Source organism: Salmo trutta, chromosome 6 (assembly GCF_901001165.1).
Source record: "Salmo trutta chromosome 6, fSalTru1.1, whole genome shotgun sequence".
Taxonomy (NCBI): Eukaryota; Metazoa; Chordata; class Actinopteri; order Salmoniformes; family Salmonidae; genus Salmo; species Salmo trutta.
In genome coordinates this window covers 44,130,892-44,238,157 of record NC_042962.1, presented here as the reverse complement: position 1 = coordinate 44,238,157, position 107,266 = coordinate 44,130,892, and the positions used below count along the sequence as shown (strand labels likewise).

General features: G+C 44.5%; 2 protein-coding genes and 1 pseudogene across 5 annotated transcripts in view; all 3 read right to left on the bottom strand.

Annotated features, from left to right (window-relative positions):
• Positions 1–13,593: 13,593 nt before the first annotated feature.
• On the bottom strand, positions 13,594–97,911 carry LOC115195978 (aryl hydrocarbon receptor). 3 transcript variants are annotated; one of them, XM_029756384.1, is made up of 13 exons: positions 97,211–97,911; positions 96,083–96,273; positions 59,699–59,814; positions 52,818–52,907; positions 50,830–50,953; positions 48,503–48,636; positions 35,898–36,100; positions 32,860–32,969; positions 24,141–24,282; positions 20,789–20,833; positions 18,834–19,340; positions 17,339–18,590; positions 13,594–14,648 (listed from the first exon to the last, which is right to left on the bottom strand). In XM_029756384.1, exons 1-13 carry the CDS (start codon positions 97,249–97,251, stop codon positions 14,481–14,483), a joined length of 3,123 nt encoding a protein of 1,040 aa, XP_029612244.1. In that variant the 5' UTR covers positions 97,252–97,911; the 3' UTR covers positions 13,594–14,480. The 3 variants fall into 3 exon arrangements, with proteins under 3 accessions (XP_029612244.1, XP_029612245.1, XP_029612246.1); XM_029756385.1 differs by lacking the exon at positions 20,789–20,833 and adding an exon at positions 96,398–96,418 and having other exon boundaries at positions 97,211–97,909; XM_029756386.1 differs by lacking the exon at positions 20,789–20,833 and having other exon boundaries at positions 97,211–97,909.
• On the bottom strand, positions 38,196–39,468 carry LOC115195980 (polyadenylate-binding protein 1 pseudogene; annotated as a pseudogene).
• A 4,628-nt stretch (positions 97,912–102,539) lies between the features above and the next one.
• LOC115195977 (aryl hydrocarbon receptor-like) overlaps positions 102,540–107,266 on the bottom strand; it is a 74,163-nt gene continuing 69,436 nt past the window's right edge. For both annotated transcript variants that reach the window (XM_029756382.1, XM_029756383.1), the window contains 2 exons: positions 105,225–106,776; positions 102,540–104,776 (listed from right to left, as the gene is read on the bottom strand). In XM_029756382.1, the coding sequence (XP_029612242.1) occupies positions 104,663–104,776; positions 105,225–106,776 (1,666 nt within the window). In that variant the 3' untranslated portion in view covers positions 102,540–104,662. The remainder of the gene's footprint in view (positions 104,777–105,224; positions 106,777–107,266) is intronic.

Here is a 107,266-nt window from a genome sequence, read left to right as displayed (position 1 = left end):
TACATATCTTGAAATCTTGATTGCTGACAAGCAAAACATTTTGGGACAACAGTATGTCAATAATGGACTAATGAAACAAGTACCAAAATAACGTTTTTGGGTGGAATTTTCATTTAAGATCTTACATCTGTAGGCAGTGGATATTTTTTAAACCTATAATTGGCTCCCAGTGCCAGTCTGTGAAGCACTCTGCTGTCACTTCCTATCTCATCAAGGCAACAGGAGATGGTCTCTCTCTGCTCTCCTCCTCCTCTTCCAACTCCTCCTCCTCCACCTCCTCCTCTCCTCTCTACCTCCTCTCTGTGCAGCACAGCACAGCTCTGTCCTCTGTCTGTTGCAGGTGTCTTTAGTAACTAACAAGGGCAAGGCATAGACAGTATTGATGTCTGTATGCACAGCCTGGTTTGAATGAGTAATTACAGTCACTAGCACTGCATGTATAGCATAGACATATACCTGTACGCTGTAGCTGAGGAACGCTCAACTTAATTCTCTTATATCGAGGCAGAGTTGAGTTTTGATACCTGGTCGCATTGAGTTGATTCTTGTAAAAATGTCAATTCTGAAAACGCTTACCTGTACCAGTGGAGGCTGCTGAGGGGTGGATGGCTCATAATAATGGTCAGAACGGAGTAAATGGAAAACCATGTGTTTGATGTATTTGATACCATTCCACTCATCCCGCTCCAGCCATTGTCACGAGCCAGTCCTCCCCAATTAAGGTACCACCAACCTCCTGTGACCTGTACCTATGTTTGTCCTGTACAACTGGGGTCCTTCTACGGGGTGCTGAAATTCATACTTTTAATAAAAACTTTTATGTGGAAACAACAACTAACTTTTTCCTCATTTGTGTTGCTCAACTAAGCGTGAATGTTCATGTGCCAATTGAATTTGACTACGTAGTACGAGCAACACAAATGACGAAAAAAATTGGTGGTTGTATTTGATATAAGTTTTTATTAAAAGTATGAATTTCAACACCCTGTAGAAGGACCACAGTTGTACAGTTGTACAGGACAGACATAGGTACAGGTAATTTACATTTTTACAAGAATCGACGGACGGTGACTCAATGTTGTTGCTAGCAAATCTCACGACCAGTTATCAAAACCCAACTCCATATTGTGTAGTGAACATGACCTTGAAGACAGATCTCTGAGCTCTCCTCTTGGCATATAGCAGATGGAACACACACACACACACACACACACACACACACACACACACACACACACACACACACACACACACACACACACACACACACACACACACACACGGTTGGGGGGCCTTACATCAGGGGCCACAGTTCTTCTCCTGTGCACTGTCTTCAGCCCCAGGACAAAACTAGAGTCTCAGCTCAGTGAATTGTTAACATCGAGAAGCCCCATCAAAATATTATGAGTGGGGGGTATTCTCTTCCTCTTTTCTCCCTTTGTTTACGTTTCATTTTGGCGGTCTACCAATCAGAAAGCATTACAGAGAAACGTGTCTGGGTCAGTTCCATTACAGAGGCAAAACAACAGAGCAGGGCTGGGATGAACAAACTCTCCATGTCATCATCTCATCTTCCACTCATCTCATCTTTCAGGGCATCAAATCTTGCACATCTTGCTCTTTGACAGCAAATCGTCTCAGAGCAAATAATATTTACAAGTTTCAAATTTCAAGTTTTAATGTCACAAGTACAGTGAAATTCCTTTCTTGCAAAACTCAAAACCCAACAATGCAATAATCAATGATAATGTATTGATAGATAAAAACACACAAGAAATAAGATTAATAAATATGAAATACACAATAAAGTAAGAAAGTAAACATACTATATACAATAAATATTTAAAAAGTCAGTTCCAATGCCACATTTACATGCAGGAACAGTGGAGTGGTGGAGGTAGATACAGTATGTGTAGGGATAAGGTGACTGCTCAACAGGATGTAAGATTAGCAGAATAGCAGCAGCTTGCATGTGAGTGGGTGTGCGGGTGTTTCGAGTCAGTGTAAATGCATGTGCATATTATGTGTGAATGAGCAAATGACGGAGTGAATGTTTGAATGTTTGTGTTTGCGTTGGAGTGACAGTGACAGTGACAGTGTGTGTGAGTGTGTAGGCCCCTGTGAGTGTGCATAGAGACTGAAATAAAAGGTCAATAAAGATACAAGGTAAACTCGGTCCGTGTAGCTATTTTGTTAGTGTCACGATGTGCGCAACTGGTTGAAGGTAAGTCAGGTGCAGGAGAGCAGAGATGAGTGATAACAGGCGCACTTTATTCATGCCAGCGATAACCCCCAAAGTACACAAACGGTACAATAAACAAAACACACGGGTCAAACGCATACCCGGCGCAAACCAGCCTGATGCGAACCACACGTAACAAACTAACAATTCCACACACAGACATGGGGGGAACAGAGGGTAATATACATGTAGTCAGATGAGGGAATGTGAACCAGGTGTGCGGAAAATCAAGACAAAACAAATGGAAAATGAAAGGTGGAGCGGCGATGGCTAGAAGACCGGTGACGTTGACCTGCCGAACGCCGCCCGAACAAGGAGAGGGACCGACTTCGGCGGAAGTCGTGACAGTTAGCTATTTATCAGTCGTATTGCTTGGGGATAGAAGCTGTTTTAAGAGCCTGTTGGCGTCAGACTTGATGCACCGGTACCTCTTACAGTGAAGCAGCAGAGAAAATAGTCTATGGCTTGGGTGGTTGGGGTCTTTTGACATTTTATCATAGTCCATGAAGAGAAGCAGGAGAAAATACAATGTGTGTAGACAGGCTGATGGCTGTGTCAGGATATCCTGTCTGTAAAAAGGGACTCACCAGATTGAATTTGGATAAATTATAAAGAAAAGAGATTTCAATTAGCAAAATTTACAAATGATTGCATCATGAGTGGAAGTACACAGAGTTAATTGCTTATGTCAAAATCTCTGCACAGAGAAGATCTCAGACCAGCACGGTGGTCAATTCGAATTATCAGTCAATTCAAATTTACATTTAAACTCTAAAAATGTAAAAACCAATTACATAAATACCTTCAGTTAATGAGAAATCATTTAAAACATATGCTCCTTTTTCCTTTTTTTATTGGAATTTTAGTTTACTTCTTGAATTGACTGCTTTCTATTTGAGTTGACCCCCAACCCTGGTTAGTTCCACACAATGAATATTTCATGTTTCCTCCTGTATCCGACTGCCTCCCTCCACATCCACTGGGGCTCAACAACTGAGCAGCTGATCAAAACCTGTTGTGGCATATTGACACAAAAGACAAGCTAATGGTTGCCCGCTGCTTTGAGTCACCCATAACACACTGCCAGAGAAGGTTGTAAGTTAAACCGTGCTGCAAAATATGCTCACTAAGGCATTATACAAAGGCAGAAGGAATGTCTCATATTGTCCAATGGACAAACAGTGTACTGTTCACAACATGCACAGTATGTGTGACAGTGGGCAATTGGACATAGGCTTAGGCTAGTTTTCCTGTTGGCTCCCATAGGTAACTTTAATCAATGTTATTTTGTAATGCTTTATGTGAGAGTATGAGGTCAGGTCCCATGGTTTGCGTCCCAAATGAGGACTATGAAGGGAATAGGGTGTCATTTGGGATGCAAACCATTGTGTGTCAAGCCAAGGACATTCTATACAGCATCTACTCTAGCAAGGTTCCATGATACTGGGTCAGGTTGATCTGTGGGATCCCTGTTTTGTCCGTTTGGAACCATCCTTCTCGCTAAGCCAACCGCTCTCAGAGTGCTGCCGCTGGTCTCTTACTGAACTGCAGGGGACAGTGCTGTGACAGAGAATACATATGACAGACTGTCACTACACCTGGGCCACAGAGGTGAGGTGCTAAGAGTTAACCCCAGCAGTAGAAGATCTCTAGAGTCTACACCTTTTCTACCAAGAAGTCCTCTCTCTATATCCTGTTGGTTACCTATCTACAGTACATTGGGATTCCAGGTCTATCAGAGAAAGCACTCACTGACCTTTACAGAGAAAAAAAACTGCCAATTTGATTGGATCTGTGTCTATTTAAAGCACTAGGCTGGCTGCTGGCTGGCTGGCTGGAGAGCGGGCCAGGGTTATTATTGGCACAGCCTCCATTTGCTGAAGGTGCCCCCTGGATGTGCTAACTCATTGAGTGGATGGTGGCAGGGGTGGGCCGCCCCCCTGCTGGGAGGAATAACATTGTATTAGCTGATGACACATCCAGATACTGCAGAGCCCCTGGGCTGGTTGGATGGCTTCCTGCTTCCTGATGATGATAATGTCTTGTATGACTTCATTAAGATGCCACAGGAAGTGAAGTTGTTGAGTGATGTCACTCTGTATCACGAGGCATCACTTTGTATTAGGCTGTTCCCATCGGATGAGGAGGATGAAGAGTGACATTTACATTTTAGACATTTAGTAGATGCACTTACCCAGAGTGACTTACAGTTAGTGCATTCATCATACGATAGCTAGATGGGACAACCACATATCAATAGTCATAGTAAGTAAATGTTTTCCTCAATAAAGTAGTTATCAGCAAAGTCAGAGCTAGTAAGAGGGAAAAGAGTCAAGTGTGAGTGTTAGTTCACGAAAGGCTTTTTAAAAAAAAACATTATTTCTAACATAAGGTAAAAGGGGACAGCAAATGATTTATGACTGTGTCTTTTGCTAATACAGTGAGCTCCGAAAGTATGGGATTGTGAGAGATTTTTTGTTGTTTTGCCTCTGTACTCCCGCACGTTGGATTTGAAATGATACAATGACGATGAGGTTAAAGTGCAGACATCTATATCGGGTGAAACATTTAGAAATTACAGCACTTTGTACATAGTCCCCCCATTTTTGTGGACCAAAGGCATTGGGACAAATTCACTTGTGTATTAAAGTAGCAAAGAGTGAAGTATTTGGTTCCATATTCATAGCCCACAATGAACAATGAACCGTTTGTGAACGGTAAATAATGTATTGTGTAATTTTGGAGTCACTTTTATGAATAGAATATGTTTCTAAACACTTCTACATTAATGTGCATGCTAGCATGATTATGGATCAACCTGAATGAATTGTGAACAATGATGACCTCCCCTGTTATTTTAAGGTTGAGAGGTTAGCATGTCTTGGGGGTATGATATTTGTGTCACTGTCCCAATACTTTTGGAGCTCACTGTATATGCTGACTGTTAGCCGTTAGTTCATTGTCTGTACTGCAACATGGACATTACATAGCCTATGTAACCAGTGGAGGTTGCTGAGGGGAGGACAGTCATAACAATGTCTGGAACAGAGCAAATGGAATGGTATCAAACACATGGAAACCATGTGTTTGATGTATTTGATACCATTCCACCTATTCCGCTCCAGCCATTACCAGGAGCCCATCCTCCCCAATTAAGGTGTCACCAACCTCCTGTGCAAGTAACATTTGGCACAATATGCTTGAGTTTATTTCAGCTCTATTCGACACATCATTAAAGCTGCTATTAATACTGTGTGATCTGTCTTAATTTCCATTTATGTTTAGTACATTCTGTGGAACCACTACTTGGTCTCTCTACATATGACATTTAAATGCCGTCCCTACAGTATAGCAGAGTATTGAGTGCTGCTGAAGTCTACACACAGGGGAGCTAGTACAAGGTCAGGAGAATGGGTGTCCAACTGGCTTGGTGGATGCTAGATGACTGATGACCAATTCAGACTCCCTTAGCAACCACCCTCCACCCCCCACCCCACTCCCTGTGGGCCCACTAGACACTAAGTGCAAGCTTTCAGTTGGTCAATTCCTGACCTTTCCCACACAGCCAGGAAATGGACCATCTAATAGGCATATATTTAGAACAAATAAATATATGGCTCTGGACCATCCTAGTTCTTGCCTGTCTAGAATTCTTCAGTCACCAAGACAGTGTTTCTGATGAAAATATTACTGTACCTTTTCCTCTGGAGACAAAAGTTAACTTTAAAGTAATTTCTCCATAACTAAATTGGTCCGTTTTTTTTCATTCATTTTCATGAATGAATTTCGCAATTGCAAAATGAAAAACACATGGATTATGACAAATATAAATTTTAAGGCTCTGTTCAATCTGTATCGCTGAAGCATTACAGATTGCTCAATAGAAATATAAAGGTAATTTCCGATTGAGCCGACATGTAGCACTTACCGTGAATACAGGGTGTCTGTTTACTGCATTAGCAGCAGTCTAGATGGCAGGCTAGCTCCGCTGTGCTCCACACCTCTCAGGGGGATCTAAGGATCTAGGTTAAGGTCTGTATACTCCGAGGGAGGGGTGCATCATGCCCGGGAGGGGAAGTCCATAAGAGCTTTCCTCCCTCTCTTCCCACACTGGCCATGCCTCTTCTTTAAACCTTCATGACAGCTCCCTCTTCCACATGTGGAGGTGTGGCGGACCCATGTGTCACGCCCTGACCTTAGAGATCTTTTTATTCTCTATTTTTGGTTAGGTCAGGGTGTGACTAGGGTGGGTAATGTAGATGTTATATTTCTATGTTGGCCTGATATGGTTCCCAATTAGAGGCAGCTATCTATCGTTGTCTCTGATTGGGGATCATATTTAGGCAGTTTCTTCCCACCTGTTGTTTGTGGGATCTTATTTTGAGTTAGTGCATGTTGCACCTCTGTCGTCATGGTTTGTTATTTTGTTTATAGTTTATTGTATGTCTTGCGAAGTTTCACATATTAATAAAGATGTGGAACGATACTCACGCTGCGCCTTGGTCCTTCTCTACAAACAAGCGTGACAGAAGATCCCACCAAAAATGGACCAAGCAGCGTGGCCAGGATGAGTGGACATGGGAGGAGATCATGAGTGGAGCAGGGCCCAGGACGCGAAGTGGAGAGTATCGCCGTTCAAGGGAGCAGATGGAGGCAGCAAGAGAGGAACGGCGACGTTACGAGGAGTTAGAACGACAACGGAAGCCCGAGAGGCAGCTCCCCAAAAACTTTTGGTGGGGGCACACGGGGAGATTGGCAGAGTCAGGGTTTAGACCTGAGCCAACTCCCCGTGCTTACCGTGGGGAGCGTGTGACTGGTCAGGCACCGTGTTATGCGGCGATACGCACTGTATCTCCAGGTCGCATTCACAGCCCGGTGCGCTCGTTGCCGGCTCCCCGCATTTGCCGGGCTAGAGCGGGCATTCAGCCAGGACGAGTTGTGCCGGCTCAGTGCTCCTGGTCTCCAGTACGTCTCCTCGGTCCAGGATATCCTGCGCCGGCTCTACGCACTGTGTTGCCAGTGCGCCTTCACAGCCCAGCGCGTCCTGCGCCAGCGCCCCGCACTTGCCGGGCTAAAGTGAGTATCTAGCCAGGACGGGTTGTGCCAGCTCTACGCTCCAGACCTCCAGTGCGCCTCCATGGTCCAGTGTATCCTGTCCCGGCTCCACGCACCAGGCCTCCAGTGCGGCTTCCCAGTCCAGAGCTTCCGGCGACAGTTCCCAGTCCAGAGCTTCCGGCGACAGTTCCCAGTCCAGAGCTTCCGGCGACAGTTCCCAGTCCGGAACCTCCTGAGACGGTCCACGGTCCGGAACCTCCTGCGACGGTCCACGGCACTGAGCCTCCAGCGACGGTCCATGGCACTGAGCCTCCAGCGACGGTCTGCGGTCCGGAGCCTCCAGCGACGGTCTGCGGTCCGGAGCCTCCAGCGGGGGTTCCCGGTCTGGAACCTTCTGCGGTGATCTACGGTCTGGAGTCCCCGGCAACGATCCACGGTCCGGTTCCTCCGGCAACGATCCACGGTCCGGAGCTTCCGGCGACGATCCTTGAACCAGAGTCGCCACCGAAGATGGCGGATCCGTGAGCGGAGCGGGGTCTACGTCCAGCACCAGAGCCGCCACCGAGGCTAGATGCCCACCCGGACCCTCCCCTATAGAGTCAGGTTTTGCGGCCGGAGTCCTCACCTTTGGGGGGGGGGGGTACTGTCACGCCCTGACCTTAGATCTTTTTATTCTGTATTTTTGGTTAGGTCAGGGTGTGACTAGGGTGGGTAATCAGGATGTTATATTTCTATGTTGGCCTGATATAGTTCACAATCAGAGGCAGCTGTCTATCGTTGTCTCTGATTGGGGATCATATTTAGGCAGTTTTTTCCCACCTGTTTTTTGTGGGATCTTATTTTGAGTTAGTGCATGTTGCATCTCTGTCGTCACGGTTTGTTATTTTGTTTATAGTTTATTGTATGTCTTGCGAAGTTTCACATATTAATAAAGATGTGGAACGATACTCACGCTGCGCCTTGGTCCTTCTCTACAAACAAGCGTGACACCATGTCTGTTTTATGCTTTGGCTTGTTGAGCTAAAGGGATTTGATATCTTCATAGTTGATGTTAAGAGCATACAACATTCTGTACAACCTTCGGGAGCCAAGAGAGGTCAAGTGTCTCGGTGCACAAGTCTTCTGTTTTTCTGTTCTTTGTGTGAGTGCAAGCACATTCCATTAGAGAAAACATAACATGGAACGATGGCTTGTGTCTGCTGTTAAAGTAATGTTGTTTCTAAACACTGTCAGCATAGATAACTACTGTTGTGGCTTCAGGTTATTGGTGCTCTACACTACAGTTGAAAAGTACACAGAGAGAGAAATCCCATTCAACTCTGCCTCCACCACACCTCCCCGCTACAGAATTGAGTCACAGTCAAACGCCAAAAGCGTTCCAACTTCTTGGAATATCATTGTTTCAACTGTACGACTTTTCAGTAGAGTTAAAAAGAGTAAAAATGATCTTAATATATATATATAACCCCAACAAAAATCAATGTTGCTATGAGGAGGAGAGAGAAAGGGGAGTGTGTGCAACAAGCTGGAAGTAATGTGCTTTGACAGCCCATGGGGTGGTGGTGGTGGGGGGGGGGGGGGGGGCGTGTGTGTGTTGGGGGATGGGGGGCTGAACGACAGGGCACTAGTGGGGAGGGAGGGATGTAGGGAGAGACGGAGGGATGGATGAAGGTAGGGAGGGGTCGATGGAGAGATCTGTCTCCAGCAGCAACACTCTTCCTGGGCAACACAGTGTGTCAAGTGCACAGAAGACAAATAAAAAGAGAAGAGAGAAGAAACAACACAGAAACCGATCTATAAAGCACTCAGAGTCCCTGGAGTGGACAAAGGAGAGAGGATACTCCAGGACACAATGCAAGACTCAATGATAAAGTACTTGAAACCAAGATCGAACTCTATCCTTACTAAAGCAAACACACCATCTTTCTGTTGCTTTTGGAAAAAATAACTGCAGTATATCTAAGGCCCTCACAGTCCTACCCTGCAGTTATCCTTGATTGTCTGTATTGGCGCATTGTATTCTATTCAAGTAGGGCGGCAGGTAGCCTAGTGGTTAAGAGCGTTGGGCCCTCTGCTGATGTGCCCTTGAGCAAGGCACTTAACCCTAATTTCTCCTGTAAGTCGCTCTGGATAAGAGCGTCTGCTAAATTACTTAAATGTTATGTAAAATGTAACCATTGCTGTCACCAGGTCACTCAAAAACCAGGTCACCACTCTCTTTCTCAAGATTGCTGCTCGCACAGCATCGGTACAGAACCTATATTTGCCATTAGGGAAATGGCCTGCCCTGAATGGTATGGAGCAACCATTGAATATTTTATATGCGTTCTATGCACTAGGCTGCTGTGGTGACATAAAACCTGGAAAGCTTCTTAATTGAGGAGTAAGTTGTCGTGACCTAATGGGAGAGTGCTCAGTGGTTCAGCTCCAGGGTTGATGGTGAATCTATAATGCATATAGTGTTGTGCGCTACGGCTGTGCCCAAATGGCTTCCTATGTAGTGCACTACATTTGACCAGGGACCATTGGGCTCTGGTCAAAAGTAGTTCACTTTGTAGGGAATAGCGTGCCATTTGGACCGCCTCAGTTTTCACTGTTCACACAGGGGCTAGGTATGGCGTAGAGAGGGATCATCTCAATGACCAGGACATGAACACACACCCTCCATTCTCCTCCTATACCCCAGCAACTGCCTTCTATACATACGAGCTCCATCCGCACCTTAAAAACATTCCCCCCTGGAATGGAGTGTGACATGCTGGAAAACACTGGGGAAGACCTAAGGGCTAGCCCTGCTTCCTCCTGTTGATTAGGTTACAAGCATGCATGGCTAACTGAGGATACCAAAGGAGAAGAAAAACTCTTATAAATGATTTCATGTGGGTCATTAAAGATGAAAACAGCTAGTGAGGGAGGCAGAGGCAGACCGGAGGGATTGGTTGGCTTTGGTGACCCTGCGCATCTGTTATTGGGCATTGCGTCTCTCTTTGGTTTCTGAACACTCTCCCCATCGTTCTAAAGTAGATAAACATGTACAGGATATATGCTGCCGGGGACTGGAATAAAACCATGTTATAATTACATCAATTTCTAAAGGCGAATGCAATGGAGAAGCTTTGTAAAGCATGAACTACTTCCAAGATAATACTCTGTGTAAAAGTCCCCCAGTGAAAGATTTACATATTCCTGAATTAATGCTCCCAATATGGTTCGACTAAGATTTTTTTGTGAACATTCAAAAATAGCCCTTTGCGTTTCTATTCAATAAAATTTGTCAGGCTGTCACACTTCATTAGACAGAGATTGTTTGGAACTTGGCAGGCATTAGAGTGACGAAGCAGGGGGCTGTTTCTGTCTGGACTCTGGACTGTCTCGCTACGCCACAGAGGGTCTCTCTCCTGTCTCCACCAACCAACACCTTGTCTATCATGGTCCATTGTGTTCAGTAGGGCAAAGCGTACCAAAAAGGTTTGCCACAGAAATCCAGGTCTACCTCACTCAGTTTCAAAATATCTTCTCCCATTTCGTTGCTTCTGAACACAGCCCATGATACACATACAGGAGACATATAGGAGAGAGACAGAAAGGAGATAGGAAGTGATGGAGAAAATGCCGTGCTAGTTTCATGGACGGGATGCCTGTCACTGTGTCCCCTCTGTTGGTAGGAGTAGTTATTCTAGTCTCCAGCCGGGGTGACTGTGATATCAATATGTGTTTGTTTGCTTGCTCCTGGGTCAGTATTCACACATTGCCATTGTGCAAAAAGGGAGAGATTGTCCAGGGGATTAAGGGGGGATGGATGGAGAGAAGCGATCAATGAGGATGGAGATAGAAGCACTCTCAGAGAGACTGTCTCACTTCCTGGTTGGGTGGTGCATAGCGTGTGTCACTCCTGTCTCCAGGGCAAGTCTGTCTGTCTGTCTCCTCAAACGTCTGTCTGTCCCACTTAGGTATAGAAGTACTGGAGACAGCGTCCAAGATGGACGCCCGTTGTTTTCAACGTAATCTACTCACGTTCACATACGCCGTTTCGTGGTTGTTGACATCTTTGCCTGTGCACTAGCACTGATTAGACAGCAGTATCATGCGAACATGCTCCAGGAACTCTGCCAGCTGGGCTCATGACATCAGAGCATGAATATAAAATGTCAATATCTTCAGCTGAGTGATAAAAAAAAAATATCGGCCTCAGCAACTAATATTTGAATAATTCAATGGATTTTTTGGTGCACAAAGGTGATGACTAAAGTGTTTTATTATGAATTTTCGAATTTGACTTCTCTATGGGGCCATTGATGGGAATTGTCTTTCTGGGCCGTGCTTCAGTTGAAATGCAATACCGAAGCTGTCCTCTGGGAATTTGAAAGCATGCTTCCAGACTGGAACCCTGGCGCCTTAGTTTGTCCCCTACAAGTCTGTCTGTCTGTCCCTAAATGTCTGTCTGACCATCTGTCTCATAACTGTCTGTCCCCTCAATGTCTGTCTGTTCCCTAAATGTCTGTCTGTCCCCCACAAGTCTATGTGTCTGTGTTAAAAAATCAACACCTTTAAGTTCATAGTGTACATTACAGAACCAATCAGAAATAATTGTTAAATTAACACTTTTCAAAGAGACACAAAACAATATGAGCACAAACATACTATGATTAAGATGGACTGTGATTGCACAAATCCTTTATTTGCAGGATCAAATAGTATATTTTAACATTTGAACTGCTTTTATTTGTATTTTTTTTTACATCTACAATAACTTTGTGTGTTAGAATATCAAATTAAATTCAACGTGATAAAAAAAGAACAATGACACCATTGTATCTTTAAACATAAAACATTAAAATCTGGGATGTGTCTCCAGTATGTCACCACTATGGCACAATATTCTTTTGAGTAAAAGTCACAAAAAGCTCTCCAAACATGACTTTGAAATAAAACACAGAACTGTAGGTACTGTAGTCATATAATATTGAGTCCAAAATTATTTTCTACAAGACTACTTTTTGTGCTAGAGAAAAATTGTTTGTAAGGACCAGTGCTTTTAAAGTAGTGCTTGCAACAAATGTCATAAAAATTACCTTACTATTTACACAACAGTTTTTTTAAAAGCAGTTTTTGTTGTTATTGATTGTCACCTTGCTTTTTTATTTTTTACATATATCTCCTGGTTGATTTAAATAAATCTATTTCGTATAAGAAATGTCTGTATACAAAAAAAGACAAACAAACAAATACAAAGAGAGAGGCAAGTCTGTAAATGCGTTTGTTAGTGACATTTATGTAATAAGTTACATCCCAAATGGCAACCCATTCCCTATATAGTGCACTGCTATTGACCAGGGTCCATAGGGCTCTGGTTAAAAGTATAGCACTATGTAGAGAATATAGTGCCATTTAGGACGGAGAAAATTCTAACGCTACCAATATTAATAAAAATTATTTTCCAGCACTTTTTAATAACGAAATACTGCAAATAGGATATTTTTACAACTCTTTTACAATATACACAACACATTCAACATTGCAACTTTTCAATACAGAATCTCTTTAAAAGACTTGTCCTCTCATTTGGTTTTTGTATCAATGCTCATGAGTCTGCGTATGACCAAGTCAAACCTCACGGAATAGGTCTTCAGTGCGATACATCAGTGGTTCTCAAACCTCTGCTGGGGACCCGCACCTGTTCCACGCTTTTGATCTATTCTAAAGCTAGCCCAGCCGATTCAACTCGTCAACTAATCATCAAGCCCTTGACTAGGTGAATCAGGTGAGTTAGTTCAAGGCTACAACAGAATTGTGAATCTTCTGAGAGGTTTGAGAACCACTGTGATAGATGACCATGATGGAATCACTTGGGGCCCTGTAAGAGAGGAGGCCCACTGAAACGACCTTTCTCGTCACGTCAGAAACTGCCGTTCCCGTTACTCTGCCTCTTGGCATCGAATACAGTTTGTTTAGCTCAATTTCATTTCAATTCAGGAAATCAACTTGAATCCAAATTTATATTTTTCTCAAAGCTTTTCAATGAGGAATGATGGATCTGGAATTTGTTTGTTTACTTCTGAATTTAGTGAATTTAAGCTATCTACTGCTGTATTCCGGAACTTAATTTACTGAGTGATTTCACACTGTAGCCAGTCAAGAAAAGAAGAAAATGCTTCGGTTGATTTGAGTGCCATTGAAATAAATACACAACATCATTGTACTGGTAACGTAAACTTCTTCCAGGCTAAAATGCAGCATGGAAATAAACAAACACCAAAATGGTCATCCCTTCCTCCGATCTGCTCTCCCTCTTCATATTTAGATACCATTTGACCACAATGTGGGATCTGTTTCACATATTCAATCTCAATAACATGTAAGAGGACAACCTAAATACTATTTTACCAACACGTAGATCACCAAAACCAAAATGATAGGCCTGAATCAATTCCTCTTCCTCTCTATGGGCAGACGACGCAACAAAACATAAACACACAGAACAGAACATTTGTAATCTACCTCACAATCATTTCAGACATCCAGCTCCTTCAATCAATCAATATGTCTCATCATTCTTCATAAGGAATATTCATCTCCATATCAATCCTTCTCCATCCTTTCCATATCCACATTCACTTTCCCTCCTTTAACAAGTTATACTGTACTGAAGCGCAGTACTGTAGCTCTGGCAGTGGTCAAAAATGTCCCTTCTCACAGTCTTGTTAATAATCTTTGTCGGAAACTGTATTTTGTACACCCATAAAGAAAAACAATGAAATTCACAGTGGTGAAGAAATCGCCGCTCTCTCAACCAACCATACCCTTCATAAAAAAATGTGTAACAACATGAGAAGATGCATTTGGTTTCCCCTGAGCTGTGTGCCGGTGGGGAAACTACTGTCAGAGTGCAGAGAGACACTATCCTGAGCTCTTTCCCGGAGTCCTGAGTCCGTCGTACACAAATGAAATGGAGAGAATGTTACATAGAAAGTCCTAACATCCACGGTTCAGTTGAATTCTTCTTCTTTTGCTTCTCCTCCTCCTCTCTGTTTATTTTTTTATGCCCCCTGACAAAATGGTTCAATGGTCTCTCTTTGCACTGATACACACACACACACACACACACACACACACACACACACACACACACACACACACACACACACACACACACACACACCCCCGTCCTCCCCCGTCCCCCCTCTCAGAGGTAGAAGCCTGTAGTCTGTGGGTCTGGGAGGGTGGGCAAGGTCTGTAGGGCGTCGAGCTGGGGGTGGAGACTGTCGCTGGCTGTCTGGCCGTTCACATTGGGCAGTAGACAGCTCCCTGTGTAAGCCACGTTGGTGTTGTTGAGGATGCAGCCGCTCTCCATCTAAACACAGAACGACATTAAAATATCACTGGAGCTGTACGCATATGATAGGACACAACCTCGCCCTTCTCCCCCCCCAAAAAAATCAAACTAACTCTAATCACTACACTGGGCTCTGTTCTGTGACATGTTGAGGTCATTGACACTAATCACGTAACCTTTCACCACAGTGGGCTGAATCAGGGTCACACAGAGTGTTTCTTGGTAGTCTTAAACAAATTTACTTTGAAACAGAAGTATAAACCTCACATACATGGTTATGGGCTTAAAAAAAGAAGAAGACACCTTTATCATGTCAGATATAGAGTTGAACTGTATTACATTTTGAGTTTCCATCCTAATATTACACTTTATATACATTACAGAAGACTGAAATATAACAAAACCGTTTGACATAAAAACAGATTTTCTGTGGGTTTTTAGAAATATTGTTTATTATGAAAAATATGAATAACATTCGACCCATGAGGACACTAGGTCATTTGACTGCAGGAAAGGACTACTGCAGGTCAGGTCAGCCAGAGAGCAGAGTGGTGCAGAGCGGGCACACACACACACACTCTGGGCAGTGGACAGCAGAGGATGGGTGGACAGGACAGCAGAGCTAACTGTAGCTTGTAGTAATTGCTAATACACTAGCTAACTACAAAAAGTAGCATATCCGCCAAACCATCAGAGTACTGACACTGGTACACGCACTGAGCTCCACTCTCTATACTCCATAGGTGTGAGTATGTACTTTGTGGCTTCCCTGTATGAGGGAATCCCCTGTGTGTGGGGACAGAGTGTCTGTTGTGACAGTTCCTACCATCGGCCTAATTGTAATCCTGCTTAGTGGGCCCTAAATGGATTAGCTAGGCATCATCCATGTAGAAATCCTAATAGGGCCACCTTATATAGGCCCCCCATAGGGGCAGGCCAGCAGGACACTGAGCACCTGCAGCAGGACAAACCCAGCCAGGTTAAGGTAGGCCAAACTCAACTAATCTCTAATGCTACTCAATCCCAAATCACAGCAACACCCCCCGGGGTAAACAGCACCCCCTGTGGTGGGATAAGACACCACGCATGTAGGCACGCACCCATGCGCATACACACATCATTGCCACACATTCTTCTGCCCCTCTATGTATTAGGTAATGACGATGGGCAAATTGTAGGTCAGGACAGCTCATGCTTGACTGGCCAGCTTGGCTCCATGTTCCTCTGGGGCGTGGTCGCTGACCCTGAAGGAAAATACAGGAAAGGCGGAGCGGGATGGGGGCATGAATTGCCGCCGGTCCGGTTAGCGGTCGCTGCCTGGGAGCTATAGCTCTCACTGTGGGACTCAACCTTGTTCTATTCATTACAGTTCTTCACCATCGGCTCTTCTCTCTCAACAAAGAGACCAACCAACTCTATCGTTCGTTACCCTTCATGGTTTTTGAAACATTAATTCAGCACAACAACAAACAACAAGGCGAGAAAGATGGTGTCCAGCATACAGAATGGACTGTGTGCTGTACTAATGAGCGGAGTTCTATAGTCCAGTTTGTCTTGCCCTGAGGCCTTGTTTTGACTGACTGGGCCCATTGTGTCCCTCCCTGACAAGACTACTGTACTGTATAAAAAGTTACAAATGCACAGAGGCACGCGTGGATGGGACCTAATCTCATCTTCGTCGCCAAATGTACGGAGGCTTGTTGTGCAATTAAACTGAACGTCTTTACTTCAGATCAACATGTTAGCAACTGGTTCAAAGCTGTGTGACACTCACATATCCGTGCATGCACACCGCGCGTGATACACTCTTAAAGCAACATCATTCAATACTCAACTGAGCTGGAACCCTACATTACTGAACACAACATATACTATACCGTGCTTCTACACCTGCATTGCTTGCTGTTTGGGGTTTTAGGCTGGGTTTCTGTACAGCACTTTGAGATATCAGCTGATGTAAGAAGGGCTATATAAATACATTTGATTTGATACTGTAACTGTACAGTACTGTAATGTACGCAACACCCTGAAGCAGCAGTCATGGAAGTGGAATAGCCTACTGTTCTCTCTAACGCCTACACTAGTTCACTTCCAGTGCCCTGATCTGAAGTCATGCTTACATTATCAGCTCTGAACAGATCGTAAGGTGGTTGTACAGACCAGAGCTGCTTTCTTCACAATCACAATGCGGTAGGATCAGACCAGGCATTCAGGTCAAGGCTATGTTGTGCTACCTTGCAAGGAAACAACCCTGGTCGGAGAGGGTATTCCTACTGCAGTCGATGCTCAAGTTGACGGAATCACTTCAACGGTTGACTTAACTGTGGCGCAATCCTCAAAGATCAACCCCACTCCATGGGAGACCAACTTTCCTCTCCATGAATAGATTCTCCACCGCCGTGACCCTTGCTCTCCACTCATCTGTTTACATTTCATGTTTGTTCACATCAATTTATCTTACATTGAACTGTAAAGCAGCAGCCAAAACAAGCCCGAGGCTGGGCTTCCCATGCTATATCAGTGCCTTTACAGAGAACCATCGCTTTCATGACATAGAAATAGCGCTCCTAATGCTGGGATGTCAGTGACCATTAACAAGACAGTCCCACAAACATACAGTCATAGAGATTCACCAAATGTTACACAAGAAAAAGACATTAGGTTTATTATCTATCTATGAGCATCTTGCTTTATTCTTTGACTCTTACCTTGCAGTGAGTGGCATCTTGGGAAGCGGGGCTATTCAAAATGCCGTAGGCGTCCAGAGAAGGCGTGGTGTGTTGAGGCTGTGATAGCCCCAGGATGTAATCTAAGGAGTTCTGTGTGGTGGGGTACTGGCGGTGAAAGTAGGTGGATGGGACCTGTGGATAATGTTGTTTGTGATGCTCCAGATGGTCTGAAGGGGTAGCAGTCACCCCTCCTTGTCCTTGGTAGTGACCTGTGCCCCCTACCGTACCCCAGTTCATGACCATGTCCACGGTAGTCGAAGCACCCATACCGTAATCCGCGCGATTGACCTCACCTTCTGTAGCGTGTGAGAGGGTGTCCGCGCGCCCGTTGGTATAGGAGATGGTGCAGGCTCCGTTAGCTCCATTAGCTGTCAGTCCCAACTGGTCGTCGTAGCCGTACCTCTGCCAATCGGGATCAGGGTGCACGCCATTGAGAGTGACACTGCTGTTGCTAGTAGCCTTCTGCTGTCTGAAATGGCACTGAGACTGAAGCTGGACCTGTAGGTGCTGGTTCTGCTGCTGCCACTGGCTCTGAAGATGGATGATGTTCTGGTGCTGGTGGTGTTTGAGCTGCCCGGCCCCTTGAGGCCCCAGCTGGGATGTCTTACCGTTGACCAGGGGGTGAATGCTGTGGCAGTGGTCGTCCAGCCCCGCATGCATATGCTGCTGCTGGGGAAGCCAGTGACCATTATGGACCACGGTTAGTGAGTTTGTGTGCTGCAGTGTATCTGGCTGGCTTGGCGTGGGGACGTCCGTTTGTGTCGGGGGCCAGGGGTATTTTGCCAGAACGGGCTTTACTAAGTTGAGGTGCTGCTGCATCTGCTGGGAGAGCTGCAGTATGGGTGGCTGCTTTGGTAGTCTGTGAGGGGGTAATGTGGGTTGGGGGACAGGAGGGTTAGTAGCCTGGGGGTGGAGGGTAGAGATATGTATAATGGGGGTGGCTTGGTTATAAGAGTTAGGGATAAGGGTAGAATTAAGGATAGGGCCAGGGGGATGGGTTGTGGTTGAGGATGGTGGTATGGACACGTGACTGTCCCGACCCTGGTCCTCCTCGGTCTTGTTCTCCAGCGTGTCGTGGATGTAGGAGAGGATCTCGTTGTTGGTGAGCAGGTCGTTGAGCGAGGGGATGTAGTCTGGATCCATCTCCACTCTGATCATCCTCTCATCCAGCAGCAGTAGCTCCAGATCCTCTGCGTTCAGACCCAGGTTCTCCAGAGCAGAGAACAGCTCGCTGATATGAAGACATTTATTTTATTTGACAAATTCAAAATACATATAGACTTTCCTCAGCCATGGGAGTACAACAATGCATACATAAAAAAATATTGGAATTAAAAACAGAAGGGCAAAAGAATGGAAAGCGTAGGCAAGACTGGCTGTACATTGTGCAGTCCAAAGGGACTTTACACTCAATTAAATTGGAAAATACTTATATATAATATTATATACACAATACATACAAATATACAATCACCTGTTAGAGCATGTCTCGTCCCCCTCCAGAGATAGTGAGTCCAGGGTGGCGAGCAGTGGGTCGAAGCTGGATGGAGGCTCCCCGTTGGGGCCAGTGGAGGTGGTGGTGGTGACACCGTTTGGCAAGGAGCTCCAGCTCTTTCCCACACCCCCACCCAGAAGGCCACCGCTATAGCCTCCACAGCTCTGCCCTTCCCCCTCACCTCGCTCACTAAACAGACTACTGTGGAAGGACATCTTGGGCTCGACGGCTGGTTGGCACACGTACACGGACTCATCCTGCCTCATCAATGCCCCAAGCAGGGAGCTGGGGTCCAGTCCACCGTGATCCTTCGACGAGTTCTTGTCCAGCTTGCCCTTCTTGGACTTGGTCTTGCCTTTAGTCTGGAGTGAGTCGGTGAGGCCGTGGATGGGGTAGCTACTCTGGTAGAGAAGGGCCTCGCCCGTGGCGAAGGTGAAGGGGAGGTGCATGGAACGCTTCCTCAGGTGCTCTCCTCCCTCCTCTTCCCTGGGTACGAGAGGATGGAGAGAACCAATCAGAACACACTTTCTGTTTAGGATAAAACTCCAGCAAAGTTAAGGTTTTGTGTCCTTAAAGTTGGTAGCAGCTTCATTTTAACAGTGTGCAGCAGCGGTTCCCAAACTAGGGGTCGTAACCCATGTTGGGTTGCCTGATATGAAAATGGGGTTGTGGGACAATTTCCAAAATCCTGGTAAAGAAAACAAAAAAAACCACATATCTTCTTTGTCTCTCAAAATCATTGTAATGTGGTTAACTTTAAAAATCAAAATGAAAACGATTCAAATCTAAAAGTTAAAATTCAACGACAGAGCGCCCTTAGATCGTGCGAAAAGGCTGCTCTTGACGGTTGCAGTTGAATCATTTCCACGGTGAATGGCTAAGCCTGCTACGCTATGAAACCACACACTATTGCAGAGACTGACATTACCGGCTGCAATTGATATGGGGAAAACAATGTGTGGGGAGACACAGAAACTCACATCAATACCTTTGTCAGATAACACTGAAACTAAGATTAGCAAGCAATCAAGAGGAAACTGACTGAACGACTCAATAACTCCCCACCTTATGCTCTCCAAATAGATGTTAGCTGTGCAGGCCGAGATGGCCATGCATTGACTTTGGTTCGCTGCATGTCGGGGGATGCTATTCACGAGGGCATATTGTTGTCTCACGAATCCCAAGCATGATATGGCACAGTGGACGTTCAATGTGCTGAAAAACAGATTCCATGGGATCGAATGGTGGGCTTTTGCACAGATGGGGCTCCATCTATCATGGGACGGTGGGCAGGCCTCTGCACTTTAGTTATGAATGTGTCTCCCTCTGACAAATGGACGCATTTTATGATACACCTATCAGGAATCAAGGTAAGACCCAGATGCAGACTGTCGAAGTAACAATGTTTAATGTTCCAACAGAGGCAAGCAGAAGACAGGCAGAGGTACAGGTCGGCGGACAGGCTCAGGGTCAGGCAGAGTGGTCAGGCAGGCGGGCTCAGAGACAGGACAGGCAAGGGTCAAGACCGGGAGGAATAGCAAAAGAGAGTAGAAGCAGGAGTGCGGGAAAACACGCTGGTTGACTTGAAAAACATACAAGACGAACTGGCCCAGAGAGACAGAAAACACAGGGATATATACACCAGGGATAATAAGCGACACCTGGAGGGGATGGAGACAATCACAAGACAGGTGAAACAGATCAGGGCGTGACAGTACCCCCCCCCCATCCCCCCGTCAAGGGACGCCACCTGGCATTCCACCTGGGCGGATACCTGGTTGACTGGGGTGCCGGCGGTGAAAGTCGGAAATGAGGGCCGGGTCCAAGATGTCTTTAGCGGGAACCCAGCACCTCTCCTCTGGGCCATAACCCTCTCAGTCAACCAGGTACTGGAAACCCCTGCCCCGTGGTCAAACCCTCAGGAGGCGTCTCACCGTGTACGCTGGCTGGCCATCGATGACACAGGGGGAGGGATGGGCCTACAAACAGAAAACAAGGGGCAGTCAGACATGGTTTTGACTCTAGACACAGAAAAGGTAGGAAAAATACGGAGGGTACAGGGCAACAGAGGACGAACAGCAGAGGGGCTAATGATCTTGGAGCGGGGGGGACAGGTCTCGGCTTCCGAGGGTGTAGCTGCGGCCCTATAGCGACGTGCCAGTGCCTCAGACTTGACCTTCTTGGATGCAGGTCGGTGCTGCAGAAGTGAAGTGGCCTGGGCTTTACTGAACCCCTCCTGGAGGTCCTGGTACTCTGCGGAGCTGGCGGAGAGGTCTGGGGCAATTTCCAAGCCCCCGGGAAGACGTTCCAGGGCAGGCAGACTTGACTTTAGGCAATGAGTGTGGCAGTACAGGCTCCAGCCCATGATTGCACCAGTAGCCCAGTCAATGGAGGGATTGTGTCGCTGGAGCCAAGATAATCTCAATAGTATGGGAACCTGCAGAGACTCAACCAGCAGGAATATGGTCGTCTCGCTGTGGTTCCCTGACACTCGTAGGTTGACGGGGGGGGGGGTCTGGTGGGTGACCCTGCCTACAGAGCGCCCATCCAGACCTCTAACACCCATGCAAATGGAGAGGGGTTGACGTCGGTCCTGGAGTCGATGAGTACCTGGAGAGAGTTGAACTGGTCACCCCACAGCAGGGTGGCATGGAGAGGGGGGCAAGTAAGGGGAGAAGAACAATTAAGACCCACCAGACTACTCACTCCAACGAATGAGCTGGGTCACTTGAAGGGACAGGTAGACACAATGACCGACAGTATCGCAATGCAGACAACTCTGGCTGTTAAATCTGTGTGCGCGTTTGGCTGAAGGCAGCCTAGCCCTGCCGAGCTGCATCAGCTTGGGAAGAGGTAAATCGGCATCTCCTGAGGCCCTTGAAGGGACTCGGGTAAGCTCGGATCCTCTTGGGGACGTAGACGCCAGGGACTTCCGGAGTTTATCAGCTGCAAGGTGGGATCCCTAAGTGAGCAATTGGGACCGCAATCAGACCTCTTCTCCCTTCAAGCTCATCCTTTACCTCTTCCGATAATCCATGCAGGATGTGTCGAACAGCGCTTCTGGGTTCCAGGTACCCTCCGCTGCTAGCGTGCGGAACTCCGCCGCATAGTCTGCCACACTGAGGGTGTCCTGCCGAAGCTGGAGTAACTTCCGGGCAGCCTCTCTCCTGGACACGGAGCCTCGAACACCTTTCTCACCTCCGCCATCAATACCTCCAGACTGAGGCAGACGGCGGATTGTTGCTCCCACAACGCCGTGGCCCAGGCGAGTGCCCTCTCGGCCCAGGCGAGTGCCCTCTCGGACATCAGCGTAATAATGTACGCTATCTTCGAGCGGTCCGAGGGGAACAAAGAAGGCTGCAGCTCGAAAATGAGGGAGCACTGGGAGAGAAAGGCCCGGCAGGTTCTGCAATCTCCATCATAGCGCTCCGGGGGAGGTAAGCGGGGTTCTCGGGGAGCCGGGGTAGGCTGTACAAACTCACCACTAATAGGGAAAAAGTTACTGGGTGGTTGGGGGTTCTCAGAGGTGGCAAGCTGCCTATGAGCTAACTGCCTGATTTGCTCCATAGTAGCCTTAAACCCCTGGTCGTGGTGTTCTGTCAGGGAATGAAGCCCTTCCAAAAGGTCCTGTAGTAGCTCCTCATGCCTCCCAATGGTGGCTCCCTGCAGGGAGCCAGCGTGGCGGAGCTGGTCCAAGTCTGCTGGGTCTGTCATGGCCAGTTCGTACTATCAGGAATCAAAGTAAGACCCAGATGCAGACTGTCAAAGTAACAATATTTAATGTTCCAACAGAGGCAAGCAGAAGACAGGTCAAGGCAGGCAGAGGTCGGTAATCCAGAGGGAGGCAGAGGTATAGGTCGGCCGGCAGGCTCAGAGTTGGGGACAGGCAGAGTGGTCAGGCAGGCGGGCTCAGAGACAGGACAGGCAAGGGTCAAGACCGGGAGGAATAGCAAAAGAGAATAGAAGCAGGAGTACGGGAAAACACGCTGGTTGACTTGAAAAACAAACAAGACGAACTGGCCCAGAGAGACAGGAAACACAGGGATATATACACCAGGGATAATAAGCGACACCTGGAGGGGGTGGAGACAATCACAAGACCAGGGCGTGACAACACCCACTGAGCTATATTGAATACACCGAGAGCAACTGGCGGCAAAAGAGCTGAGCGTAGAACATTGTAAACTACATTGCGCACACCTGTTCACAAAACTATTTGGGGATATGGGATCAGAGCATGACAATATTGTATTTCACACCGAAGCTTGGTGGTTATTGAGGGGGAGTGTTGGAAAGATGTTTTCGAATTGAGAGAGGAACTGTTGTCATTCGCAATGGATTTAAATTACAAACTTTGTTGACTTTCTGTGTAATGAAAAGAAAATGTGTCTCCTTGCCTATGTAACAGACATATTTGGGGAACTGAACGAATTGAACACAAGCATGCAGGGGAAACAAATTATATGGATAAGTGAACGAATCAGCGAAATCTGTGTGATCCTGGTTCAGTTGACATGCCGGGAAGTGAAATTGAACAGCTGATCGAGCTGCCATGTGACCGAAAGCTGGAGACAATGCATTCGCAAGTCACTATGGAGAAGTTTTGGTTCTTGACTCAAAGGGAATACAATGCAGTCTCCCTCAGAGCATTAAAACTCATGGTACGCTGATTCAGTGCTCTCATCTGCATTAAAAGTATATGCATATCATCTGCATATCGATCCAGGTTGGATGTGACAGGAGATGCGGTACACACTGTTGACCACGCCCCCTGACTTTGAGACGCTCCGACACAACATGGATCAAGAACACCCATCTCATTAGTGGTGGTGAGATAAGATACATTATTTAAATGATTGACTGTCAAAGCCCCACATTAAAAAAGTAAACATTTCCTGTGAATTACATTTTTTTTCTTCATATAGTTGGCGTCGTGAGAATTTTATTAATGTGATGAAATCCAATCTACTGTCCTCCCTCTTACTAACTGGGAACAAGAGCAGGACGAGGCATAGCTTACCAAAACACTAGGGACTACTATGGACTACTATGGACGACTATATGGACAAAAGCCCCTAACACTATGGACTAAAGAGCTCTGACTGTTTAGGATTACATATTACATTCACCTTATTGAAATCCTTCATACAAACAGACACAGCAAAATCTCCAGTGCTAAATCAACTCTAGTGTTACATTTAACACTCAGAAAAGTGTTTAGGGTTAAAAATGTATTCAAAACATCATTGGGTTATGGAGAGGGGGAGAGGCTAAAGCTGCACTTACACCAGGGGCCTCTGGGTGGCGATAATGTAGTCAGGCTTGCCGTTCTTGTAGACCAGTCTGGCGTTGGCTTGGACCCACCTCCAGCGGTTATCCTTAGTGAGCAGTCTGAACACCGTCAGCCCGCTCTCTCCTGTCTTGATCACTGGAATCACATAAGACACTGAGTCAGGGGGATGTATCAGAACCAATGATTGTATGGTCATAACTGAACATAGGCTATTATGCACATAGGCAACACAGTGCATATGTGCACCCATGCATGGAACCAATCCCTACACACTCATGACGCTTACAAAAGCAAGTCTGACGAAATATGCTGTTTGCATGCGAGTGTACATACACCTATGCACGCATGCACCATCACACCTCTAAATGTACACGCACGCACGCACGCACGCACGCACACACACACACACACACACACACACACACACACACACACACACACACACACACACACATTCCTCGATCCTTCACCCATTTGACCTATTGTTGGCTTTGCAAGGCGTGTTGTGGAGTAGAGCACGTCTCAACTGTACAGCTTTCCGGAGTAGGTTCATCGTGGTGAAGGGACGCAGGTGTGAGGCACTATAGACCCATTGTTCTAAAGAGAGGCGTGCAGTAAAGCGATTTGCAGACACTGCAGATTTACACCCAATGTGTTCCCCTGCAGTAATACTGAAACTCTTGTGTCACTTTCAGTGGACACTGGTGGACTTTGGATCTTTATTCCATTCCTGATATGGATATGTGGCCCCAGTTCACCACTCTGCTCTGTTCACCGGTACTCTGCTCTACTCTGCTCTGCTCTGGGTTTTGCACAATCTCCTCCATAATCTGGATTATGTGTAAACATATTCTCCACTCGAACCAACCACGTGTCACACAGAGACACATAGACGGGTTGGTTGTTTAGCAACAAAAACGTTGAGTGTGCAACTATGGGGCAAAACAGACGGGGTCGGCTTGTAAACTATATTTGGTTTCCAAATGTTAATTAAAAACATTAATTAATTTGCACAATGAGCACCTGTTTCTCAAATACATCATTAGAGTTGCTGGTTAGCTTGCTAGTGAATTTTTGCCATATTAGAATTGACATGAAATCTGTCAAAACACCTCATAACAAGACATGGTATCAACAACAAGATAAAACTAGCGGAAACAAGCCACCTACGGTTCCCCACAAGGCAGCTTTAAGCCATTGTTGCTAGTTATCTGACCGCTCATAATCTTAAAAATGCACGGCTTCCGGCCACATCGATGCGCGCGCACCATTTTTGTGACGTTTGTCGGCCAACGCCGTCTATATGGTTTGTCCCAATAATCCCTCCTCCCTCCTGAAGTGTGCACTGGTTCACTACTCTCAACAAATGTAAAAGCATTGGATTGGTGTAGGCATGGGCTAGAGGGAGTTTAATATACCAGTCATTTCCTTTCAAATCCATGAAGGGAAGTGAACACGTGTACACTTTGGGAGAAAGGAGAGACTATTAGGACACAACCAGAGACTTCCACTAACTCTCTGACAGTTTGCCAATCAAAGCTCAGCCTACATGTCTTTTAGACACACCGACCTACTACCCTGGACTACTTTCTAAAAGCAATGAAAGGTTGTGAATCAAAAGTTTGAAAAGGCAGCATATATTGTACTGAAATAACTATCTGTCCAACAATGAAGACTGGATTGTTGTTGTTGATATTAGTAACATCATGCTTGTCTTTGCACTCACTAGATTATTTTAACACTTTCATTAGGCAAATTGTCCCCTTGGGCATTTAAACTCAAGAGTCAGAAAGTTGGGGGAGTGATATTGACCGATAACAATAATATGAATAACATCAGGCTTGTCTTTGAGCTCACTAGCATATTTTAACACTTTCATTAGGAAAATTGCCCCCTCCAGTCAGTATTTAAACTCATAGTCAGAGTACTCGATTTGTTATGTACTATAAACTCAGAGAGATGGAAGGGGAAGTGATATTGTAAACATCAACCACTGAGCTGTAAAGAGCAGTATGGAGTGTGTGAAGAGCAGTGATGCTGATGCTTAATGTTCCATGGTTAGAACAGGGTCATTGTGTTTACATGCTACTGTAAGTAGGACACTATTACTGCTGAACGATTGTTCTCTCTCTCTCGCTCTCTGTCAGCAAACAACAGAGGAGAGAGTGTGGTGTCAGTCTGCCTCTGAGATAATATTTCTAACCCACATGTAGTTAGCTTACTGCACATAAATATAATTAGATAGCTCTATGTAGTACTAATATTTTATTTTTTTACCTTTATTTAACTAGGCAAGTCAGTTTTAAGAACAAATTCTTATTTTCAATGACAGCCTAGGAACAGTGGGTGAACTACCTTGTTCAGGGGTAGAACGACAGATTTTTATCTTGTCAGCTCGGGGATGAAATCTTGCAACATTTCGGTTACAAGTCCAATGCTCTAACCACTAGGCTACCTGCCGCCCCACAAATATATATTACATAAGTATGTGGACACCCATTCAAATAAGTGGATTTGGCATTTTCAGCCACACCCATTGCTGAGAGGTGTATAAAATCGAACACATAGCCATGCAATCTCCATAGACAAACATTGGCAGTAGAATGTTCCGTATTGAAGAGCTCAGTGACTTTCAACATGGCACCGTCATAGGATGCCACCTTTCCAAGTCAGTTCGTCAAATTTCTGCCCTGCTTGAGCTGCCCCGGTCAACTGTAAGTGCTGCTATTGTGAAGTGGAAAGGTCTAGGGACAACAACGGCTCAGCCGCAAAGTGGTAGGCCACACAAGCTGATAGGAATGATGGGACTGGCGTAAAAATCATCTGTCCTCGGTTGCAACACTCACTACCGAGTTCCAAACGGCCTCTGGAAGCAACTTCAGCACTGAACTGTTCGTCGGGAGCTTCATGAAATGGGTTTCCATGGCCGAGCAGCCGCACACAAGCCTAAGATCACCATGCGCAATGCCAAGCGTCGGCTGGAGTGTTGTAAAGCTCACTGCCATTGGACACCGGAGCTGCAAAATCTGGACCCCTACAAATCACCCGGGCTAGACAATCTGGATCCTCTCTTTATAAAATGATCTGCCGAAATTGTTGCAACCCCTATTACTAGCCTGTTCAACCTCTCTTTCGTATCGTCTGAGATCCCCAAAGATTGGAAAGCTGCCACGGTCATCCCCCTCTTCAAAAGGGGGAGACACTCTAGACCCAAACTGCTACAGACCTATATCTATCCTACCCTGCCTTTCCAAGGTCTTCAAAAGCCAAGTTAACAAACAGATCACCGACCGTTTCGAATCCCACCGTACCTTCTCCGCTATGCAATCTGGCTTCCGAGCTGGTCATGGGTGCACCTCTGCCATGGTCATGGTCCTAAACGATATCATAACTGCCATCGATAAGAGACAATACTGTGCAGCCGTATTCATCGACCTGGCCAAGGCTTTCGTCTCTGTCAATCACCACATTCTTATCGGCAGACTCAACAGCCTTGGTTTCTCAAATGACTGCCTCGCCTGGTTCACCAACTACTTCTCTGATAGAGTTCAGTGTGTCAAATCGGAGGGCCTGTTGTCTGGACCTCTGGCAGTCTCTATGGGGGTGCCACAGGGTTCAATTCTCGGGCCGACTCTCTTCTCTGTATACATCAATGAAGTCGCTCTTGCTGCTGGTGATTCTCTGATCCACCTCTACGCAGACGACACCATTCTGTATACTTCTGTCCCTTCTTTGGACACTGCTAACTAACCTCCAGACAAGCTCAATGCCATACAACTCTCCTTCCGTGGCCTCCAACTGCTCTTAAATGCAAGTAAAACTAAATGCATGCTCCCTGATCGGGAGCCCCACAGACCCACATAGAAATACAACACCCAGAACACACATACACAGACATACTCCTGACGTCCTGACCAAAACTACACAACAACACCCTCTGCTGGTCAGGACGTGACACAAAGCATCCTTCACTCATGCTGCCAAACATACCCTCGTAAAACTGACCATCCTACCCATCCTCGACTTCGGCGATGTCATTTACAAAATAGCCTCCAACACTCTACTCAACAAATTGGATGCAGTCTATCACAGTGCCATCCGTTATGTCACCAAAGCCCCATATACTACCCACCACTGCAACCTGTATGCTCTCGTTGGCTGGCCCTCGCTTCATTCTCGTCGCCAAACCCACTAGCTCCAGGTCATCTACAAGTCGTTGCTAGGTAAAGACCCGCCTTATCTCAGTTCACTGGTCACAATAGCAGCACCCAGCCGCAGTACGTGCTCCAGCAGGTATATTTCACTGGTCACCCCCAAAGCCAATTCCTCCTTTGGCCGCCTTTCCTTCCAGTTCTCTGCTGCCAATGCCTGGAACGAACTGCAAAAATCGCTGAAGCTGGATACTCATCTCCCTCACTAACTTCAAGCACCAGCTGTCAGAGCAGCTCACAGATCATTGCACATGTACATAGCCCATCTGTAAATAGCCCATCCAACTACCGCATCCCCATACTGTATTAATTTATTTATCTTGCTTCTTTGCACCCCAGTATCTCTACTTGCACATTCATCTTCTGCACATCTATCACTCCAGTGTTAGATTGCTAAATTGTAATTACCTCGCCACTATAGCCTATTTTATTGCCTTAACGCCCTTATCTTACCTCATTTGCACACACTGTATATATACTTATTTTTATATTTTTATATTTTTTCTACTGTATGTTTGTTTATTCAATGTGTAACTCTGTGTTGTTGTATGTGTCGAACTGCTTTGCTTTATCTTGCCATGTTGGAGTTGTAAATGAGAACTTGTTCTCAACTAGCCTACCTGGTTAAATAAAAGTGAAATAAAAATAAAAGTGGAAACACGTTCTCTGGAGTGGTGAATCACGCTTCACCATCTGGCAGTCCGACAGACGAATCTGTGTTTGGCGGATGCCAGGAGAACGTATCTTAACGCTACATCCATACAATTACATTCTAGACGAGTCTGTGCTTCCACCGTTTGGGGAAGGCCCTTTCCATGTTTGTTTATTTTAACAAAAATATTTTGCGGGTAGATCTGCTTTAATATTGCAGATAGATTGTAGATTCCATCAATTTAATTGTCTGCATGATTTTCATTCCCAAATATCTATTTTTTAAAGAATTTTTTTAAATGATTTTAATTTTTTATTTTCCCTAACCCTACTACCCTCTCCTAATTGGAGTAAACTATTGGACAACAACATCTAGGCTTCTACTTCCAGCTTATTCATACTATATACAGTACCAGTCAAAAGTTTGGACACACCTACTCATTCAAGGGTTTTTCTATATTTTTACATTGTAGTATAATAGTGAAGACATCAAAACTATGAAATAAGAAATATGGAATCATGTAGAAACAAACAAAGTGTTAAACAAATCTAAATATATTTTATATTTGAGATTCTTCAAAGTAGCCACCCTTTGCCTTAATGACAGCTTTGCACACTCTTGTCATTCTCTCAACCAGCTTCATGAGTTAGTCACCTGGAATGCATTTCAATTAACAGCTGTGCCTTGTTAAAAGTTAATTTGTGGAATTTCTTTCCATCTTAATGCATTTGAGCCAATCAGTTGTGTTGTGACAAGGTAGGTGTGGTATAGAGAAGATAGTCCTATTTGGTAAAAGACCAAGTCCATATTATGGCAAGAACAGCTAAAATAAGCAAAGCGAAATGACAGTCCATCATTACTTTGAAGGTCAGTCAATCTGAAAAATGTCAAGAACTTTAAATGTTTCTTGAAGTGCAGTCGCAAAAACTGTCAAGCGCTATGATGAAACTGGCTCTCATGAGGACCGCCACAGGAAAGTTAGACCCAGAGTTACCTCTGCTGCAGAGGATAAGTTCATTAGAGAAACCAGCCTCAGAAATTGCAGACCAAATAAATGCTTCACAGAGTTCAAGTAACGGACACATCTCAATCTCATCTGTTCAGAGGAGACTGCGAGAATCAGGCCTTCATGGTCTAATTGCTGCAAAGAAACCACTACTTAAGGACACCAATAAGAAGAGACTTGCTTAGGTCAAGAAACACAAGCAATGGACATTAGACTGGTGGAAATCTGTCCTTTGGTCTAATGAGTCCAAATTTTAGATTTTTGGTTCCAACCGCCATGTCTTTGTGAGACGCAGAGTAGGTGAATAGATGATTTCCGCATGTGTGGTTCCCACCGTGAAGTATGGAGGAGGAGATGTGATGATGTGGGCAGTGCTATGTTGGTGACACTGTCAATGATTTATTTAGAATTCAAGGCACACAACCAGCATGGCTACCACAGCATTCTGCAGTGATATGCCATCCCATCTGGTTTGCGCTTAGTGGGACTATCATTTTTTTTTTCAACAGGACAATGACCCAACACACCACCAGGCTGTGTAAGGGCGATTTAACCAAGATGGAGAGTGATGGAGTGCTGCATCAGATGACCTGGCCTCCACAATCACCCGACCTCAAGCCAATTGAGATGGTTTGGGATAAGTTGGACCGCAGAGTGAAGGAAAAGCAGCCAACAAGTGCTCAGCATATGTGGGAACTCCTTCAAGACTGCTGGAAAAGCATTCCAGGTGAAGCTGGTTGAGAGAATGACAAGAGTGTTTAAAGCTGTCATCAAGGCAAAGGGTTGCTACTGTTAGCAATTTATGTTATTCTTCAATAACACAAACTCCAAAGCAAATCGGGGGAGAAATTTAGGTTTATTAGAGAAGGACATACCATAGATGTTATGCTGGGAGGTAAATGTTCAGTCTCCCCTGTCCTCAGCTTTTCTCCACAGAACAAAGGACAGGATGCCATTTATAACCCCCCACCCTAGCCTGGGTTTGACCAATCAGAAGTTCTTGAAATACAACTGGGCCAAATACCATTAGTACTCTAGTTTTTAGTCCTCTCATCCTCTGCGTTGTGTATTTATCTTCAAAATATTCTTACTCACCTTTGAAGAATCTCAAATATAAAATATATTTTGATTTGGGTAACACTTTTATGGTTACTACATAATTCCATATGTGTTATTTCATAGTGTTGATGTTTTCACTATTTTTCTACAATGTAGAAAATAGTAAAAATAAAGAAAAACCCTTGAATGAGTAGGTGTGTCCAAACTTTGGACTGGTACTGTACATTTTACAGACACAATGTATTTTATAATAGTTATTTTTTTTTGTTTTCAATCCCATCCTTCAGCTACCATCAACCACTCCCATCTATCGCTGAAGCTCATCCAGTTTGATTTCTATTTTGATATATATTTTTAACTGTGCTGTTTCACAAAAGTTCTGAACCTATACACATTTTACGGACACAGTATATTTGACATGAGTTATCTTGTTGTTATTAATCCCACCCTTCAGCTCCACTCAACCCCTCCCATCTGTCTCTTAAAACTTTTTAGGGAAAGGCGTTCCGCTAGCGACCCACCTCGACAACATCCGGTGAAACAACAGAGCGCCAAATTCAAAATACAGAAATAGTCATAATAAACTTTCATAAAAATACAAGTGTTATACATCGGCTTAAAGATTAACTTCTTGTTAATCCAGCCGCTGTGTCAGATTTCAAAAAGGCTTTACGGCGAAAGCATACCATGCGATTATCTGAGGACAGTGCCCTGCTTACAAAAGCATACAAACATTTTCCAGCCAAGTAGAGGAGTCACGAAAGTCAGAAATACAAATTTATAAAATGAATCACTTACCTTTAGCGTATTCAATAGCGTATTCAATAGAAAGGAAAAACAACGAAAGGTGCGCACTCGGTCACGCGCCGAAACCAGCTCTGGATACTTCCTCAGTCCACTGACCAAAAGGTCTCATTCTTCCTAATTTTTCAGAAAACAAGCCTGAAACAATGTCTAAAGACTGTTGACATCTATTGGAAGCCATAGCAACTGCAATCTGGGTCCTAACCCATTACATACTGTATAGCATTCAATTGTAAAGCACCCACATCAAAAAGATCCCACTTCCTGGATGGATTTTTCTCAGGTTGTCGCCTGCCATATCAGTTCTGTTATACTCACAGACATTATTTTAACAATTTTGGAAACTTTAGAGTGTTTTCTATCCAATACTACCAAGCATATGCATATATGCATACAGCTTCTGGGCCTGAGTCACGGGCAGTTTACTTTGAGCACCTCAGTCATCCAAACTTCTGAATACTGCCCCCTCTCCCTAAAAATTAACACCATCCATTTTTGATTTGCCATATATTTTCAACTGTGCTGTGATGTTTCTCAAAAGTTTCCTGTTTCAGCATGACAATGCCCCCGTGCACAAAGAGAGGTCCATACAGAAATGGTTTGTTGAGATCGATGTGGAAGAACTTGACTGGCCTGCACATAGCTCTGAACTCAAATCCATCTTTGGGATGAATTGGAACGCCGACTGATCAGTGCCGACCTCACTAATGCTCTTGTGGCTGAATGGAAGCAAGTCCCTGCAACAATGTTGCAACATCTACTGGAAAAGCTTCCCAGAACAGTGGAGGCTGTTATAGTAGCAAAGGGGGGACCAAGTCTATATTAATGCCCATGATATTGGAATGAGATGTTCGACGAGCATACTTTTGGCCATGTAGTGTACATCAAGTTTAATTGTCAAGTTACTGTTCTAAACCAATGTTATTTGGAATATTCCATTATTATTATTAAAGGTAGAGACATCATAGTAAAAGCCTTACTGCGGACGTGGTTCTCAGCACAGTAGAGCATATCAGCTGCATGGATAAACTGGTATCCAGAGCCTCGAACCCGGAGCTCAGCCTCAGTGTAGCCCAGCACGATCTTCCCCCTGCAATGCAATAAGATTCACAAAAACACCATTATTATAGACGAGACGATAGTTGTCTATTATAGGCATTGGTTGAAGCTCAGTGTTAAAGATATGTAAGCCAATATGACACCAATCTCAATGAAAATCCCAAATCAACTTGTAGGTACACAACACACTCATCCGCCTCTCGTCATGAGTCTTTCGTCCGTTACCGAGAACCACATACCAGATTTTTAAACTGCAGATTCTTTTATAGGGCAGTTAGCAATTGATTTAGTTAGCAAAAGTATTTATTGCAACTACCTAGCTCAAGTTCTAGACACTGGATTAAAACAAGACTAAAGAGTCCATAAAGTGACTATTGGGCTTAAAAAACACCGGATTGACTAAGTTTGTAGGTGCAGCAGTTTTTATTAAATGTATAATGTATCGCTCTCACGTGCACATTTGCATCTGTTAAGAAACAACGATCATCTACCTTTTTGTAGCTGACAATGCTACAAAACTCACAGTTCTAACACTGGATTGGTTGCTCGGCAACAACACAGCGGCTTGCACCATGCTGCCAGTCATATGAAGTGTATATGAGCAAACCTAGTCTAATGTATATCAAATCAAAGTTTATTTGTCACGTGCGCCAAATACAACAGGTGTAGACCTTACAGTGAAATGCTTAGTTACAGGCTCTAACCAATGGTGCGGAAATGATGATTCAAATAACCAACTCATTATCAAGCTTTGATTATTTGAATTAGCTGTGTAGTGCTAGGGCAAAAACCAAAACTTGCATCCAGGGGGGCCACAGGACCACGTTTGGGAAACCCTGCCCTACGGTAATGCCCAAGGACATAGTGATTTATGGCAAAGTGGCCAATTGTGGGCATGCGCCTGTCATGGAGAAATGCAAACACCAGCTGGTTGACAGAGCGCCGGGCCATCTCTATGCGCTTGTTGATGTCCTCCTCCCACTGGAATCCAACTCCTCCACCTTGTGATTACAGAGTAGACCACCGATGTGATGGGAACATTCAGATGACTACCTCCTAATCAGCTGGTGTCTGACGCACCAGGGCTGTCTCCTTTATGTGTCCCAAGTCGTTTCCACCGAGGTGGATGACTATGATATATTCACAATCACTCCTCGCCTTGGCAAGAAATCATTTTTCAGAACCCTTCCATTGAGAACAGCTCATCTATATTTTGCGCTCCTGTAGTCATCTAGCCAGCTACATTGTGTAATCGCATAGTAAATATTTGCTTCAATCTTTGTTTCCTTGCTCTTGCCAATTTGCTTTGAGCAATGATCAGTAGGAGTGTAAGCTGGGATCTTATCAATAAATCGATTAATAAAACACATGACATTGTGAGGGTTCACAAGGAGAGCATGTGTTATGCTGTATTATAAACTGGGTGGTTTGAGCCTTGAATGCCGTATACCACGTGTATGACAAAACATTTATTTTTACATTTCTAATTACGTTGGTAACCAGTTTATAATAGCTATAAGGCACCTCAGAGGTTTGTGGTATATGACCAATATACCACAGCTAAGGGCTGTATCCAGGCACTCCGCATTGTGTCGTGGGAAAGAACAGCCCTTAGCCGTGGTATATTGGCTATATACCTCACCCCCTCTGGTCTTATTGCTTAATTATAATGTTGTATAATAATGTTGCATAATCACCTTCCGGTGTAAAAAACACGGAAATAAAATAAAAAATATATATTTTTTAAGTGAGAATAGGCATTGGTCTGAAGCCGAAAAAAGAAAGGAAATTCATGAGCACCCATGCTCTTCCAAGGTTTTCCAGCACACAGCTTTCATCTACTACAGTATCTATGTTGATATTGTACTTCAAACTATGTATCATTTGGCTGTATGTATTTTTAGACCTAGGCCTATTGTAAATTTGTATTATTGTTGCTTCACCATATATATTGCAAAAAGAAATACAAGTACAAACATAACTTGTTTGAAACACAATTGGTTCTGAGCTTATGTCAATATTACACAGGTAAGCTAACGGTTACAGAAATCAGGCATGCAGACAGGCTCTATCTATCTGAGCTACTATGTCCAACACACCACCTGTTGTTATGTTGGGCACCTACTGACCAAAAAAGGATGTTATTATGATATTTTCTTTTCAATGACATGTTTTGCTAAAATAAAGGTTTTAGGAAATACAGGCATGCACCACATTACTACAAGACAAAACAGCTCAATAAAGCCTGATGGTCTTGTAAGTATTTATAGCAAAGCTTGCTTTCATTTAATAAAAAATGCAGGAAAAGGTAGTGTAATGAGAACTTCTCACTGTGGAGTGTGAAGAATCAAATACTTTACCTTGCATGTGGTACAAATCACATTATCGTGGAAGCACCTCCTGTAAGAGTATGAATTAGACTGTTTGAGAAGGTTTGAATCCTATTCATCCTGCCTACACATAGTTTGAAGTACAATACCAACATAGTTATTGAAGTAGGGCACAGCTGTGTGCTTGAAAACCTTAGTAGAGCATGGGCGGAATAGGTATTGTGGTGCTCGTGAATTTCCTTTCTTTTTCGGCTTCAGATTATTCTCACTTAAAACACTTTTTTGGTTTTTATTAGAGACAGAATATAGACACAATTATTATTCTAAGACCATAATCCAATAGGACCATAATCCAATAGGACATCAATGGCAATGAAAATATGTTTGAATTACCACTACTTAAAACATATTATAGCCATATGACAAGAAATTGCTCTTCACAGTAACAAACACCCTAGCAACACCCCAGCAGGCAAAACTGGTTGAAATGACATCATTACAAACAGATTACCACGAGTTCCGTTTTTTAAAAGGGGTTCTAATGACGTTAATTCAACCAGCTATAACCGGTGGAACTTTTAACAACATTCCATCATAATGTGAAGTAAGACTGAATATTGTGGGCATACTTGGCGTCGCAGGCCATGGGGGTGAAGTCCAGCTTGTGTTTGGTCCTGAAGATCATGTTCTTGGTCCTGATCTCCAGGATGGATGGAGGTTGGAGGGGGGTAGCGATGGCAAACAGGGCCAGCTGGGGGGGCACGTTACAGCCGTCATCCAGATGGCAGTTCTGGCCATGCAGGAACTTCAGACGGCCCTGGAGGGTCAGGGCCTGGGGAGAAAAAAAAGAGCTGGTTGGTCCAGGCTTCCTCATACAGTATTAGTTCGGAAACCAATAGCCGAGTAATGAACGAACTTGGGAGGATAGCAACGTGAGACAACAGTAGTACTAATAGTAAATACTATTAGAAAATACTTTTAGTAAATACTAAAAGTATACTATTGTATTACTAGTATTAAAAAAGTAAAATAAAATAGTAGTATGTAAATAGTACTAGTATTTGTGCACTTGACTAAGCTTGTCTGGTACCAATGGAATAGTTTCAAAAGTGCAAAGTGTAAACCCTGCCCATCTGACACCACAGAGGAAATCGAAAAGATGAAAGTATTTGAAAGAAAATGGATACTAATTGAACCCAGGTCTGGTGTAGAGCGGTGCAGCTACTGTAAGACATGGATGTACTGTGCAGTATTTAGGCCTGTCGTCCCAATGATGGCCTTTAAGATGTGCCGAGATTTGTTGCATCCTGGAGGGAGACACACTGATGGATCAAAACACAGTGTGCGTTTTGAAGAACGGTGTTTTGGCAACTTTCCATCCCTTAAGTCACTGTCCCTCTTTCACTCTTCCACTCTCCCTCCCTCCCCTCTCTCTCCCCTCTCCCCCAGTTTGTCCCTCTGATCGTGGAGCTGTGCTGTAAGCTGGTGGAGAACATGGGTATGGAGTACACAAGTGTCTACAGGGTGCAGAGCAACAACACCATCATGTCCATTAGACCAAGAGGAAACTCCCTTTAGGGCCATGGGCCGACACTGATTTTTAAAGTCGCAGGCAGGGCTTCCCCATCACGAGACTATGATCAACCATGAACACGACTCATGTCAGCTACACACAAACACAGTAAAAAAAAAAGTAAAACAAAGGAAACTCATATTCACATTTTTCCAGACCTAAAATGACCCTTGTTTCTTTTAAGGTCTAGCTTATCTTATGACATACATTTTTTTGGTCCATATGCAGCCATTTTCATCTCAATATTAAATCATTTCTGCGTAACAATTAAGTGCCTTACTGTAATAGTTTTCCAATAAAATTGTCAAAAATAATCCAAAATAGCTTTTTAGCAAAACAGCACATTTTGTTTTAGGACTGTCTGGGAGTGGTCTGAGTGAGGGACCTAATTGGAGGGGCTTAGTGGGAGTTATATGTAACCTGAAAACTAGCTAGGTTTGGAACTCTTTGTAATTGGTATATTAACTTATGCTGCCTGGTGATGTCACCAGGCAGGCTATAACTCCACCCATGCAAAACTTGCTGATTACAAGGTCCTGTGTAGATTGTATTTTAAACCAGCAACTATTAGGAAATAACACTGATAAATATGTTTCATACTTTTACAGTCTTAGTTTCATCAGCTGTTATATGACACAAAACACAGGAAACATAATTTTGACTGCACTGGGCCTTTACTGTAAAATATAATTTTGTTCAAATTTTTCTTTCTTCTTCTGTGAAGGAAGTTTGAAGGACCCTGTTCCTCTCTTGGCTTCAAGCTCCGGTGTTTGGGACAGATTTTTGTCCTGCTTTAGCTTGGTGAGGCTCCTGGACTTCAATATGGACTGCCGTGGGGAGCAGAGGATTATTGCGTACGCCATCGCCAGATGCGAATGTTAAATTCCTGAAAGGGAGAAGATATGAGATATGATTCACGAGCACAACAAAGCTTGCTTCAGTCACGTTTGTTCATGAATGAGAAGCTGGCTGTATGTTCCACATATAGGAATTCCTAGACATCAACAATCAAACTGCTTAGACATCAATACAGCTCACACTCAGATGAATGATGAGCATATTGATTGCTGGTACACTTTATGGTACTGTACTTATGTATTTATTTAAGGCACATTTAATTCTATCACATATATTTGTACTGAGGCTTGCTCATGGCAGTGGCTGCATCTGCACTGGCAGGATGATGTGGGCGCTGGCCCAAGGCCTGAGTTGCTATCCGCTGAACGGGCATCATGCCAGGGCTTGAACTCGGCTGAGCAAGTCGGTTGCTGAAGTAGTAGGCAGCTGCATGGGACTGGGCCTGTGTAATGTACACATTGAAGTAAAAGGCTATATGGAATTCGAAGTTAGCATTTCTCAATAAAATGTTCATTACTCATGTCCAAGTTAGATAAATGATTTTCTGCATGGACTCTTGTTTGGATTTACCTGTGGAATAGGAGGCTGGTAGGAGTTGATGACGGTGTTGGGCACTGCCATGACACTGACCATCGCTCTGCTTGTACCTGTCTGCCAGGTATTGTTGGCGCTGTTCCTTGCTCTGAGCCAGGACCACGTAAAGCGGCTTGGTGCCCACGATATGGCCATTCATCTCCGTCACAGCCTTGGTGGCCTCCTCGGGGTAGGAGAGGGAAACAAAGCAAAAGCCTTTGCTGCGGCCGCTCTCCGTCATCACCTTGGCGCTGATGATTGTTCCGAATGCAGAAAACTCCTTCCTTTTAAACGGTGATCATCAAAGGCATCATCCAGGTTCTTTACAAAGAGATTTATACCTCTGTATTTGGCCTTGGAGTCAGGCTTCTTCTGCCCAAACTTGAGTTTCAGCAACGTCTGGCGCTCTGCTTTCTTCGGGCGCGGCCTACATATATCAGCCTCCCGTTTAGCTCCTTCCTGTTCATCTCGTTCACGGCTCTCTGTGCATCCTCATGCCTCTCGAAGCAAACGAAACTGAACCCACTCGACTTTCCGTTATCGTCTTTCATAACCTTGACACTAACGGTTGGTCCATATTTTCCAAAAAGCTCAATCAGTTTCTCATCGTTCGTGTCTCTGCCAAGGTTCTTGACAAACACGTTGTTGAACTCTCTGGCCTTGGCTCCAAGCACCTCCTCTCGCTCTTTGCGGGACTTAAAGCGCTCGATAAACACTTTTTCGTTATCCATTAACATGCCATTTAATTTCTCGATGGCTCAATCAGCAGCCTCCTGGGTCTTGTATCGAATATAACCATAACCCTTGGAATGGCCATTCTCATCACAAACTACCTTGCTAGAGTAGATGTCTCCAAATGCTGAGAAGGTCTCATACAGGTTTTTGTTTGTTATAGACTTCTTGTCCAGGTTCTTGATGAAGATGTTTCCCACCCCACTCTTCCTCAGGGTACAGTCAGGATCAGACTTCATGATGCGCAGATATCTTCCTTGGAGCATATCATTGCTGAACATGAGCAGGGCACGCTCAGCATCGTCTTGTTGATAAAAGTTAACGTAGGCGTACCCGAGGGAACGGTGTGTATCCCGATCCCTACATACACGGAAAGAAAAGATTGGTCCAGCCTCACTAAACATCTCGTTTAGGTCTGGCTCGGTAACATTTTGGTGGAGGTCACCAACATACAAAGAATTCATTTTGGAGATTTTGAACCTAATTCACACGTATCGAAGCTAGCTCAAGAACACAGAATGACAGGTGAATGAACAGCTGTCATGTACTTAAACTCCCGGGAACTAACTCATTTGTGATGTCATAAGTGATGTAGCGTGAAATGCAATTCTGATGTTCCATCTTTTCTTTATTGCATCATAGTTATGTAGTTAATTAACAGGATTTAGATAGAAAACAGAAACATTTACATTTTGAACACATAAATAAATGTACCCCAATCTTTCTTTTTTAACAGTTTGGGAAGTCAGAGAGAGATAGATACAGTTGAAATCGGAAGTTAACATACACTTAGGTTGGAGTCATTAAAACTAGTTTTTCAACCACTCCACAAATTTCTTGTTAACAAACTATAGTTTTGGCAAGTCGGTTAGGACATCTACTTTGTGCATGACACAAGTAATTTTTCTACCAATTGTTTACAGACAGACTATTTTACTATCACAATTCCAGTGGGTCAGAAGTTTACATACACTAAGTTGACAGTGCCTTTAAACAGCTTGGAAAATTCCAGAAAATGATGTCATGGCTTTAGAAGCTTCTGATAGGCTAATTGACATCATTTGAGTCAATTGGTGGTGTACCTGTGGATGTATTTCAAGGCCTACCTTCAAACTCAGTGCCTCTTTGCTTGACATCATGGGAAAATCAAAAGAAATCAGCCAAGACCTCCATATCATTTATCAAACTTGGACATGAGTAACATTTTATTGTTGACCTCCACAAGTCTGATTCATCCTTCAGAGCAATTTCCAAACGCCTGAAGGTACCACGTTCATCTGTTCAAACAATAGTACGCAAGTATAAACACCATGGGACCCCACAGCTGTCATACCGCTCAGGAAGGAGACGTGTTCTGTCTCCTAGAAAGGAACGTAATTTGGTGCGAAAAGTTCACATCAATCCCAAAACAACAGCAAAGGACCTTGTGAAGATGCTGGATGAAACAGGTACAAAGTATATATATATTTACAGTAAAACAAGTCCTATATCGACATAACCTGAAAGGCAGCTCAGCAAGGAAGAAGCCACTGCTCCAAAACTGCCATAAAAAGCTAGACTACAGTTTGCAACTGCACATGGGGACAAAGATCGTACTTTTTGGAGAAATGTCCTCTGGTCTGATGAAACAAAAATAGATCTGTTTGGCCATAATGCCCATCGTTATGTTTGGAGGACAAAGGGGGAGACTTGCAAGCCGAAGAACACCATCCCAACCGTGAAGCACGGGGGTGGCAGCATCATGTTGTGGGGAGGGACTGGTGCACTTCACAAAATAGATGGCATCATGAGGCAGGAAAATTATGTGGATATATTGAAGCAACATCTCAAGACATCAGTCAAGAAGTTAAAGCTTGGTCGCAAATGGGTCTTCCAAATGGACAATGACCCCAAGGATACTTCCAAGGTTGTGGCAAAATGGCTTAAGGACAACAAAGTCAAGGTATTGGAGTGGCCATCACAAAGCCCTGACCTCAATCTTATAGAAAATGTATGGGCAGAACTGAAAAAGCACGTGCGAGCAAGGATGCCTACAAACCTGACTCAGTTATACCAGCTTTGTCAGGAGGAATGGGACAAAATTCACCCAACTTATTGTGGGAAGCTTGTGGAAGGCTACTCAAAACGTTTGACCCAAGTTAAACAATTTAAAGGCAATGCTACCAAATACTAATTGAGTGTATGTAAACCTCTGACCCACTGGGAAAGTGATGAAAGAAATACAAGCTGAAATAAATAATTCTCTCCTATTATTCTGACATTTCACATTCTTAAAATAAAGTGGTGACCCTAACTGACCTAAGAGAGGGAATTTTTACTCTGATTAAATTTCAGGAATTGTGAAAAACTGAGTTTAAATGTATTTGGCTAAGGTGTATGTAAACTTCCGACTTCAACTGCAGATATAAATGACTATTATAACTCCAACACAGGATACACATGGCAAACACTAAGCATGTTCTCTTTATCGATGGATAAAACACAAATAATAAAATAGAAAATAGTAGGTTGGAATGATTTTTATACTCAAATCGGACAGAGAGAGAAACCACACACTCAGGTTAGAGGAATAGCGTTTGGTTCACAGTCGTTGCACCTTCAGTGAGAGGTTGAATGAACAATACCCCTGTAAAACTGAACCGTTTAAAAATGTAACAGAGCTCTGTGTCAGTCAGGTTTGCTATATATCTGTTTGTATACTACAGTGGGGATGTTATTCATTTGTATGAGAGCCGAGGAGTGTCAGGAGAGAGTGAATGCTTCCAACAATCTCCCTTTGCCAACCGCAGCAGTCTAGACTAGAGAGAGACTAGGACTCTCCCTTCGCTCTCCCATTCAACTGCATGACACATTCCTCTGCTGCCTCTGTGACAATGAAAATGATATCACATGTGCTCTCTTCTCCCTACTCCACTCAGAGTGCCTGTTTCGTTTTCACGCAAGAGAGAGAGAGACAGGATAAGAGAGAGCGAGAGCGAGAGGAAGATGGAGAGAGAGAGAGACCAGTCTTAATGGCTGAGCCTGTCTTTGAGCCTGTCTCTCTGTCCCTCGCTAGGCTGGCTGGAGGCCTGGGGGCCTTTCGATCACACTGTAAACATCCAAGATTCCCTGTCATCCCCAGCGATAACCCAGCAGGCCATAACCCTGCTCATCAAATTGCTAATTAGAAAAGCCAGGGAACCTTTTGCTTGTGGCTTTTGGACTGATAAAACTTTCAGACCCTCCTGCTCCCCTGCCTGCCAGAGCCCCAGAGGGACAGTGTAGAACTACATTACATTGCACTACATTAAACACACACGCACATACACTACAGTAGAAGCATCCATCTATCTCCATCACGTGGATGCGTGGTACACCTTGATGAGAAACAACACAGAACAGCAGAGCACGCAGGTCGCACAGTTCGCTGGAGGGGCAGAAATACTTATTTGCATTCACAGTAAGTAACCGACATGTGACGTGCACGACATGTCAGTGTCAGGCTCGCTCTGAGCTCTTTGTGTGACATGACAGGACAGGACAGGATGGATCGGAGAAGATACTTCGAGAGCCATGTTATGTTCTGTTCCTTCGCCGTTGCGTGTTTCCACGGCAGCACATCAGTCCCTCTCCTGACAGTGATGAGTGTTATGGAGCTAATGAAAGGGAACTTCTTCTTCTGTCCCTGTTAAAACATCAGGACATCAGAGCTAATTTGCTTTGGGCAAATACTAAGAGTTGAGGTGCGCTAGGTGCACTGGGACGGTATTTTTGAGTTCACGCCTGTCCTGTGGATTTCTGCTTAAGCTGCAGGTTAGGAACATACTGGACCTTCAGGTTAGGAACATACTGGACCTTCAGGTTAGGAACATACTGGACCTTCAGGTTAGGAACATACTGGACCTTCAGGTTAGGAACATACTGGACCTTCTGTTATTGTAATGAAGGGCTGTAGTTGAATAGAACGCTACTACAGCAGTACAAATGACCTAGTCTCTCGTTTACATGGCCAGCACGCAAGATTTGGTTCTGGTTGGGGAACATACATTTAGCCCAAACAACTACCTCTTCCCCTACTGTAATAATATATTTTGCTCCTTTGCACCCCATTATTTATATTTCTACTTTGCACTTTCTTCAACTACAAATCTACCATTCCAGTGTTTTACTTGCTATATTGTATTTACTTTGCCACCATGGCCTTTTTTTGCCTTTACCTCTCTTATCTCACCTCATTTGCTCACATTGTATATAGACTTATTTTTCTACTATATTATTGACTGTATGTTTGTTTTACTCCATGTGTAACTCTGTGTTGTTGTATGTGTCGAACTGCTTTGCTTTATCTTGGCCAGGTCGCAATTGTAAATGAGAACTTGTTCTCAACTTGCCTACCTGGTTAAATAAAGGTGAAAAAAAAAAAATTACCTTTTGTTTATTTAATGAAGGTCTGGACTTTCTACTACTAGGTTACAAATAATCACGGAACCAGAAACAAATATTGCACGCGCTGGTCAGCTAACAGTGTGTCAAAGAGAGACTGCAGCCCAGACGACCAGGATGAACTAATGAAACTACTGTACGTGTGTCAATTCACTGGGACACGCAACTGTCAAACCAGCAAAAGCATAATTCTTTGAGCTTGATTTGTGTGACAGCTTGAATCTCCTACTGGAATATTGATGGGGCTGTGTCTCCTGCTCAAAGTCAGTCTCCAGCGCAATCTTTATTCAGATAACGTTGCGCATGAGTGAATGTCGAAGCAAGACATTCTCACAGGAAGAAATAGCTTTTTTTCCTGAGCCAAACGGTAGCCTCTTAAGATTTCATGGCCTACTGGTTGATGGATTCTAACAGCAACAAAAACCGTGCAAGGATCTAGACGACAGGCATTATTATAATCAACAATGTCATGTTGAATATTTTCCCATATAAAAACAAGAATGGAACAAAAGAAACATCAACATTAGTGCACACGCATCTCTTTTACTATCTGTAACAGTTGAAAGCTCGAGGGAAAATGTCATTAAGAGTTCCCAGTACTTCAGCAAAATGATTCAATTAACTTGTTCATTATTCTTCTACTAGAGTCAGATACAATACAACATGCTGTATGTAATAACCCTCATATAATAGGAGCATGATGTTTAGGATGGAATTGATGACACCAGATGAGACTTGGACTGCGTCCTAAATGGCACCCTATTCCCAATTTAGCACACGGATTTTGACAAGGGTTTATAGGGCTCTGGTCAAACGTTGTGCACTATATAGGGAATAGGGTGTCATTTGGGACACAACATTGTACAAGGCTGAGGGGGCCTTGAGGGGGAGACGGAAGTCATTGAAGATTAGAGAACATTGCAAGGAAGGGATAAAACACACCAAAGTACTGTAATGTAACTGTATACTTTGTCCTCTGCTCTGAGTCCTCTGTAGTGATTACATCAACAATTCAAAGATGTGATAAAAATAGTACACAACGTTTATGAGAGCGGTAAATGGTGGAATTCATTTCTTTCTTCTGATTGATGAGTTTAAGTTGGGCCTCGTCCTCCCTTCTCCTCCTCTCAACTAACCTCTCCCTAACTCTCTCCACCCCTCCTCTGCTCTCCTTTTTCCTACTTCTCCTCCTCCTCTCCTCTCGGCATGTATCCTCTCATGCGAGGTCAGTATGGTGTGGTGGGTCTTATGGCCCTCTCCTCCCAAGAGCACCTTCTCCCAGCTGCCCACTGCACTGAGGCTAGGAAACACTGTCACCACCGATAAATCCACTATAACTGAGAATTTCAATAAGCATTTTTCTACGGCTGGCCATGCTTTCCACCTGGCTACTCCTACCCCGGTCAACAGCCCTGCACCCCCCACAGCAACTTACCCAAGCCTCCCCCATTTCTCCTTCACCCAAATCCAGATAGCTGATGTTCTGAAAGAGCTGCAAAATCTGGACCCATACAAATCAGCCGGGCTAGACAATCTGGACCCTCTCTTTCTAAAGTTATCTGCCGAAATTGCTGCAACCCCTGTTACTAGCCTGTTCAACCTCTGTTTCGTATCGTCTGAGATTCCCAAAGATTGGAAAGCTGCCGCGGTCATCCCCCTCTTCAAAGGGGGAGACACTCTAGACCCAAACTGCTACAGACCTATATCTATCCTACCCTGCCTTTCTAAGGTCTTCGAAAACCAAGTTAACAAACAGATTACCGACCATTTCGAATCCCACCGTACCCTCTCCGCTATGCAATCTGGTTTCAGAGCTGGTCATGGGTGCACCTCAGCCACGCTCAAGGTCCTAAACGATATCAAAACCGCCATCGATAAGAGACAATACTGTGCAGCCGTATTCATCAACCTGGCCAAAGCTTTTGACTCTGTCAATCACCACATTCTTATCGGCAGACTCAACAACCTTGGTTTCTCAAATGACTGCCTCGCCTGGTTCACCAACTACTTCTCTGATAGAGTTCAGTGTGTCAAATCGGAGGGCCTGTTGTCCGGACCTCTGGCAGTCTCTATGGGGGTGCCACAGGGTTCAATTCTCGGGCCGACTCTCTTCTCTGTATACATCAATGAAGTCACTCTTGCTGCTGGTGATTCTCTGATCCACCTCTACACAGACGACACCATTCTGTATACTTCTGGCCCTTCTTTGGACACTGTGCTAACTAACCTCCAGACAAGCTTCAATGCCATACAACTCTCCTTCCGTGGCCTCCAACTGCTCTTGAATGCAAGTAAAACTAAATGCATGCTCTTCAACCGATCGCTGCCCGCACCTGCCCACCCGTCCAGCATCACTACTCTGGACGGTTCTGACTTGTGGACAACTACAAATACCTAGGTGTCTGGAATATGTGGACAACTACAAATACCTAGGTGTCTGGTTAGACTGTAAACTCTCCTTCCAGACTCACATTAAGCATCTCCAATCCAAAATGAAATCTAGAATCGGCTTCCTATTTCGCAACAAAGCATCCTTCACTCATGCTGCCAAACATACCCTCGTAAAACTGACCATCCTACCGATCCTCGACTTCGGCGGTGTCATTTACAAAATAGCCTCCAACACTCTACTCAACAAATTGGATGCAGTCTATCACAGTGCCATCCGTTTTGTCACCAAAGTCCCATATACTACCCACCATTGCAACCTGTACGCTCTCGTTGGCTGGCCCTCGCTTCATACACCATCCCACTGGCTCCAGGTCATCTACAAGTCTTTGCTAGGTAAAGCTCCGCCTTATCTCAGCTCACTGGTCACCATAGCAGCACCCACCCGTAGCACGTGCTCCAGCAGGTATATTTCACTGGTCACCCCCATAGCCAATTCCTCCTTTGGCCGCCTTTCCTTCCAGTTCTCTGCTGCCAATGACTGGAACGAACTGCAAAAATCACTGAAGCTGAAGACTCATATCTCCCTCACTAACTTTAAGCACCAGCTGTCAGAGCAGCTCACAGATCACGGCACCTTTACATAGCCCATCTGTAAATAGCCCATCCAACTACGTCATCCCCATACTGTATTTATTTATTTATCTTGCTCCTTTGCACCCCAGTATCTCTACTTGCACATTCATCTTCTGCACATCTATCACTCCAGTGTTAAATTGCTATATTGTAATTACATCATCACCATGGCCTATTTATTGCCTTACCTCCCTTACCTTATTTGCACACAATGTATATAGACTTTTTCTACTGTATTATTGACTGTATGTTTGTTTATTCCATGTGTAACTCTGTGTTGTTGTGTGTCGAACTGCTTTGCTTTAGCTTGGCCAGGTCGCAGTTGTAAATGAGAACTTGTTCTCAACTAACCTACCTGGTTAAATAAAGGTGAAATAATTTTTTTTTTTTTTTAAATGTAATTGATCCTGCTGGGCATAAGGCAAGGTGCAATGATGTCAAGAATCTACCCTCAAATAGCAATAGGACTACCAAAACAATGCTATGGAAATTAGACTGAGGCAGACCCTGGGCTTATCGCTCACGCAAATGACCTCCACAGAGTTGGGAAGTACCCCGATCTTACTCTCCTCTTCCCTTCCCTTCCCCCTCCATTCCCCTACCACCAGCCCCCCGCTACTCTGCATGGTCACGTTCTGTACCGGTGAGGCGGAGAGGCTAGGAAGAGCGCAGGAGAGGGGGCGAGGGGTCTCCCCCTTCTGCTCACCAAGCAGGAGGGCCCACTATGACACACCCACGCCACCACCATGAGCTCTGCATGCCAGCTTTAACGGCAAGCACAGGCTGATATCCCTCACAGCTCTCTGAGTACGCTATACTAACTGCACACGGACTATACTGTAGGCCCCTACAGCAATACATTTACTTGTATGTTACTGTGTTCTAGCCCAGTCAATGTGCTCTGGCTCTGTCCTCTTGTCTCTCTCTCTCTCTGTCCCTGTGGTATCCAGCACAACCCTTTAGTCTGAGGAGAAGATTGAGCCCTTTGGGAGTCCTCGAGCTACTCTGACTAAGCAAATTCCTCTCTGGGTGCTCTCCTCCTCTAGAAGGCAGATTAAAGCCCTTTTCCCCACGACCCTGTGGTTCTTTAAGACGGATTACTGAGGGTGGGTAGTGGCTTCTGATCCCGCCGTGGTCTGAAGTGGTACGACACCACGCTGACCAGGCTAATAGGCTCTCTATGGCTCTCTAGCTACTGTAGCTGGGAGAAAATTGTCTCCATTGGCCTCAGAGTGCTGGGCTTTTGATGGAGAAGTGGAGAAAAGGGGTGGTAGGGCCAGGAAGGATAGGGGGAGGTAGGGGTGCAGGAGTCAGAAGTGAACGGCAGCCCTGTATTTTCTAGCTGGGAGAAAATAGCATCCTTTGGTCTCACACCACTGGGCTTCTGAGGAGAGGGGTGATGGGGGGGGGGGGGGGGGGGGCAGAGGAAGTGGGAGTTAGGGGTCTGAATGGGGGAGGTAGCCCTGGAAAGTAGAATGCTCAGAGTTCTGCAGAGGGAGGATAGGTGGGGGGGCATAGGGGGATTCAGTAGTTCAGGGGTCAGTAGTGGAGGGTAGCTCTGGGATAAGGGGGGTGGGGGGGTAAAGCGCCTACCTCTGAGGATCTCTGGCGGGAGTCGGGACACCCCACGCCAGGGGCCAGACTAGAAGTGTCTGGGTATTCCCAGGCCTTTGTTCTTGTACGGCTCAGCCTCCCTCAGTACAGTCATGGGACACAGTCACAGCGGCAAAGTAGGCAGGAACACTCTCTTCTAATAAAGCTGATATCTCGAGGTGTGATCTGACACACACACACTTGTAGACGTACACACTCAAGCAAGAATGCAGTACACACGGAAGTAAGGATGCTTGCACGCACAGACACTTACACGCTTTCTCCCTTATATCCACGCTTACACAGATCATATGTCCAACAATAGCTGTCTTCAATGGAGGGCAAATCTCGAACATGAGCTCAAACATCATTGCAAGAATAATATTCCTAAAAGGAGACAGTCTCCAGTACTCCTGTGCATATGAGGTTGAGAGAGGAGGAATATGATTGGTTACGAACCAGGAAGCCAGAGGAGTTGTCGAGGAGACAGCGGAAGCGACAGACGAAGTTCCTCTCCAGGAAGGAGGAGTTCTCCGGAGGCAGCTGATCGGGGTTATAGGTCACCAGGGATGAGCTGGGGACTGGCTTTCCATCTGAGGAATAGAAACAGGTCAAGGACCAAGTCAAATTACTATATTCAATGCCTACTTCATTTGTGGTCTATTAATATGTCTGTTGAACAGAGTTGAACAGGGTCCAGATGCTCCTACATTATGTTTGGTGAGTGTGTGTATGTGCATGTGTGTGTGCGTGCACTTATGTGTGTGTGTGGGTGTGTAGCTCCAGTCTGTCCCTCCCTCTTCTCCAGTACCACGGTAACGCTACGGTAGCTAGCTCTAACCCCTGCCTAATTAAAACAGACGGCCGTGTGTGTGTTCTAACATTTACCCTGCAAGTCATGGAGTGCCTGATAAAGGTCACCTCCCTTTCTCCATCTTCTCTACTCTCTCTCCTCCTCCTCTCTCTCTCTCTCTCTCCATGCTCTTTCTCTCTCCCTCTCATCACCTTCTCTCTATGTACAGAGCTCAGATGGGTGAAATTGGGGTCAGCTGTTTTTAGGGAAAAGTTAACCCATTGGGTCTAAGTGACTTCAGGCTGACTCATTGCAGTTCTTCGTTTGATCATGTTTTCATGTTTTTTTTTCTGCTAGTAGTGAACGTCAACCAGTGGTGTATGCTGTCACTGTACGTGTCACTTTAAAGTTAAACAACGACTTCACTACGACTAACTACCATACTGAAACAAAGCATCTCCATTTTATCTTTTGTTTTTTTCTGCTAGTAGTTCATCTCAGCCCCTTCCACAAATTCAATTTCAGTATGGCATATATACTGTACGTATGCCATCTGTACATTTGCAACAAAGCATCAAACATACATCGCTAGCTAAACTCAGCAAAAAAAGAAACGCCCCTTTTTCAGGACCCTGTCTTTCAAAGATAATTCATAAAAATCCAAATAACTTCACAGATCTTCATTGTAAAGGGTTTAAACACTGTTTCCCATGCTTGTTCAATGAACCACAAACGATTAATGAACATGCACCTGCGGAACGGTCATTAAGACACTAACAGCTTACAGACGGTAGGCAATTAAGGTCACAGTTATGAAAACTTAGGACACTCAAGAGGCCTTTCTACTGACTCTGAAAAACACCAAAAGAAAGATGCCCAGGGTCCCTGCTCATCAGCGTGAACGTGCCTTAGGAATGCTGCAAGGAGGCATGAGGACTGCAGATGTGGCCAGGGCAATAAATTGCAACAGCGCCACAGGAAGACAGGACGGACAGCTGATCGTCCTCGCAGTGGCAGACCATGTGTAACAACACCTGTACAGGATCGGTACATTCAAACATCACACCTGCGGGACAGGTACAGGATGGCAACAACAACTGCCCGAGTTACACCAGGAACGCACAATCCCTCCATCAGTGCTCAGACTGTTCCCAATAGGCTGAGAGAGGCTGGACTGAGGGCTTGTAGGCCTGTTGTAAGGCAGGTCCTCACCAAACATCACCGGCAACAGCGTCGCCTATGGGCACAAACCCACTGTCGTTGGACCAGACAGGACTGGCAAAAAGTGTTCTTCACTGACGAGTTGCGGTTTTGTCTCACCAGGGGTGATGGTCAGATTGGAGTTTATCGTCGAAGGAATGAGCGTTACACAGAGGCCTGTACTCTGGAGCGGGATCGATTTGGAGGTGGAGGGTCCGTCATGGTCTGGGGCGGTGTGTCACAGCATCATTGGACTGAGCTTGTTGTCATCGCAGGCAATCTCAACGCTGTGCGTTACAGGGAAGACATCCTCCTCCCTCATGTGGTACCCTTCCTGCAGGCTCATCCTGACATGACCCTCCAGCATGACAATGCCACCAGCCATACTGCTCGTTCTGTGCGTGATTTTCTTCAAGAGAGGAATGTCAGTGTTCTGCCATGGCCAGCGAAGAGCCCGTATCTCAATCCCATTAAGCACGTCTGGGACTTGTTGGATCGGAGGGTGAGGGCTAGGGCCATTCCCCCCAGAAATGTCCAGGAACTTGTAGGTGCCTTGGTGGAAGAGTGGGGTAACGTCTCACAGCAAGAACTGGAAAATCTGGTGCAGTCCATGAGGAGGAGTTGCACTGCAGTACTTAATGCAGCTGGTGGCCACACCAGATACTGACTGTTACTTTTGATTTTGACCTTTTTTTGCTAGGTTTAGTAATGTGAAAGGCTCACAGTGGCTTTGGACAGATTTGTGAAAGTGGGTAGGCCCGGGATAGACAGTGAGACGCAGTGTAAGACTGACCTGGGGGTGACTCCACCTGCTGGGGCACGACCGGGGGGTTGAGAGCCCAGTGGAGGTTCCTCCTAAACTCCTGCTGGTCCTCAGTGTGGATCAGATCAAACACACTCTGGTGCATCACATCCGTCTGGAACAAGGAGAGAAAGAGAGAGGTCTTTAGAACGGTCACATGCACCAGCACATAGAACTGGGAACTATTGTCTGACTTACTGAAAAATGATCTAGACACAACTGAATTCACTCCTGTAGAATCAGTAAGATGCGCGCACACACACACACACACACACACACACACGACCCCTTGTTTTGTGGGCTTGCAGTGAGGAGGTTAGGCCATGAGCTGGACATGGACACAGAGAGTGGTGACATGGACACAGAGAGTGGTGACATGGACACAGCACAGCCTGAGGTTCCGTGTCACACTAGCATCTCAGTGCTACTTCTCATTACCATACACACAGCTCCACAACGGGCAGCCACATCCAAAAGGATTTCAGTTAGCGCTGTAGATGTGAAGTGATGGTTGTTGAAATGAAACAAGGCCTGAGAGGTGTGGTTCACACTGTGGGAACATTTATTCTACAGCAGCTTGCAGTTACAGCAGTATGAACACCACAGGAGGTTGGTGGCACCTTAACTGGGGAGGACGGGCTCGTGGTAATGGCTGGAGCGGAATTAAGGGAATGGTATCAAATACATTTGATGCCATTCCATTCGCTCCTTTCCAGCCATTATTATGAGCCGTCCTCCCCCCCAGCAGCCTCCACTGATGAACAGAGAGAAAAAAGTGAGAGCTAGAGGGAGAGAGAGAGAAGGAAAGAGAGAGAGAGAGAGAATGAAAGAGAGAGAAGGAAAAAGCGAGAGAGAAGGAAAAAGAGAAAGAGGGAGGGAGAGAGGGAGCGAGAGAGAGAGAGAAGGAAAGGGAGAAAGAGAGAAAGAGAGAGAGAGAAGGAGCGAGAGAGAGAGAGCGAGAGAAGGAAAGAGAGAGAGAAGGAAAAAGAGAAAGAGGGAGGGAGCGAGAGAGAGAGAGAAGAAAAGAGAGAAGGAAAGAGAGAGAGTGCTTTAGGGGGTGTTATTAATTGCTAATACAGCTTAACCCAACTGTGTACGCAAGCATGGATGTTATCAAAAACGGATCCAACCTGAATAAATAAGGCTATTAGAGCGGTTAATCAGCTGCTGGGGGTTAAATCAATTAAACAAACATAGGACAGACAGTATGCATGCTTATAGAGGGCTGTGATTAAATATGCTATAGATCAGCTCTTATTAACTGATTAACCTGCGTTTGACCTCTGGACGGGGTTATCAAACTCTTATCCAGTGGAAATCCTGACTCAAGCAAGCTAAAGCGCTTAGCACGGCTGGGTACCAGAGGGCATTGAGGGCGAGACTAGGGAACGGAGGGGGCCGGAGATGAGGCAAAAGGGCAGGAAAGGACACAAGGTGGCATTGGGTAAAGTTTGGCACTGTAGAGTAGCATATTTATTTTCACCCTCATTCTTGCTGTAACTGTTGGGGCAAAGAAGGGGCAGGATGCAGTAGAGTGTATTACAGGGCTCTCCCAACCCTGTTCCTGGAGAGCTACCCTCCTGTAGGTTTTCACTCCCACCCCAGTCGTAACTAACCTGATTCAGCTTATCAACCAGCTAATTATTAGAATCAGGTGCGCTAGATTTGGTTTGAAACAAAAACCTGTAGGACTATAGTTTTGGGTCCGTGTCCCAGCACTCCCTGGGTCGTTCCATAGTAAATAGAATGAGGGCAGAGTCATGCAAAGTCTTCCAGACTCCCTCTGTGCCATGCTGTGGCTCTGTAGGCAGGCCCAATCCTCCTCTCTCTGCTGTGTGTGTGTGTGCATGCGTGCGTGCGTGCCCGTGCAAGCGCGTTTGAGCAGCAGAGTGTGTGTGTGTATGATGAATGGCGTGTGTGGTGCGTGTGCCAGTGGGTTTGAGTGGCTACGAGCCCTGTGATCAGCAGCAGAGACTTACTTGGTGGAATCCCAGGTAATCCTGAATGGTGTGAGAGGAGTAGAATATGATCCCCTCTGCAGTGATGACCAGGACAAAACCATTAAGGGCCTGTGGAGGGAGAACAAGTCACGACAGACAGGAAGTTAGGGAATGTCCCTCACTGCGTACTGTTATCAAAGACGTTTAATGAGTGCAATTATTTTGGCTGGACAAAGAGGATATAGAGGAGATAGACGCAAATGAATAACAGCTTTTGAATGATTGTGTTTGGTATCCATCATGAGAAGACACTGACAACCCATATTATAGTGATACATTTGTGCCATTTGGTGTGTTTTGTATTTGACTGCCAACATCAAGCATGTATAAAACAGCAGGACAGACTACAGCGTGCAGACAGACAGACAGACAGATTCCTGAGGACAGGAGGTCCTATCAAACCTGGTCTATTCTGACAGACACAACTGAGAGGGGGAAACGGAAGGTGGGAAACAGAGGGGGGAAACAGAGGGCAACAAAAAGAGAAACTGCAAACGGGGGCATGACACCACTTCAGGCTGTGGAGGAGAGGGGGAGGAGAGGAGCAGTGGAGGAGAGGAGAGGCAAGAGGCCCCACTCTGAGGACGTGTCACATGAACACAAAGACAGGCTGGAGATGGGGAGGAGGGGAGGAAGAGGGGGAGGAGGTGAGAGAGAGAAAGGGAGGAGGCGGGGGTGTAGGTCACAGAACCACACAGAGTGTCTTACACTTTGCTATTCCATCTCCCCCACAATGCTCAGGGGCAAAGGAGTCGTTCCGTCGCTCTGTTCGCTCTAGGTGTATATCGTGCGTGGGTACACGTTCCTTAAACCAACCGATAGCACTACAGGGCAGCTGTCCTGACACACACATCCTCGAATACCCCATCATATTCATTTCCAACATGTCAGCAACGAGAACCCCATTACACAATCTACAGTGGATGGAAACTATAGCCTCATAGCCTACCATACACGGCCATTATCTTCCTTTTTCCACGGATGGCACCCAGAGAAACATAACCCAGATAATATCAGGTTGGATGAACCCATCCCTTTTGCATGTAAATAGCTATATGACTCAAATTCTACCTGGCAGGCCCAATATCATATTCCCCCCAGTTAGCGCTGTGTAGCGTACTACTTAGCTTTTGTCTGGGTAAGCTATAATGAACAAGGGCCACAAACTGCTTGTCCTGGCCTGCCTTTATTTCTGTCTTTAAACCTGAAGGCTCCTAGTCCGGTCTGAAACCCTGACATCCATGGGATCCTGAGGAGCCTCGCAGCTGCCGGCTCATACAGTGTCACGACTTCCGCCGAAGTCGGTCCCTCTCCTTGTTCGGGCGGCGATCGGCAGTCGACGTCACCGGCCTTCTAGCCATCGCCGGTCCACTTTTCATTTTCCATTTGTTTTGTCTTTGTCTTACACACCCGGTTTCAATCCCCCAATTACCTGTTCATTATTTAACCCTCTGTTCCCCCATGTTTGTTTGTGAGTGATTGTTTCTATGTAGGTAGGTCCGTTATTGTGGGCTCTGTTATTGTATTGCATTTATTATATGTTGAGTAAAATACGGTTATTTACTCTTATCTGCTGTCCTGCTCCTGACTCCTATACATCAGCTACACACAGACTTCCTTACATACAGTTTCTTCTTTATTATGCAGGCCTACGCTCTCTCAAAAAATACCCAGAAAGCTCCCACCACCACTGTCGCCCCAGGCCATCTGTAAGTCCTTCCGTCTCTCCTCAGCAGCCCCATCCTCCACTTTCTAGTTCTATCTCTGTGGCCTGACGCCCCCACACCGTACACAAACACTCAGAAAGCAGAGCGGTGTTCAGGCTCTCCGTATAAATATTTCGATTAATCTGTCTAGCTCAAGAACACACAGCCCCCTCCCTGGGGGACGGGGGACGGGGACGGACGGGGACGGGACTTGGGCAGTCACCAAAAATCTTGATCAAAAATGTATTTTTCATATTTCATGGAGCTGTGGACATCATGCACTTGTCCAGGATGAAAGAACGCTGCCTGCTGTAGTTATAGCGTCCGTCGGCAGACAGAACAAAACGCAGTGGCAAGGGGATGTGAGAGGCGCACTGAGAATGGAGAGAGAGAAAAGATCACGAGAGAGGAAGGAAGGATAGAGGGAGAGAGATTGAAAGAGAGAGGGATACGATAAAGAGAGACGGAGTGAGAGAGATTGAGAGAAAAAAAACAGGACAAGGGAATGATCGAGAGAACGGGGAATGGATAGAGGGAAAGAGGCTGGTTGAAAGATCAGAGGGAGAGAACAAGCCTGTTCCAGTCTGCAACATGACACAGCTAGTTGTTTGTTTTCCCAGCCTGTATGCTATCTGGTCTGGATGTATGCCCCCTGACAAAGTGACAGCAAACACTGGCACAGACTGGCAGGCCAAACACTGGAACAGACTGGCAGGCCAAACACTGGAACAGTATGGCAGGCCAAACACTGGAACGGACTGGCAGGGCAAACACTGGAACGGACTGGCAGGCCAAACACTGGAACAGTATGGCAGGCCAAACACTGGAACAGTATGACAGGCCAAACACTGGCACGGACTGGCAGGCCAAACACTGGAACAGACTGGCAGGCCAAACACTGGCACAGACTGGCAGGCCAAACACTGGCACAGACTGGCAGGCCAAACACTGGCACAGACTGGCAGGCCAAACACTGGCACAGACTGGCAGGCCAAACACTGGCACAGACTGGCAGGCCAAACACTGGCACACTGGCAGGCCAACACTGGCACAGACTGGCAGGCCAAACACTGGCACAGACTGGCAGGCCAAACACTGGCACAGACTGGCAGGCCAAACACTGGCACAGACTGGCAGGCCAAACACTGGCACAGACTGGCAGGCCAAACACTGGCACAGACTGGCAGGCCAAACACTGGCACAGACTGGCAGGCCAAACACTGGAACAGACTGGCAGGCCAAACACTGGAACAGTATGGCAGGCCAAACACCGGACCAGGCTGGCTGGGCAAACACCGGACAGTATGGCAGGATCAAACACTGGCACAGTATGGCAGGATCAAACACTGGAGCAGTATGGCAGGCCAAACACTGGCACAGTATGGCAGGGCAAACACTGGAACAGTATGGCAGGCCAAACACTGGAACAGTATGGCAGGGCAAACACTGGAACGGTATGGGAACAGTATGGCAGGCCAAACACTGGAACAGTATGGCAGGGCAAACACTGGAACAGTATGGGAACAGTATGGCAGGCCAAACACTGGAGCAGTATGGCAGGCCAAACACTGGAACAGTATGGCAGGGCAACACTGGAACAGTATGGCAGGGCACAGAGAAAACACAAGGGTGCATTCCTTTTTTGTATAATCAGTTGTTTTATTTTTTGGTATGCACTGATATTGTACTGATATTGTACTGATATTGATTCTCCCATGCCTTCAGTGAACTTCAAATGCTTATGGAATTATATTTTGCTCCACTGAAAAAGTAACCTGAATGACATGGACTAAAAAAAGGTCAAGTACATTAGGCTATATGGAGAATATCAAATAACACCTTTCTGCTCTCATTTTACCCCCGTTTTCAATAATGGATGTCCTCACAGTCACTCTATAATTCATGGCCAAGTGTCTGAAATGGAACATAGCAAGACAGCCAGCCCTGGTCAGAAATAGCCTCTCCTCTCCTCCGCTCCCCCTCTCCTCTGCTTCCCGCATCTCTGCTTCCCCCATCTCTGCTCCTCCCTTCTCTTTCCGGCCCTCTCAACAGCAATGTCATGAATAAGGACCTCGCCTTCATTTAGCATCTCTCTCTCTCTCTTTCCCCCTCTCTCTCTATTTACTATTCTTTCTCTCTCAAATACAATAGTTCCCTCATTTCCTCCCTCCCTCCCCCTGTAGCTCAGCCTGTCTTAAGAGATTCTGTGTTGACTGTTCTGGCACGGTGTGATTCTGCATGATGGCACAACAGGAGGGGCTGCAGATGAAGCAGATCACATCTCCCCTGACTGAACATCCAGTACAGAGCACAGAGCAGGGCAGAATATCTGTCTGTAAACAATTGTCCCTTTAAAGGACAATTCCAGTCAAAAACAATATTTTGGTATTTGTTTCATTAGTTAACTGTTGATACAGTCTCAAAGAACAGGGCAGAATAGAGCACTGTCCCTTTAAGTTCATGGTCAAATAGGGCACTGTCCCTTTAAGTGCAGGGCCAAATAGGCCCCTGTAAGTACAGGACAGAATAGAGCATTGTCTCTTTAAGTGGGGGATGAATGATGGCACCAAAGTAGGCTATGGCATGGACATAACTTTTGTAGCTATTCTAAACGAGTCCAAACTACTCAGCTGGTCTCAGCAGGCCTGGTACAACCTTCTCTTTCTAGGCTGAGATCCTGTATGTTAAGGAAAGAGCCCAATCTGCCAATAACCACCAGAAGTACTTAACTTTCCCCCATAGAAATAGAATTAGAACAATATCATTATACAGTTGAAGTCGGAAGTTTACATACACTTAGGTTGGAGTCATTAAAACTCGTTTTTCAACCACTCCACAAATTTCTTGTTAACAAACTATAGTTTTGGCAAGCCAGTTAGGACATCTACTTTGTGCATGACACAAGTGATTTTTCCAACAATTGTTTACAGACAGATTATTTCACTTATAATTCACTGTATTACAATTCCAGTGGGTCAGAAGTTTACATACACTAAGTTGACTGTGCCTTTAAACAGCTTGGAAAATTCCAGAAAATGATGTCATGGCTTTAGAAGCTTCTGATAGGCTAATTGACATAATTTGAGTCAATTGGAGGTGTACCTGTGGATGTAATTCAAGGCCTACCTTCAAACTCAGTGCCTCTTTGCTTGACATCATGGGAAAATCAAAAGAAATCAGCCAAGACCTCCGTATCATATACGGAAAAAAAATGTTTTAACCTCCACAAGTTTGGTTCATACTTGGTAGCAATTTCCAAATGCCTGAAGATACCACGTTCATCGGTACAAACAATAGGACGCAAGTATAAACACCATGGGACCACGCAGCCGTCATACCGCTCAGGAAGGGGACACGTTCTGTCTCAAGGAGATGAACGTACTTTGGTGCGAAAAGTGCAAATCAATCCCAGAACAACAGCAAAGGACCGTGTGAAGATGCTGGAGGAAACAGGTACAAAAGTATCTATATCCACAGTAAAACGAGTCCTATATCGACATAACCTGAAAGGCCGCTCAACAAGGAAGAAGCCACTGCTCCAAAACCATCATAAAAAAGCCAGACTACGGTTTGCAACTGCACATGGGGACAAAGATCACACTTTTGGAGAAATGTGCTCTGGTCTGATGAAACAAAAATAGAACTGTTTGGCCATAATAACCATCGTTATGTTTGGAGGACAAAGGGGGAGGCTTGCAAGCCGAAGAACACCATCCCAGTCGTGAAGCATGGGGATGGCAACATCATGTTGTGGGGGTGCTTTGCTGCAGGAGGGACTGGTGCACTTCACAAAATAGATGGCATCATGAGAAGGGAAAATGATGTGGATATATTGAAGCAACATCTCAAGACATCAGTCAGGAAGTTAAAGCTTGGTCTCAAATGGGTCTTCCAAATGGACAATGACCCCAAGCATACTTCCAAAGTTGTGGAAAAATGGCTTAAGGACAACCAAGTCAAGGTATTGGAGTGGCCATCACAAAGCCCTGACCTCAATCCCATAGAAAATTTGTGGGCAGAACTGAAAAAGCATGCGAGCAAGGAGGCCTACAAACCTGACTCAGTTACACCAGCTCTGTCAGGAGGAATGGGCCAAAATTGACCAAATGTATTGTGGGAAGCTTGTGGAAGGCTACCCGAAACGTTTGACCCAAGTTAAACAATTTAAAGGCAACGCTACCAAATACTAATTGAGTGTGTGTAAACTTCTGACCCACTGGGAATGTGATGAAAGAAGTAAAACTGAAATAAATAATTTTCTCTACTATTATTCGGACATTTCACATTCTTAAAATAAAGTGGTAATCCTAACTGACCTAAGACGGAATTTTTACTAGGATTAAATGTCAGTAATTGTGAAAAACTGAGTTAAAATGTATTTGGCTAAGGTGTATGTAAACTTCCGACTTCAGCTGTATATATCTATGCTTGTCCCCATGTGGTTCCCTCCCTCTACAAGACAGACTTTCCATGTCTGCCTTGTTGTGCCTGCTGTGTGTGAGAGCCCTGCAGTCTCCTGTCTCACCTGCCTCTCTATCAAGGCTCTTACTGTGCCTGCCTGGGAAAGCTTTCAATCTATCACTTAACTTAGCTACGCTTCAGCCAGACAGCTCTCTCTCTCTCTCTCTCTCTCTCCAACTCTCGCCATGCTCTCTTTCTCCAGGCTTTCTCTCTCCAGGCTCTCTCTCTCGCTCTCTCAAAGCTTGTGGCATGCTTAAGGGACAGAACAGAAGCCCAGAAAGTTTGGGGAAATGCTAAGACATGTAGCTATGCACTGTGGCAGGCAGGCAGCATGCTCTATATAACCAGCCCTGATCTGAAGCGAGACACGCTAGATGAGATGAGCTTCACAGAGTGAGTAGTCTTCTTATGTCTCCTGGTCAGTTTGGAGTAGAGAGTAGTAGACCAGATGTGACTGGGCTGCAGGTGGCGGTGTGTGTATAGATGTGTGTGTATGTGGGTGCATGTGTGTGCGTATGTGGAAAGATAGCTCATTGTATTCCTTGACATAATGGAACATTCTGATGCAATGATTTGAAACATATTTTGATACAGTTTCAGTGCACAGAATGTATGGTGTAGTGCAGGCGCCAGCTGGGGTCTCACACTGCTTGTCGTGTGTTTGTGCCCTGCACCTGGAGCCTGCCCACCAACCTGCAATAGGAGTTCACCCTCGGGCATCCAGCCATCCACCAATCCCGTTGTCTTGCTGTTGTCATGGTTACCACCGTTGGCCTTCAAACCCTTGCAAGCGTGGGTCTTCAGGGCAACTATAGAGTGAAAGAGAAACAGGAAGAGAGAGAGAGAGAGAGAGAGAGAGAGAGAGAGAGAGAGAGAGAGAGAGAGAGAGAGAGAGAGAGAGAGAGAGAGAGAGAGAGAGAGAGAGAGAGAGAGAGAGAGAGAGAGAGAGAGAGAGGAGAGAGAGAGAGAGAGAGAGAGAGAGAGAGAGAGAGAGAGAGAGAGAGAGAGAGAGAGGGCTTAAGTCTTTGAAATAATGTTTACAGACAACTGCTGTGAATGTCAGAGTGCTTTATAACACACAGGCATGACAGGTCCCTAGCTCATTAACAATTCATTAAACACCATCTCTGAACAGGTTCATTTATTATGACTCGCAAACAACAAACGCCAACCACCACCACAAATATGAAACCAATCATATGCCATTGATAATCAAAACTTTAAACAGTTTAAAGGGGGCTTTAAAGGCTGGTGTGGGTTCTGCCAGCGTTCCAGGTTTTCCCAGCAGGCATTGCGGGGTGCTTTCTTTAGCCTAGTCTAGCGCATGCTGCTGTCTATTCTAGCTCTCTGTGGCTGTGCTAATGGCTCATGTCTGCTCTGACTGAGCCCATGTTAGTTTTAAGTACTACTGATGTGTTTGCAAACATTCATTATGAGAGGAGGATGATCCAGTGAGGCAGACAACATTGGCCTGGACAGAAGGAGGAGAAGACCATGGGGGGATAGGGGGAGGATATTTAAAAAAGTATATTAACTAGGCAAGTCAGTTAAGAACAAATTCTTATTTTCAATGACGGCCTAGGAACAGTGGGCAGAACGACAGATTTTTACCTTGTCGGCTCTGGGATTTGATCTTGCAACCTTGGAGGGGATAGGGGGAGGAGAAGACCATGGATGGGATAGGGGGAGGAGAAGACCATGGAGGGGATAGGGGAGGAGAAGACCATGGGGATGAGATTAGGGTGAGGAGAAGACCGGGGATGAGATAGGGTGAGGAGAAGACCATGGATGAGATAGGGGGAGGAGAAGACCATGGAGGGGATAGGGGGAGGAGAAGACCATGGAGGGGATAGGGGGAGGAGAAGACCATGGAGGGGATAGGGGGAGGAGAAGACCATGGAGGGGATAGGGGGAGGAGAAGACCATGGATGGGATGGGGGAGGCGAAGACCATGGAGGGAATAGGGGGAGGAGAAGACCATGGAGGGGATAGGGGGAGAAAGAGAAGGAAGCGATGTGGGAATGAAAAGAGCTAAAGCCTTACAATAAGACACTTAGATAAAGTATTCTGAATTATTAGTATTCTGAATATGCTTTAGAAAATAGAGAGAGAGAGAGAGTAAGAAAGAGAGAGAAAGAGAGAACGAGAGAGAGACAGAGAGAGAAAATACAAGAATGAGGGAGTGAGAGAGGGAAAGAAAAAACAGAGTAAGAGAGAGAGAAAACGAAGAGAGGGAGTGAAAGAGAGAAAAGTGAAGGACAGACAGGACAGGTTTTTTTTCACTTGTGTGAGACGTGGAAAAGGCATTAGTGTTGTACGGTGAGCGATAAAGGTCACCAACAGGTGTGACATCTCTACAGCACCTCTAAAGCTGGAGCATTACTCTGTCCAGTGTGTGAGTGTGTGAGTGTGTGTGTGTGTGTGTATGCGTGTGTGTATGCGTGTGTGTATGCGTGTGTGTATGCGTGTGTGTGTGTGTGTGTGTGTGTGTGTGTGTGTGTGTGTGTGCCCATCACTCTGGAGCCTCAGTCTGCCCTCACCGGAGAACGAACTAGGAGTACTCTACCCACAGTACCCCCTCCACATCCCACATGGTCCACAGTCTGGATCACAGGCTCAAACTAGTGGGGAGGTAGCTGGCCCTACAATATGGATATACCGTTAAACACCACACACACACATATAGCTCTAAGAAACACATATTAGAAATCGAAATGAACGTGTCATATTGGATGTAGGCTACTGCTCAACTATAGAAAATGAAGTTTGAGTTGTAAGACCCAAACACAGAGGAGAGGGATTAGACTCTAGAGTCTTTCAGCATGACCCCTGACCCCTATAGAACTCCCTGACCCCTGAGCAATGTGTGGACATGATGCTCTAAATGACCAACACACAGGTCTATAGTGATCTGGAGTAGGACTGAATTGAGGGGGCTGGGGGGTGAGGCTAGAGGGGAAATAGAGGGGTCACAAGGTCAACCCACCCACCATCCTAGGACTCAGTTGTGGGGGTTAAGTATATCGCCATCAGGTCAATGTGCTGGGGGTCAGACCCAGACTCAGACCCATATTCAGACCCAGACTCAAACTCAGACCCAGACTCAAACTCAGACCCATATTCAGACCCAGACTCAAACTCAGACTCAGACTCAGACCCAGACTCATAATCAGACCCAGATTCATACTGACACATTAAACCCTTCTGCTTAGCAATGATATAAACTCATCTACTGGGAAGTATCAGTGAAGGAATACAAATCAGCGTTCCTTTTCTGTTTGGTGAATATAATGAAGTTAAACTTGATAGAAAAAAGTTTCAGCTCTGTTTAATCCGTTAAAATAAGAAAAGGCACTCTAACACAGTTTAATTAATACATGACCAAACAATGTTCCCTTGCTCCTCAATGAGAAAGATTTGACTCTGTTTTGACGGAGACAAATGGAGAAGTTTAAACGTTAAAAGCCAAGGGGAAGCACTGGAAAGAGATTGAAGGCTTTCTGCCTCGTCTACATCTGTCTGTTCCTTCAAAGGCATTGTGGAAGTTCTGTGGCCTCTTTCCCATGGCTTTAGCTGGATTCCACCAGCGACAGGGCTAAAAGGCCAGGCGGCCAGCACGCAACCCAATGGTACTTCTCAGGACCCCAACACAGTCTCTGTGACTGGAAGGCAAAACAGAGATACTAATCGTTTCACCTTGCATGCAGAGATCCCCTGAAGCTCATTGTCCAAACGAGTAATAAAGATTTGAAATGATATAAACTCTCAAAGCATTCCACGTACAGTATAAAAGGGGTTGGGAAATGCAGGTTCACCGTGACTAGAGACAACAGAAATACTAGACTTAACCTTTTACTCAGTGATTCCTTATTGTAAAGACGAGTGAAAATGAGTTGAAGTGATATGAACTGTATATTGTAGCCTCTCTGATCACAGACAGCACTTTACAGACGGTTTAAAAAAAACACTAAACTCCAAATGAACAAGCACATCTGCAAAGTGGACAACAGATAACGGCTTCAAAGACAAAACGCTGATATTGATGTGAGGTTGGTGTTTACACACAATATCACCAATGACCCTCATAGCATTCCCTGTTTAAAAGGGGATTGGGAAATTCTTCTCTATTAGGGACAGAACAAGCTAAATGACATACTACAGTACACTACAGTACAGTACACTACACTACACTACAATGCAGTACGGTGCACTGCAGCGCACTACAGTACATTATATTACTGTACATTACAGTACCGTACAGTACAGTACACTACACTACATAGGGTCTAGCGCCTGTCTGTCTGTCAGCTTGGGGTTAAAAACACGCTACCTTCTCTCTCACACACCCAACGTTGCTCTCACGAACACGGATCTGTGTCTCATTTCCACAATGAAGCAGTAGAGCAGTAGTGTGTCAGTCTGCCTTCCTCGCCCTCTTCCTCTTCCTCTCTCTCCCTCAACTGTCAACAAGGAAGAGTATTCCCAGTTAGCAGAGCTGTTCCCTTAGCTGCCTGAAATCTAGAGTCAGGCAGCTAGGGAAGCATGTGGAAGAGAGGCTGAACATCAATTGGGTGAAACTGGGCGGTCGGATCATCCTTACAAAACATGAATCAACACGCTGGTGCAAATAGCGCAGCGGTGGTTTTCTGAAGAAGAAGAAGAAGAAGAAGAGTCGGCTCCTAGTTGCTATTCTGGACAGAACAGGTCTCAGTTAGAACCCTGGCTCATGGAACTCATATCTATCCCATCTCGCCAACACAATCAACTCTTTCATTCAACGTAGAGATCAACTGGATTCTGGAATGCTCATAATTAACCCAGCGCTTGCCAAACATTCTACGTACTCAGCCCTAGAAATCAACAGCCCAGACAAGATAAAACCCACTATAACGTCAGCTATAGCTAGTGTTAGCTTGACGGCAAGCGCCATTACATCACACCTGTCTAAGTGAATGAACAGGGGAGCGATGAGCGCTTTCTCTGAGACAGAGTGCAGTGTCGTGGAACCACACAGGCCGCTGCTGCTGTTGAAGGGAGAGCCGAGAGAGGAGAGGCATGTCAGCCATCAAACATTAACACCGGGGCCTATTTGTGCGCCGCGTTACGTGTTGATGACACCACAGAAGCAGCAGATGCCTGTGACACACACACACACACCGCCCGGGGCGCCTAGGAAACAGCAAGTGCTTTTGACGCTTACTGAACACACACACTCCCTGTTGGCATAATGTGGTGGCAGCCAACAAGCAATATAAACATCAGAATAGGAACTCCTCAATTCCAGTGTACAGATGACCGACTCCATCGGGGCGGGCCACCACCGGCATTCTCTAACCTCCCTACTTCTGGCTGTGACTCTGTGGCTGAGTGTACTGGGGATAGAAGGCTACTGTACTGCATGCTGTAACAGCGAACGGCGTTGTACTGTTGTAAATGTATGGCTGTGTGGTTGAGTGCATACCCATGCACTTTTCGTAGCTGTCTACATACCACCACAGACCGAGGCTGGCACTAAAACCGCACTCAATGAGCTGTATTCCGCCATAAGCAAACAGGAAAACGCTCATTCAGAGGTGGCGCTCCTAGTGGGCGGGGACTTTAATGCAGTTTTACCTAATTTCTATCAGCATGTTAAATGTGCAACCAGAGGGAAAATAATTCTAGACCACCTTTACTCCACACACAGAGACACGTACAAAGCTCTCCCTCGCCCTCCATTTAGCAAATTTGACCATAACTCTATCCTCCTGATTCCTGCTTACGAGCAAAGATTAAAGCAGGAAGCACTAGTGACTCGGTCTATAAAAAAGTGGTCAGACAAGCAGATGCTAAACTACAGGACTGTTTTGCTAGCACAGACTGGAATATGTTCCGGGATTCTTCCGATGGCTTTGAGGAGTACACTACACCAGTCACTGGCTTTATCAATAGGTGCATCGAGGATGTCGTCCCCACAGTGACTGTACGTACATACTAGAGGTCGACCAATTAATCGGAATGGCCGATTAATTAGGGCCGATTTCAAGGTTTCATAACAATCAGTAATCAGCATTTTTAGACGCCGATTATGGCCAATTACATTGCACTCCACGAGGAGACTCCGTGGCAGGCTGACCACCTGTTACGCGAGTGCAGCAAGGAGCCAAGGTAAATTGCTAGCTGGCATTAAACTTATCTTATAAAAAACAATCAATCTTAACATAATCACTAGTTAACTACACATGGTTGATGATATTACTAGTTTTTCTAGCTTGTCCTGCGTTGCATATAATCAATGCGGTGCTTGTTAATTAATCATCGAATCACAGCCTACTTCGCCAAACAGGGGATGATTTAACAAGCGCATTCGCAAAAAAAGCGTTGTCGTTGCACCAATGTGTACCTAACCATAAACATCAATGCCTTTCTTAAAATCAATACACAAGTAAAACATTTTAAACCAGCATATTTAGTTAATATTGCCTGCTAACATGAATTTCTTTTAACTAGGGAAATTGTGTCACTTCTCTTGCGTTCTGTGCAAGCAGAGTCAGGATATATGCAGCAGTTTGGGCCGCCTGGCTCTTTGCGAACTGTGTGAAGACCATTTCTTCCTAACAAAGACCGTAATTAATTTGCCAGAAATTTACATAATTATGACATAACATTGAAGGTTGTGCAATGTAACAGCAATATTTAGACTTAGGGTTGCCGCCCGTTCGATAAAATACAAACGGTTCCGTATTTCACTGAAAGAAAAAACTTTTGTTTTCGGAATGATAGTTTCCGGATTTGACCATATTACTGACCTAAGGCTCGTATTTCTGTGTGTTTATTATATTCTAATTAAGTCTATGATTTGATAGAGCAGTCTGACTGAGCGGCAGTAGGCAGCAGCAGGCTCGTAAGCATTCATTAAAAACAGCACTTTCCTGCGTTTGCCAGCAGCTCTTCCCTGTGCTTCAAGCATTGAGCTGTTTATGACTTCAAGCCTATCAACTCCCGAGATTAGGCTGGAACCACTAAAGTGCCTATATGAACATCCAATAGTCAAAGATATATGAAATACAAATGGTATAGAGAGAAATAGTCCTATAATTCCTATAATAACTACAATCTAAAACTTCTTAACTGGGAATATTGAAGACTCATGTTAAAAGGAACTACCAGCTTTCATATGTTCTCATGTTCTGAGCAAGGAACTTAAACGTAAGCATTTTTACATGGCACATATTGCACTTTTACTTTCTTCTCCAACACTGTGTTTTTGCATTATTTAAACCAAATTGAACATGTTTCATTATTTATTTGAGACTTAATTGATTTTATTTATGTATTATATTAAGTTAAAATAATGGTGTTCATTCAGTATTGTTGTAATTGTCTTCATTACAAATATATATATATATAAAAATCAGCCGATTAATCGGTATTGCCTTTTTTGGGTACTCAAATAATCGGTATCGGTATCGGCATTGAAAAATCATAATCAGTCGACCTCTAGTACATACCCCAACCAGAAGCCATGGATAACAGGCAACATTCGCACTGAGCTAAAGGGTAGAGCTGCCGCTTTCAAGGAGAGGGACTTATAAGAAATCCCGCTATGCCCTCTGACGAACCATCAAACAGACAAAGCGTCAATACAGGACGAAGATCGAATCGTACTATACCGGCTCTGACTCTCGTCGGATGTGACAGGGCTTACAGACTACAAAGGGAAGCCCAGCCGAGAGCTGCCCAGTGACACGAGCCTACCAGACGAGCTAAATAACCTCTATGCTCGCAAGTAACACTGAAACATGCATGAAAGCATCAGCTGTTTCGGACGACTGTGTGATCACGCTCTCCGTAGCCGATGTGAGTAAAACCTTTAAACAGGTCAACATTCACAAGGCCGCTAGGCCAGACGGATTACCAGGGTGTGTACTCTGAGCATGCGCTGACCAACTGGCAAGTGTCTTCACTGACATTTTCAACCTCTCCCTGTCTGAGTCTGTAATACCAACATGTTTGAAGCAGACCACCATAGTCCCTGTGCCCAAGAACACTAAGGTAACATGCCTAAATGAGCAGTCATGTCTGTAGCCATGAATTTCTTTGAAAGGCTGGTCATGACTCAAATCAACACCATTATCCCAGAAACCCGAGACCCACTCCAATTTGCATACCACACCAACAGATCTACAGATGATGCAGTCTCTATTGCACTCCACACTGCCCTTTCCACACCTGGACAAAAGTAACACATATGTGAGAATGCTATTCATTGACTACAGCTCGGCGTTCAACACCATAGTGCCCTCAAAGCTCATCAATAAGCTAAGGACCCTGGGACTAAACACCTCCCTCTGGAACTGGATCCTGGACTTCCTGACGGGCTGCCCCCAGGTGGTAAGGGTAGGTAACAACACATCCACCACGCTGATCCTCAACATGGGGGCCCCTCAGGGGTGTGTGCTCAGTCCCGTCCTGTACTCCCTGTTCAATTATGACTGCACGGACAGGCACGACTCCAACACCATTATTAAGTTTGCAGATGACACAACAGTGGTAGGCTGATCACCGACAACGATGAGACAGCATATAGGCAGGAGGTCAGAGACCTGACAGTGGGGTGCAAGGACAACAACCTATCCCTCAACGTGATCAAGACAAAGGAGACAATTGTGGATTACAAGAAAAGGAGGACCGAGCACGCCCCCATACTCATCAATGGGGCTGTAGTGGAGCAGTTTGAGAGCTTCAAGTTCCTTGGTGTCCACATCACTAACAAACTAACATGGTCCAAGCACACCAAGACAGTTGTGAAGAGGGCACGACAGGAGACTGAAATGATTTGGCATGGGTCCTCAGATCCTCAAAAGGTTTTATAGCTGCACCATCGAGAGCATCCTGATGGGTTGCATCACTGCCTGTTATGGCAACTGCTTGGCCTCCGACTGCAAGTCACTACAGAGGGTAGTGCGTACGGCCCAGTACATCACCGGGGCCAAGCTTCCTGCCATCCAGGACCTCTATAACAGGTGGTGTCAGAGTAAGTTCCTAAAAATTGTCAAAGACTACAGCCACCCTAGTCATAGACTGTTCTCTCTGCTACCGCACGGCAAGCGGTACTGGAGCGGCAAGTCTAGGTCCAAGAGGCTTCTATAAGAGCCCCCCACGCTGCTGCTACTCTCTGTTATTATCCACTTTAATAACTCTACCTACATGTACATAATTACCTCAATTACCTCGACACCGGTTCCCCTGCACATTGACACATTGACTCTGTACTGGTAACCCCTGTATATATCCCCGCTATTGCTATTTACTGCTGCTCTTTAATTATTTGTTATTCTTATCTCTTACTTTTTTTTAAAGGTATTTTCTTAAAACTGCATTGTTGATTAAGGGCTTGTAAAGTAAGCATTTCACCTGTTGTATTTGGCTAATGTGACAAATAAAATGTTATTTCATTTGATTTGTGACTAACCCTAAAGATGGTTACTGTACTAATGTAAAAAACTACTGCGCTGTACTATTTTCAAGATGGTTACTGTACTAATGTAAAAAGCTAGTGCGATGTACTATTTTAAATATGGTTAATGTACTAATGTAAACAGCTACTGCGCTGTACTATTTTAAAGCTCTCTGAACTACTCTACTAAACTCTGCACAGATAGCTTTCAACCATGAACACAAATGAATCAATTTACAGTTAGCTCTCACTCTCTTTCTCTGAAACCCTTTTCTCTCCTCTACCTCTTCCTCCGCCTTCCCACAAATCGCACATCCCCAATACAGTGTGTGTGTGTGTGTGACATAAACAGTGACCCGTTAAATGTGACAGCTTGTGTTGGGGACACACATGCACCTCTCCAACCCAGACCCCCCCCCCCCCCCCCCCCCCGATTCATGAATCATTAATGAAAATTACCCAGAAAGTGTGTGTGTCTGTGTGTTTCTGTTTGTCTGTGTATGTGTGTGTGTGTCGAGGGGAAGCAGCTAGAGCTCACACTGGGAAAAGGGGTGGGGATAACGCACGCACACACACACACAAACAGGGGAAGGAGTGAACTGCCCGCCACCACACCATGGGCCAAGAGACACCAATGGGACGTGTGAAATATGTATGTAGCTAATGGCCCAAACAAACAGGGTCAATCCCAGTTGAGGCCCCCAAATCCTCCTGCTAAACCCCATCTCTAACCGTAGGGGAGAGAACATTCAACCTAATCATAGGTTGTTAGAAGTGACGTAGATGTAAAAAAATACTAAAAATAAATAGGTAGGAAAACGCTGATTTCCGTTAACGGAAAGTAAAGTAATGCTCCCTATATTTTTCAAGAATTGTTTTTCTGCAAAAAGTGGGTAAACGCTCTCGAAAATGAAAAAAGGTTACCTGCATTTACCCACCGCTACACCACTGGTTGTTAGTGATAGTCAAGGCCTATGCTCGGGGCTTGAACTATCTAGTTGTACATTCTGGATAAATCTAAAAGCACTACTCCAGGACTGAACAGAAATGTTACAATACTGAGATAGTTCACTCATTAGAGGACTGTTCCATTCATGTTATGCTATTTCCCTTCTCCTGTCAGTGAGATGCTAGAACGGGACATGTTAGTATATTCGTATTTCAGCCTCATTGATATCTCTGTCATGCTGTGCAGCAAAATAACATGCTAAATGCTTTGAATCACGTTATATGAGCCTATATTTAGCTTGGTAATGAGGAGCATTATTAAGATGTGATTAAGGCCATTCTATGCTTATGACATGATGTGAACTTTTGTATAATTTCAATCAAAACATGGTAATTATACAGCTAGTATTCCATGCAACAAGGCACATGGATTTAATGAGTGGCTGAACAGGTACAGTAGAGGAGAGAGAGAGAGTGATGCTGCCTGGGACACAACACTATACAACTTTACTACAACAATAATACAACGTTACTACAACGTTACAGGCTGGTCACCGGATCTGTTAGTGCTGTCTTGCCAACTGCTACGGTCACTGTCATGCCAAACTTGACCATAGGAGTTGGTTATACAGCACAAACAGATCTGGGACCAGGATACTTTAATGCTGTACTACGACACCGCACTAGAAAGTTGCTCTACAGGGCTTCCACTTCAGTCTTTGTTGTCATGCCAAACAAGGAGTGGCAAGGAGTGGAATGATAGCACAAACGGACTGGTACCCAGGCTACTTCCACTCTCCATTCTAGCGGGAGATCAGTGCCTCTCTGGGTGGGGAGGATCGACTTAACCCTCTACACACACCAGGGAGGCTTAGGATCAGGAAGTAGAAATAGAACAGGTGTAGCTTAGCACAACACTTACAAACTCTTCTCCACCCAAACCATCCTTTATATTAGAAAACAGAACCACTAGCATAAATAAATAAATTAACCACTAGCATAAACAACATCTGAAGACACACACACACACACACACACACACACACACACACACACACACACACACACACACACACACGAGGATGATAATAACATGAACTGAAAAGCGATGTAGTGTTATGTAAGCCCTAATCTGCCTGCTCTCAGATCCCAGCAGAGCAGATGGCCTATCCTGGAAACAGTGGTGTTTGGATGCCCATAAAGGGCAATCAGGACAACACAGTGTAAATACAACATTTTACATTTACGCCATTTAGCAGACCCTCTAATCCAGAGCGATTTACAGGAGCAATTAGGGTTAAGTGCCTTACTCAATGGCACATTAACAGACTCAAACCAGTGACCTTTTGGTTACTGGCCCAACGCTCTAACCGCTAGAGTACCTGCAGCCAAATACAACTACAATACTACTTAGGCCAGGGTTCAATCGGATCATGTTTTGTCTGCTATGCGCCATTTAAAGGTCATTTCCGATTGAGCTGACATATGCAGTGTTTACCGTGAACGCGGGAACATCGCCTTTAAAAGGTGCCTAGTCGACAAAGCGCATTCGGACTGAATCCCGTACTAGAACACTATTGTACCGTTACGCTCTTGTTGTCAATCCCAAACAACCACCAAGTACGCAGTCTTTATTTTTTCTATGGAAAACAATACGAAGGTCACAAGTTACAAGATTATGATTTGTTTTCAAAGACTCTCAACATCTGTGTGAAGTGCTTTTGTGACTGACTGACTGACTACCCCAGGCAATACTGAAAGCTTAAAGAGAGAGGGAGAGCTCCCAGTTGAATAACCTCCACCACACTCGACTGAATAAATCAATCAATGAATCATGATGACATTCAACTGAGAGGAAAGCGCACACATGGCTTAAAGAAATGGTCCAGAAAGAAACCTTGAAGAAGCAAGATGTCCTCAGAGACTAATAAACATGTGTGTTTGGCTTCCTGCCAGATCTCGCTGTCAGTCTGTATAAACAACACTTAAAAAAACAACATATACCGTGAAATGCCCTTGATGCTGTCAACTTGATTAAAATTAGGATGTTTATTTTATCAGAAGATAGTAGGTCTCCTGAGTGAGAAAATCTGTTATTTGTTTCTCTTTTTTCCCCCCGGTACTTCTTTGTGATTCCGTCTTTAACAGCACATACCTTGTTGCAAAGCATTTCCCAAAGGGATATTAAAGTATACTGCTAAATTCTCTTCCTCTTCAAGACTGTCTTAAAGCACTTTGTTCATCTGAGGGTGAGGACAGCTGTACAGCTACAACAGACAGCGAACATGATCACAGTACCACTGTATCATGGTCACAACAAGCAATGCTACTATTGTCGTATAATATGGTTTTAATCAGCTGATCCGTAAATTGGCTTACAGTGGTTTGTTGATGACTCTCATTGCCAAGGTTATCCGATCCAAGCACATAGCCGTGCTGTACCGTTCAACCTCCTTGGACTCAATGAATCCCTGGCTGTCAGGGCTAGCTCCCAAATTACACCCCATAGCTGGGTAATCTATTTTGGGTGAGCCGGGGGATTTCAGCCCCCCATGCTTAGCAACTCAACACCATGAGTCTCTCTTCCTGATTTCGGTAACAGAAGGAAGCGGATTCTGAAATGGTAAGACAGAGCTGAGGACATGCTAAGTTAGAACTGCTTTTCTAACCTACATGGAAGTACAGTTTGGAACACTAGCCTTAAGTGTACATGTTCATACTGTAATACAAGAACATATACAGTTGAAGTCGGAAGTTTACATACACTTAGGTTGGAGTCATTAAAACTCGTTTTTCAACCACTCCACAAATTTCTTGTTAACAAACTATAGTTTTGGCAAGTCGGTTAGGACATCTACTTTGGGCATGACAGAAGTAATTTTTCCAACAATTGTTTACAGACAGATTATTTCACCAGAAAATTATGTCATGGCTTTAGAAGCTTCTGATAAACAAATTGTCATAATTTGAGTCAATTGGAGGTTTAACTGTGGATGTATTTCAAACTCAGTGCCTCTTTGCTTGACATCATGGAGAAATCAAAAGAAATCAGCCAAAACCTCCATATCAGATTTTTTTGTTGTTGACCTCCACAAGTCTGGTTCACCTTGGGAGCAATTTCCAACCACCTGAAGGTACCATGTTCATCGGTACAAACAATAGTAAGCAAGTATAAACACCATGGGGCCACGCAGCCGTCATACCGCTCAGGAGGGAGACGCGTTCTGTCTCCTAGAGATGAACGTACTGTGGTGCGAAAAGTACAAATCAATCCCAGAACAACAGCAAAGGACCTTGTGAAGATGCTGGAGGAAACAGGTACAAAAGTATCTATATCCACAGTAAAACGAGTCCTATATTGACATAACCTGAAAGGCCGCTCAGCAAGGAAGAAGCCACTGCTCCAAAACCGCCATAAAAAAGCCAGACTACGGTTTGCAACTGCACATGGGGACAAAGATCGCACTTTTTGGAGAAATGTCCTCTGGTCTGATGAAACAAAAATATAACTGTTTGGCTATAATGACCATCATTATGTTTGGAGGAAAACGGGGGAGGCTTGCAAGCTGAAGAACGCCATCCCAACCGTGAAGCACGGGGGTGGCAGCATCATGTTGTGGGGGTGCGTTGCTGCAGGAGGGACTGGTGCACTTCACAAAATAGATGGCATCACGAGGAAGGACAATTATGCGGATATATTGAAGCAACATCTCAAGACATCAGTCAGGAAGTTAAAGCTTGGTCGCAAATGGGTCTTCCAAATGGACAATGATCCCAAGGATACTTCCAAAGTTGTGGCAAAATGGCTTAAGGACCATCACAAAGCCCTGACCTCAATCCTATAGAATATTTGTGGGCAGAACTGAAAAAGTGTGTGCGAGCAGGGAGGCCTACAAACCTGACTCAGTTACACCAGCTCTGTCAGGAGGAATGGGCCAAAATTCACCCAACTTATTGTGGGAAGCTTGTGGAAGACTACCCAAAACGTTTGACCCAAGTTAAACAATTTAAAGGCAATGCTACCAAATACTAATTGAATGTATGTAAACTTCTGACCCACTGTGAATGTGATGAAATAAATAAAAGTTGAAATAAATCATTCTCTCTACTATTATTCTGACATTTAACATTCTTAAAACAAAGTGGTGATCCTAAATGACCTAAGACAGGGAATTTTTACTCTGATTAAATGTCAGGAATTGTGATAACTGAGTTTAAATGTATTTGGCTAAGGTGTATGTAAACTTCCAACTTCAACTGTAACTGTGTTTTCTTATGTGTAATATGTCACTTCGTAGAGTAAGGGAATAGCAGCTCTGAATCCAGCTGAGCCGAACCTCAGCGCTGTGCACCACTCGTCATCAACAACACTTCCTCTTTAACAACAAAACACTTCCAAGAACTGATGCATCGGCAATTCCAGTTCCACTAGGAGTGTCTGACGCTGGATGATGTAGCCTACAGGGCAACAACACACACGCACGCACACATGCACACCCACACAAACTGCATGGATGCCCTGATCCTGTTTGATGTTGCCTACAGGGCGCCAATACTGTAGCTAGCCAACTGGCAGCACTGACATGGGTTCTCACTGTTTTATGGGGTGGCAGAGAGGGGAGTGCACACACACACACACACACACACACACACACACACACACACACACACGCGCGCCTTTGGGTGGCCAGAGGGGGTAGGGCAGGCACAGTTGGGGTGGCCCTGCTGGGAGAGAGAGAGAGGCCCTGGCACTAACCGGACTAATTTATGGATCTCCTGTTTGTCTGCTGGTTTCATTACACACTAATTACAAAAGACAAACATCAATATGCCTCTTGATTAAATAAAGCTGTTTATGCTCTGTAACCGCCCGTAGCAGTGACTCCCAACAATGTACAGCATACCACCGTTCTGCCTATGTATCAATTTCAGTCAACTCCATAAGCTCTATAGGCCTACAGTATACCATGTGGGTTCGGGTTACACCATACGATAGTTAAAAAGCAGAAGAAATGAAATATTGATCACGTGGAGAACGCGTGAAATGTTTCTGGGAGTAAACACAGTAAACAGAAAAAAAGGGTCTGATAAACACACAGTGAAAGTGACGGGGATGAGGCGGGAAATAGTCACATAAACGAGTCCATCACTGGGGCCGTGTTCCCAACCACACTGGACATCTACTCAAAGCGTTGTCTGAGGAAGACACGCAACATTATCAGGGACTCCAGCCACGGACTGTTCACTCCTGTACTGCCTGGCAGACGGGATTGGAGCATCGGGTCTAGGACAAGCCATCAGACTGCTAAACATCTGGGACTGACCATTTGTACTGACTCTGCACACCTTAGCACACATGCACTCACTCACACAGCCTCACATTAGCACAACACATATACACACACACACACGCACAAACACACACACCAAGATGTATGTTATTTGGCCCTACTACATGTCTGCCAGAAGCAGTTATCTGTCAATGTAAACATTGACATGACCAATAAGGCCCAGGTAGTAGTGGATGTAGTGTGGATTTGTACAGCCTTCGCTCTCCTTCCCAGCGCTTTGCTAATATAAGCTCAGACACACACACACACACACATTCATTCAAGCTACTCACACATCATGACTGCTGCTATTAACCTATTTAATCCCATTAGTAGTGACAATAGTGACCGTAAAAAACGTTCCCAGTTTTAAGGCTCTAAAAATTTCACTGAATGATATATCAATGAATTTCCAGTAAATATTGAAATAATAAAGGGTCTCAATGAAATATGTGCAGTGTCACATGTTTAGTGTAAATTGTCACATGACCAGAGCTGTTTACTTCCTGGTTGCACCATGAGAAGACGATGGCTGCATCAAAGCTCCCAAACAAAAGGTTAGTAAAGTGTGTTAACATTAAGATAGGACAAAGATTTTTGGTACACATCATCTTTAAGGTGTCTAGTATTGATATATGCATTTGCAATTACTCAACTTTGTTCAGTGTGGTCATAGAACGAGTAAACATGTTGACGGCAACAATAGTGACCGGCGGGATAACACAGGTATATAACTAGGTATACACATAGGTATACACATACATAGTTCTTGTTCTACCTAACTTTCTACTCTGTTCTTTCTGTTAGTTTCACTTTGAGTCAAGTTCTGGATATGTTGGATCTAGGTGACTGCTCAGACAAGGCGTGCAACATTGCAGTTATCCCTCAGAGATTGTGATAGCGATGGGTCAGATATGGACTATGAGCGGGTGACAGGCCATTTGCCAGCCAGGATGTTGAATGTATATGCTGAACCTATACAAACTGATCATGACATGGACGTTATCCCTCACCACCCCACACTCTCCTCCCCGAGACTGGGTTGGGTCATGGACCCAGTGTCGTCCATGGTGTTGCAGAGCAATCTCAGGTGCCTCAAGGTTGCAAGTTCCTTCATGACAACCTCTTCACTTCGCTTGCACTCCTCGATGAAATGACAAAAAGAGGATATGGGAGCTCTGGAACGATGAGGCAGAATCGTCTGTTTGATGTCCCATTTAAGCCACAGAAGGACTTCATGAAGTTATCCCTGGGAACCTCTGAGGTTCTGACCCAAGGAGACAAGGTGCTGGTCCATTAGAAAGACAATAACATTGTCACTGTGGCAACAAACACGGAGGAGAAATACAGTGAGACCTCTGTCAAGAAATGGAACAAGGAGCGACGTGCCACAACCAAAATGCATCAACCGATACGATGAGCACATGGGTGGTGTTGAACTTCACAACCCACAGGTTTCAAGATACCATATCTCCATCAGGTCTGAGAAGTGGTGGTGGCCCATCTCTGCATGGTCTCTCAACAGTACACTCGTAAACAGCCATTTATTTTACAGAGATGTTATGGGAGAGACCATCAACCTGCTCACCTTCTTATGGATAGTGGCACAGTCTCTTATGCAAAAGTTTGGCACTAAACCACTGAGCCACCGAAGGAGATCTCTACTGGCTGCTACTGTTGAAGATCAGGCAAGATATGACAAAGCTTCTCACTGGCCAATCAACACGATGCACCAGTTCCATAGATGTCGTCATTGTGACAAACGCACTAGATATGCATGTGAGAAATGCAAAGCTCTTCTGCACATTGAGTGCTTCAAGATATACCATGGAGAGTGGAGAAGGAGAAAAGAGCGAATGAAAAAGGGCTGAAAAAGCTAATAAAAGAAAAATAGAAAAGTCAATAAAGGGTGAGGAGAGGCAGTACAACGAACTCTAGGAAGAAAAGAAAAGTCGACGAAAAAGGAAAAAAGACAATCAAAATGACTGAAATGTTGTTGGAAAAGAGGATCAATTGATTCAAGACATACTGTATGACAATAGGTCTGACTGATCGTAGTTCAAAATAGTGATTTACAAACTAATCGTGCACTTGGTTCCTACCTATATAACCTCTATAATATTATTCTATATATATATATATATATATATATATATATATATATATATATATATATATATATATATATATATATATATATACACATATACTGCTCAAAAAAATAAAGGGAACACTTAAACAACACAATGTAACTCCAAGTCAATCACACTTCTGTGAAATCAAACTGTCCACTTAGGAAGCAACACTGATTGACAATACATTTCACATGCTGTTGTGCAAATGGAATAGACAACAGATGGAAATTATAGGCAATTTGCAAGACACCCCCAATAAAGGAGTGGTTCTACAGGTGGGGACCACAGACCACTTCTCAGTTCCTGTGCTTCCTGGCTGATGTTTTGGTCACTTTTGAATGCTGGCGGTGCTTTCACTCTAGTGGTAGCATGAGACGGAGTATACAACCCACACAAGTGGCTCAGGTAGTGCAGCTCATCCAGGATGGCACATCAATGCGAGCTGTGGCAAGAAGGTTTGCTGTGTCTGTCAGCGTAGTGTCCAGAGCATGGAGGCGCTACCAGGAGACAGGCCAGTACATCAGGAGACGTGGAGGAGGCCGTAGGAGGGCAACAACCCAGCAGCAGGACCGCTACCTCCGCCTTTGTGCAAGGAGGAGCAGGAGAAGCACTGCCAGAGCCCTGCAAAATGACCTCCAGCAGGCCACAAATGTGCATGTGTCTGCTCAAATGGTCAGAAACAGACTCCATGAGGGTGGTATGAGGGCCCGACGTCCACAGGTGGGGGTTGTGCTTGCAGCCCAACACCGTGCAGGATGTTTGGCATTTGCCAGAGAACACCAAGATTGGCAAATTCATCCTCCAGCATGACCGGTTTGGCGGTGGGTCAGTCATGGTGTGGGGTGGCATTTCTTTGGGGGGCCGCACAGCCCTCCATGTGCTCGCCAGAGGTAGCCTGACTGCCATTAGGTACCGAGATGAGATCCTCAGACCCCTTGTGAGACCATATGCTGGTGCGGTTGGCCCTGGGTGACTCCTAATGCAAGACAATGCTAGACCTCATGTGGCTGGAGTGTGTCAGCAGTTCCTGCAAGAGGAAGGCATTGATGCTATGGACTGGCCCGCCCGTTCCCCAGACCTGAATCCAATTGAGCACATCTGGGACATCATGTCTCGCTCCATCCACCAACGCCACGTTGCACCACAGACTGTCCAGGAGTTGGCGGATGCTTTAGTCCAGGTCTGGGAGGAGATCCCTCTGGAGACCATCCGCCACCTCATCAGGAGCATGCCCAGGCGTTGTAGGGAGGTCATACAGGCACGTGGAGGCCACACACACTACTGAGCCTCATTTTGACTTGTTTTAAGGACATTACATCAAAGTTGGATCAGCCTGTAGTGTGGTTTTCCACTTTAATTTTGAGTGTGACTCCAAATCCAGACCTCCATGGGTTGATAAATTGGATTTCCATTGATTATTTTTGTGTGATTTTGTTGTCAGCACATTCAACTATGTAAAGAAAAAAGTATTTAATAAGATTATTTCTTTCATTCAGATCTAGGATGTGTTGTTTAAGTGTTCCCTTTATTTTTTTGAGCAGTATATATATTTATATATATATATATATATATATATATATATATATATATATATATATATATATATATATATATATACAAATAATCATGCACTTGGTTCCTACCTCTATAATATATATGTATATGTGTATAATGTATGTATATATATATATATATATATATATTCTTTTTTTTGTATAGTGTAGGCCTCTACTTGACTGATCGTAGTTGTGAATGTGAATGGATGACACGACTGCTATACAGTTTTTAGTGAATGTTGCACTAAAATGACACAATGACAATGTTACAATGAATATTGCACTAAAGTACAAGTTCAAATGTTACAATAAAGTTACAATATTCATGTTTAATACATGTTGCACTAAAGTAACAATGTTACAATGTATGTTACAATAAAGTAACAATGTTGAAATACGTTGATGGTTGTTGTTTTTTTGTTTTTTTTGCTCTCAGTATTCATATCGGTGTCGTATAAGGGTTTTTGATATGTAAAATAGTCATACTAGAATGTGATGGGGCATTCTAGTGGCAATGCTGGGGACCCTGGGTCTCTGGGTCTCGACACCGCCCTGTGCAACTGGGTCCTGGACTTCCTGACGGGCCGCCCCCAGGTGGTGAGGGTAGGTAACAACATCTCCACCCCGCTGATCCTCAACACTGGGTTCCCACAAGGGTGCGTTCTCAGCCCTCTCCTGTACTCCCTGTTCACCCATGACTGCGTGGCCATGCACGCCTCCAACGCAATCATCAAGTTTGCAGACGACACTACAGTGGTAGGCTTGATTACCAACAACGACGAGATGGCCTACAGGGAGGAGGTGAGGGCCCTCGGAGTCTGGTGTCAGGAAAATAACCTCACACTCAATGTCAACAAAACAAAAGAGATGATCGTGGACTTCAGGAAACAGCAGAGGGAGCAGCCCCCTATCTACATTGACGGGACAGTAGTGGAGAGGGTGGAGAGTTTTAAGTTCCTCGGCGTACACATCACGGACAAACTGAAATGGTCCACCCACACAGACAGCGTGGTGAAGAAGGCACAGCAGCACCTTTTCAACCTCAGGAGGCTGAAGAAATTCGGCTTGTCACCAAAAACACTCACAAACTTTTACAGATGCACAATCGAGAGCATCCTGTCGGGCTGTATCACCGCCTGGTACGGCAGCTGCTCCGCCCATAACCGGAAGGCTCTCCAGAGGGTAGTGAGGTATGCACAACGCATCACCGGGTGCAAACTACCTGCCCTCCAGGACACCTACACCACCCTATGTCACAGGAAGGCCAAAATGATCATCAAGGACAACAACCACCCGAGCCACTGCCTGTTCACCCCGCTAACATCCAGAAGGCGAGGTCAGTACAGGTGCATCAAAGCTGGAACCGAGAGACTGAAAAACAGCTTCTATCTCAAGGCCATCAGACTGTTAAACAGCCATCACTAACATTGAGTGGCTGCTGCCAACATACTGACTCAACTCAAGCCACTTTAATAATGGGAAAATTGATGTAATCAATTTATCACTTTCCACTTTATATTATTTATATTAGATAATGTTTACATAACCTACATTATTCATCTCATATGTATATACTGTACGCCATACCATCTACTGCATCTTGCCATCTTGATGTAATTAGATGTATCACTAGCCACTTTAAACAATGTCACTTCATATAATGTTTTCATAACCTACATTACTCATCTCATATGTATATACTGTACTATATACCATCTACTGCATCTTGCCATCCTGATGTAATGTATCACTAGCCACCTTAAACAACGCTGTTTTATATGTTTTCATACCCTACAATACTCATCTCATATGTATATACTGTACTCCATACCATCTATTACATCTTGCCTATGCCGTTCGGCCATCACTCATTTGTATATTTTTATGTACATATTCGTATTAATTTCTTTACACTTGTGTGTACAAGGTAGTTGTTGTGAAATTGGTAGATTACTTGTTAGATATTACTGCGTGGTCGGAACTAGGAACTAGAAGCACAAGCATTTCGCTACACTTGCATTAACACCTGTTAACCATGTGTATGTGACAAATAAAATTTGATTTGATTTGAAATGTGTTAATAACTGGGCTGGGATATATGTGAATTTTCATGACTGCATAGGAGAAATATGTTAATTCAGTATACATCACATTATCCCACCGGTCACAATTGTGACTGACCATAAAACACACTTTTTCACCTACTTTTCCATGAAAATTCAAAAAGATTATGATTGATTATTTCAAAGGCTTACTAATGACACAAAATGTGGATATTTTCATGTCTGGGAAAGACATCTATTTGTTAATGCTAAACAATTTAAACACTTTGCTCTCAATATCCTCCTTCCTGACACACGTGTAAATATTGTACTGTAAATGTGTTGAATGCCTTCCTTGTATTTATATTATATAGAAAAAAAATGGTATACTTTATTAGTTGTTTTTTTATATTCTTGTTGTCACATTATTGAGATTTGAACCTCCAAACCAGCATTTCATTGTACTGTGTGGTGTATGTGTATCCTGTGGATATGACAAATAAACTTGACTTGACTTGAATCTGGGAACTGGTTTAGAAGGACCTTCGGTGGCCTGGCATTGCTCTGGAGAAGGCTGAGACTGCATGTCAAAAGTGAATTGGTCCAACAATTAAGTCGGCAGCATCTCAGCTGAAAACCAACACAAACCACATGCAATAAAGCTCCTGCTTCCAGTCATGATGACCAAATAAAAAAAACTTTACATGAACAAAACTCGGATCATAAGAGGTCAAAAGAACACACTAGGCCAAATGAATGTCACAAAATGTCATATTACAATTTTTTTAAACAACGGTAAGATTTTATTTCAGTAGCATGATGCTTTTGTCACAGCACTTTCCCTCTCCATTTCGTTTTGTGGAGACCGTTTTCCCTTTAGTTTTTATTGGAGTGAGTAGAATAGTGGATAGCTATCAGGAGACTGCAATGCCTTGTGACAGCTCGGCAGCAGAGCACTGGAACAGTCCCCACTCCATCAGATTTTAATGAGCGTTAATTGCCACTTAAAGCAGAAAAATGTGTGACTGACACACAATGATCGACGATTCCCTGGCCTTAATAGTGGGTACCATGGCTGGGACGGGTTCTTGCTCAGATAAGAGAGTCTTTGTCCCAACACTGTCTCTAGTTATTCTACTGTCTCACAAGTCATGGCAGAGGGAGAGCGAGAGAGAGAGAGAGAGACAGACAGAGAGAGAGAGAGATAGAGACAGAGAGAGAGACAGATTGAGTTGGGAGAGAGATAGAGACACAGCTGTGACTAGTGCTAACAGGAGCAGAGAGAGAGAGAGAGAGAGATGGAGAGAGAGAGAGAGATGGAGAGAGAGAGAGAGAGAGAGAGAGAGGGGAGAGAGATACCTGTGACAAGTGTTTACAGGAGCAGAGAGATGGAGAGAGAGAGGGAGAGAGAGATGGAGAGAGAGAGAGGGGAGAGAGAGAGAGAGATAGCTGTGACTAGTGCTAACAGGAGCAGAGAGATGGAGAAGGAGGAGGGAACTCGTAGGTCATCATGTCTATATTTCAAATCTACAGTAAGCCTCTCTCTGACTAAAATTGTCATCATGCTCAAAGTTTACCTGAAAGCTGCCAGAGCAACTAAGAGAACTGTAAGCTGTGTTGGCAGGGGTCTGTTTTCCTCTACTCCTCACATCAGACTGTTTGACTGACCTGTATGGAGGCTTCAGTCTAATAAGTGACCAGGGCTGTGATCAGTTCAACACACACACACACACACGCACGCAAACACACAATCACACTAGGGATGGACGGGGCACTAGGGTCGGGCTTAGCCAAAATAAACATGGCCGTTGTTGTGAAAATATGGAGGCCTGTGGCTGGAGCAAAGTGTGTGTCTGTGTGTGTGAGGGGGTTCATTGATGGAGCATAACGACAGTGCTTTGTACACACACGTACGCACGCACGCACACACGCGCACACGCACACGCACACACACACACACACACACACACACACACACACACATACACACACATACCTATTTAGCAGGAATGCATTCTACGGGATCAGTTTTTCCAGGAATTAAGAAAAGCTTGTTGACAGACAGATGGTGTAAGGTAAAGAGCAGGAATTTGGAGAGATAGCAAGAGAGAGAGAGAGAGAGAGAGAGAGAGAGAGAGAGAGAGAGAGAGAGAGAGAGAGACTATTAGTTCAGTTTCTTCTTCATCTACTGAATCTCATTATCTCTCTCTCTAATACCACTGGGCACTACAGTAGGTTGAACCATGAGAAAATAGGTCAGTTGATGGGAAGGTACACTCTCGTAATCACACCAAAGTGACCTTTTAAGACCAATGTATTCCTGGCTGGCTACCTTGACATAGCAGCACAAGACTGGCCCTTTTGTGGCCACAAGGTTTGATTTTTTTTTTTAACCCCCCCTTATTTTCTTTTTCAAAGGAGTATAAACCCTCTTTAAGTTGGTTAACGCTGTTGTTTTTATTCCAAAATACTTTCATCCTCAAATGCTCCTTTTCAGCTCTATGTAAAGCCAATACGTTAGTAGTAAGACATTGAAAACAAAAGCGACGCTTTATTTTGTTGCTCAGTTCTGAGAACTGTTTAACAATATTACACTTATAAAAGCTATATTTCTTTAATATCCAAGCCCTGGAACTGAACTTTCTAGTACGGGATCTTTGTTTAGTTTTTGCTCTCTAGCCACCCACTTGTTTTTGCTTTTTAACCAGTTTTGTTCTCTGTGTGGTCCACAAAGTCCTCATCCATTACTTTTCCAATGGCTCTAGTCAATTCATCATGGACCAGTCATAAGATAGTTAACACAGGGCCCTCTTCTCTCTCCATGTGAGAGAGGTTCATTTACCAACATGATCTGGAACCGCCATGGGTGACACTCATTCAAATCAATCGAACCATGGATGTAAGAAGACAAGGCGATCTGAGGCAAAACCCAACAGATCTAGACAACAGATCTACTCTACTCCGGCCACTGAGGTTTAGCTATCGTTGTAACTCAACACAAAGCCAAGGCTGTGCCGTAAGCTGTCTTAAGACAGTCAGGCACATTTGTAACCCATGTCGAGTGGAGAATCCATCCTTTGTGAGCGAGACAACCGTGGCGACGGTCTGCGGGAGGCCTTTACAACAGAGTGGATATAGGAAACATGAAGATACACTATATTAAACAGAGCTTAGAGAGGGGGCAGGCACAGGCGGGGGTGACCGGGTTAGTGTGACGGCATGAGGCAACCAGAAAATACAACAACACCATCATCACCTCATCTCCGCTGGTTGGAGAGAGACATCGGAAAGACGGAATACTCTTTATCTAAATCAAACGGTATGTTAACAAAATCCAGAAGCAGGTGGGCAAATTGAAACGGAACGACTGCAGAGTTGTATACCGGGTAAGACTTATCAACACAGTTTATCAATGGTGAACAAACTATGACACAATGGTTGATTTTGAGTAAATGATCAGTTCATAATCAGATCTTCTGTTCTCCACCCTAACTGTGTTCATCAATGCTTTCCATCTTTTTGAAGCTGGCGTCGGTCCTGCATACTGTCATGTGGCAGCAGAAGGGAAACATGCAGAAGCTCTACCCAGTACCCAGATAAAATGCTAACAAAAAGGACAAGACTATGATCAAACACCCCGTTTGAGAGATCGTTTGAGAGAAAGTAGCAGGGTTCCAGCGTTGTGAGGCAGAACACTTCCAGCGTTTGAAAACACCTGGACAGTGGTCTCACACACACACACACACACACACACACACACACACACACACACACACACACACACACACACACACACACACACACACACACACACACACACAATGATCTGCAGTCAGGGCCTAAATCATTTCCAGTTGTAGTCTTTGCTACAGTATAACGCAAACTCAACCGCTCTTTCAAATTACTAAGAACATTCAATATGGAGGGTACAACGGTTGATAAATGAGTTTAAAATATCTTCTATTTACTTAGTATATCCTCATGTCTCTGAGGTTGCTTGAGGCATCATAGGCATCATTTACGGCCAGTTTCATCTGAAACATATTTGTAAATCTTATCTCATAATTTACAGTCTACCAATATACAACTTTTAGGGCTCTATTTTAACAAACCTGACGCAATGATTCATCTAAGCGCTGGCGCTAAAGGTTCTGAGGGTGTGTCAGAAATATTTTTGCTATTTTCACACCAGGAATTATGAGTACAATAGCTGGCGGTGGCGTGAAAGTGCTTGGTTTTGATGAATAAACAAGTTGTAGATGTGACGAGGGCTTGGCCGCCCGCTGGCGTAATACTGCATGCTTTTGTCTCAAGTTCTGTAGGTTATTGACGTCTTTGCGTCGTCATCAACTCCAATTCTGCTGGGGGCACGGAATATTCCTGTCCTGGTCCATTGTGGATTGATACTACAGTTAAATGTTAAATAACATAGGCTACAGTAATGAGTAATAGCAACAACAACAAAAAAACAGTGTTTGCTCAATAGCCTATGTTTGGAGTGTTGGCAGTCAACATTGTTGTAATTGGCTTCAAGATCCTAGCCTACATGTCTTTACGCATCGCACTTCTCCTCAAATAAAAAATACTAGGCTCCCGTGAATTGTATTGTATGTGTGAGGCACGTTCTCAAATAGCAAGATATAGCCTAGGCCTACCGTTGATACCGCATTATAGGACTGAATCATTGAAATACTGTCACGTCCTGACCAGTAGAGGGGGTAGTTGGGTCAGGACGTGGCAGAAGGGAGTGTGTGTTTGTTATTGTTTCATTGATTTTGGCCGTGTGACTTCCAATCAAGCACAGCTGTAGAGGGTTGTGGTTGATTGGGAGTCACACATAAGGTGCCTACTTTGCCTTGTGGGGTTGTGGGTGTTTGTTTTTTGCACTGCTTTTATAGCCTGCAGAACTGTCACTGGTGTCACCCTTTTGTGTTGTTCCTGTGGATGCTCTACTCCTTTTGTTTTGGTAATAAAAAATGAGTATTCACATACCTGCTGCGCCTTGGTTCATTTCAGAAGACAGCCGTTACAGAACCACCCACCAAACCAGGACCAAGCAGCAGAAGAGGAGGAAGCCACAGGAGAGAAAAAAGGAGGAATGGACATGGGAGGACGTCCTGGACGGCAAGGGAGCCTACACCTGGGAAGAGATCCTGGCCGGAAGGGATCGCCTCCCATGGGAACAGGTGGAGGCACTCAGGAGAGTGGAGGCAGCTGGACAGAGGAACCAACGGGAATGTTTTGCTGGTACACGACTAGCGTTCAAACCCGAGAGGCAGCCCCAAGATTTTTTTTTTGGGGGGGCACACGGGTAGTTTGGCCAGGCCAGGGAAGAGCCGTAAGCCAGCTACCCGTGACTACAGGGAGGTGCGTATGAGGTGGAGGGCGCCATGTTACGCTGTGGTACGCACCATCTCGCCTATACGGACGCACAGCCCAGTTCGCCCAGTACCAGCGCCCCGCAGGTGCCAGGGCAAGGGGAGCATCGAGCCGGAAGGGGTGATGTCAACCCTGCACTCAAGACCGCGAGTGCGCCCTTTCGGACCGGTGTTTCCCGCTAGACGCACTAGCATGGAGGTGCGTGTCTCCAGGCTGGAGAGTCCAATACCAGCCCCACGCATCAGGAGTCTAGTGCGTCAGCCCAGCCTCGCCAGTCAACAGTCACCAGAGCTGCCCGCCAGTCAACAGTCACCAGAGCTGCCCGCCAGTCAACAGTCACCAGAGCTGCCCGCCAGTCAACAGTCGTCAGAGCTGCCCGCCAGTCAACAGTCGTCAGAGCTGCCCGCCAGTCAACAGTCGTCAGAGCTGCCCGCCAGTCAACAGTCGTCAGAGCTGCCCGCCAGTCAACAGTCGTCAGAGCTGCCCGCCAGTCAACAGTCGTCAGAGCTGTCCGCCAGTCAACAGTCGTCAGAGCTGTCCGCCAGTCAACAGTCGTCAGAGCTGTCCGCCAGTCAACAGTCGTCAGAGCTGCCAGACTGCGCTGAACTGCCGGAGTGGCCAGACTGCCCTGAACTGCCGGAGTGGCCAGACTGCCCTGTTCTGCCGGAGTGGCCAGACTGCCCTGTTCTGCCGGAGTGGCCAGACTGCCCTGTTCTGCCGGAGTGGCCAGACTGCCCTGTTCTGCCGGAGTGGCCAGACTGCCCTGTTCTGCCGGAGTGGCCAGACTGCCCTGTTCTGCCGGAGTGGCCAGACTGCCCTGTTCTGCCAGGGTGCCCGGCCTGTCAGGATCGGCCAGAGTGGCCAGACTGCCCTGTTCTGCAAGAGTGGCCCTCCTGCCTTCCGGCCCAGCCCGAGTGGCCCTCCTGCCTTCCGGCCCAGCCCGAGTGGCCCTCCTGCCTTCCGGCCCAGCCCGAGTGGCCCTCCTGCCTTCCGGCCCAGCCCGAGTGGCCCTCCTGCCTTCCGGCCCAGCCCGAGTGGCCCTCCTGCCCTCCGGCCCAGCCCGAGTGGCCCTCCTGCCCTCCGGCCCAGCCCGAGTGGCCCTCCTGCCCTCCGGCCCAGCCCGAGTGGCCCTCCTGCCCTCCGGCCCAGCCCGAGTGGCCCTCCTGCCCTCCGGCCCAGCCCGAGTGGCCCTCCTGCCCTCCGGCCCAGCCCGAGTGGCCCTCCTGCCTTCCGGCCCAGCCCGAGTGGCCCTCCTGCCTTCCGGCCCAGCCCGAGTGGCCCTCCTGCCTTCCGGCCCAGCCCGAGTGGCCCTCCTGCCTTCCGGCCCAGCCCGAGTGGCCCTCCTGCCTTCCGGCCCAGCCCGAGTGGCCCTCCTGCCTTCCGGCCCAGCCCGAGTGGCCCTCCTGCCTTCCGGCCCAGCCCGAGTGGCCCTCCATGCCTTCCGGCCCAGCCGGAGTGGCCCTCCATGCCTTCCGGCCCAGCCGGAGTGGCCCTCCATGCCTTCCGGCCCAGCCGGAGTGGCCCTCCAGGCCTTCCGGCCCAGCCGGAGTGGCCCTCCATGCCTTCCGGCCCAGCCGGAGTGGCCCTCCATGCCTTCCGGCCCAGCCGGAGTGGCCCGCATGCCTTCCGACCCAGCCGGAGTGGTCCGTCTGCCAGGGTCAGCCCGAGTGGCCCGTCTGCCCGGCGCAGCTATCGGCGCCAACAAAGTGGGCGACGCCGAAGGTGGAGCGAGGTCCACGTCCTGCACCTGAACCACCTCCAGGATAGGTGGGTTGGGGAGGGAGGGTGTAGCACAGTGCCGTCGGTGACGGCAGCCACCCTCCCTTCCCTCCCTTATTGTTTAGGTGTTAAATTTTGTTGGGGATTTTCTTGTTTTCCTTTTTTTTAGGTGCATCCCGGCGTCTGCACCTTGAGGGGGGGGTACTGTCACGTCCTGACCAGTAGAGGGGGTAGTTGGGTCAGGACGTGGCAGAAGGGAGTGTGTGTTTGTTATTGTTTCATTGATTTTGGCCGTGTGACTTCCAATCAAGCACAGCTGTAGAGGGTTGTGGTTGATTGGGAGTCACACATAAGGTGCCTACTTTGCCTTGTGGGTGGTTGTTTTTTGCACTGCTTTTATAGCCTGCAGAACTGTCACTGGTGTCACCCTTTTGTGTTGTTCCTGTGGATGCTCTACTCCTTTTGTTTTGGTAATAAAAAATGAGTATTCACATACCTGCTGCGCCTTGGTTCATTTCAGAAGACAGCCGTTACAAATACGTTTGGAGGAGAGTGCCTTTGTTAACCCGATGAGATGCGCTCTTTGGAGATGGGGACGGATACTTCAACAAGCTAAATTAAGTATTCAGGTAGGCACGTGTGCATGTTTTAGGATGTGCAGTATATTTTCAATTCAAAGCACTCTGACGAATAAAGGATTCAACACCTTTTAAGGATAGGCTACTTTGCAAGGCCAGGATAAAAAAGACATGACTCATTGCTGTTGAACCAGGCTTAGTAGCCTAGGCTTAGGGTAAGGGTAGCAGGGGGGCTTGATATGAAATGGAAAACAATCTGTTTTTTAAAACACCGCAATATTTTTAAACAGGATGGGGTCAGGAGCATGATATCTTAAATGGCTTCTCTCGTTCCATGGCACTGTGTACACACAGTGTACTAGCACAGAGAGGCCGCTGCCTACATACAGACTTGAAATCATTGGACACTTTAATAAGTGGAACCCTAGTCACTTTAATGACTCCACTTTAATAATGTTTACATATCATCTCATATGTATGTATTCTATACTATCTATTGCATCTTAGCCTTTATGCCGCTCTGACATTGCTCATCCATATATTTATACCTTCTTATTCCATTCCTTTACTTAGATGTGTGTGTATTAGGTAGTTGTTGTGGAATTGTTAGATATTACTTGTTAGATATTGCTGCACTGTCGGAACTAGAAGCACAAGCATTTCGCTACACTCGCAATAACATCTGATAACCATGTGTATGTGACCAATTAAATTTGATTTGATTTGACACTTAGGCCTAAATGGTTTTAAGCATTACACTCGCAAGTCTATACAAAATACTAGGCCTCTGTCAATTGTATCGTTGACTATGTTTAAGGCAGATTTAAAAACATATCACTCGTTGATATGGATGGCTGAATAGTTTGGAGTAGCGTGTCTTTGGTAATCGAATGAGGGGCACTCTTTGATAATGCGGTTGGATAGGCTACTGAATAAGTGAAACGAAGTATGCAGGTATGTGAATTGTGAATAATGAAAAAGCAAAAACCTTCAAAATATTTCAAAGCACTCTGTCGACCATTGAAAACCTCTTTATTCATAGGCTAGTTGGCTAATGGCCAGGATAAAAATAGGCACCTATGCGATGTTGCTAAACCAGTCTTGATTAAGGGGAGGGTTGGCTGTTTGCTTTTTAATCAAATTAAATTAAATTGGGGGAAAACAACTGTTTTCAAGGAAACACCTCAAATATTGCCACCCCTACTACCTCAGCCCAAGGGAGCCGATGTTAAGATAGGTAAATTGCCGAACCTCTCGTTATGGCTGGAAAATGCCAGTGTCCCAGTGATGACGAAATTGCAAACTAACGTGCGTTTGACACTTGCGCCTCCTTAGCGCCAGATGAAAATAGAGCCCTTAGTGTGTGAATACTTCTTTACACAATATTTAATTGTCACCATATGAATGATTATTGACACTAAGCTGCACATCTGGAAACAGTTCAGCTGAGTCATGTAATAGCTTAACACTTACATTTGAGCCATTTAACAGATACATTTTCATACTGGTCGCCCCATGGGAATCGAACCCACAACTCTGACGTTGCTAGTGCCATGCTCCACCAACTGAGCCACACAAGACTATTTGAAAATAAGGGAGAGCCGCACACTCTAGGAGCTCAGATGCAAAAATGTAATATCCAACATTTCGACAGCCAAGCTGTCTTCATCAGGGTATGATCACAAACACTGCGAGATGAGTCGTTTATATAGTGTCAAAAGACACACAGGTGTCTGTAATCATGGCCAAGTGTGGCCTAATATCATTGGTTAATTCTCAAATATAAAAATGGCATACAAAGAACAGCATACAAAAAAACAAATGGATAGCATACGATCATAGATTCATTTTAGACTACACAAGCTTACAAACAATTACAATGGCAAAGTCACAATAATCACAAGAATGGCTTCAGATCAAAGTCTATGTTGAGACCGAAGGGTGCAAGGGTCTTTAAATTAAAGATCCAGGCAGCCTCTCGTTTTAACAATAAATTATCAAGGTCAACCTCCTCTCCTAGGGAGGGTGACATGTTCGATGCTTATAACGCAGAGACGAAATCGAGTGGTTTGCTTCCAAAATGTGGGCCGCAACTGGGTAAGTCAAGTTTTTGCACCTAATGGTGCTACGATGCTCTGAGATACATATTTTTAATTCACGCTTTGTTTTACCCACATCACTTTTACCACAAGGACAAGTTATAAGATAAATAACTGCCTTAGTGGAGCACGTGATAACACCTTTGATTGGTATCGATTTCCCTGTTTGTGGGTGTTTGAAGGATCTACATTTATAAGTGCCATTGCCATTACACTTGTCATTTCCATCCAGTAGGGGCGCAAATAGACGTTGTTCAGGAATATCTTGGGGTGGTAAATCAGAGTGTACCAATTGGTCTCTGAGATTCCTGCCCCGCGAGAATACGACCAAGGGAAGGTCCGAAAACATCGTATTTTAGAATGTGCCACTGTTTGTGAACGATTCCCTTAATTTGTTCAGAGCGCTTTGAATAGCAGGTAGTTAGAACGCAAGAATGCGTCTTTTTGCGAGACTGACCTTGAAAAAGGTCTCGTTTTGTTTTGAATTTTATCAATGGCGATATTAATCTGATCATTTTTGTACCCCCTCTCAGACTATTACCATGACATTAGCAAAAACATGACCAAAAAACTCATAAGTCAGGCTTTACGGTCTGGCTTAATTTTTTTCATCCTTATGTGACCCATACCTAGGTGTCTGGTTAGACTGTAAACTCTCCTTCCAGACTCACATCAAACATTTCCAATCCAAAGTTAAATCTAGAATTGGCTTCCTATTTCGCAACAAAGTATCCTTCACTCGTGCTGCCAAACATACCCTTGTAAAACTGACCATCCTACCGATCCTCGACTTCGGCGATGTCATTTACAAAATAGCCTCCAATACCCTACTCAATAAATTGGATGCAGTCTATCACAGTGCCATCCGTTTTGTCACCAAAGCCCCATATACTACCCACCACTGCGACCTGTACGCTCTCGTTGGCTGGCCCTCGCTTCATACTTGTCGCCAAACCCACTGGCTCCAGGTCATCTACAAGACCCTGCTAGGTAAAGTCCCCCCTTATCTCAGCTCGCTGGTCACCATAGCAGCACCCACCTGTAGCGCGCGCTCCGCAAGGTATATCTCTCTGGTCACCCCCAAAGCCAATTCCTCCTTCGGCCGCCTCTCCTTCCAGTTCTCTGCTGCCAATGACTGGAACGAACTACAAAAATCTCTGAAACTGGAAACACTTATCTCCCTCACTAGCTTTAAGCACCAGCTGTCAGAGCAGCTCACAGATTACTGCACCTGTACATAGCCCAACTATAATTTAGCCCAAACAACTACCTCTTCCCCTACTGTATTTATTTATTTATTTTGCTCCTTTGCACCCCATTATTTATATTTCTACTTGCACTTTCTTCCACTGCAAATCTACCATTCCAGTGTTTTACTTGCTATATTGTATTTACTTCGCCAACATGGCCTTTTTTGCCTTTACCTCCATTATCTCACCTCATTTGCTCACATTGTATATAGACTTATTTTTCGACTCTATTATTGACTGTATGTTTGTTTTACTCCATGTGTAACTCTGTATTGTTGTATGTGTCGAACTGCTTTGCTTTATCTTGGCCAGGTCGCAATTGTAAATGAGAACTTGTTCTCAACTTGCCTACCTGGTTAAATAAAGGTGAAATAAATAAAATAAATAAAATACCCCCACACCCACCCTTCCTGTCTTTCCCGCTCCCTATACCTCTCTCCCCTCTTCCCCTATCTCTCTCATGATCACTCCTTCTCTGTGACAAAACCCTGTAAAGATTGCCCTATGTGTGCTCCAATGCCACCCTGAATATCTCCAATGGTCAGACTCATTAACAGTCTCTGTCAGACCCAGGGCAAAGTGGACAACCACGGAACTAACAATCTACCAATGTTAAATGATGTACAGCACGAGGCTACTGTACCTCAGTCAAGCTCCCATTGGTCAAAACCTATCAAATCAAAGCCACGTCACATTCCAATACCCAGAATCCTAAGCCATCCTACTGCGCAGCACAAATGCTGTGATGAAGTATTAGTTGCCAGTTGAATCTAAAGAAGACCCACAGCTATTTTCTGTAACTAGGCTTTATTGTAGCTAGCCATGATTTATTCAAAAAATGTGATCATATTTGTATTTTTCCTTCAAGTGTTACATTGTTTAAGTTAATTTACATTGCTGCTGATATAATGCAGCTATAAAATATTAAGTATTCAATCAATTTAATGAAACACAGTTTCTTCCATTTACATTTAATCAATTGTTGATTTATAGTGTAACATAATGTATCATATATGTCATTGAGCAGTGACTTTTATCCAAAGTCCCTTACAGAGACGAGACATGTTCATACATGATCATATTGTTGACCACAGGAAAACTGTAATGGAGGACTCAGGATGACCCATCATACTTCCTTACATTTTGCCCTTTAGTTCTTCTCTCCTCCTTTCATTCTCTCCCCTATCCTTCTCTCCTCTTTCTTCCTCTCCCCCAGTTTATGTTAAGCAGTGTGGTGGATGGGAGGGAAGGAAAGGACTTCTCCTTGGTTAATCTCTCTACCTGTCCTGGGAGTCTCTGCTCCTGGTATTTTAACTAAAACAACTCCTAGTGGAGTCCTCTCAAATATTAAACCTGTTATTGTCTCCACAGACACTGAGCTAAATGACTACCGCCCTGTAGCACTCACTTCCGTCATCATGAAGTGCTTTGAGAGACTAGTCAAGGACCGTATCACCGCCACCCTACCTGACACCCTCGACTCATTCCAATTTGCTTACCGACCCAATAGGTCCACAGACGACGCAACCGCCATCCCACTGCACTCTGCCCTAACCCATCTGGACAAGAGGAATACCTATGTAAGAATGCTGTTCATCGATTACAGCTCAGCATTTAACACCATAGTACCCTCCAAACTCGTCATTAAACTCGAGACCCTGGGTCTCGACCCCGCCCTGTACAACTGGGTCCTGGACTTCCTGACGGGCCGCCCCCAGGTGGTGAGGGTAGGTAACAACATCTCCACCCTGCTGATCCTCAACACTGGGTCCCCACAAGGGTGCGTTCTCAGCCCTCTTCTGTACTCCCTGTTCACCCACGACTGCGTGGCCATGCACTCCTCCAACTCAATCATCAAGTTTGCAGATGACACTACAGTGGTAGGCTTGATTACCAACAACGACGAGATGGCCTACAGGGAGGAGGTGAGGGCCCTCGGACTGTGGTGTCAGGAAAATAACCTCACACTCAATGTCAACAAAACAAAAGAGATGATCGTGGACTTCAGGAAACAGCAGAGGGAGCATCCCCCTATCTACATTGACTGGACAGTAGTGGAGAGGGTGGAGAGTTTTAAGTTCCTTGGCGTACACATCACGGACAAACTGAAATGGTCCACCCACACAGACAGTGTGGTGAAGAAGGCACAGCAGCGCCTCTTCAACCTCAGGAGGCTGAAGAAATTCGGCTTGTCACCAAAAACACTCACAAACTTTTACAGATGCACAATTCGAGAGCATCCTGTCGGGCTGTATCACCGCCTGGTATGGCAGCTGCTCCGCCCATAACCGGAAGACTCTCCAGAGGGTAGTGAGGTCTGCACAACGCATCACCGGGTGCAAACTACCTGCCCTCCAGGACACCTACACCACCTTATGTCACAGGAAGGCCAAAAAGTTCATCAAGAACAGCAACCACCCGAGCCACTGCCTGTTCACCCCGCTAACATCCAGAAGGCGAGGTCAGTACAGGTGCATCAAAGCTGGAACCGAGAGACTGAAAAACAGCTTCTATCTCAAGGCCATCAGACTGTTAAACAGCCATCACTAACATTGAGTGGCTGCTGCCAACATACTGACTCAACTCAAGCCATTTTAATAATGGGAAAATTGATGTAATCAATTTATCACTTTCCACTTTATATTATTTATATTAGATAATGTTTACATAACCTACATTATTCATCTCATATGTATATACTGTACGCTATACCATCTACTGCATCTTGCCATCTTGATGTAATTAAATGTATCACTAGCCACTTTAAACAATGCCACTTTATATAATGTTTTCATAACTGTCACGTCCTGACCAGTAAAGGGGTTATTCGTTATTATAGTTTGGTCAGGACATGGCAGGGGGTATTTGTTTCGAGTGTTTCGGGGTTTGTTGGGCTATGTGTTTAGGTAGAGGGGTGTTTGTTTAGAGTGTTCCGGGGTTTTTGGTTATGTTCTATGTTAGTATATTTCTATGTTCTGGTCTAGTCTTTTTAGTTCTATGTTTAGGGTTATTGGATGGATTTTCAATTGGAGGCAGCTGTTCCTCGTTGCCTCTGATTGAAGGTCCTATATAGAGGGGTGTTTTTGTAATGGGTTTTGTGGGAAGTTGTTTTTGCACTGCTGTGTTTAGCCTGTAATACCGTGCGGGCGGGCGTGCGGGCGTGCGTGCGTGCGTGCGTGCGTGCGTGCGTGCGTGCGTGCGTGCGTGCGTGCGTTCATTCGTTTTCTTGGTTTTGTTGTTACGTGTCTCAAATAAAGTTTAATGAGCACTCAACCCGCTGCGCCTTGGTCCACTATATACGACGACCGTTACAATAACCTACATTACTCATCTCATATGTATATACTGTACTCTATACCATCTACTGCATCTTGCCATCCTGATGTAATGTATCACTAGCCACCTTAAACAATGCCGCTTTATATGTTTTCATACCCTACATTACTCATCTCATATGTATATACTGTACTCCACACCATCTACTGCATCTTGCCTATGCCGTTCGGCCATCACTAATTTATATATTTTTATGTACATATTCGTATTCATTCCTTCACACTTGTGTGTACAAGGTAGTTGTTGTGGAATTGCTAGGTTATATTACTTGTTAGATATTACTGCATGGTCAGAACTAGAAGCACAAGCATTTCGCTACACTCGCATTAACACCTGCTAACCATGTGTATGTGACAAATACATTTGATTTTATTTGATCCAAACGCAAACCTCCAATCTCCCTTCCATTTCCAAATAGATGGAGGGAACCCATGTGACGTTATTCATTTATTCAGATGATTTCTCTTTAAACCATAAACATTGGGTAGTAAGGTCCAGAAGTCATTGAGGTGAAACATCTCCACAATATTTTAGCTTTGTTCCGGTGTGCCTTGAGGTTAGTCCCATAAGCAATCTCAACCCTGCCACTTTCCTCCTCTCCCCTCCTCCCCAGCTATGCACTTTCCATTCCCTATGCAGCATCTTCAACACCGCTCTTACCCACGGCAAAGTCGGGTCATGCCCACTGTTTCCATTCGACTCACCTCAACAGCCATTTTAAAATTGACTGTCTAAAACAAACATTTTCCTCCCTCCGTTTTATAAATGATTTAAGCTCATTTTCTTTTAATTATACATGATGCATCACCACCACCAGAACTCAGCGCCTGCACTGCAGGTGGGGATTCTGACGTAGAAAACCCCATATTGAAACTGTATAAAAATATGTTTTTGTATGTCATTGATTAGCTTATTAAGTAGTTCAGTATTGTCTTTACATCATGTATGTGGTGTGTCTTGAGAAGAAAATGTGAAAGGATACAGCGTAGCAGCATTTCTTAGAAAGGCCTTGCCAAGATAACACAATTATTTAATACATTTAGAAGGAATTGAATAATACAACCTAATACATTATTTTCAGCAGAGTACAATTAAAAAATAATAATATCATATAATATATAATAATTATATTTTCTTTTCTTTTAAGGAAATGTCCAAATAATTGATCATATGTATGTCACTACAGTGCATATCCTAAGCTTATAACCTCCACACAGTTACCTGCAGCCAACACACACACACACACACACACACACACACACACACCTGAGAAGAAGTTCTTGGTCCTCAGGTAGCTCACGCTGAGCCGTAAGATAGAGAGTTTATCCAAGCTGGAGGTGACCTCTTCTGGGAAGGGCAGTAGACTGGCCAGACGGTCTAACTCAGAGTTCAGACGATCCCGGTGGCGCTTTGATGGGTTAGACTTGGTCCCTTCAGATGGAGCTGTCTGTTTCTCTCTGAGCAGGAGAAGAGACATGGGGTTTATTAGGGAATCACAGAGGAAATTATGAAGCCAGTAAGCTAATTCTCTCAATGTTGATAATAAGGTAAACAGTGGACATATTGCCACTCAGTACTCACTTTTGGTCTTTCACTTCGATGCTGAATGATAAATCATATAATTAAATATTGGTATTAATAATAATACTATACGTTTAATAATAAATCATCATATCAATATTAATACTAATAACAATAATATTATTATAATAATGTTCTTATTTCCTTATAAGTTTAATTATTATTTCCGCTCCTTTTTAGCTTATTTTTTTTTTTACCAGTTATAGATAAGCAATAATAACATTTGAAATACAGTGTAAAAAAATATATTAATAGTCAAGTTACAAGTACTTGAACGTTTCACACGATACAATAAGGGCACACTGAACTATGAAAAATACTGAAACAAAAATAAATACAAAAGGCCTGAGACTGATGAGCACGAGCACGAGCACTGCGCGCCTTCCACCTGTGCCCGGAGCACTGGCATGGGTTCGTTAAGATTCGAATTGAATCAAATTGAATCATCATATTGAATCATCTCTCTCCATCTCAATTGAACATCACTTCAACCATTTGACCTCGTCATGATTATGAGTCAACTTATGTGTTGAGTTATTTTTATTTAGGACATTATGCATAACATTATGCATCATTATCCTGACACAATATACTATCTAGGATAAACATACTGCTTATAATATATATATCCAAATCTGTCTGCACCAAACAATATTGAAGATATATACATGCTATTTGGATGGATCGTGAGTGACTATCATGTCATATAGCGTTGACTCATATATTATCAAACAATACAAAATAATAACGTTATGGTGGGCCATTTTAGTTCATTATGCAAGCTAATACAACGTTCAAAAAACTCTCACTTACCCTCTTTGCACCGGTTTTCTTCTTTTCCGTCCAGCATACATGGTTGAGGCTTTACTAGTAGCCAGCGGTATAGCCGAATTATTCTATGTTAAGTGAAGACCGAGCCGATCTACATAAACCCGGTAATGGTTGTCTAATAAACCTATTTACTCATCCCCAGATCTTGTCCAGAAGGAACTGTTTTCAAGAATGGATCAAGCAATGCACCGATTCATAAGTCCTCTTGTCCTACATCAATGACGTTGATGTTTGTCAGGCGGTTCAAATAATTAAGCCTACAAACAAATACTGACAACGATTATATAAATGCCATTGCATGCAACTGAACGCCGTATCACAATGAAATATAGTTTTCCAACAAATAAGCACTGCTAAATTGACATTCGTCAAAAAGTGGCAGCAAGTGCATCCCTTCCGCGGTGTTTAACCTGTGCGTAAAATGCTGTTGACATCCGATTATAATGGCTTCCACATCAAGCAAAGTCCATGTCATCATTCGTTTCGTTACAAGATTAACATTAGTGGAAAAAATAGAGGGGGAAATAATAACGACATTGAAATATGTTGCAGCTTTTTCGCTAACGCTTCTTTGCAAATCTCTTGTGGCACGAGCAGCTAAAGCGCGCTCTCAACCTGAGCCCACAGTCCCCCTCACAGCCCAGTTATTCCAGGGAACACGCATTGGACTGGACTGACCAGGCAACTGGCACAGATTTGTGCAAGAGCGCGCAAGGATCAGAGGTGGAGGCGCGCGAATCAGAGGCCTTGAGTTAGAGTGCGCGCGCAAGGATTAGGCCTCAGGTTAGAGGGCGCGTGCAATTAACAGAAATAGGATCAGCTCAAGGTTCCATTTGGTCACTGGCACAACTTCTCAACTATTTGTAAAGTTGGTTGACTATTCGTCTATTTAATTATATATTTAGTGAAGTTGGAAAACCTTGCAGAAGTTTATTTATATTGATTTACTCATTTTGGGTATGCCTTTCTATAACTAAAATAACCATGAGGACATTTACATTTTTTTTTTTTTTTTAATTTTAGTCATTTAGCAGACGCTCTTATCCAGAGCGACTTACAGTAGTGAATGCATACATTTCATAATTTTTTTCCCCCGTACTTTCCTCAGGTGAAAAAATGAAACTTCAAAACCTTCTAAAAGTTTTTTTTCTTTCTTTCTTGTATTTTCTCTAGAACTACAAGAAAAAAATTTACTCTTGAATGACCTCAAAAAACATTTTTCCTGTTTCAGTCCAGTGTTACTATAAAGTGAGTTGTGTGCAAACATATTATCTCTCTTTTGTGTAACACCAGAGGGCTTGTGGTAATGTTATGTGAGTATGCTCCCTCTAGTGACCAAAATTAATATGACGTAACACCGTTTCATAAGTGGTTTGGCAAGCGACTACTTCTACTTTCACAGATAACATATCATGGCATAAAGTAACGCATAACGTAACATAACATAGCATAACATAACATACATATTTGAAAAATGTATGTCTTTACAGATAAAATAATTATTGGAAATAAATACTCCGACTGCTCCCTCTCCTCCTATCCTGTAGGAATCATGAGGGCCCTCAGGCATACCTGAGAGGACAGATAATATACCTCTAGGGTGAATATAATACCTCTAGGGTGAAAAGGAGTCACATAAGCATCTGGAAAATTTAGAATCTGAAATAATTTTTTTTTTAACTTTTCCTGAAGTCACTAAAACTGCCCAAGCTATCGGAGACAGATAAGAATTTATTAGCCTGCCCAAGCTATCGGAGACAGATACGATTTTATTAGCCAATAAACAAAGGGTAAATACTGAGGGCAGTCATGAGCCTTCAGTCAGGAAGGCTCATGAGGGTTTCACTGTAGAATTTAACCAAAAAATTAAACAACAATTAATAGATGCATTAATGGAAATGCATCCACATATTATTGACAAGGGTGTGTTGCCTCCAACTCTACAAGAGGCCTTGATCTCATTGATCTGTAAACCGGAAAAAGACCCCTTTATGCCATCTTCTTATCGCCCAATCTCATTCATTAATGTTGATTTCAAATGTATTGCTAAAGCCATCACATTCAGGCTGGAAGGGTACCTACAAACATTGATTAACAATGACAAGGGTCCATTAAAGATAGAATGTCATTAATAACTTAAGGCGCCTTTTTCATATCTTATCCGAAGCAAGACAGTCAGATGAACCCGTAGTTGTAGTATCACTTGATGCAGAGAATGCCTTTGATCGTGTTGAATGGAAGTATCTCTTCAAGGTTTTGGAGCATTTACATTTTGGTGCATATTTCAGTAACTGTGTTAAGCTTTTATATGACACACCAAAAGCCAGAGTGAGCACGAATTAAATGGTGTCTGCTCTGCTTCCCTACTGGTTGTAGTACGAGATAAGGGTGTCCTCTTTCCCCCATGCTGTTTGCTTTGGTTTAAGAACCACTGACTCAAAAGATTCGAGAGAACTCTTGCATCACAGGATTTTCAGTGGGAGATATAGTTCACAAGATTTCTTTGTATCTTTGTATTTCTCACAAAACCAGACACATCACTGAGGGTGCTGTTGCATGTGATTGATTATTTCAGTACTTTCTCTGGTTACACAATTAACTGGTCTAAGAGTGAGATCCTTCCAATATCTAAAGCACAGATTAGATGACTATTTCTCTGGTTTAATGAGAATAACCCTCCTACATGGACTCAGATTGAAGGGCATATTCTAAAAGTACAAGATACAGTATGTAATATGTTCCATATTGCTTTACTCCCAAGAATATTAAGACGTTTACTGGAAACCCCATTCTTACTTCAATCTGTAAAGGTATGGAATGATGTTCATCGATATATGGGGCAGGATACTTATTTGTCCCCCTATATCCCAATTTGACTCAATACTACATTTACAACAGGTCTGAGACCAAGCTTATACTTTTGACTCTTATGACAATAGAACATTCTTCCAAGTGTCTTGATGATCATCCAGGTGCTTCCAGGTGCTTTTTGGCAAACTTGAGTCAACTTTTTGGACAAGATGGGTCCCATTATGTCTGGTGAAAACCAAACACTGCATTCCACACTAAGAACCTCATACCAACGGTCAAGCATGGTGGTGGTAGTGTGATGGTTTGGGGATGCTTTGCTGCCCCAGGACCTGGACAACTTGCATTAATAGAAGGAACCATGAATTCTGCTCTGTATCAGAGAATTCTACAGGAGAATGTCAGCCCATCCGTCTGTGAGCTGAAGCTGAAGCACAGCTGGATCATGCAGCAAGACAATGATCCAAAACACACAATCAAGTCTACATGAAAATGGTTAAAAAGCAACACATATGAAGTTTTGGAATGGACTAGTCAAAGTCCAGACCTTATCCCAATTGAGATGTTGTGGCAGGATTTGAAACGAGCAGTTCATGCTTAAAAACCCACACATGTTGCTAAGTTAAAGCAGTTCTGCATGCAAGAGTGGGCCAAAATTCCTCCACAACGATGTGAGAGACTTACAGTATCAACAACTATAAGAAGCTGATAATATTTATTATAAAAAATATGCAAACATAGAGAAAATCAGAAGGGGGCAAATAATCTTTCACGCCACTATAGCTTATTAATAGAATATTCCAAATATACCACAAGGGTAAAAAAGAAATGGGAGAGGTGTCCTGGGACCCAGATCACAGAAGATCAATGGTCTGAAATGAATGAGCAATCCCAGAGAGTTTACATTAACACAAGATAAACACTTTGTCAGTACAAATTCATTCATAGAGCTTATCTTACACCTGAAAGAATGAACCTCTTTAAAAAAGACTTGTCCCCACACTGCCCTCGCTGTGAAACAGAGTCAGGTTCTCTATTACACAGGACATGGGCCTGCTCTGAACTTGAACAAAGGTAGCTGGAGATTGAAAGTATTTCACACAAGGTCCTTCATAAGGAAGTACATCTAACTTCCATGATAACGATCCTTGGTGATCTATATACGATTTACAACTCACCTCTCAGGGAATGAATCATTTCTTTAGCTTAGCTATGACTGAGGCCAAAAGATGTATAACTGTTAAGTGGAACGATGAGGATCCTCCCAATATCTCTCAATGTATTAATGAGGTCAGTTCTTGTATGCCACTAGAAAAAATAACATATGATATACAAGGTAGGCCACAGTCCTTTCATAAAATGTGGGATTCCTGGATAGAATACATAGAGCCATTATAAATATTTGATCATTGTTGGGTGTATGGTGTGTGATTTGAGGTAACATCTTGAACAGGGTACCCCAACTGGCGGCCCGTGGGTGGTTTTATTTGGTCCCCCAAGTTTTCAGAGAATTTTTTTTTTTTACCATTTTTTTTGTTGTTGAATTTTACTTGTTGGACATAAAACAACAGGAAATCAGCTCCAAGTGATTTTCATTTTGGAAATCTGTTCCCAAGTATTCCCATGCATATTAGAGAGACATACGGTATGTGATCGTAAACAAATAATAATAATTAATACTTTTTTATTTGATTTATATAGCACTTTTCTACCAACTGAGCTACTCAAAGCGCTTTACATATTAGGGGGAAATTTGTAGCACCCACCTCAGTGATGCACAGCGTCCATTTTTGTGTCAGATCGCTCACCACACACCAGCTATCAGGTGAAGAGGTGAGGAGTGATGTATGCCAATTAGGAATGAGGGGGATGGTTAGGTGGCCATGATGGAATGTGGCCAGGTTGGGAATTTAGCCTTGACACCGGGATGAATACCCCTATTCTTACAATAAGCGCCATGGGATTTTGAATGAGCACAGAGTCAGGACACACGTTTTAACATCCCATCCGAAAGACGGCACCCTACGCAGGATAATGTTCCCAAATGTAATCAAGGTTTGAAATGATTATGTTTTAGTCAAATGCTATATCTGTTTAGGCTTCTTGGGGTCAATTTGCAGTCTAAAACTATATTTTTTATTATTTTCTGGCCACCTGACCATCCGCTCAAGAAAGAATCTAGTTGACGATCCCTGATCTAGAACGATGTGTTGATATAATCATATTCAAGTGTTATGGTATAATACATACAGTATGTGTGATATATCTATAGGTTGTATGTTTTTGTTTATCTTTCTGTATTTTATTTTAAATTTGTATTTATTTGCTCTGCTGATAAAATTGTATCATTGAACATCACATTAAAGATTTATTGAATATTGTGAAAACCAAAAAAAAAAACATTTTCCAAAAAACATAACATAAATCCCACCAGGTCAAATTCCTGATACATGTAAATGTACTTGTCGAATAAAAGTGATTCTGGTAAGAACAGACAAACCTGTGAAAAGTCATTAAACCTCTTTAATAATGTGGAGATGAAATATGACAATTGAGACGTAAGCGCCATGGCTGACACATTGTTAGAGGCAGAAAAACAACAAAAGCCACAAGGTGTATATTTATAAATACTGTTCTGAGGAAACAGGTCAAAAAAAGGTTTTACAGACATTAACTGTTCTGTGTGCAGAAAACATACGTATAAAATAGTGTATAATAATAGGTGTGAATCTTATAAAGGCCACATTACTTAAAAATACAAATGAAAAATAGTATGTACACATTAAAATGGTACTGCATATAGAAAGGCGCCTTGGCCTCAGTGCAATAGTTATAGAGCCTACATTGTGCAGAAGCATGCAGACAAGAATACAGACAAATATACTTTCAATATGGACACTTAAGGTGTTCATTATAGATTTTGTATTTTTGTACGATTTTTGAAAGCATCCGATCCCTCTTGAATACATTAAATAATCCACATTGAATTGGATCATTGATAATTCTGAAACTGTAGCTGCCAATACTGTATTACTTCCCTGTAGAACTACAGGGCAATAAAATAATTAATCAAGGAAATGAAAGTAAAGTGAAAGATATTCCCACATAGGCATAGGGGACCATATCAACAACGCAGTTTGAACAGTGGCTCTACTTTTTCTTTTCAAATTAACTGGTGACTATATGCTTTTCCATGATTGGTTAATCGGTTTCTCATCTGCATATTTATGCAAATGAGGCACTTAAACTATCTGATGCATTTCTGCATGAATACTTTACCAAGGCACCTCCCCTTCTTGGGTGTTTTGTATCAATAGAAGCACAATAGAAGCAAATAAAACTGCAGGTGCACAGGAATCCCACTGGGCACAGACATCAATTCAACGCTTATTCCAAGTTGGTTCAACATAATTTCATTGAAATGACGTGGAAACAACGTTTATTCAACCATTGTGTTCCCAGTGGGACACTTCACAAAATATCAGAAAAGACAAAACTGGCTCAATTACATATTTATGGTTTTGGTTAAATGCTTATAAAAATACAAAAGATGCATTTTTTCAAAAAACTAAACAAAGCTGAGTAAATAAATGTATTTTTGTTGTTGTTGTCATTACATTCTGATTAACATATCTTGTTGTAATAATAGGATAATATCGAAATGGAGCATGGTTTGTGATGCAAGAACATGTGGCAAGTCTCAAAGGTCATCACAAGGGAAACGGTTTTTCAATTTTCATTCAGGCCATTGAAGTATGATGATTGCTGGGGAATAGTTTTTTCCCCCGTATCAAAATAAGCATTTGATACAGTTTAAACTGTATATCATTCATACATATTGTACAGTACGTAATGATATCCATCCTGTCCATAATATCATATGCCAACATATTTAGCATTTTCCAAATGCAAACTCTCTTCTTCTTGTCCGTATGGTCATACTGTAGTCAATTTACCAGGCATCGACTATCTCACCTTTCCTTTTGGAATTCGTCTAGATCCTATATATTCAAAAGCATTTCGGGATTAAAAAAAACAATTTAAAAGTAATCCCAGGAATCTCATTCAACGTGTTCTCTCTTTTTCCCTATTACTGCTTACTTCATCATCTTTCGTCTTTCCTTTCCAAAATCTTCTGGCAATTCTTTAACATCGGAGGCACGAGGCACAATTCAAACGGGGGGTACAATTCAAAACAACTAATAAATATATTCTGTCGTTCCTCCACATCCACCAGACGTGAGTGTACGTCCGAAATGGCACTCTATTCCCTATATAGTGCACTACTTTTAACCAGGGCATGCACACCAAAGGTGAAAGCAAGTCAAGGAGGAGCTCCAGTGACAGTCAGTCTGGTTGCAGAAGAAAAATAAGCCACACGACCCTCTGGTCCAAACGCCAAACATACGATTTGAGACGCATAGAAGAGAAATGAAGGAAGCCATCTTGGCCAGTCTCCTTGGTGAAGTAAGGCATGGTGGTGGTAGAATCCCCAAAGGCACCTGGCTGTGTGAGTCTGTATGTGTCCATGTATTTATTTGTTTAGCGAAGAGGGCTCATCATCAGTATGTTAACAAATTCCATTCAGCCGCGGAAAAGGCGGGTTCTTCCTCCTTGTAGAACCTTCTAGAAGTTGCAACAGTTGGTTTGATTGTTCTCTGAGAAGTATGTGGTTCCGTTGGGCAGGGGCAGGGGCGGGAACTGGAACGACATGTTTTCCTCCATTGGACAGTTTGTGACCTGGATGGTAAATAATGGACCAATTAGGAAGAAGTTAGCCACAACAGATCAGAAAGACAAGGGGACGATGTAATGCATGCAACCCACAGCAAACAGTGCTTGTTTGAGTGCTTTTAAAATCCCCATTATACCCTTCTCAAAGAAACCACCAACAATGGACAAAGAAAATCTTCAAATTTGTGTATAAGTACATACAACAGAGTAATTAGCACTAAATGCTTCAATATACGTCAAAGACAAATATGAAACAGATACCTTCTTCCCAAAGGCCCCTTCGTGGCTCGTAATAATTGTCCTACTAGTAAAACCCTAAATACTGGTGCAATTAGAAACACTATAATCTGGTTGTAATAATGAAACAAGTCTCCCTTGTAAAATAGGTATTTTTACCTCAATGGGACAATCTGTTAAAATAAAGGTTACATTCAAATACTGGTGCCTGTATTACCTGTGTCTGTCCATTGCAGTCGAGGTACTGCTGCTGGACCAGCAGGCTGTCTGGTGTGAGTCCCCCAGGGGTTAGACCAGGCCCCACCTGACAGGACAGAGGGCTGATGTTGGTGTCACCTTGTGGGATTGCCGAGGACCCCACGATGGGCCCGCTGGAGTTCCTCTGGAAGTAGCAGGAGGCCTGGGAGGGACTGTGGTCGTGGAGGGGGGCCGTGGCCCTCTGACAGGAGGATGGGACCCGGGAACCAAGGGCCGTGTTGGGGGTTAAACAGACCCCGTTGACAGGAACCGAGGGGGGGTTGGTGCTGCTGAACATGCAGCTGTTGGATGAGACGAGAGGAGGGGTGACGACAGCAGAGGTCTTTTGAGGCCTGTACTGGCCTGATATTGTTTGATCCCTGCTGTAGTTCTGGGCCTGAGAGTTCTGCTGTGGCTGGGCCTCGAGCCCAGGGATGGGGAGCTGGGGAGCAATTTGGAAGTTAGACACCTGGTTGTTATAAAAGCTGCCCATGACATTGTGTTGGTGTCCATTTTGTTGGTGTAACATCGTGGGCAGCATTTTCTGCTGCTGCTGTTGCTGTGTCTGCAGGGAAAAGTGCCCTTGTAGGCAGCTAGCCGGGTTGGGATCTAGAATGACGTCTTTTGGTTGATTTGAAATATTCTGGGCAAAGGTTTCCAACAGGGTGTCGTCCACTATGTTGGTATTGGGCATGGAGGAGGGCAAGGGCATCCACATGGTTTCCTGACCGGGCACTGCAAAGGGATCTGATTGGCTTATGGAGCTCTGGTCCTGGAATCTCATTAGCTGATCATTCATGTTCCACCCCAGCAGCTGTCTCTGGATTGGCAGACCCATAGCAGCAGGGATGACCTGAGTGGCAGAGCTCCGATTGGCAAGGCCTGACTGCATCTGTTGTCTCAGGGAATAAGACGCCAGCCCGTTACCAGGGCTGGACAGGATCTGAGAGGCCTGGAGGCCTTGCTGCCTACCTTTGGCTTGGTTCTGCCGCACCTGGGCACAGGAGCCAGTCAGGGAAGGGTTAAAGGCCAGAGGGTTAGCGTTGCTCTCCAGGCCCAGGTTCTTTCCCAGGGATTGGGCAAAGGTGTCCCTGGAGGAAGCCTGCTGGAGTGTGGGGCCGTTCAATCCCATCTGAGAGCCCATGTGTGTCAGCTTCATCATGCCCCGAACGTTACTCACTGTTTCAGCCGCACTCAAGCCTCCCATCCCAAGCAACTGGTTCTGCTGGGGATCAACCCCCCAGTTGAAGCCCTTTCCTCCAGGCATCATGGTATTCCCCTGCAGGTTGACATTTGTAAGGCACTCTGGTACCTCCAAAAGGTGGTTGTTGACACTGACGGACCCCAGCATTGAGCCCAGCTGCTCGGCCATCTTGAGTCCTCCGTTCTCCTTGAAGAGATGTTCCTCCACATATGACAGGATGTCATGGTTGAGGATGTCATCAAGGTCCTCGGACATCTCACAGTTGCTGGAGCTCATCTTCAGCAGAGTGTTCTCCCAGTCCTTCAGCTCTATGGGGTCCACATCCAGGCTGCAACAAGATAAGATAAGATCAGATAAGGTCCACTTCCAGGCCGCAATCACATCAAATCCAACTTTATTTGTATAGCACATTTCATACAAGCTACAGTATAGCAATACAATACAATGCACTTCATATCATTTTTTGAAATAGATACAATAAATAATAGAAAATAGATGGTAATTTTCCATGAACAAAAATTGTGTGACTTGCTTCAGCTCTTTGAAAGTATTTTTGTGGTAGTACAAGAAGTTGAAACATTTTGAAGCGGTGAAATATATTTGAAGTTCAATTTATTAAAATATCTGGTCTGATTACTTTGATAGACTATCTCAACCTCATTACTTTGGACTGTGGGGCACATATTTAATCACAAATAATTACACTAAGATTACTACACTTTTACTCATAAGGAATTAGAAATGTTTTAGGTTATCATTTGGCGAGAGAAATACGACAATGCGTCTAGTGGAAGAAGTTTAGAAGTTTGTTAGTGAGG

Excerpts from the sequence above, each read along its gene's own strand:
- LOC115195978 (XM_029756384.1), bottom strand. The coding sequence starts at position 97,251 with ATGTATGCTGGACGGAAAAGAAGAAAACCGGTGCAAAGAGG. Across the intron at positions 96,274-97,210 it reads AGAAAACCGGTGCAAAGAGG|AGAGAAACAGACAGCTCCAT; the intron begins GTAAGTGAGAGT and ends TCTCCTGCTCAG. Across the intron at positions 20,834-24,140 it reads GCCACCCAGAGGCCCCTGGT|GCCCATCCCTCCCCCTGTGT; the intron begins GTAAGTGCAGCT and ends TTCTGTTTGTAG.